The following is a 144,179-nucleotide window of genomic DNA, read 5'->3' as shown; positions in this document are numbered from 1 at the left end:
ATTATGAAACTTGTGCTATTTGTAAGGACCTTAAAGATTATGTCTCTACTATCCTTAATTCTTGCATAGAATGCTACAGTAGGAATCCTTATATCCTTGATTATAAAGAGAGACACATTAATGCACAAGAATGCACTCACAATTTCCAGAAACCGGTGGAAGAAGAAATTGATGAACCTGAAAGCTCATTGGATGAAAAAGAAGAGGAGAGCGACGAACAAAAGGGGGAAGAATGGATTAGCTACCCATGCCAACCTTCTAATGAGAGTAACTCTTTATCTCTTACACTATTTGATTGTCCTCCATGCTTACCGAAAGAGGTTGAATGTTATGTTCCTGTGGATTCTCTTGAAATATTCCCTATGAGTAAAACTTGTGAGAATAATTATGCTACTGTTATTTATGATAATCCATGCTACTTTGATAAATCTTATGATAATGCTTTGTTTGTGCCTGATGTCGAAATGCATGGTACTAAAGAATTTTGCTTGGCAAATGTTTATGATAAAGCTCTAGATGATGGTCCTATGTTACTTGATAATATTAATTGTGCTACTAATGAAAATGGGATTGGAGAGTTCTTGACTTATTCTATGAGTCCCATATCTCTTGAGATTGATCAACTACCTTGTTATATCATTAATAAAAGTAAGTTTGAATGTTTTAATTCCACTATTCTTGAACTTGATAAAAATTATGTGTTTGGAAATCATGAAAAGTATGCTGCATGTGATAGTTATATTGTTGAGTTTGTTCATGAAGCTACTAAAAATTATTACGAGAGAGAAAAATATGGTTGTAGAAATTTGCATGGTACTAAAACACCTCTCTATATGCTTAAAATTTTGAAGTTACTCTTGTTTTATCTTCTTATGCTTGTTACTTTGCTCTTCATGAACTTGTTTATGTACAAGATTCCTTTGCATAGGAAGCATGTTAGACTTAAATTTGTTTTGGATTTGCTTTTTGATGCTCTCTTTTGCCTCCAATACTATTTCTTGCGAGTGCATCATTAAAACTGCTGAGCCCATCTTAATGGCTATAAAGAAAGCAACTTCTTGGGAGATAACCCATGTGTTATTTTGCTACAGTACTTTGTTTTATATTTGTGTCTTGGAAGTTGTTTACTACTGTAGCAACCTCTCCTTATCTTAGTTTTGTGTTTTGTTGTGCCAAGTGAAGCCTCTAATCGAAGGTTGATGCTAGATTTGGATTTCTGCGCAGAAACAGATTTCTATCTGTCACGAATCTGGGCTGTTTTCTCTGTAGGTAACTCAGAAAAATATGCCAATTTACGTGCGTGTTCCTCAGATATGTACGCAACTTTCATTAGTTTTGAGTTTTCTGATTTGAGCAACGGAAGTATTTTATTAAAATTCATCTTTACTGGCTGTTCTGTTTTGGCAGATTCTGTCTCTGTTTTTTGCATTGTCTCTTGTGGACTTTAAGCGAGCTTTTCTAGACGTAGAGGGCTGTAGCTAATGTTTTATTGAGTTCTTGCAATGTGCCACTACAGGACCAAGGTGGATTCAAATTTTTTGAGTACTAACCCCTCTAATGAAGTTTATGAGAAGTTTGTTGTGAAGGAAGTTTTCAAGGGTCAAGAGAGGAGGATGATATATGATCAAGAAGAGTGAAAAGTCTAAGCTTGGGGATGCCTCCGTGGTTCATCCCTGCATATTTCAAGAAGACTCAAGCGTCTAAGCTTGGGGATGCCCAAGGCATCCCCTTCTTCATCAACTTATCAGATTCCTCCCCTGAAACTATATTTTTATTCGGTCACATCATATGTGCTTTACTTGGAGCGTCTGTGTGTTTATTTTTGTTTTTGTTTGTGTTTGAATAAATTCGGATCCTAGCAATCCTTGTTTGGGAGAGACACACGCTCCGCTTTTTCATATGAACACTTGTTCTTCGTTTTACTTTTAATATTCAATGATAAAAGTTGGAAGCTACATCACTTATTCTTATTTGGTTGGAAACAGAAAATGCCTCATATGTTTTGGATAATTTGACACTTGGCGATTGTTTTGAGCTCTCAAGTAGATCATGATTAAAGTTTTTTCATGTAGTTTAAACCTATTAGTGGAGAACTACCGTAAAGCTTGTTGAAATTGGTTTGCATAATTGATCTCTCTTAAGGTCTAAATATTTTCTGGTAAAGTGTTTGAGCAACAAGGAAGACAGTGTAGAGTATTATAATGCTTGCGATATGTTCTTATGTAAGTTTTGCTGTACCGGTTCATACTTGTGTTTGCTTCAAACAACCTTGCTAGCCTAAGCCTTGTATCGAGAGGGAATACTTCTCATGCATCCAAAATCCTTGAGCCAACCACTATGCCAATTGTGTCCACCATACCTACCTACTATGTGGTATTTCCTGCCATTCCAAAGTAAATTGCTTGAGTGCTACCTTTAAACAATTCAAAATGCTTCTCAATTTGTGTTAATGTTTTATAGCTCATGAGGAAGTATGTGGTGTTTAGCTTTCAACCTTGTCATTTACTTTTGACGGACTCTCATATGGACTTCATTAGAGGGGTTAGTACTCAAAAAATTTACCTTATGTTGAGTCAGTTTACCTACTTCCTTCCACCTTAGAAGCAAACACTTGTGTTAACTGTGCATTGATTCTTACATACTTGCTTATTTGCATTCATCATATTACTTTATGTTGACAATTATCCATGAGATATGCATGTTGAAAGTTGAAAGCAACCGCTGAAACTTATATCCTCCTTTGTGTTGCTTCGATGCCTTTACTTTGAATTTATTGCTTTATGAGTTAACTCTTGTGCAATCTTTTGATGCTTGTCCTGAAAGTACTATTCATGAAAAGTTTTGCTATTTGTTATCTATTTGTTAGCAACTATAGATCATTGCCTTGAGTCACTTCATTCATTTCATATGCTTTGTAATAGTATGATCAAGATTATGTAAGTAGCATGTCACTACAGAAATTATTCTTTTTATCGTTTACCTGCTCGGGACGAGCAGGAACTAAGCTTGGGGATGCTGATACGTCCCCGACGTATCCATAATTTCTGTCGTTCCATGCTTGTTTTATGACAATACCTACATGTTTTGCTTGCACTTTATAATGTTTTCATGCATTTTCCGGAACTAACCTATTAACAAGATGCCACAGTGCCAGTTCCTGTTTTCTACTGTTTTTGGTTCCAGAAAGGCTGTTCGGGCAATATTCTCGGAATTTGATGAAATCAACGCCAAACCTCCTATTTTTCCCGGAAGGCTCCAGAACACCAAAGAAGAGTCGGAGAGGGGCCAGGGGGCCACCACACCACAAGGCGGCGCGGGCCAGACCCTGGCCGCGCCGGCCTAGGGTGTGGCGCCCCCAGGTGCCCCCCTGCGCCGCCTCTTCGCCTATAGAATCCCTTTCGACCTAAAAACGCAGTACCAATTGACGATACTCCAAAAAGACTCCAGGGGCACCGCCGCCATCGCGAAACTCCAATTCGGGGGACAGAAGTCTCTGTCCCGGCACCCTGCCGGGACGGGGAAGTGCCCCCGGAAGCCATCTCCATCAATGCCACCGCCTCCGCCATGCTCCGTGAGTAGTTCCCCCATGGACTACGGGTTCTAGCAGTAGCTATGTCGGTATACTCTCCCCCATGTACTTCAATACCATGGTCTCATGAGCTGCCTTACATGATTGAGATTCATCTGATGTAATCGGTGTTGTGTTTGTTGGGATCCGATGGATGATACATTATGATTAGTCTATCTATAAAGTTTGTGAAGTTATTGTTGCTGCAATCTTGTTATGCTTAATGCTTGTCACTAGGGCCCGAGTGGCATGATCTTAGATTTGAGCTCTATATGTATTGCTTAGATTGTATCTATAAGTTGTATGCACATGTCACTGTCCGGAACCAAAGGCCCCGAAGTGACAAGAATCGGGACAACCGGAGGGGATGGTAGTGATGTGAGGGACACATGTTTTCATGGAGTGTTAATGCTTTGCTCCGGTACTCTATTAAAAGGAGTACCTTAATATCCAGTAGTTTCCCTTGAGGCCCGGCTACCACCGGCTGGTAGGACAAAAGATGTTGTGCAAGTTTCTCATTGCGAGCACATACGACTATATTGGAAAACATGCCTACATAATTAATAATCTTGATGTTCTTTCTTAATGCTTTGATTCCTATCAATTGCCCAACTGTAATTTGTTCACCCAACACTTGTCACTTATTGGAGAGTTACCACTAGTGTAGATCGTTGGGAACCCCGGTCCATCTTTCATCATCATATACTCGTTCTACATGTCATTGGAAGTAGTATCAACTATTTTCCGGTGCCATTGCTCTCATATTGCTATTACTGCTGCTGTGTTACTATTACTACTGCTCTCATATTACTGCTACTTTTACATCACCCCTGTTACTAGTGCTTTTCCAGGTGCAGCTGAATTGACAACTCAGTTGTTAAGGCTTATAAGTATTCTTTATCTCCCCTTGTGTCGAATCAATAAATTTGGGTTATACTACCCTCGAAGACTGTTGCGATCCCCTATACTTGTGGGTCATCAATGCACCACCTCATTACGCACATGCCATGCACGCCACCAGGTCATCATCATCATCAAGAGCTCCTGCTCGGTGGCTTGGTCCAAGGCATGCAAGACCATGCCATAACTCATATGGTGTCATTTCAACGGATTATGATGACACACTATTTAGTGTAAAAGCGGTAGTCTCTAAAGCATAATTTACAAAAATATAATGGCATCATTTTATATTATATCATCATGAATCAAACAAGGTTTGGATATGTCTCTCGAATACTCCATCATAACTATGGTGTTTCGAGAAACATGAGTTGTGGAACAATTTCGTAACTCTCTTAGATGTTTGCTAAAACTCTTCATTCAAATATTTCCACCATGATCCAATCATAGATATTTGACTTTTCTATCACGATGATTTCTACTTCATGCTGAAATTATTTGAATCTATTCAAATGTTTCAAACTTCTTTCTCATCGAATAAATATATCTATATATATACACACTCAATTCATTGTTTGAAGTTTTCATGAAGTAGAAGAATCTTTCGCACACAACTATGCCCAATGAACCACATACATCATTATGTATGTTTCCACTAAGTTAGTTGCTTGTTCAACTCTTCGCCTATGAAATATTTGCAGGCATTTTCAAGTGCAACGAGGTGAAAATGACCGGAATACATACCACTATAGGGATTTGTAGCATAGAAAACAAAAAATTTCCTATCGCAAGAATGAATAACAAGACAAGATCTAATCTAGTAGATGGTAGAAACGAGATGAAGATCAACATACCCTCGAAGATGGCTAAGCGTTAACGAGATAAATCTCGTGGTGGATGTAGTCGATCACTTGCCGCTTTCAAAACCGCGTAGAAGATCTTGACGGTGCCACAAACGGGCAGCACCTCCGCACTCGATCACACGTACGGTGTTGATGACGATGTCCTTCTCCCCGTTCCAGCAGGCAGCGGATGTAGTAGATTCTCCTCGAAATCCCGCCATCACGACGGCGTGGTGACGGTGGTGGTGGAGATCTCTGGCAGGGCTTCGCCGTAAGCACTGCGGGAGAAATAGGAGGAGGGAGTAGCTAGGGTTTGGGAGAGAGGGGGGCTTGGGGCGCCGCCCTGGGAGCCCCTTGATGGAGCGGCCAACTTGTGTGTCCAGCCCCTCCCCTCTCCTCCCCTTTAAATAGATGGAAAACCCCTAGGGATTGCCCCAAAACCACTTGGAAGTCCAACTCCAAACTTACCAAATTGAGAAACCTAGAGGGTGAGGGATTTCTCCCTTTCCTTCTTTCTTGGCCGGCCAACTAGGTGGAGTCAACCATGGAGTCCACCTTCCCACTTGGTGGGTTGGCTAGGGTTGGTGGAGTCCCTCCGGGACTCCTCCTTTCATAGTGATTTATTCCGGATGATTCTTGAAACTTCTACAACCTTCCATAAATTCACCAGACCACTCCCAAACTTGAAATGTGACTTCCCATATATGAATCTTATTATCCAAACCATTCCGGATCTCCTCGTGATGTCTTGGCTCCCATCCGAGACTCCGAACAACATTCGAACTCCATTCCATATTCCATATCTACTTAAAACGACATCAAACCTTAAGTGTGTCACACTACGGTTCGAGAACTATGCGAACATGACCGAGACTCCTCTCCGATCAATAACTAATAGCGGGACCTGGAGATCCATTATAGCTCCTACATATTCAACGCTGACTTTGTGATCGAAAGAACCATTTACATAAAATGACAATTCCCTTTGTCTCGTGATATTTTACTTATCCGAAGTTTGATCGTCGGTATCTACATACATAGTTCAACCTCGTTACCGATGAGTACTCTTTACTCGTACCGTGATATGATATCCCTTGTGAGCCAGTCACATGCTTGCAAGCTAATTGGATGTCATTCCACTAAGAGGGCCCAGAGTATATATATCCGTCATTTGGATGGACAAATTGTTGGAGATATGCCCAAGAGGCAATAATAAAAGTGGTTATTATATATCTTTATGTTTATGATAAAAGTTTATATATCATGCTATAATTGTATTAACCGAAACATTGATACATGTGTGTTATGTAATCAACAATGAGTCCCTAGTAAGCCTCTTGTATAACTAGCTTGTTGATTAATAGATGATCATCGTTTCATGATCATGAACATTGGATGTTATTAATAACAAGGTTATGTCATTATGTGAATGATATAATGGACACACCCAATTAAGCGTAGCATAAGATCACGTCATTAAGTTATTTGCTATAAGCTTTCGATACATAGTTACCTAGTCCTTATGACCATGAGATCATGTAAATCACTTATACCGGAAAGGTACTTTGATTACATCAAACGCCACTGCGTAAATGGGTGGTTATAAAGGTGGGATTAAGTATCCGGAAAGTATGAGTTGAGGCATATGGATCAATAGTGAGATTTGTCCATCCCGATGACGGATAGATATACTCTGGGCCCTCTCGGTGGAATGTCGTCTAATGTCTTGCAAGCATATGAATAAGTTCATAAGAGACCACATACCACGGTACGAGTAAAGAGTACTTGTTAGGAGACGAGGTTGAACAGGGTATAGAGTGATACCGATGATCAAACCTCGGACAAGTAAAATATCGCGTGACAAAGGGAATTGGTATCGTATGTGAATGGTTCATTCGATCACTAAAGTCATCGTTGAATATGTGGGAGCCATTATGGATCTCCAGATCCCGCTATTGGTTATTGGTCGGAGTGAGTACTCAACCATGTCCGCATAGTTCGCGAACCGTAGGGTGACACACTTAAAGTTGGATGTTGAAATGGTAGAACTTGAATATGGAATGGAGTTCGAATATTTGTTCGGAGTCCCGGATGAGATCCCGGACATCACGAGGAGTTCCGGAATGGTCCGGAGAATAAGATTCATATATAGGATGTCATTTTATGTGTTTGAAAATGATCCGGTGCATTTATGGAAGGTTCTAGAAGGTTCTAGAAAAGTCCGGAAGAAATCACTTTGGAAGGCGGAGTCCCGAAGGGACTCCACCACCCATGGCCGGCCAACCCTAGAGGGGTGGAGTCCCAAGTGGACTCCACCATAGGGGCCGGCCACCCCCCCCACATGGAAGGGTGGGAATCCCACTTGGGTGGGAGTCCCACCTTGAGTAGGTTTTCCTACAACATGGAAGGTTTTGGTTTCGGGTCTTATTCGAAGACTTGTAGTCCAACACTTGGGGTTCCACCTATATAATGAGGGGCATAGGGGAGGGGGCCGGCCACACCAAAGCCACCACCTTGGCCGCACCCCTTGGAGGCCGGCCACCCCCTCTCCCCAAACCCTAGCCGCCCCACTCCTCCTTCTTTCCCGCACGCTTAGCGAAGCTCCGCCGGGATTCTCCACCGCCACCGACACCACGCCGTCGTGCTGTCGGATTCAAGAGGAGCTACTACTTCCGCTGCCCGCTGGAACGGGGAGGTGGACGTCGTCTTCATCAACAACCGAACGTGTGACCGAGTACGGAGGTGCTGCCCGTTCGTGGCGCCGTGATCAAGATCTTCTACGCGCTTTTGCAAGCGGCAAGTGATCGTCTACCGCAGCAACAAGAGCCTCATCTTGTAGGCTTTGGAAACTCTTCAAGGGTGAGACTCGATAATCCCCTCGTTGCTACCGTCTTCTAGATTGCATCTTGGCTTGGATTTCGTGTTCGCGGTAGGAAATTTTTTGTTTTCTATGCTACGTTATCCTACACAAATCCCACTCTTGATCCACGTACCTCAACCCTATACTTTCCGAACACTTAATGCCACCTTTATACCAACCCATTTACGAAGTAGTGTTTGGTGTCATCAATGCATCCATCCGGTGTAGGTGATTAACATGATCTCATGGTCGAAAGATTAGGTTACTATGTATATTTAAAGCTTGAAGCACAACGAACTTTAATTACTTGATCATATGCTAGCTTATTATGGATGTATTTCCATCACATCATTCACCTAATGATATGATCTTGTTATTAATAACATTCAATGTTCATGATCAGGAAACCATGATCATCTATTAATCAACAAGCTAGTTTAACAAGAGGCTTACTAGGGACTCCTTTATGTTTACAAAACACACAAGTATTAATGTTTTCGGTTAATACAATTATAGCATGGGATGTAAACATTTATCATGAACACTAAGATATAACAATAAACACTTTTATTATTGCCTCTTGGGCATATCTCCAACACCTCTTTGATATCTGCCGTGTCACTTGGGATTCGCCGATTCACTAGCAAGCAAGTTCCTGTCTATGAGTTCTTGAGATCATGTTATCTGGGCCCTTAAATTAGATAACAACATTAGGTGCACATAGACATTCATGCTCATATATAATCATCTTAATCATAAATTCACAAATGGATGGAATAAAATTGGCACATCACATCTCACCAATCCCCTACATCTCCCACGTCAATGGAATCAACTCATACATGAGAGGAGAATAACATAATGATATCATAGCAATGTAAATAGAGTTCATCTCGATATTACCGTAGCAAACCACAATAGTTGAAGATCAAATCAAATACAAACCAAGATGAATAGAGGTTTCAATCCCTAATCTTACAAGTATGAGTCTCTCTCTCTCAGTACAAGTGGGGTGTGATGGATGAAGTGATGGTCTTGATGAGATTGATATTTGCTGGAGTCGAGGATGGTCTTCTCCCTCTTCAGATTTGATCTCCTCAATTCTGGGACGAATCGTGGCTACTGCGTTGAGTTTCTGTTGTTGTTTCCTTTACGAAAAAGGCTTGACTTGATATGGGGAAGGCGGTGGCGCGTAGTACGGGCGGGTGGTACGGTCGGCCCCGCCCGTACGGGTGCTCGGTAAACCATCTGATGCGCCTGGATGGAAATGGACTTTAAAGGAAATCTCTTTATTTCGCTGCAATCAACTCATAAATATCCTAGGATCCTCCATAAATGATGGTTTCTTGAAATGCATAAATAAAAAACAAGGTTTCGTCTGGATTGCGATATTAACATTAGTTGAAACACAAAATCCAATGAAAACCCAATGAATCCGAGTGATAGATGGTGAAGAATCCGTAATAAAAAAACATCGAAATTTGGAGCTATCATTCATCTTCTTATAGTTTGTTATGGGATTGTTTAGCAAATCTTCGTGATTCTGGGAATGCTAGCTTTAGAAGTATGTTAGTTGAGCTCACCAAATGAGAATGAACAAGTAAAATAATAAAGTAGTGTGCAAGCTAACCATGAGGTATGCCCTCAACTAGTCCCCATCCATCACCAACGCCATGCTCTCCTTGCAAAATGTCACTCCTTAAACATTACAAACTTCCACACGAGCATCCACCTCCGTCTACACTTCCGCGGGTGGTTTTTCACCTCACTAGGGATGATTGTAAGGCATGTGTCAATAACATCATTGCAGAGACTCTGCAGGTGGTATTCTTTGAAGCCTCATGAACAGTCTATCCTGCTCCTAACTTGCTTACATTAGTCCATAGAGATTATCACAAACTATATTAAGGATAAACTCTGACAAAGGTGATTCCCAAAACATTGGAAGTTTGGGCTGATACATAACTGGATCGAGAATTGCGTTGTCAGGTAGCATCCATGACAAATCAGGCTTGCACATCAGATCAGGATGACCTATACAAGAGTGGCACATTAAGCTTGACTACTATGGTAAGCATGACAACCGGTTTCACATGTCCTACAATCAATGAAAACAAAAAGGCACGCACATGATTGCATATCGGCAACAAAATCAAGGGAAAGAGGTTCTTGCAGCCAAAGGGAGTAAGATTTAGCAGAGAGATCGGTGTGCTCACTAGAGCAGTAGGCAAGACCGCAGCTGACATATATACTCGACGGAGAAGAAGGCATGATGACCTACAAAATATTTAACACCTTAACCATGGAACTTAAACCCTACATCGACCATCACAAATCACCCTATGGTAAGCATGAACAAGGCTTGCATATAACCTAAATCAGTCAATCAGTACAGATCTACACACTTCTACCATGCTTACATATCTAATCTACCACATCCATGGTTAACAACTTCTTACACACACCGAAAGATGATTCATTACAACACAACTCGGGGTAAATGGAGAAGGCACATCGGCAACGACCGCCTCCGTGTTCATGGTCAAAGCAGTTGAAGAAGCTCCACCATCATCTAGAAAGAGGGAAGAGATTGAATGGGGGGTGGTGGATTTCAAAATCGGCAGTGAGAGTGGAGCTAGGGGAGCTATTCCGGTGGGCGGTGACTGAAATTCTCCCACCCCATTTTCGATGCATTGCGAGAGCTCGTGACATCTCCGTCGGCTGCAGTTGCTCGTATGCGGCATTGTCCCTTTTGCACGCAGTGAGGGCAGCTCGCTAGAAACAACCGATTCAGCTGTTCTCCTAGGGATTGACCCGAATATGCTTTGAGGGGCATGCGGGCCACAATGTGCATGGCGGGCAATCATCCAATCGGACCACTTTTGGCCCCTCCGGGGCCTATCTTGACTCCATACGGATAGCCAATGACGCCCTTATTGAAGCATATTTTCACTGTGCATCTCAAGGCTTTAGAGATTTAATATTTTTTCTAAATCTCAGCACAACCAGGTGAAAGGACACGGATGTCGCCTAGAGGGGGGGGTGAATAGGCGATTTAAAACTTTTACTAGATGGGCTTAACAAATGCGGAATAAAACTAGCGTTTACTTTGTCAAGCCCAAAGCCTATATACTATGGTTCACCTATGTGCACCAACAACTTATTCTAAGCAAGAGTTCACCTATGTGCACCAACAACTTATGCTAAGCAATACAAGCAAGTATGTGATAGCAAGATATATATAACTTCAAGCACGATGGCTATCACAAGGTAAAGTGCATAAGTAAAGAGCTCGGGTATAGAGATAACCGAGGCACGCGGGAGACGATGATTTATCCCGGAGTTCACACTCTTGCGAGTGCTAATCTCCGGTGGAGAGGTGCGGTTGCTTAGTGCTCCCGAACGCCACAAGAGGCTCACCTTGAGGTGTGGTTGCTCGATGCACACCAACGCCACAAAGGCCTCACCCCAAGATGCGGTACTCACACCACACACCGAACGCCACGAAGGCGCCTCACCTAAATCTCCGGTGACCCTCGCCACAAAGGCCTAGGTCACGGTTCCACTAAGGGATTTCCTTCGAGGCGGAAACCGGGCCTTACACAAAGATTGGGGCACACATCCACAACTTAATTGGAGGCTCCCAACAAATCGCCACAAAGGCCAAGAATCCGTCTAGGGTTCCAAGAACCCAAGAGTAACAACTTTCTTGCTTTCACCTCCACGAATCACCGTGGAGAACTCAAACCGATGCACCAAATGCAATGGCAAGAACACCACAAAGATGCTCAAGTCCTTCTCTCTCAAATTCCAACAAAGCTACAAAAGCTATTGGGGGAATAAGAGAGGAAGAACAAAGGAATTCACAAAGAACACCAAGATCAAGATCTAGAGAGTTCCACTCACAAAGAGATGGATTTGATTGGTAGAAATGTAGATCTAGATCTCCTCTTCCTTTTCCCTCAAATGGATTCAAGAATCATTGGAGGAGTAGAGGGATGTGGAAAGCTCTCAAGGTCAGCAATGGTGGAGAGCCAAAGGAGGAAGAAGAAGTGAGGAGGAAGAGGAGGAAGAAGGCCTTAAATAGGGGCCTCAGATTTCTGCCCGTTGGGGCAAAAATCGCGACAGGCCGGCAGTGCCGGCCTTGTGCCACCGGCAGTGCGGGGTGGCCGGCAGTGCTGGCCATTTTCCACCGGCAGTGCCGGGGTGGCCGGCAGTGCAGGCCTTGCGCCACCGGCAGTGCCGGGGTGCTCCCGGCGGCAGTTCCGGCGGCAGTTCCGGCCCCCCAGTTTTTGCCCAAACACCCGATACGAAAACTTTAAGAACTTTTGCATCCGGACTCCGATTTTGATGATCTTGGGCTCGTTTCGAAGCTAGTAACAAGCTCTACAAGATCATGCAGGGAACCATCATAGTCCAGTAAGGTAGGATAGAAATAAAAGATGAAAGGTTTGACCTGTCTAAAAAAGACATACCGGTAAAACCTCCAACCTCGAAAATGCAACAAGTTGAGTTAGGAAACTCGGATTTAGGTGAAACCAATTTTGTTGTAAAGGGTATGACAAGAGCTACCCAACAAAGAGTGAAAAGCTTAAGAACAAGTGGGGTAGGTTTTTCTGTGTATTTTAGAGTGAAACCTCTCAATACGAGAAACCGAGAAAAACTCCAATATCGAAAACGCAACAAGTGATTCATGCGGAATCCGTTTTCGATGAACTAGAGCTTGCTATGGAAGTAACCACAAGCTCTACATCACCATATGGATAAGATCCAAATAACAACCAAGAAAGATGATGATGAACCAAACTCGAAAACGCAACAAGTGATCTATGCGAAATCCGTTTCGATGAACTAGAGCTTGTCATGAGAATAAGCACAAGCTCTAAAACATCACATGGATAAGATCCAAATAACAACCAAGAAAGATGATGCAAGGATGCAAAGGTTTGAGCTCTCTCTGAATGATACGATCGAGTTACTCACTCGAGAGCCCTCTTGATAGTACGGCAACTAAACTATAAACCGGTCTCCAACTACACTATGAGACCGGTGAGAAAGAAACCCTATCAAGAGCAAACCTTAATCTTGCGCATTCCACTTGAGCTCGATGATGACGATCTTGACCGCAACAAGATGGAACGCCTTTCTTGCTTGTGTTTGCTAGACGAAGTTTTGTAGATTGCTCCCCCATAAACCACCATGGGAGAGCTTCTTCTTCGGCGCAACTTCACATATCCATGATCACCATATGGATGACAAGAGTCAATCAAAGGATCTCTTCGAGATGGCTCATCTTGAACTAGCACTTCATTTCTCCATGGCAAGCTTCAAGCTTATGATCTCTTCGAGTTGGCTCATCTTGAACTTGCACTTCAATTCTTCATTCTTCATCATGTTGATGTCTTGAAGTAACTTGAGGGCACACTTCATCTTCATCTTCAAGACATACTTGACACTTGATATACTTCATCAATTTCTTCTTATTGCAACCTTGAAGCCAACATATGGTTCAAGAATTGCCTATGGACAACTCCTACAAATATAACTCAATGCAAACATTAGTCCATAGGGATTGTCATTAATTACCAAAACCACACATGGGGGCTCCATGCACTTTCAATCTCCCCCATTTTGGTAATTGATGACAATCTCTTTGAGAGGGTTTATATAAGGAATTTAAGTAACAAATAAGTTGAATATATAGAGCAAACTCCCCCATAATATATGCATGTGTGAATGAACTTGACTTTCATTGCATATATTGGCATTCAAAGCCTAGTGGAGTTTCCTCTAAATATTCAACTATGCAAAGCAACAAGATGCAATGCAATAAAGGCACATGCTTAAGCACAAAGCAAAGACATAACCAAATTCCCTTCAACCCTCCAAACTTCTCCCCCATTGGCACCAATTGCCGGAATGGGTGAAAAATTTAGAAGGCCAATATAGTGAGAGTTCCTCCATAGCGTGTGCATTTCTCATAACTTGAGTGGAATCAAATGCACATATCCAATGACGAATATTCGGAAGGAATCACACTATAGATAGGATCAAAGATTGCAAAAAGATAACAAAGTCAAGAAGTTCAACAAATGAAGCAAGCAACCAAATGAACCACAAGGAAGATAGATATTATGATAAGATCAAGAAGATTGCTCTAAATAATATGAGGAAGCTCCCCAAGGTACATGCATAAAATAAAATGTTGCATTTGAATACAATATGCATAACATGGAATCCTCACTCCCTCATTACCATTTAAAACACAAACATTTGCAATAGATCATAGACAGAAAATTAAGCTTACCACTTGCAACAAACAAATGGTTGAGCAACAAGTAAGAGGCACCATAATAAAAGGCTCAACCAAGAGGATATGTGAAAGGCATGATAAAGCATATTATAAGACTATTACAAGGATGAGCAAAAAGCATCATCATAGTCTTCAATGAATTATATTGCTTAGCATGACCAATCAACACGCAACAAATAAATAAGATATCGAATGGAGATGTATCATCTCTTATGTGTATAAGTTTCTCTAAGTGAGCAATATCACAAAGATATTTATCCACAAAGAAACATGCACACACAAAATAGATACACAAGAAATATAGCATGATATCCAAGACAAAGTCATGCAATATACCAATAAGAATTTTTTGCTTAATAGCATGGCCAAAGGCTCAATTTTATCTTATTGTACATTCATGAACTTCAATCACAAACAACTAAAATACATCACAAATATCAACAAGGGATAGAAGATAGTTGGGATGCATTTGAGAAAGGCAACAAGTATCACAAACGGGGATACTAAGAGAAATAACTCAATTTGCACTTTCATCGATATTGCACATGTGAGAGGCTTGAGGAATTGATATGCAATAAAATTGCTAGATAGGCATAGATGGGATGGGTGAATCATGATCATGATTTTATATACTTCCCAACATATGTGCTCATCTCAAACTACTCACATTCGCAATAAAGAGGTTTTGTTAAGATTTTAGCAAGAAGCACAACATTTGCAAATCAATAGATTCATGCCAAGATGCAACCACATGGTTGGATGCTAGAAAAATATGCATGAGAAGATACTTGTTACCGAGATAGCATTGGTGAGGATGTAGTAGATATGTGTTCGTTGACCATCCTAGCTTGCCTCAAGTTACCATTGAGTCACCACTTCTCCCCAAGAGTGAGACAAGCATCCAATGCATATCCATTGTACCTAACACAAAGGTAAGTACAAAAAGGTCCCCAAACTAATTGGGTTCAAAGAGTTAGACACACTACAACATATAGGACAAACTCCACAATTCTATGTGCATATAGATATGAAATTGAATTTCATGCACATCTTATCCAAATTAGGATTTGATGGAGTTTACCCTATATATTGGATCAAAGAAAGTGACACATGCCATAAGATATACATATATTAAATATGCATGCACAATACTTTCAAGAACCAAAGGAAGATACAATTTGGACAAAAAACACCAAATAAACCAAGAGACAATGGTTGTCCAAATTATGTCAAAGAATCAAATCAACACAAGATTGACTACAAGGACTTATCTCATTATAAGAAGCTAATTAAACCTAAACACAAAGGAATGAGATAACCAACTCCCAAGATAGCAAGGTTCCAACAAATAAACCAAACCCTCAAAACTTTTTATGATGGCACAAAGTACCAAAAAGAAAATTTTATGTCTCCCAAAACCAAATTTTTGAAAAAGATCAAGAGATGTTAAGCATTCTAATAATATAGAAGAGCTCCCCCAAGTTTGGTGCATTATCTAGGATTTTTTATATGAATACAAAATGCACAAAACTAGGATCATCACGCTACCTATATCTTCTAACAATGCTAAGAAAGTTTGAATAGACAACTTAGATCCATAAGATGCAAGGAAGACACATGGGAGTCAAAGCACAACAAATTCATGGCAATAAATAAGGCAATATAAATACAAGAGCCAATGTAGATATGATCAATAAATATCTACCTCATAATTTATTACCAATTGTCCTAGGACAAGAGGTATTAGGAAATATTTCCCGGTGGTAGTTTGTAAGTATACATAAGATCATATTTACAACGAACAAAGCATATGGTAAAAGATAAGAGTTAACCATCATGCAAAGATAGTTTCTTGATAGCTTCATTTAGTCATACCAACATGCAAGGCAATTAATAGTATTCATACCAACATGCAAAGCAATTAATAGTATTCATACCAACATGCAAAACAATTAATAGTATGACTTGAAGCACATGGTTTTCCAAAAATGTATTGAGGGACACGTTGTGAAAAACCATGCCAAGAGAAACTTTCACAAATAAGATCCACAAAGATATTAGCAATGAAGCCATTTAAGCAAATTGGAGCTTGTTTGAGCAAACATGCCACATAGGAGAGAGATAATTTACGGTATCAATTCTATGTGACACAACCTCAAAAGTTCACATTTTCTAGGCTTGTAATATGCACAAAGCTTATTACTCCCCCATAATGTGATAAGGAATTTATTTTCACAAGAGGCAAATAAGATCCAACTAGAGATATTAATGAACATTAGAATTTGAATTTCTCATGAAGATGACATACCACATAGAGACTAGATAATCTTGCAATATCAATTCTATGTGATATTCCTCATGTACACACATTGTTAGGATTGTGAAATTCCTAAAGGAATATCACTCCCCCAAAATGTTATAGTCCATTAATCTCTCATAAGAGCCATATAAGATACAACAAGATGCAAAGAGGCTCCAACACAAACACAAATACATGGTGTGCAACCCAACATGCATAGACTTGATTTCTCAAGAAAAAGCAAGTAGGAAGCACAACATATACAAACACATGTTAGGAACAAAACTAACACATGCAAAGGGGCGAGTAACTTTCAATATAAATGAGTTGAGCACATGTTACCGCAAGGAGGAACATTGAATATATGATAGAAGCAAGATAACCAAGACTTGGCTTGAGATAATATAAATGATGAAGATCCCTTAATTCTTCATGATGTAGCCAAGTCTCCAATGCCCTCCAAAAAGCACCTATTGATCAAGTTTTGGATTGTTGGTCCCCAACTAAGTTGGGTCCAAAGAGGTTAGTCACAATAGGCTTGGCAACCCAAATGGTTCTTTTCTTGACACCACTTTGAGCACCAACATATTTGGCAAACACATTGCCACCCTCATCCTTACAAAGAGAATAAACATCATCAATGGAGATAGAGTTGGATGAGGTACCAATAGTGCAAAAAGAGGAGATGTGGCCCTTCTCACGGCATATGTAGCAAGTTCTTTTCTTCTCCTTCTTCTCACTAGATTTCTCCACAATGGGAGCATTGGCTTGATTCTTCTTGGGAAGTGGAATTTCTTCAACTTGAGGTTGAATATGAGTTTGAGCTTGAGGCCGCTTCCCTTTTTGCTTCTTCTTCAAAGGGCAAGATCTAACATGGTGCCCTTCAATTTTGCACTTGAAGCAAACAATCTTGGCCGGGTCTTTGACTTGTACTTGGCCCTTCTTGTTGTTGTTGTTCTTGGACTTGTTCTTGTTGTTGGATTTGAATCCAAGTCCACTCTTGTCATTGGGGGATTGTTGCATACTCAACATCGTGTCAAGTTTGCATTTCCCTTCATGACCCTTTATCAAGTCATTCTTCAAAGAAGTGACTTGGGCCTTGAGCTCTTTGATTTCCTCTACATGGTTAGTAACAACACAAGTACTAGAGGAAGTAGAACCTTCATTGTTAGAGCAACAAGGCAAGGAAGATAATTCATCACAAGATTTAGCAATACTATGAGTGGATGAATTACAAGGACTAGCACATGGCAATATAGCATTTTGAGTAGTAGTGCTAGTATCCACATGAGGCTCACAAGGTGTTGCCTTAGATATGATAGCCTCATGAGCTAACTTTAGCCTATCATGAGAGGCTAGAAGATCCTCATGGGAGCTAGAAAGCTTTCCATGATTTTCTTCCAATTTCCCATAATTGCAAGTTAGCAAATCAAGTTGAGCCCTTAGCTCAACATTCTCCTTCATGATAGATGCTTCACAAGAAGTAGAGTTAGTAGCACAAGCATCATCACAAGACATATCAAGAAGAGAGGGTAACATAGCATGCTCTTTTAAATATGAAGCTTGTAGTTGCTCATATGACTTGGTGAGGATAGAGTGTTCGCTCTCCAAGGCCTTGTGGGCCTTGTCTAGATCATCTAGATCCTTAACAAGTTTATCATGGCCAACACCAACTTTGAACTTTTCATTTTTAAGCAATTTTAATTTAGCTTTAGCATGGTCTCTTTCTTTAGTGAGTTTACCAAATATTTCATTTTGAGACACCTCAAGGGTTTGAAGTTGCTCCTCAAGAGAGGCTACGGTCTCTTGTTCTTCTTCAAGATCATTCTTTAAAGATGCTACATCATCGGCATACTCTCGTTCAAGAGCACCCTTTTTATCAATGGTGTTCTCATGCATCCAAATAAGTTTTTGGCTCTCAATAGCGGTAGTCAAGATTTCAAAGAAGTGAGAGCTAGCAATTTTATCTTTGTAAAGAACCTTGAATACACTCTCACCTTTATCGCGTAGAGAGACAACCCAATCCTCTTCTTCATATTCATCCTCATTCTTATCACCACGAGACATATTAGGTTCTATGGTAGGAGGTACCGTGGAACCCTTGGCCATAAGGCATATATGAGGACCGTGAAATAAAGATGAGGAGTTACTTGAGGCTCCTTTCAAGATCTTGTCTTGACCAATAGAATCTTTGGTTTCCTCTACATTGTTAGACACACAACAACTAGAGGAAATAGAATCATTTTTATCATGGCCACAAGACAATGCAAGCATATCATCATTAGATTTTTTCAAGCAACTTACACATGATATGCAAGGACTATCAACACAAGCATGTAAATCATTTCTAGTGCTAGATGTGTTTAAGTCCAAAGATGAACCATTGCAATGAGATATAGATGAAGGATCATCAATAGTAAGCTCAATACCAACATTGCAATTTCCATCACCACTCACCATATCATTACCTTGTGTCTTGAAACACTTTGGTGAAGTGGATGAAGATGAGAACTCATCACGGCCGGAAGTGGAAGCAATACAATCATCCTCAATGATATTGGACACATCATATTTATCTCGAAGCTTTGTCCATAATTCATGAGCGCTCCCAAAAGGCATGATTGAAGAAGTAACTACATTGCTCACAACAATGGAAAACACATGAGAAGCAAGAGCATCGAGACAAGAGTTTTTCTTCTCCTCATAAGATAAATTTTGGGGATCCTTAGGAGAAGAAAAACCCATGTCAAGAAATCGCTCCATGTTCGGGGAAATACCCCGCAAAATATTAAGCACATAAATTTTCCATAGATCATAATTTGTGCCATCAAATATAAACAAGTTATTGTGATCTAATCCCCTAACCGACATCTTTACTCTCAAGGCGGTGAAGCCTAAGAATGAGAGACCTTGCTCGATACCAATTGAAAGGACACGGATGTCGCCTAGAGGGGTGAATAGGCGATTTAAAACTTTTACTAGATGGGCTTAACAAATGCGGAATAAAACTAGCGTTTACTTTGTCAAGCCCAAAGCCTATATACTATGGTTCACCTATGTGCACCAACAACTTATTCTAAGCAAGAGTTCACCTATGTGCACCAACAACTTATGCTAAGCAATACAAGCAAGTATGTGATAGCAAGATATATATAACTTCAAGCACGATGGCTATCACAAGGTAAAGTGCATAAGTAAAGAGCTCGGGTATAGAGATAACCGAGGCACGCGGGAGACGATGATTTATCCCGGAGTTCACACTCTTGCGAGTGCTAATCTCCGGTGGAGAGGTGCGGTTGCTTAGTGCTCCCGAACGCCACAAGAGGCTCACCTTGAGGTGTGGTTGCTCGATGCACACCAACGCCACAAAGGCCTCACCCCAAGATGCGGTACTCACACCACACACCGAACGCCACGAAGGCGCCTCACCTAAATCTCCGGTGACCCTCGCCACAAAGGCCTAGGTCACGGTTCCACTAAGGGATTTCCTTCGAGGCGGAAACCGGGCCTTACACAAAGATTGGGGCACACATCCACAACTTAATTGGAGGCTCCCAACAAATCGCCACAAAGGCCAAGAATCCGTCTAGGGTTCCAAGAACCCAAGAGTAACAACTTTCTTGCTTTCACCTCCACGAATCACCGTGGAGAACTCAAACCGATGCACCAAATGCAATGGCAAGAACACCACAAAGATGCTCAAGTCCTTCTCTCTCAAATTCCAACAAAGCTACAAAAGCTATTGGGGGAATAAGAGAGGAAGAACAAAGGAATTCACAAAGAACACCAAGATCAAGATCTAGAGAGTTCCACTCACAAAGAGATGGATTTGATTGGTAGAAATGTAGATCTAGATCTCCTCTTCCTTTTCCCTCAAATGGATTCAAGAATCATTGGAGGAGTAGAGGGATGTGGAAAGCTCTCAAGGTCAGCAATGGTGGAGAGCCAAAGGAGGAAGAAGAAGTGAGGAGGAAGAGGAGGAAGAAGGCCTTAAATAGGGGCCTCAGATTTCTGCCCGTTGGGGCAAAAATCGCGACAGGCCGGCAGTGCCGGCCTTGTGCCACCGGCAGTGCCGGGGTGGCCGACAGTGCTGGCCATTTTCCACCGGCAGTGCCGGGGTGGCCGGCAGTGCAGGCCTTGCGCCACCGGCAGTGCCGGGGTGCTCCCGGCGGCAGTTCCGGCGGCAGTTCCGGCCCCCCAGTTTTTGCCCAAACACCCGATACGAAAACTTTAAGAACTTTTGCATCCGGACTCCGATTTTGATGATCTTGGGCTCGTTTCGAAGATAGTAACAAGCTCTACAAGATCATGCAGGGAACCATCATAGTCCAGTAAGGTAGGATAGAAATAAAAGATGAAAGGTTTGACCTGTCTAAAAAAGACATACCGGTAAAACCTCCAACCTCGAAAATGCAACAAGTTGAGTTAGGAAACTCGGATTTAGGTGAAACCAATTTTGTTGTAAAGGGTATGACAAGAGCTACCCAACAAAGAGTGAAAAGCTTAAGAACAAGTGGGGTAGGTTTTTCTGTGTATTTTAGAGTGAAACCTCTCAATACGAGAAACCGAGAAAAACTCCAATATCGAAAACGCAACAAGTGATTCATGCGGAATCCGTTGATGAACTAGAGCTTGCTATGGAAGTAACCACAAGCTCTACATCACCATATGGATAAGATCCAAATAACAACCAAGAAAGATGATGATGAACCAAACTCGAAAACGCAACAAGTGATCTATGCGAAATCCGTTTCGATGAACTAGAGCTTGTCATGAGAATAAGCACAAGCTCTAAAACATCACATGGATAAGATCCAAATAACAACCAAGAAAGATGATGCAAGGATGCAAAGGTTTGAGCTCTCTCTGAATGATACGATCGAGTTACTCACTCGAGAGCCCTCTTGATAGTACGGCAACTAAACTATAAACCGGTCTCCAACTACACTATGAGACCGGTGAGAAAGAAACCCTATCAAGAGCAAACCTTAATCTTGCGCATTCCACTTGAGCTCGATGATGACGATCTTGACCGCAACAAGATGGAACGCCTTTCTTGCTTGTGTTTGCTAGACGAAGTTTTGTAGATTGCTCCCCCATAAACCACCATGGGAGAGCTTCTTCTTCGGCGCAACTTCACATATCCATGATCACCATATGGATGACAAGAGTCAATCAAAGGATCTCTTCGAGATGGCTCATCTTGAACTAGCACTTCATTTCTCCATGGCAAGCTTCAAGCTTATGATCTCTTCGAGTTGGCTCATCTTGAACTTGCACTTCAATTCTTCATTCTTCATCATGTTGATGTCTTGAAGTAACTTGAGGGCACACTTCATCTTCATCTTCAAGACATACTTGACACTTGATATACTTCATCAATTTCTTCTTATTGCAACCTTGAAGCCAACATATGGTTCAAGAATTGCCTATGGACAACTCCTACAAATATAACTCAATGCAAACATTAGTCCATAGGGATTGTCATTAATTACCAAAACCACACATGGGGGCTCCATGCACTTTCACCAGGTTGAAGCGAGTGCAACCAAAAAAAAAAGTTTTGACCAACATCTCTTTTCTGCCAAGTGCCAAAATACAGGTTTGACCTTGATTCATGTAAGACTTTGAGATGCAAGATCTAAAACTTCGTGTGCAAGTCTCCTCGAGTTATCAAGTCCCAACTTAAGCGAGGAAACCTTTGTGAGTGAAACGAAGTTTAGTTGAGCATCCATGAAGAGCACATAGAGCCTAGAGATCATGATCTATTACTTTTGGATATTCGCCATCTCCTATTTGCTAGGCACCGAGTGAGGGCATCCATCATGTGGATCTTTCTAAGAAGATTCTAGGTAAAAGATTTGCGAAAGGTGGTGACGGCGACTGCTAGACCGGTGCGCCGGTTATAGATGATTTGTGCTGGTGCTGAGGTCAGGGCACACCGCCCTGATCATGGTCTCCCCTTCATCAATTTTGTAGTTGTAGCATTTATGATTGAAAAAAGTGGCTTCAGGTTGATCGATGTATTATCGTGTAAAGGGTGGGTGAATAATTTAATAAAAAAGTTGTGTGCATTATTTTGATACTGAGGCAAGGGATAAATCTCCATACGAAAAAAAAGGGTAAACAGTCAAAGTAATAAAATAACTACCGAAAGGTATTTATACGCAATTACGGAAGACGACGTGCTGAATACATCGAGGCAGGAGTATATGAGAAGCGGATGAGAGCCGACAGAGGCGGCCTTGCACCCGGAAGCATAAACTCCCCGTTTTTAAAATAAGTTATAAACGCAGTTTAAAATGTTAAAAAAATGAAACGAAAAATTGATACATGCATATCGACATTCTATGTGCTCATAAAGTTGTTTCACCAAAAACCGACATTTTCTTTGTGTCATGTGCGAAAAATACAAAATATGATGCTCAAAATAGCTTTTCACGTTACAAATATGAGGTTTCCATGAAACCTGGTGTGCGCACATATAATATCGATGTATACGCTCCAAATTTTGTTCAGCACTTTTTTAAAATTTTAAAATGTTTTTCTAAATAGCAGGAGCATATGTTGCCAACTTAAAAATGCATTTCTGATGAGAGCCCGAGGAACAAGCAACTTGTCGTCCTGGTAGTGGTAGCCTATGGTCGGTGGACAGCAGAACAGCCACGTATCCTACGTTACGACTGTAACAACAGGGTATTCTTGAAGCATCGAACTATAGTAACAGCACTAGTTTCTCTAAACGGAACAGTAGCTTAACAGCCAACAGCATTCCTTTTGTTTGTTAGTTATAATTCCAGCCAGTCAAGAGCTGACACGACAGAGAGTTGAAACAGAGTGCGATTTCGCGACCGATCGCTGCATTGTCCATTCATCGATACCACGACTACTATATTGGTTGCTTGGAAGCCAACCATTTATCTCTTGCCTTTGACCAGTGAGTGTATCATAGTCGTACATGAGTTTCTTGCTAAATTGATGTGTTAACTGTGGCAGACAGTGACGATTCTATTATAACTGGAGACCTATTTGGTCTTGTTAATTACCGTCGGTGTTGAAGTAAAATTCTAGGTATGTAACAGATAGAAAAAGAACGGTTCGTTCTGGGCTCCTGCGAGCCCCAGGGCGAAACCCTAGATTGCGCTGCCAGCGACCTCCCTCTTTCTCCCCCGCCTCGCCACCACCAGGGGGCGTCACTAAGTAAAGCCTAGGCGACGTCGGCAGCGGTGGGGCGTCCTCTCCCCTCCTCGCGGTGATGGCGGCGCGGGCGACACCGGAGCTTGGAGGCGCGACGCTAGGCAGGGGGCGTGGCTGCTCTACGGCGACGTGGTGGCTATGCGGGCTCTTCGGACGCGGGGCGGCGGCCCTGGGTGGTGCGGTAGCGCTGGTTTTGCGGCAAGCAACGTGCATGTGTTGGCCTTCTCCTTGGCCATGTGGACGGTCAGGAGATGACGTGTGCTGTCCGTGGAGCTCGGGTTGCTCGTTAGTTCCTGCTCTAGATCTGAAGTGGACGCCTCCCTGGACGCGCCCTGCCTGCTGGTGCTGCCTCCCGGTGGCCTCTTGTTGCCGTATCTAGCGCCCAGCTAGGTGTTGGAGGTGGCGACAAGGACCGAGAGAAATCCCTGGTTGGTCTCGCCAACCATGACGGCGGCGACGCCTGTGGGCGCCGCTCCCCTCGATGGAGGGGCTATTGAGGTAATTTTCCCTTCCCTCCGGCTCCTCTCCTTAACCGGGAGAAATCCCAAATCCTCTGGATTGGGCGGCAGCGGCATCGTGGGCGTTGTCACCTTCCTGAAGGTGTCGTTTTGGGTGGGAGGGATGTAGGCTTGTTCCAATTCTGGTTGTTCAGCGCCAAAGCTGGGGCCTTGGTGATGGCCAGGGCCCTTCTTCTTCGCAGCTTCTTCATCAACACAACGACACCAAGCAGGTTCTCTCATCGTGTGTGATTCCGTGTCCGTGGCAATGCGTCTGCTAGGGAGCGGTGAAGTGCAGTGGCAGGGTTTGTTTCTAGTTCTTGTGGTAGCCTGGTTCTAGTTCTTGTTCTTTGCTCTAGGGTGAGCGGCTCCATGGCCAACGGTTCGGCGCCCTCCGAGCCAGGGCGAGGGGACAGGGGGCCTTTTCGGCCATGAAAGAGGATGATCAGGCGATGGTTTAACTCCTGGAGCATAGGAAGGCTCTTCTCACCTCACTTGCCGCTTCTCCCGAAGATTGGCGGCATCGCCAACTTGGTGATCCATTCGTGGCTGAGAGCATCATCGACTTCTAGCGGATATTTCTTTTTTCTTAATCTCATGTTTGCAGTTCGTTTGCGATGTTGTAAGCTGTTCACATCATCTTGTATCCGCCGTTATGGTCTTATTAAGGCAGGGCTACATCCCAATGTTTAAAAAAATTAAAATTATAGGTCAAAATTGAAGATTTCCGATATACATACTATATGTACTACACACAAGACTAATAGTACCATTCATTGAAGCATGGGGACATACTATGCCATAGAGAAACATGCCGAAATGGAAACAATATCTTAAGATATTAGAAACTTCATGATCAGATCAGCCACAAGCAGCTTTGCATAAGAAAACAAGATGGGGCCTTGCCTTTACCAGGCCCCCCTCCATAAACAAACACAGCGCTGCACGCCAAAGCAGGGGCAGCTAGATTTAGTTTGAGAACTCAAGCGGAGGAATGCTCCCTGGAACGATCTTGACTAGAAAGCGCCGCCTACGGGGACACGACACGATTGGTTCCAGCAGTGCCGTTCCAGTCTAGCGGAAAGAATAATCGAATCTAGTGGATCCTAGTCCGACTTTGCAAGTACACCTGCTTGCACTGAAGCTGCCTATACTTAATTAACCTATATATCTTGTCTCGTAAAAGGTTCGTGCGTATGCTACATCAGCAAGTTTTCTCAGCATGCATGCATAATATTGGATATGAACTTTTGCCCTTTCTTTGGCAAATATGCACTTTTGCCTGGATCTTGTTGGACTTTAGGAAGAAAGCCTCGTCTCTACGTAGGTGGCACGCGCAACGCCGGACTGGTAATCAAGGCAGCATCTCCGGCTCCCGGTCGAGTAGCACATACACATTACCCTGGTGATGAGCATTCTTGCGTTAACTTTTTCTTTTGAGAGAGATCTTGCGTTAACTAGGGCAACTCTCTTTGCGCTCGATTGTGTTCACGTGGATAGACGACAAGGCCCATCGCGGCGACCCGAACAGGGTGACGCAGACACATTGTGGGTGGCTGTCATGTCCTTCCTTGTTTTTCCCCGACCACCGGTGCCACCTAGGCCGACGCAACTATTCTCCCACCTCGACCCTTATCTCCTGATTTGGGACTCTTTGTTTGGCATTACAGGTTCTCACAATGAACAATTCCCATTCTCCAAGAAGGGAAAAGGGATAAATTCACTAAAGAACAAGAGGGTGCTAGGAAGGATAACGTGGATCGGGCATTTGATGTGCTTCAAGCTCAGTGGGCTATTGTACATTCTCCTAGAATTTAGAACGTTGAGACAATGTGAGAGATGACGACCATTCATAATCATGTCCAACATGATTGTAAAGGATGAATGTGATGACAGACTATCACCAAGGGTGGGACTTTTAGGGCGAGTTGATTGAACATGAGGTTGGACCGGCAACACATCAAGAGTTCCTCCATGTGTATCATGAATCCATGATTGGGCAACTCATGTTTAAAACAATTTCGTTGAGCACACATGGACTCACGCTTCTTGCAATTTATTTATTTGTGTGAGAAATTATTGCTTTGATAGATTCGGATACCGTAGATCCTCTAATTATCCTCTCTATTTTTCTTTGGTTGCCCGACACATCGCTTCCTTCTTCCGCGGTGCATTGTTCAAGTATAATGCATGATCAAATTTATATCGTGCGGAGTATTTTATTTGCATAAATTACATGTACAAAATGGCCAAACCCGGTAATATAAATGAGGAAAAACAGATAAAACGTGCCCAAATGGGTTGCGCCTTGGGTTTCCATGCCCGGGGAGAATATGAGGATGATGCATGTCCACATAGCCGTTCAAACGAATTAAAATAGAACGCTTTCGTGTCCAAAATCTGTTCGTTGGAGTTGCTCTAAGAGCAAGTACAATAAGTATTAGTCAGCTGACTATAGGAATTAAAATAGTATATTATTGCTTAGTTGGAGGAGAGAGAAGGAGAGTGGACTCTTAGAGCAATTCCAATAGTATAGCCAACAGCTGGCTATAACGAGATGCCATATCATTTGTAGTCACCATATAGCTAACATGTACAGTAGTTGGTTATAAGAATGAAGTACTTTACTAACATATAGCCCACCTCTCACTCTCACAAAGTGCATAGCAGCACGTGCAAGAGCTGGCTATTGCATAGTAGCCCACCTCCCTTCTCTCTCCTCTTCTCTCTCCTCCAACTCATCTAAAATATATTATTTAATATCTTATAGTCAGCTGACTGGACTCTATTGTACTTGCTCTTATGCAAAGCCAACTCTAGCACGTGCTCCTAGGCACTTTGTGAGAGTAAAGGTGGGCCATACATTGATAAAATACTACATTTTTATAGTTCACTGCTGTAGTAGTATATGTTAGCTCTAAGTTGGCTATAAATTACATGGCACTTGGCTTATAGCCAGCAGCTGACTACACTATTCGAATTGATCTAAGCACTTCAACACATTTTTTTTTTGAAAGAAAGGCAAAAGGTTTGCCTTAATTCATTAATAGAGAAGGAAAGAAAGTTCGATAGTCAAGGTCTTAGGGTTACAACCCTGCGAAGGGCAAAAGGATTACTCTCCCGCTATGAAAAAACCCAAGTGCTTAGCACCGGCCACAACCCAAGTTCTAGCCTCCGATTTGATCCCCGCGAAGATGATAGTAGGCATGGTCGCCACATTCTTAAAAGTTCTTGCATTGCGCTCCTTCCAAATCTCCCACGAGACCAACATGAGAAGGGAAGCCATGGCCTTCCTTCTTCCACTATGAGCAAAGGCGATGGAGGTCCACCAGAGTTCGACACTATCGAAACCGGTCCAAGCGGAAGGGTCGAAGTCTGGAATGTGGAGCCAATCTCGGATCATCCTCCATATGCGTATTGTGAAGCGGCATTTAAAGAGGAGGTGGTTGGCGGATTCGTCGTGGCATCGGCATAAGGGGCATACCCGGCCATTGGGCCAACCCCGTTTGGCAAGTCGGTCCGCCGTCCATACTCGGTTTTGGATAATGAGCCAAGCGAAGAGTTTGCATTTGGGGGGTGCCCAAGCCTTCCAAACAATAGCATCCATAGAAGAGCGGATAGTCCCTGCGAATTGTGCCTTGTAAGCCGATGAGCAAGAGTAGGCCCCATTCGCGGTGAGCTTCCAAACAATGGAGTCCGGGGTGCCTGCTTGAAGGTGAAGCTGCGAGGTGTGGGACCATAACTTAGTGAACTCAACGAGGTTTTGCACCGAGAGCCCCTCCGAAGTATCGAGGTGGTCAACCCAAGCGCCGTCGGTGATGGAATCCCGGACATTGGCAGATTTCTTGCCGGAGAGAGCGAAGATGGAAGGGGCGATGCATTTGGGGCTTAAACCATCGATCCAAGGATCGTTCCAAAAACTGGCCTTTGTGCCATCGCCAACGGTGACCTTTGTGAGCGAGTGGAAGAGCTCCATATCATCATTGTTGCATGGGTTTTCCATACCGACCCACGGTTTATCCGGCGCCGTCCAAGCAAGCCAAGGCCATCGGAGGCGCAGAGCCCTCCCAAACTTGTCCATGTTGAGGATGCCAAGGCCTCTAAAGCAGGTGGGGCGACAGACCGCGGTCCAGTTCACCTTGCATTTACCACCCGTGGCCTTCTCAGTGCCCGCCCAAAAGAAACTGCGGATGGTCTTGGTTATGGCTTGTAGAGGTTCCGCTGGCACCTCGAGGGAGGTGAGAGGATAAATAGCTTGGGAAGTAAGGACCGATCTAACAATTGCTCTCCTGCCGGCAATGTTGAAGTATCTCCCATTCAAGGGGGCGATGCGTGCCATAGCCTTGTCCTCGATATATTGGAAGTGTGATCTTTTTAGCCTTGAGACCCCAAGGGGAAGTCCAAGGTAGCGCATGGGGAAAGACGTTATGGTAGCCGGGAGATCATGGAGGACATCCTCGATGTTGATGTTGTTGCATCGAATAGGAGCAACGAGGCTCTTCTCAAAGTTGGTCAATAGTCCGGTGACCTTGCCGAAATCGCTCAAAATTTGCACGAGGGAGGAGACCTCCGTACGGATGGGGGCCATGAAGATGGCCGCGTCGTCGGCATAGAGGGAGGTCCGAAATCTAGCGCCTCTTCCGGGGAGGCGGGAAAGAATGCCGAGCTCGGTGGCGACGTGGAGGATGCGTTGGAGAGGGTCGATGGCGATGTCAAAAAGCAATGGAGAGAGAGGGTCTCCTTGTCTAAGGCCCCGGCCGTGCTTGATTGGGTTTCCAGGAATGCCATTGAGAAGAATTCTCGATGAGGAGGTGCCAAATAGAGCCACGATCCAATCCCGGAACCGCGGCGGGAACCCATTTACTTCTTAGCTGAAATTTACATTGGCTCTCCCAACATTTTACCCCACGAATTCAGACAAGATCGAGCGTGACGGGCTCAAGTTAAGTTATTCGCAAAAAAAAAAAAGTTAAGTTGGATCGTACGGGCATAAACATGCACATCAATACGTACATCATACCAGAACTGGCCGGTACATGTGTATGGTTGCTGTAATTACAGGGCAAACCTGCAATTCATTGCGCGAGCTAACCGAACGTTTGTCCTCTACCCTACTATTAATACGGGCGCGGGTGCCGCGGACGTTACCGCGACCATGTCGCGTGACTCCACCAAAATACAAGACACCCACATAAAGTCCCTTGACCCCGTCGAAAATTTCCCATTTCCAAACGTAGAGTAGCCGGGAACGACGCCATCCAATTTCAAGTTTCGAAATCTTCTTGGCTCCGGATAGCCATTCGGTACCACTTTGTACGCACCTGGTGGTTGACGCAGTAGCTAACGCTGTCTGAATGTATTTTTGGCTCTAACGAAACGTGCTGGTAGTTGCATGCTGTACTTTGAAGCATTTAAAGTGGTGTCGACCTTCGGTGCAAATAAGTGGGAATCAATTTTAAAATTTTCGAGGAAATTTACGTTCAACCTTCTAGGTGTGATCTTAAACATGATTATCCAATTTAAAGTACGGTTTTGCTAATTCTTAGACTGATAATTAGGTTAATTAATTCTTGTCAGACTCCAAAACCTTTAGGTTACATCATGACTCATACTAGTTATAAGTTGCATCTTTGGAATGCAACTAAGATATTTTCAATTGCACGCGGTGAAGGATTTGAGTACGTAAGGGAAAAATCTCGGAGGGGGCCGGGATTTTCGGTAACCGTGGTTACAGGAGACAACTAGTCATATACCTAACGAAGTTCTCAAACAAAATTTGAATTTCAAACTCAAAAATGTCTAAACATTTTGATGGGAGGAGGAATCAAAAGTTTCGAACACATTAGATTGGGCATGAAGTTATAGTGGAAGGCGAACACATATGCCCTGTTTGGTTGCACATAATTCGCCTCCGAATTGAATTGGCAATGGAATACCGAATCAACAATTTCAATGGAATACCATATTGGTTGTTTGGATGTGTGTGGTATTCACATGTAGAATCAAGGTTACAATGGAATTCTAAATCCTGTTTTGTTGTACATTCTGTGGAATTGACAGATCTTTGACTTTGAACAATATAAAATATGTAATTTGACTTAAAATATACATGTATATATCAGAATGCTTCAAATATTATTTTGCACATAATAACAATTAAATAATCCAGAAAATACTTCGATTTGACACAAAAGAGTGTCAAGTACTTGCAACAATTTGTAAAACATGGATAATAAATATGTCTGACATAGCACAAAGTGGTAGTTTATGTCTTACAAATAGCACAAAGTGGGTAGATTATGTCTTACAAATAGCACAACAAGTGGATAATCCATAAACAACAAAGTTCATCACAAGATTATGCATATCATATTAACATGTAAGCATTCACATGATGAACAACACATTTGCATATTGCCCAAGTTCATATCTAATATCATAGAGTATATATATAAAACGAATTTCAAACCTTCAATTGGACTCACAACTTGTTATTCTCCACAGAATCTGCAAATCCGAAATTAAAAACACATGAATATGACAAGTTCATGAACATGCCTGATGGAAATAGCCTAGTGGTGGAACCAGAGGAGAGGGGAGGGCACCGTGCTCCCCTAGGCCCGTCGTTCCCCACCTTCCGCCGCTGTTCAGCCACCTCCCACCGCCGTTCAATCACCCCCCTAGCCGCGGTTCTAGGGTTAGGGTTTGGCCATGGCAGGGAGGGTGCAGCCAGGTGGAAGGGCTGAAGGAGGGAAGGGGAGGGCGGGGAAGAGGGAGGCCACGGGAAAGAGGAGGCCGGACGGAGGGAGAGGCAGGGAAGATGGACGGCTGGGAGGAGGTACCTGTCGCCGGGAGGGAGCCTCTCCGTCGCGCTCTCCTGCGGGTCGGGAAGGACTTCGCTACCGGTTCGCTCGCCAATTCTGCGAGTTTCCGAGGTCGGGAGCTCGGAAACTGAGGCTACCTAGTTTGCTCACGCGCGTGGGTTACGCGGAATTGGACTACCGTTTCCAATCAACGATTCTAGGCACATCCAAACGGTAGAATTAGAGGCCCAATTCTAGATTCCCCAATTCCCAGCCCAATTCGGTGCAACCAAACAGGGCAATATGGTTTTGGTTGGACTAGCCAACCAACTCAAATTCGAAACAAGTTAAGATGGTCTGGAATTTTTTGCAGGATAAACTGGGGATACCGGTTAACGACTGGTAACCATGGTATTCCATTGGGTAACCCCCAGATCGTTGGACTGCTTCGTGATTTATGTTAGTCATGAATTACATCATAGCTTGCAACTGAGATTTCATGACGTCACCTGATTAAAAAATAAGTTAATTGTGATCGATCTATTCCTTAAGAAATTTTTAGTTTGACCTTGTAGGTTGTGATCTTAAAGCATGTTTCTCCTATTTAAAATAATATTGCTATATTTACTCTTAATTATGATCGTGTGAGGATTAGTTTCCCTACAAAGCGATACACACAGTTGTTGGGAGAGTAGTCAATCACAATGCCTCTGCCTCAGTTTGGATAACGTTGAAGGTCTTGTTAACAGTACCGTGTGATGACGCTTTCGGTGTCGATGTGAGGCCAGGTATGCTCCCCGGCCTTAGAGCATCTCCACTCGTCTCCCCGACGAGGCCCCCGAACGATGTTTTTTCCATCCGGACGGCGTAATTTGGCCCAGTCGCGCCCCCGGTTCCTCGTTTTCGTCCGGATTTGGGCCTAAATTCATCCGGCGATCCCACGCCATCCCCGGCCCCCCGGGGAGCGCTCGGGGAGTCCGGACGAAACGAAAGCGCGGGAAACACCGAGGAAACTTCCCGCGCGTCTGGTGGCCCCAACTTGTCGGCGAGAGAAACCAATCGTCGTCCTCATCGCATCGTCTTCCGGGCGCTGTAAAAGCCTGCCGCCGGTCTGCATTCGCCGGCCACGCGGCGAGTTAATGTCGTCGTCTTCCGCGCACGCATCGTCTTCTGCGCGCACTAAAGGCTGCCGCCGGTCAGCTCGCCGCGGACGCGTCGCATTCTACGCGGCATTAATCATCAGCGCCAGCCGCGCCTATATACGCCGGTCCGCTCGCCGCGAGGCGTACCCCGTGCTCCACTCTCCCTCCACTCTCCCTCTACTCTCCCGATGGCGTTCTACGACGACGAAGGCGCAGCCAACAACGGCTTCCCCCGCCGGTCGCTCCACGCGTGGGAGGGGCACCTCCTCCACCAGGCGGGGTACCCCTGCCCGCCGGACACGAGGCCTCCCGGCGGCGGGTGGCGGCTTAGTGCTGGCGGCGTACCAATCCCGCCGCCGCCTCATGGCCACGCCCTCGACGTCGCCATCGAGGAGGCGCGGATGACCTTGACGGATGAGGAGCGCGCCGAGCCACGCCACCACCCCGACAACTACACGGCATGGAACTCGTACTTCCTGCGGCGGTCGGAGCGGGAGCTCGCCTCCTACGACGGCCCGCCGCCTCCGCCTCCGCGCAACAACGCCGCGGGCCGCCGACGTTGGTGGAGCGCGCCGGGCCGGACACTCGAGGCCGTCCTCGATCACATCGAGGGCGGAAACTTCCCGGTGCTCACGATGCCCCCTCCATCGAGGGCATCGGCGAGCCGCCGCCGGGGAAACGTCTGGCAGCCACGGCGCATGGCTGCCAGCTCGTCGTCTTCCAGATCGGCGCCGAGGTCATCCTTGGCGCCGGTGAAGAGGGAGGAGGCGACGTCGCGCCGACGGCGCCGGTGCGCGTCAAGAAGGAGCCGGCGTCTCCACCGCCGACCAGATGGCGCAGCAGCGGCGCCCTCGTCATCCGCGACCAACCCTCCCAGCCTGGGCGGAAGAGGAAGGCGCCGAAAAAGGAGGACGCCGCGGCCGCCGCCGCAAACAGGCTCGCCGAGGAGGAGGCGAAGCGCGCGCGGAGGACGCCGCCGTGGCGGAGGCGATCGCCGTGTCGCTCAACGACCCGGTGCCCGCCGACAACGCCTCCCCGAGGACGCCACCTCGGCGTGGTCCGTGCGCGAGTGGGAGCGCGAGGAGGCGGAGCGACAGCGGCGGCCGATGGACCCGGCCGCCGCACGCCGACTCGCCGCGCGCGCCGCTCCAACCGCCGCCGCCGACGACGCCGCGCGCTACCGCCGTCTGCGACGCCTCCATCCGGCGTCGTTGCCCCGTCGTCGACCTCGAGTCCTCGGACGACGAATGGTACAAGCCATCCCCGGGGTGGGAGACGCCGGCCAGGGCAAGAGCGGCGCCGGGCCGCGCCGCCGAAGGTGCCGAAGGTCGAGGACGACAGCTCCGACGACGGCGGCGACGACTACACGGTGTTCTACCGCCGTTTGGGCATGTAGAGCGCCGTGTTTTAAAATTAGCATTTGAATTCCCCTAGCCGAATTCGAAATATAGTCGAATTCGGCCTCTATGTATTAACTCCGCCCGTTTTAGTCTAAATATCATTAAATTTAGTCTATATTTGCCCGAATTTAGCCGAAGTTTATCAAGTTTCCGTTTTTCAAACTCGCATCGTCGTCTTCGCCTGGGCACGCGGCTGGGAAACTACTCCTCCCCACGCCAAATCTTCCTCCAATCCGGACGGAAATTTCGCCGGATTTGGGCGTGGGGAGCGCCAACGAGTGGGGATGCTCTTAGTTACAATGACTCCCTGGCTCTACGATGCATACCGCATAGAGCTAGGCTCGTGTCACACCATTGACTTGTGTAGGTTGAAGTCATCCCGGATTATCCTTCTCTTATTTTTGTTATCGGAAATTCTATCATGCGTACATTCGAAATCCCGTCCCTTGGCGCGATGCAACTGTGGCCATATGATTTTTTGCATTGCACGGTGGGATGGCAACTTTCATCCTGATCTTGCCATGTGGCAAATCGCCACGCACGATTGACTTAGTGTCAGTTAATATGTAGTTTTTGACCATTGCAAAAATAAAAGGAGCTTGATCTGAAAGCATCAATATTGAATGCGACAACGCCATGAGTTCATAAAGCTGAGAACTCCATAATTTGTACTCCCTCCGTTCCATAATTCTTAGTGTGATTAATTCAAATTTAAACTAAAACTAACCACGACGAGAATCATTGAAACCGAGTACCTATGGAGTATCTTTGCTATACGCTTTGCGGTGGCGTATATGCGCCTATCTGTGTCACGAGCACTTGATATTTCTAGGAATAAGAAGTCGGCGCCATGACGTGTATGGAAGTTCTACATGGCTAAATTATTTCGGTGGATTAAAATACTAAGATGTTTCTTCCTAGAGAACTGATCAAAGAATGAATGTTAGAATAGACCGTACGTAAACATCGTGTTGTTTGTTGGGCTCAAGACGTCGTGGCTCGTGAGCGGCCGAGCACATGCATGTCGTCTGTTGCTTGAAATTTAGTCAACCATTCCAGATTTTCCGCAGCACGGTGTTCTCCCCTCACATTTACCTGCTAATTTCCTTAATTATTTCTTTGGTCGATTCAATTGCTCAGCAATGTAGGAGTAGATAGTTACAGTACCGTGCCATCTCACTTTTATTACGGGATGGGAACGGAAAACGCCCTGGTGTAAAGTGGACGAAAAGAAGTCGTGAGAAGCGCAGGTGGATAAGTAGTAGCAACGTGTTACGTACGGTTGTGAATGGCAAATTGACACGCATAGGCAAGAGTCAGACCGTAGCACAGAAGACAGTTCGAAGTTGGGAGGCAGGCTTTATACCCTTTTGGGATGGATTACCCCATGACCTACTCAATTCAAACTCGAAAAAGGATACTCTAGTTTTATACTACACAAAGGATGCTAAAGCCGCCACGGTTCTGCCTCGTACCCTGATGATGAGACGAGGCTTCTGAACTCTTGATATCTTGCGTAGGGCAACGTGTACCACGACTAGTGGTGCAGCAGCACCCGCTCGCATGTCCATCTATCCCCAACAAGAGAAGAGGAGAGGCAAAAATGTATTTTAAACCCTTAACTCGTAGATATTAGAACATCTCCGGCAGTCCGACATAAACGGGCGCGAAGCGAACGGTTGTATATGTGCACACAAAAACTAGATCTGCACCTCAGCCTAGCGGCTCGACACATAATGACTGGTCTACCCGGGACGCAAAAGCGGCCCAAATTTGGGGTCGACATGCGTCTGCACGGATGTTGCGAGTTGTCCCAGCACGTCCTCCAATGCGTCCTACATCGCCCGCCCGCCAGTGGCACAGAAGCCACTTCCACTCTTGCCGCTCCCAAAAATCGTATTTGGGCGGAGGCAATAACCCTACCTAGCCATGGACGGCCTCGCCGAGCCTCGCCGCCTTGCAACGTGACGAACCGGCCGCAGTCATTGCACCTGCCATCGGCGAGACCGCCCCCATGGCGGTCTCAAAGCGCGCCGCCTCCGCTAGCGATGATAAGAAGGCGAATATGCTGAAAAAAGCTGATGCCATGGGAGGAGAAGTCCATCCAAGCCGCCAAGCGATGCGACCGACACACCAATTTGAAGCTGAAGCAAAAGCAGCAGGCGGCCGACGAAGCCATGAGGGTGGTCGCCACCATGCTGGCCTTCAAATGCAGGCGAACGCCAACGCGCATGTGAGGTTCGCCTACCATGGCAGAGGCCATTCTCTACATCAAGAAAGAGAAGATCATCGCCAATGCTCTTCCAGCTCTGCAGGCCTGGTCGGTAAGCGGCCTCCAAATTTCGTGTATGAAGAAATGACAGCGCCCGGCCTGACGATGGACGACCCGGTACACTCTCTATCTCACCCTCGCATGTCCTTTATCGTGCACCATCATCATCTCACGCCCAGTGATTCGTAGGCCTACTAAGAGAAGCACAACGAGGACGAAATTGAGGCGGTGATCTACATCGGTGGCTTTGTTGTCGGGTCGGAGACACGGGATCACGCGGCACAGAAACATCAACCATGGACGGAGACGCACCAAACGTGGATGGAGATGCAACAAATGTGGACGCAAGCAGACATCGAGGACGACCAGTTGTTCTACACCAAGCCGATGCAACAACAAATGGTCGTGTACCCCGACAAGGAGGGATAACACGAGGGCGAGGACACGGTGGGGGCCTGATCAAGCCATGGCTACCGGTGTCGGCATGGGCGGTGACAAGAAGAAGGGGAGGGACATATGACCTCCGGCTTCACCCACAAGGAGGATGAAGTGCTCTGCATCTCTTGGCTCGCCCTCAACCAAGACTCCATAAACGGAGCCCAGCAAAAAGGCCAAGCATATTGGCGCAAGGTTAGCAAAGATTACAATGAGAGGAAGCTTCACAATCCATTCGCCATCATCAACAATCGCAATGAATAATCCGTCAAAAAGAGATGGGCCTACATAAAGCAAGAGACGCACAAGTTCTGCGCCGCGATCGATCATGTCCTTACCCATCCGGAGAGCGGCACATGCATTATTGTAGTGGTAAGGGGACGAGAATCGCCATACCATCTATATACATACCTTGTCAAATCCTAACAATTTGCATTTGCAGGTGGCCTGGGCCTTGAAGTATTTAAAGGCAAAGTGGAGCAAGGGCTTCCACATGGCCCATTGTTGGAACAGGCAGAAGGAGGCTCCCAAGTGGAAATAAGCTACACAGCCTACAAGGAAGCACTCAAGAATGGCACAGTTGCGATCCTCGTCGATTGTGAAGATGATGCCCCTAGGCAAAATGCACTTCCATATCGTCCCAGGGCCAACAATCAACCAAGGCCAATCTCGCCCACGAAGGTTCATCCCTTGCCTTGAGCGAGAGGTTGAAAAAGATGTTTGCCGCCTCTCAAAACGCCATGACCAAGTGGGACGAGAAGAGAAGGCTGGAGAACGAGGCCACAGCTGCCATCTACATCAACCTCACCAAAGAGACCATAGAGGTGCAAAGGTTTGATGCCTATGCCAAAAGGCTTGACGCCGAGGCCAAGTGTCGGGGGATGACACCACGATCGTGGTTGCCGACTTGAGAAACATGGATGACGACCAACACTCATGGTTCAAGAAGAAGCGAGCCGAGATCTGCCCGTGTTTATATCGTCACCGTAAGCACTATGGACTCCATGGCCCTCTTGAGCCCCTTTCAAAACTTTAATTCGTATATTGTACTATGCTCACTGTGGATTTGACTACATTTAGGTGTAATTCCAGCCCAGTGATGTCGCGGTTTGAATGGCCTAAATATGGCTAGAATTTATCTATTTGTGATGCATTTGTGAAACTCCTAAAACATTCCCCCAGACGCAAAACGGACAATGGTGGCCTGAAGGCCATTTCCACATTCCCGACCTAATGCAAACGGATACGTGTGATCATTTTTGCTGACCAAAATACGTCGGGCCGCTGGAGACGCCCTTAGGTGAAACTAATCTTGAACTTTAAATCTCCGTCGTTTGTACCTCTAACTTGCGAATCCCGTTCTAAATCAAACACTAGTGTTGTTTGGCGCATCGGGCAAGAGAAAATTCAACCATTATTACATGATACTCTGATTGGTAGTGGGGGCCCACATGTCAGATCAATCTTTCTCCCTCTCTCATTCGTTTTGCCCGAGGGCACTAGCTGCGGATCGACGTGAGGGAGGAGACCAATCGGCTGAAGAGGTCCATTATAGTTCACCTTGCGACTCTAACCCTCCAAGCTGGAGGAATCGACGTCGTCTTCCCCACAGTCGGCTGAGCACTGTAGCCGTTGATTCGGCCCTGCCGCCGTGCACCAGCATTCACCTCCCGTCTTTGGTGCCCCGTGTAGTCTGGTGGAGCATGAAGAAGCCTCCCAGATCTCTCCATTGTTTCATACAATCTTTCCCGTCATGCTTCGCTCCGATCACCGCCTGTCTTCTTAGACTTCCTAGTTCCCCATGTGGTTGTTATAGCTACCTTCGCCGCTAGATCTAGTCACTGTTACGATACCTAGCATTGCCAGTAACTTTAGTCTCACCTTGCTAGCGGGAGGGGGCTAAGGCAGCTTATAAGGGAGGGCAATCATCCTTCCATCATGCCGGTCTTTTGGGGATGGAGAGGGCTCTATGGTTGTGGGTTGGGCTGCATGCGCCAAACACATAGAACGCGACACGAGTGTGTGGAGATGGGCACAGGACGCTAACAATCACCACCCTGCTTCCCGAGCTCACTTGAACCTCATGTCTCCCAGTAGTCACGCATCTCGCTTGTCACGGTCGCGCCGCCCCTCTCGCTAGCTCCTGCGCTGTGTGGAAAGTTGCCATGCCCCTAGACTCCATGGAGGGGCTCCCGAGCTCCCTAGTCATCTAAATTTGTGCCATCTAGCCGGCGTGGCTGCCAACGTGGTGGGTCGGCTCAGTGTTGGCATGTATATCTAGTGTTGTCTAGCAATTTAGTCAATGAAGGGTAGAAAATTATATGTTCCAAGATATTTTTGTTTCGAACAATGCAGGAGAACTGCATGTACATATTAGGATTTTTTCATCCGTTGAAAAAGTTTCAAGGTTTGATTTAAACCGGAATTCGCATGTTAAGGATATATAAAGAAGAGGGGTGTAGAGTTGAGGGTTCATTTTGCAGAACTCTACAAATTAGGGGTTAAGAGCATCTCCAGTCGCGTCCCCCAAAGCGTCCCCCAAAGGGATTTGGGGCGCGCCGGACAAAAAAAGCGTTCCAGCCGCGTCCCCCAAAGCCCATTTTTGTCCGGCGCGGCCCGATACGGTGTCCGGCGCCCCGAGCCCGTCCCCGTCCCACAGGGGACGCTCCGGGGACGCCGGACACAACGAAAAGCGAGGTGGGCTCCCACATGCCGGCGACTATTTGCATAAACCGTTGGTTCGCGCCTCTTTTCTCATCGCTCCTTCCTTCCCGCGCCTCCCACCCCACCGCCGCCGCTGGATTTCCCGGCCGTTTGGGCGTCTGATCTCTGCTGAGAGTCGGCACCGTTGTCGCGGCTGGGGCTCCCGCCGGTCGTGCCGCCGCCGCCGCGTCGCCAGCGCGTCCCAGAACGCGCCGTCAAATCCGCCCCACCTCCGCGCACAGAAGGTGCTCGACGACTTGCCAGGTAGGCGCGATTGGCCGCTGTTTGTTGCGTCGTCTGCCTCGGCGCAATTTTAACCATTGATTTTGCTTTAGCCATGGACAGCGACGATGAGATGGTTGCCCTGCTGCTGGAGGATGAGCAAGCGTTCGACGACGACCTGCGGGAGCATTTGCTGATCATCGCGTCCCTCCAGGACATGCTTGACGCTGAGGCGGAGAAGAGGAAGAGGCCGCGCCGCGGAGGATCAAGGCCGGGAAGAAGGAAGTCGAAGCCCGACGAGGATGGAGGGGCATGCCATGCTGCACAACGACTACTTCGCCGACGGGGCAACACATGCCGACAATTTTCGGCGCCGGTACAGGATGAGCAAGGGCCTGTTCATGAATATCCTCCACGGCGTTCGAGAGTTCGACCCCTACTTCAAGCTCAAGGTCGACGATGTAGGCGTTCTCGGGTTCTCGTCCATTCAGAAGTGCACAGCCGCCATGAGGATGCTTGCATACGGAGCACCTGCCGATACACAGGACGACTACCTTCGCATGAGTGAGTCTACTACCATTGAGTGCATGTACAAGTTTTGCCGAGCTGTGGTGGAAAAGTTTGGCAAATACTACTTGAGAGGGCCAACTGAGGAAGAGACTGCAAGGATCATGGCACAAAATGCTGCCAGAGAATTTCCTGGAATGCTTGGAAGCATCGATTGCATGCACTGGGCATGGAAGAACTGCCCGTTTGCTTGGCAATGTATATACAAAGGGCGTCATGGATATTGCAGTGTGGTGCTTGAAGCCGTGGCAGATTATGACCTGTTGATTTGGCATTCTTTCTTTGGCATGGCGGGATCACACAATGACATCAACGTGTTGCAGCGGTCTCCGGTGTTCAGCAGACTAGTGGAAGGGCATGCTCCACCATGCAACTATGAGATCAATGGCCACCAATATACCAAAGGCTATTATCTAGCCGATGGTATATATCCAAAATGGGCCACTTTTGTCAAAACAATCTCGAATCCATCAGGTCTGAAGAATTCTCACTTTGCTACACGATAGGAGGCTTGCAGGAAGGATGTCGAGCGGGCATTTGGTGTGCTTCAAGCACAATTTGCCATTGTCCGGTGCCCTGCTCTAAGCTGGTCTCACGACCAAATGTGGGAGGTGATGCAGGCTTGTGTGATCATGCACAACATGATCATCGAGGATGACCGCAAGAATCATGTTAGGTCACATGTTGGTTCCTATGAGTGTCAAGGCCCTCTCGCGGAGGTTGATCATGAGTTGCCTGCAGATTTTGCTGATTTTCTCGCCATGCACGCAGAGATCCGTGACAGCAATGTGCATGAGCAACTTCAAGCTGATCTCGTTGAGCATTTGTGGAGGATCAAAGGAAATACCGTGGCACCTTGATGTAGCATCTAGCCCTATTTATTATATTTGATTACTTGTTTTATTGTTTGTTGTAATTTAATTTGAAAACAATCCTCGCAAACATTTTTATTCATATGCTACATTTGATATAAATGGTTTATGTGTTAAAAAAATTATTTTAAATGTTTGGGGGCGGCGTTTGGGGGACGCGGCTGGGGAGCGACGTCCCTCAAACGCGGCACGAACAAAACACGTCCCCCAAACACTCAATCCGGTGTGGTTTGGGGGACGCTTTGGGGGACGCGGCTGGAGATGCTCTAAAATAGGCTTTTTGTGGAGAGGAGAGGAGGGACGACGACCCGCACGTCACATGGCACATGGCGCGGGGAGCACCGAACCAACCACCCGCCCGGTCCTCCCGAAACGGGAAAGCCTTGGCCGTGCCGATCGACCCCCCAACGCCACGCCATGGCCGGACGGGGACCGTACCCATCCATCCGGCATCCGGGACGAGCCGCGAGCGCCGAGCGGGAGCAGCACCAAATGCGACGTCAAATCGCGCCGAAACCACTCCCAAAAGATCAACGCCTGCCGCGCTAACGCCGCACCTTACCGTAACGGCACCCAGTACGTCTTCTCTTCCCCTTCCTCCTCCGCCTAAATTTAGCGGCAGCTCCTCCGCCTTCCTCCTCTGCTCTGCTCCTCTCTCCGCTTCTCTTCCCTCCCTCCATTGCTAGCTATCCTATCTCTCCTCGCTGCCGCTAACCCCCGTGGAGCTGGAGGCGCGAGCTTCTCCTTCTCCTCGTATACTTACCACCGCACACGCGTCCCCCCGCCCATTCTTAGCCACCCCGTGCTCTCCCTCATCCCTTCTTCCCTCCCTCCATGGCCTCTTCGGTCGCCGCCATGCCCCGCGACTCCGCACCATGGAGGGACCCCTCCTCCAGGCCGCGCCCTTTCTTCAACGTCATCATCCCGCCGCACCGCAAAACCTTCTCCGACAACGCCGCCCCCTCCTCCTCCTCCTCCTCCACGCCCGCCGAGCCCACGCCCAGGCGCCGCCGCATCATCCTCGAGCGCTGGGCCGCCGCCGCCGCCGCCGTCACCGCGGCCGCCACGCCGCCGCCCGCCGACGTGCGCCGCCGCGCCAGGGAGGCCGAGCTGTCCGAGCTCGCCTCCGCCACGCGCCCCGTCGCCGCGCGCGCCGCCGTCTTCCGCGAGCCCTCGCCCGCGCCGTCGGAGGCCTCGTCCTGCGCTGGCGGGCCGGACCTCCCGCCGTCCGGCCCGCGCGCGTCGTCCCTCATCCAGCGCTGGCGCGAGATCGAGGCCGTCGGCCCCGCCACGCCCCGCGCCTCCGGCGGCGACGCCGCCTCCGAGTCCGACGCCGGCTCCCCGCGCGGCCGCGTCGGCTGCATCGTCAAGAAGCTCAGCGGCGCCGCCTCGCTCCCGGAGGAGGACTTCGACGCCGCCAATGACGACGACCTCTCCCTCTCGCAGTCCGCGCCCACCTCGCCCGCGCCGCTGCGCCACGCCATCCACTCCCTCGCCGTTCGCGTCAAGGGTCACCACCCGCCCAAGCTCGTCGTCCGGACCGTGCGCGGCCGACGCGCCAGGGAGGAGCTTGTCGCCAGGATGGCACATCGCCGGAAGCGCGAGCTCGCCGCGCTCAACGACCGCCACGTCGTCTCCAGGTTCGCCCACAAAGGAAGGATCCAGGTAAATACCACTTCCATCAGTTTTTTTTTTTTAATTTTCTCATTGCCTAATGCATTACACAAATACTCAATCATGTAGTACGACTGCATATAAAAGACGTGCTGCATTCTAGCAATTCTTCTGTCTCGCCATTGCTGCGCTTCTCGATCCTCTCTACAAAACAGCATTATTTAAGACGAGCCAACAAGTGTGACTTGTGTTGATTTTAGCCCCGCACAGGAACAGGATGGGGCCGCAAGACTGTTTGGTACATCGGTTTCCCAACTGGCATTGCTGCTGATCAATGGCATGTGCAAACTCCATAATCACGCTTTATTTCAGCCCCTTGCTTGACATGCCAGTATAAACCAAAAATGCTCTAAACTTGGCATCTACATGTTGCTATAATAAAGTGACAATGAAATGAGCTAATCTTATTCCTCACTCTCGTCAACAGAGGGGAAAGCTCAACCAAAAGATTTTAAAATCTAGTGGAAGCTCCAGTACCCTATAGCTGCCGTGCATCGCCTTTGCAGATCTGTTAGTGTGTCATTATGAATGAGAAAGGGGATGAAATGAGATGCAAGGTTCACATAGTACTTTCTGATGGCAGTAATATGCAACTAATTTGGCTGGCGACTGTGGAGCAACGTTCAGTACAGTAGCGACGGCCATTTCTTTCACAGACTGGTCTAATGGATGAGATGTCACAAGTGAATACCATCTCTCATTTCTCTCTTGTTTCTGATACGTCCACAATCTGAAATCTTGTAGAGATTGTGAATACTGCACTTTTGTTGCCAAACAAACCATACCACATGACTTCCCAGGTTACTTGCTCTAGCATGTACCTGGCACATTAATACGAGTAATGGCTGGGCAGTTTATTAGTGCAAAGTACACCAACAGGTTTAATTATTCTTAATGGCATCACCTTTTAGGCTGTTTTCGCTGTTACTATACCTTCAATTACTTGCGACGCTTTTGTTTTTTCTTTACTCCAACTCCACTCTCCAGCCACTATTGATGTGCATGGTACTAGGAAAGATAAACCTTTTAACTGGACAAGACATTGACATTGTATTTCTGAAGTATTGCCATCTTTGAAAGGAACTCTTCTTGTTTGCAGAAATATTGAGCATGCATTTTGATTGCTTAATTCGAGGGCGTTAGCAACTAACTTAAATTAAATATACCCTTTCTCTTTCATTGTTCCTTCCTCCAAGGACCAGATTATTCTTTGCTCTACTGCAAAGACTGGTAAACACCACAGCACCTGTCTGCAAATGCTCCAACTCAAAAGTGTCTGTGTGATGGCTAGCATGAATGCATTTGTTTACTCCCTAGGAGATTATGGGCATGGTATTGAGTAATTATCTGCTTCATTTTATGAGGCTCTACTGCTGTCCTTTTTAAGCATGTTTATGTAACCACTTGTTCTCATCTTAAAATGTTTTTCGATATGCTACAGTCCATGCTTCGTCTGAAGCTGTTGCGTCAGGGAGATACAATCAACGATGAAGTGTGGAATCTACTAAGACCGGTTAGGCCACACCCACCAAGATGTGGACCTGAGGCATCTGCCATGAGGTATTAACGCGTATTTTTATATAAAATGACTTTAAGGCAATGTTGGTGGATAAAAAGAATCTGTGTGCGTATCATTGTTTTTTTTACCACAGTAACATCTAAGTGTCTGTCTTCCTAGTCTCCTCGAAAATTATGATGAAAATCATAGGAGCAAGTACTTAAGTGTGTAGTATGAGAGAACCACTTCTTGATGCTGTTGTGGAGTTGTGGGGGCACGGCTCCACCCACCATGCTTAAACTGTAGGGGTATTCCGTACAGTCTTTATTTATAAAGAAAGTGTGTAGTATGATGGATAATAAGAGAACTGACATATTATTTCTGCAATTTCTGATGGACAGAGACGGTAGCAGCAAGAAAGATCGACAAGAAGCAAATGAATGCATTCTGCAAAATAATAGGTAAAATTCTGTTTTAAATATCTGAATTGGAGAAATATAGTTTGACCTTTCTCATAACTATTTACAACTGGATTTACCTCCACTTGCCTATGCCTAAAGCAATACTTTTTTTTCACAAAGTGCAGGGTTGATGAACAACAAAATGATGATATAAGTCCATCTGTGGAAAAGTCTGCTGGGTTATCAATTGAGAACCATGTTAATTCTGACTGTCTACGAAACCGACAATATGATGAGAAGATAAACACAGAAGGATGCCAGGAAGATTGTTCAAACTTAGTAAACTCGTGTGTTCACAATCAGGAATATTCTAAAGCTTCAAGCTTTGCAAGCTATGATAATCAGCGTGCTGTCTATGACAATCAGTATATGGATGATATCTCCCCAAGTACCACCACAAGCACAATTCGTGAGCTCCAGGAAACTCCTTCATCAAGAGGTGACACTTTGCGAGAAGAAGACAACCAAAGTCTCAATGGTTCTTGGGACGAGAGAGCATTATGGAGCAGTCTTGGTTGGCCCGCACCAGTAGATTCCATGAGTCCGGACAGCTGGCATCAAGACACGATTGGAGATATGGAGAATCATAATCAGATTGAATTTAATGATCGACCTTGGATAGACTCCCCTAACTCATGGAGATCATTGCATATTGCCACACAAGCAGAGGGCCGAGATTTGTCTGGCAATACTGACATTTGTAATCTTCTTGAGAGGTAATTTGCTTATATGTTTTTGCACATTTCCACCTGCGCAACTAGATGCACTTGACCAAAGGTTCACTCCGAGAGTAACATTTTTGTGTAAACAATGCAAGTGTTCCATAAAACGTGATGCTAATTAGAGTCCATAAGGAGCTTTTCGTATTTCTATTTTGTCAAGGGTTCCAGTTTTAAATAGTACAGTACATGCTAACTCTACTAGTCTACTGTGCTAAGGCGTAGTAAGCACATGTCAATAAGACTCTAGAATGAGCTTGTCCTTTTCCTTAAGTTATCAATGGTTCTAATTTTACATAGTACATACTAACTCGACCATACTACACCGTGATATATTTATTTCTTCTGTGCAGCAAAAAGGTCTCAAAGTCCCTCGAGAGTGATTTTAGCAACAAAATGAATCATCTCCTGCGAGCAATCCTGCAGAAGCAAAGGCAACAACACATGATTGATGAGTTTGGGGGATACTATCAGGAACACTTATACTGGCAACAAAATCATGAATCCCGGAATGAAGACCATGTTGCATCTGCACCGTGTTCATTAGAACCTGTCTCCCATGTCGCAGCCCACCCCCAAGAGAGTTGGCAGCACTCTTCATTTGAACATCAACATCACGAAAATCAAAATCTGCTTGTGAGTCAGCTGCTGTTTAATGTCCATTGTGGGGAAGTCATATCCTTACCATGTTATTTTTTTCTTTTATAGGAAATGGAGGTCAGGGTGAGAAGTGAAATGGCCCAGATTCATCATGAAATATATGAACTACGTAAGTTGGCAGAAAGTTGTATTGCATCCCAAGTAAAGATGCAGCACTCCATTAAAGAGGAGGTGTGCAGTGCACTGCGTGAAGCTGGTAAGTGGGAGTATAGATTTTGTAAGTCGTTGTTATATATCTAGAAGAACCAAAAATCAAATCCAGAATATGCTCCACACTGTAAGTTGGCCAACTTCCATATACAATACAACACGGAAACCATGACAGAAATTCTGGTCTTGTTTGGCATAAAATTGAATGCAGTTGAAGTTTCTTTATTGAAAAAGGGAAAATTTGTTGAAGCCAATATGAGCTGTGGTGACATGTGAGCTAGGTTGGCTCAAAAGGCTAGTCAGATGAAATCTTGAAAAAAGGACCACAGCTACTTTCTGGTGGCACTATTTAGAAGTCACTCTAGTCTTCTAAGCAAACTATTTTGGGCTTCTTGGCCTGGGCCACTCTATTTCCATGGTACCAATGTTGTTGCTTAAATCTTGCCATGTTAGGTTTTGTAATGCAGCCTGGTGAATACCATCTGGACTTCGATTTGATTTTTCTTTACCATTCCCCTGCACTAGTTTATTGACATTTTAATTTAACCTGTAATCACTGATGAGTACTTTTTATACCTGAATATTTTATTTCTTTCACGTCTAATGCAATCTTTTGAACAGGGCTGATGCCAAGCCAACCTGACATAACAGCCAAGAAAGGCACGTGCTGCATCTGCAATCAGATGCAAGTTGACTCTCTACTTTACAGGTAATGATTTGCAGGAACGAATCATGTGCTTTGACTCACTTTAACCTTGAATTGCTCTGTACAGTCTTGCTAATTGAGTTGATTACCATCATTCATTCAGGTGTGGCCATATGTGCACTTGTTTCAACTGTGCTGATCAGCTGAGATCAAGCAGCGGTAGATGCCCAATCTGTCAATCTTCTATCGACGACGTTGTTCGGGCTCACCCCAATTTTTGAGGTTTAGGATTTAGGAAGGAGAAAAAAGCCGACACTCCCAGCTTTAGATGTGGAGTTTGCGAAGCCCTGGTTTTGAGGAGGCTTCTTACCTTTTGTTAACCACTGAAAGTATACGAGCTAGCCTTTCTCGAGAAAATGTAAATATATTTTGTGCAACTTCGACCTGTATTGACGGAAAGGGAAACATAGATCTAATCAAAATGCTGATCTTGTTTCTGTTGTGATTTTTGGTTTATTGTATCATTTTTCTTTTATGATTTTTTTGTATATATGAGTGATCCTTAGTTTTTTAGTGTTAACTCATTAGTAGAACGTGGCATCTGTCTGTATGGAGATGATTGTACTGGTATAGTGATGGTGAGTATACTGATCTTACTACATAACAATTTGCAGTTTCAAGCATTCTGAGCATACAAAGGAATATCTATATATCTATAGAGCTTGAAATGGAACATGATTGTTGTTTATTTATTCAATTGTTGCAGCGATTTGTTTATATCTTGTAGAAATCGAACACGTTGGTTCCCAGATTTCAGAGATGTTAAATCATGTATGGATATGGATCTCACTGACGGATCAATCGTTCCTTGTGTTGATTGAGAACAAAAAAATCTTTAGCTTGAGTGAGAGTTAGCAAAACCGATATAAGAGCATCTCCAGTCGCGTCCCCCAAAGGGATTTGGGGCGCGCCGGACAAAAAAAGCGTTCCAGCCGCGTCCCCCAAAGCCCATTTTTGTCCGGCGCGGCCCCATTCGGTGTCCGGCGCCCCGAGCCCGTCCCCGTCCCACAGGGGACGCTCCGGGGACGCCGGACACAACGAAAAGCGAGGCGGGCTCCCACATGTCGGCGACTATTTGCATAAACCGTTGGTTCGCGCCTCTTTTCTCGTCGCTCCTTCCTTCCCGCGCCTCCCACTCCACCGCCGCCGCTCGATTTCCCGGCCGTTTGGGCGTCTGATTTGTGCTGGGAGTCAGCACCGTTGTCGCGGCTGGGGCTCCCGCCGGTCGTGCCGCCGCCGCGTCGCCGGCGCCTCCCGTAACGCGCCGTCAAATCCGCCCCACCTCCGCGCACGAAGGTGCTCGACGACTTGCCAGTAGGCGCGATTGGTCGCTGTTTGTTGCGTCGTTCGCCTCGGCGCAATTTTAACCATTGATTTTGCTTTAGGCATGGACAGCGACGACGAGATGGTTGCCCTGCTCGCGGGACGAGCATGCGTTCGACGACGACCTGCGGGAGCATTTGCTGATCATCGCGTCCCTCCAGGACATGCTTGACGCTGAGGCGGAGAAGAGGAAGAGGCCGCGCCGCGGAGGATCAAGGCCGGGAAGAAGGAAGTCGAAGCCCCGGCAGAGGATGGAGGGGCATGCCATGCTGCACAACGACTACTTCGCCGACGGGGCAACACATGCCGACAATTTTCGGCGCCGGTACAGGATGAGCAAGGGCCTGTTCATGAATATCCTCCATGGCGTTCGAGAGTTCGACCCCTACTTCAAGCTCAAGGTCGACGCTGTAGGCGTTCTCGGGTTCTCATCCATTCAGAAGTGCACCGCCGCCATGAGGATGCTTGCATATGGAGCACCTGCCGATACACAGGACGACTACCTTCGCATGAGTGAGTCTACTGCCATTGAGTGCATGTACAAGTTTTGCCGAGCTGTGGTGGGAAAGTTTGGCAAATACTACTTGAGAGGGCCAACTGAGGAAGAGATCGCAAGGATCATGGCACAAAATGCTGCCGGAGGATTTCTGGAATGCTTGGAAGCATCGATTGCATGCACCGGGCATGGAAGAACTGCCCGTTTGCTTGGCAAGGTATATACAAAGGGCGTCATGGATATTGCAGTGTGGTGCTTGAAGCTGTGGCAGATTATGACCTGTGGATTTGGCATTCTTTCTTTGGCATGGCGGGATCACACAATGACATCAACGTGTTGCGGCGGTCTCCGGTGTTCGGCGGACTAGTGGAAGGGCATGCTCCACCATGCAACTATGAGATCAATGGCCACCAATATACCAAAGGCTATTATCTAGCCGATGGTATATATCCAAAATGGGCCACTTTTGTCAAAACAATCTCGAATCCATCAGGTCTGAAGAATTCTCACTTTGCTACACGACAGGAGGCTTGCAGGAAGGATGTCGAGCGGGCATTTGGTGTGCTTCAAGCACAATTTGCCATTGTCCGGTACCCTGCTCTAAGCTGGTCTAACGACCAAATGTGGGAGGTGATGCAGGCTTGTGTGATCATGCACAACATGATCATCGAGGATGACCGCAAGAATCATGTTAGGTCACATGTTGGTCCCTATGAGTGTCAAGGCCCTCTCGCGGAGGTTGATCATGAGTTGCCTGCAGATTTTGCTGATTTTCTCGCCATGCACGCAGAGATCCGTGACAGCAATGTGCATGAGCAACTTCAAGCTGATCTCGTTGAGCATTTGTGGAGGATCAAAGGAAATACCGTGGCACCTTGATGTATCATCTAGCCCTTTTTATTATATTTGATTACTTGTTTTATTGTTTGTTGTAATTTAATTTGAAAACAATCCTCGAAAACATTTTTTTTCATATGCTACATTTGATATAAATGGTTTATGTGTTAAAAAAAATATTTTAAATGTTTGGGGGCGGCGTTTGGGGGACGCGGCTGGGGAGCGACGTCCCCCAAAGGCGGCACGAACAAAACACGTCCCCCAAAAGCTCGATCCGGCGCGGTTTGGGGGACGGTTTGGGGGACGCGACTGGAGATGCTCTAAATACCTTGAGTTGGGAACTAATAGTTTGATACAAGACTTCAAATCTTCAGTCAAAACGTATAATTATCTATATTGTTATCGTGCAAAAAAAAAAAAAAAATTTAAAGTATGGGTACATCTTCTCGAGGTGTTGCGCCACAATATGAGTACGAGTCTGTACTGAGTACTGACTGTCGACTGTGCACCGTCTCCTCTCCTCCGTGCGCCATGCATTCTTCTGCCACAAATCTGATCATACAAAGCTGTCATGATTTTGGCGGTATAAAGTTCTCATAAATGAAAATATCATAATCAACCAAGAGAGAATTCACATATTGTTCTAGTAACTTATCATTGGACCTTACATATCATGGAGTTTATCTTGTACAACTTGGTCAACAGTTGTAGAAGTTAGCAAGGTGCACTGTCATTTTGGTTGTATTTAGGATTGGTGGTGATGCTCTAAGTTCCAAGTGACTATAATATGTATGTAAGAGCATCTCCACCGGCGCCCCCCATATAGTCGCCAGCAGGGGCGCTGACACTGTCGTATGGGGCACGCCGGCACAACATCCTCTATTTGGGGGAGCTGCTCCCACACCGGCGTGCCGCATACGACAATCCCAATAGATGATTGAAAACTCAAATAAAACCATAGGAATTCGAATAAGTTTACGAATTTAAAGTTTGAGCCAACACAAGGCCACCAAATTCGAATAGGTTTTCGAATATGAAGTTTGGGCCAACATACGGCCACCAAATCCCCGTCTCCGGCTGCAAAAAGAAACTTCGGCTTCCAAGCCAACTGATCAGATGAATAGGGTCAGGGCCGGCTCAACCTCGACGACTTCCTCATCGTAGTCGCATCTGCGACAGCCGCATCTGCGAGATCGACGTCCCGTCCGCGTTGTACCCCGGCGACGACGGTGAGCTCGAGAAGTTGCTGAGGCACGCTTCCGCAGTGGATGCCGCTTTCGCTGCGTCGATAGCGGCGATGCGGCGCCTTCTGCGGTCGGCCATTATAAAGGAGCGGCGTTCCATCTCCTTGTCCCACTCCTCCTGCGACATGTTCGCCGGCTTCTTCTTCGGTGTGATGGTGCGCGGCTTCGGCGGCGCATTCGTCGGCGCCTTCGCCGGAGCCTTTCTCTTCGATGCCATGGCGACGGCGAGGGTTTTTTTTGGGTTGGAGGTTGGATGGGAGATGGAGCGACGGGCACGAGAAATGAGCGGTGGAGGGGACGGGGTTTTGGTGGAGAAGATGTATAATTTGGGGATGTGTGGCTGACAGACGGCTCCCACATCCAAAATTTTCCGCCTCGTGAGGCGCCGGCGCGCCTGATTCGCGCCCTTCGCCAAGGGGCCGGCATGGGGTTGCCGACGCTTCTATTGTCTCGAAAACTAACCGGCGCCGTTTGCGGCGCGCTAGTGTTAGCCCATTTTCTCTCCCGGCCCCCAAATCGCTATCGAGACCGCTATGGGCACGCCTGTGGAGATGCTCTAACTTGCCGATTGTTGCGGTCAGAAACCCACCGGCGAGCAGCGACGGGCAACACAGTAGAGCCGGGAAGCTCCCAGGACTGCGGCTGGCCCTGGTCCCCCTGAGCGTCGGCCCGCAAAGACTCGGCACGCACGTCCGATGCTGGTGCAAGGGCGTGCCACCTGACCTATACCTGGTCAGGAAGGTGATGGATGATGCCTCGCTTAGTTTCCTGCATGGCATACACGTAAACATTAAATACGAGCCTCGATCGGCTCTCAGGTTGTCCTGTGAATCGGCTCAAAGAGCCGATCCACCCATGATTCGCATGGGGTGTACGAATATATGGTGGTCCTGCTTGATCAGAACAAAGCTAAAACGATCTACTACGATTTAGGGTTTTCACCACATAACCGGAACATCCTACTCGTGATTGAGCCTCGCGGCCACGCACGGTGATCGTAAACCAATCCTAGACAAGGCCTAAAAACCAACACGAAGTTGATCCCCGGAACATCCTGTCTAGGGCTAGCAAACTACACCCTACGTGCCACTGGATCCTTCAACCCTTTGTAAGGCCTAACTATGCAGATATTAAACTAATCCTTGAAGAACAAGGAGCAACCATAACGGATCGGATCTACTAAATAATGATCAAGCGGGGTGCCGCCCCTACACCTAAGATAGGTGTAAGGGCGGCTAGATGTCTAAGGGTTGCACGACGACAGCATATGATACGAAGAACAATGCTAACCCTAACACATCTAAGATAACTACGTTGCTCGCCATCAAAAAGGCTTCAGTACGAGCAACGCATGAACAACGAATAAACTTATACTGCCTAGATCGCAAGATGCGATCTAGGCAGCATGATGCTTACCCGGAAGGAACCCTCGAGACAAGGGAGTTGGCGATGCGCCTAGATTGGTTTGTGGTGAACGTGATTGTTGTTTCTTTCATAAACCCTAGATACATATTTATAGTCCGCAGACTTTCTAACGTGGGAATAATCCCAACCGTGCACGAGTCAAGCTCTAACTAACCGACACGTATGCTACTATATTACAGATACACGGGCAAACTAGCCCAAACTTTGCATATCAGGCCGATTCACGTATATTCTTCCATGTATATTCTTCAAGCCCATCTTGATCGCGGCCCACCTCTGACTCGGTCAAATTCTGGTGATAACACATGCCCCCCTGGTTTTGGAATTGATAATTCCAAAATCACTCCGTTCTTTCTTCGTCGGGTCATGTCGTGGCAGAACCGTCGCAGTATCCTTCATCATGATGCTTTGCCTCTTCCACTTCCGCGTGTCCTGGCAATTTTTTTTTCGTTGGGCACCACTTCCTCGGAAACTGCTATGGCATTGAATTTCCACTATATCCCCTTTTATTTAACCGCTCCAAACAGTTTGCTTCTTCACCCCCTTCGCATTAGCACTCCCAAAAGCCCTCCTGCGCCACCATGTCTTCTTCCTCCTCTGCCTCATCGGGTCTTTCCACCCAATCCTCCTCCTCCCGCGAGCCGACGCCGGAGTTGAACCCGGAGGAGGCCCATGCGGCCAACATCCGCCGCGCCATCGAAGCCGGGGAGGAATCCAGTCACGATTTCTCCGTCTGGTCCGAGGATGACAAGTCCTCGACCGACGGGGAAAGTGACCTCCGCTTCCTCGCCAACGGGGAAACGGAGGAGGAGAGCGATGACGATCGCTTCTCCTGCGACGACTTCACCTCCCCCGAGGAGGAGGAGGAGGAGAAGGAGGAGGAGGAGGACGACACCTCCTCCGACGAGCCGCCGGCCAAACGCTTCGCCTGGCCGGGGAACCTCGGCGACCGGCGGCGACGATGACGACGCTGATGAGGAGGATGAGGACAACGAGGGCCCGGCCGGCGGCCGCTGGAGCAGCGACGACGAGCCCGCCGGGAGTAGCGCCGACAGCGGCGACGACGGCGACGACGAGGGCAGCGACGGCCCGTAGATAGGACCCTTAGCATAGGATCAGCAGTAGTAGATGGGGCAATGTACCCCCTAGCATTTCCTTTTGAGAGCAATCAGCTCTTTATGTAAGAAATCCTGCTTATCAATGAAGAACTTCCCCCAATTTGATTTTGCAGATTTCCCTTGAGCTAATTTAGCCGATTTCCCCTCATACTGATTTTGCCGATTTGTCCCCTTAGCCAATGCTTAATGAGCCGATGGCAACGCATCGGTCCTTTACAATCCATCCTTCAATTCTTCAACTGATGACTTTGAGATCTGGTGGATAATGTGGAGTCTTCAAGAGAGCCCTTAAATTCCCCCCACCTGGTCCAGTGATCCTCTTCTGCAAGAATTCACCATTTTTTTTTGAAGAAGGTTGCGACGAAGGATCAGCCGATGACACCCCAATCGGCTTTTAAAACAGAGTATCTACCAGGCCAACTGCCCCCCGAGCCTCAGTCAAGGCGAGAATAGCGGTGAGGATGCACATATCAACCAAAGGGCTTTGAACTCAGGTAATTCTGAGATAGCCACCGTGCCGAGCCAACCAAACTTGCCTCCACCGATCGCCTCTTCCTCCATTGAAAGCCGATATTGTAGATGGAACACCAACGGCTTAATGAGCAAAAGGCTGCCTTGCGTGCCAAAACTGACGCTTCTGACAGTACTGCTGAACTGGCGCAAAGGGTTGGAAGTCCTCGAAGAGAAAATTCGGGCACCAACATCGGCTCATTGCGGCTGAGGAAGCTCTCATTGTTCACCCCCCTCACGGAAGCAGAAGGCTGATGGCGTGTATTTCACACGTTCGTTGGGCAACCCCAAGAAGAAGGTATGATGCGCACAGCAGCAAGTTTTCCCTCAGAAAGAAACCAAGGTTTATCGAACCAGGAGGAGCCAAGAAGCACGTTGAAGGTTGATGGCGGCGGGATGTAGTGCGGCGCAACACCAGTGATTCCGGCGCCAACGTGGAACCTGCACAACACAACCAAAGTACTTTGCCCCAACGAAACAGTGAGGTTGTCAATCTCACCGGCTTGCTGTAACAAAGAGTTAACCGTATTGTGTGGAAGATGATTATTTGCAGAAAACAGTAGAACAATATTGCAGTAGATTGTATTTCAGTAAAGAGAATTGGACCGGGGTCCACAGTTCACTAGAGGTGTCTCTCCCATAAGACAAACAGCATGTTGGGTGAACAAATTACAGTTGGGCAATTGACAAATAAAGAGAGCATGACCATGCACATACATATCATGATGAGTATAGTGAGATTTAATTGGGCATTAGGACAAAGTACATAGACCGTCATCCAACTGCATCTATGCCTAAAAAGTCCACCTTCAGGTTATCATCCGAACCCCCTCCAGTATTAAGTTGCTAACAACAGACAATTGCATTAAGTATGGTGCGTAATGTAACTAGTGACTACATCCTTGAACATAGCACTAATGTTTTATCCCTAGTGGCAACAAAGACAACACAACCTTAGAACTTTCATCACATCGTCCTGTGTCAATGCGAGGCATGAACCCACTATCGAGCATAAGTACTCCCTCTTGGAGTTACAAGCATCTACTTGGCCAGAGCATCTACTAGTAACGGAGAGCATGCAAGATCATAAACAACACATAGCATAACTTTGATAATCAACATAACAAGTATTCTCTATTCATCGGATCCCAACAAACGCAACATATAGAATTACAGATAGATGATCTTGATCATGTTAGGCAGCTCACAAGATCCGACAATGATAGCACAATGGGGAGAAGACAACCATCTAGCTACTGCTATGGACCCATAGTCCAGGGGTAGACTACTCACACATCACACCGAAGGCGACCATGGCGGCGTAGAGTCCTCCGGGAGATGATTCCCCTCTCCGGCAGGGTGCCGGAGGCGATCTCCTGGATCCCCCGAGATGGGAGCGGCGGCGGCGGCGTCTTGGGATGGGTTTCCGTATCGTGGCTCTCGGTACTGGGGGTTTCGTCACGGAGACTTTTTATAGGCGGAAGGGCAGGTCAAGAGGCGGCACGGGGGCCCCACACCACAGGGCCGCGCGGCCAAGGGGGGGGCCGCGCCGCCCTATAGTGTGGCCCCTCCGTGGCCCCTCTTCGTCTCTCCTTCGGACTTCCGGGAAGCTTCGTGAGAAAATAGGCCCCGGGCTTTGATTTCGTCCAATTCCGAGAATATTTCCTTACTAGGATTTCTGAAACCAAAAACAGCAGAAAACAAAGAATCGGCACTTCGGCATCTTGTTAATAGGTTAGTTCCAGAAAATGCACGAATATGACATAAAGTGTGCATAAAACATGTAGATAACATCAATAATGTGGCATGGAACATAAGAAATTATCGATACGTCGGAGACGTATCAGCATCCCCAAGCTTAGTTCTGCTCGTCCCGAGCAGGTAAAACGATAACACGTATAATTTACGGAGTGACATGCCATCATAATCTTGATCATACTATTTGTAAAGCATATGTAGTGAATGCAGCGATCAAAACAATGTATATGACATGAGTAAACAAGTGAATCATAAAGCAAAGACTTTTCATGAATAGCACTTCAAGACAAGCATCAATAAGTCTTGCATAAGAGTCAACTCATAAAGCAATAATTCATAGTAAAGGCATTGAAGCAACACAAAAGAAGATTAAGTTTCAGCGGTTGCTTTCAACTTGTAACATGTATATCTCATGGATATTGTCAACATAGAGTAATATAATAAGTGCAATAAGCAAGTATGTAGGAATCAATGCACAGTTCACACAAGTGTTTGCTTCTTGAGGTGGAGAGAAATAGGTGAACTGACTCAACATTGAAAGTAAAAGAATGGTCCTCCATAGAGGAAAAGCATCGATTGCTATATTTGTGCTAGAGCTTTGATTTTGAAAACATGAAACAATTTTGTCAACGGTAGTAATAAAGCATATGCATCATGTAAATTATATCTTATAAGTTGCAAGCCTCATGCATAGTGTACTAATAGTGCCCGCACCTTGTCCTAATTAGCTTGGACTACCGGATCATCACAATGCATTGTTTTTACCAAGTGTCACAAAGGGGTACCTCTATGCCGCCTGTACAAAGGTCTAAGGAGAAAGCTCGCATTGGATTTCTCGCTATTGATTATTCTTCAACTTAGACATCCATACCGGGACAACATAGACAACAGATAATGGACTCCTCTTTTATGCATAAGCATATAACAACAATTAATAATTTTCTCATTTGAGATTTGAGGATTGTTGTCCAAAACTGAAACTTCCACCATGGAACATGGCTTTAGTTAGCGGCCCAATGTTCTTCTCTAACATATGCATGCTTAACCCTATGGTGGTAGATCTCTCTTACTTCAGACAAGACGAACATGCATAGCAACTCACATGAAATTCAACAATGAATAGTTGATGGCGTCCCCAGTGAACATGGTTATCGCACAACAAGCAACTTAATAAGAGATAAAGTGCATAATTACATATTCAATACCACAATAGTTTTTAAGCTATTTGTCCCATGAGCTATATATTGCAAAGGTGAATGATGGAATTTTAAAGGTAGCACTCAAGCAATTTACTTTGGAATGGCGGGAAAATACCATGTAGTATAGGTAGGTATGGTGGACACAAATGGCATAGTGGTTGGCTCAAGTATTTTGGATGCATGAGAAGTATTCCCTCTCGATACAAGGTTTAGGCTAGCAAGGCTTATTTGAAACAAACACAAGGATGAACCGGTGCAGCAAAACTCACATAAAAGACATATTGAAAACATTATAAGACTCTACACCGTCTTCCTTGTTGTTCAAACTCAATACTAGAAATTATCTAGACCTTAGAGAAACCAAATATGCAAACCAAATTTTAGCATGCTCTATGTATTTCTTCATTAATGGGTGCAAAGCATATGATGCAAGAGCTTAAACATGAGCACAACAATTGCCAAGTATCACATTACCCAAGACATTAATAGCAATTACTACATGTATCATTTTCCAATTCCAACCATATAACAATTTAACGAAGGAGAAACTTCGCCATGAATACTATGAGTAGAAACCAAGGACATACTTGTCCATATGCTACAGCGGAGCGTGTCTCTCTCCCATAAAGTGAATGCTAGGATCCATTTTATTCAAACAAAACAAAAAACAAAAACAAACCGACGCTCCAAGAAAAAGCACATAAGATGTGATGGAATAAAAATATAGTTTCAGGGGAGGAACCTGATAATGTCGTCGATGAAGAAGGGGATGCCTTGGGAATCCCCAAGCTTAGACGCTTGAGTCTTCTTGATATATGCAGGGGTGAACCACCGGGGCATCCCCAAGCTTAGAGCTTTCACTCTCCTTGATCATGTTGCATCATACTCCTCTCTTGATCCTTGAAAACTTCCTCCACACCAAACTCGTAACAACTCATTAGAGGGTTAGTGCACATTATAAATTGACATATTCAGAGGTGACACAATCATTCTTAACACTTCTGGACATTGCATAATGCTACTGGACATTAGTGGATCAAAGAAATTCATCCAACATAGCGAAAGAGGCAATGCGAAATAAAAGGCAGAATCTGTCAAAACAGAACAGTTCGTATTGACGAATTTTAAAATGGCACCAGACTTGCTCAAATGAAAATGCTCAAATTGAATGAAAGTTGCGTACATATCTGAGGATTACTCACGTAAATTGGCATAATTTTCTGAGCTACCTACAGGGGGGTGGACCCAGATTCGTGACAGCAAAGAAATCTGGAACTGTGCAGTAATCCAAATCTAGTACTTACTTTTCTATCAACGGCTTAACTTGGCACAACAAAACACAAAACTAAGATAAGGAGAGGTTGCTACAGTAGTAAACAACTTCCAAGACACAAAATAAAAACAAAGTACTGTAGGTAAAAACATGGGTTGTCTCCCATAAGCGCTTTTCTTTAACGCCTTTCAGCTAGGCGCAGAAAGTGTGCATCAAGTATTATCGAAGAGTGGTACTTCTACAGCGGGGTGTGGGCTTTTCTCAACCAGGCATAGTATATTAGATACATAAGTTTTAGAATCTCCCTTTTCATTAGTCTTAGGCGTGCTACTCTCATCAAACAAATTTTCAGGAACAAGCCAAGCATAGTTATTTTCTAGTGCATCATTCATAGCTAGGAGCTTACATGGTATTGGTGCTTTGATCTCCCCTCCATCATCAATATTATTAGTGTATCTTATTCTATCCATATCCATCTTTTCAAGGAGACTAACAAAATTAGTGGGAGAACCAAGCATATTAAATTTAGCAAACACCTTTCTAGCTTCTCTTGCTAGACCACCAAATTCTCTAAGAAGGGTTTCTAATACAAAATCTTTCTTTTCCCCTTCTTCCATATCGCCAAGTGTGAAAAACATGTGTTGGATTATAGGATTAAGATTAACAAATTTAGTTTCCAACAGGCGAACTAAATGCGCAGCAGCAATTTCATAAGTAGGCGCAAGGTCTACCAAGTGTCTATCTTCAAAATTTTCAATAGTACTAACATGATTGAAAAATTCTTCTATATTATTTCTCCCAACTATAGACCCACGTCCTACCGGTATGTTTTTTGTGGTAAAATTAAAAGGAAACATGATGAATAAAGTAAAGTAAATGCAAGTAAACTAATTTTTTTGTGTTTTTGATATAGCAAACAAGATAGCAAGTAAAGTAAAACTAGCAACTAATTTTTTTGTATTTTTATTTAGTGCAGCAAACAAAATAGTAAATAAAACTAAGCAAGACAAAAACAAAGTAAAGAGATTGAGAAGTGGAGACTCCCCTTGCAGCGTGTCTTGATCTCCCCGGCAACGGCGCCAGAAAATGTGCTTGATGGCGTGTATTTCACACGTTCGTTGGGCAACCCCAAGAGGAAGGTATGATGCGCACAGCAGCAAGTTTTCCCTCAGAAAGAAACCAAGGTTTATCGAACCAGGAGGAGCCAAGAAGCACGTTGAAGGTTGATGGCGGCGGGATGTAGTGCGGCGCAACACCAGTGATTCCGGCGCCAACGTGGAACCTGCACAACACAACCAAAGTACTTTGCCCCAACGAAACAGTGAGGTTGTCAATCTCACCGGCTTGCTGTAACAAAGAGTTAACCGTATTGTGTGGAAGATGATTGTTTGCAGAAAACAAGAGAACAAGTATTGCAGTAGATTGTATTTCAAGAAAGAGAATTGGACCGGGGTCCACGGTTCACTAGTGGTGTCTCTCCCATAAGACAAACAGCATGTTGGGTGAACAAATTACAGTTGGGCAATTGACAAATAAAGAGAGCATGACCATGCACATACATATCATGATGAGTATAGTGAGATTTAATTGGGCATTAGGACAAAGTACATAGACCGTCATCCAACTGCATCTATGCCTAAAAAGTCCACCTTCAGGTTATCATCCGAACCCCCTCCAGTATTAAGTTGCTAACAACAGACAATTGCATTAAGTATGGTGCGTAATGTAACTAGTGACTACATCCTTGAACATAGCACTAATGTTTTATCCCTAGTGGCAACAGCACAACACAACCTTAGAACTTTCTGTCCTTGTCCCGGTGTCAATGCGAGGCATGAACCCACTATCGAGCATAAGTACTCCCTCTTGGAGTTACAAGCATCTACTTGGCCAGAGCATCTACTAGTAACGGAGAGCATGCAAGATCATAAACAACACATAGCATAACTTTGATAATCAACATAACAAGTATTCTCTATTCATCGGATCCCAACAAACGCAACATATAGAATTACAGATAGATGATCTTGATCATGTTAGGCAGCTCACAAGATCCGACAATGATAGCACAATGGGGAGAAGACAACCATCTAGCTACTGCTATGGACCCATAGTCCAGGGGTAGACTACTCACACATCACACCGGAGGCGACCATGGCGGCGTAGAGTCCTCCGGAGATGATTCCCCTCTCCGGCAGTGCCGGAGGCGATCTCTGGATCCCCGAGATGGGATCGGCGGCGGCGGCGTCTCTGGAAGGTTTTCCGTATCGTGGCTCTCGATGCGGGGGTTTCGTCACGGAGACTTTTTATAGGCGGAAGGGCAGGTCAAGAGGCGGCACGGGGGCCCCACACCACAGGGCCGCGCGGCCAAGGGGGGGGCCGCGCCGCCCTATAGTGTGGCCCCTCCGTGGCCCCTCTTCGTCTCTCCTTCGGACTTCTGGAAGCTTCGTGAGAAAATAGGCCCCTGGGCTTTGATTTCGTCCAATTCCGAGAATATTTCCTTACTAGGATTTCTGAAACCAAAAACAGCAGAAAACAGAATCGGCACTTCGGCATCTTGTTAATAGGTTAGTTCCAGAAAATGCACGAATATGACATAAAGTGTGCATAAAACATGTAGATAACATCAATAATGTGGCATGGAACATAAGAAATTATCGATACGTCGGAGACGTATCAAAGGCCTTGAAGCCGAACTGAAGACCGTCTTGGCGAAAATCCGCGTCTTGAACACGCAGCTGGTAGATCTTGTGTAACTTGTACTAGAGTCGATGACTGTGCATCGGCTTTGTTTCTTAGCTCTAAAGTCGATGTCCGTGCATCGGCTGTATACCATGAATTTTTTTTTTACTCTGGCCGATTTTCCTATCGGCCCCCAATATTTCACTGCACATGTATCGCACATGTTCATCTGATTAGGTGCCCCCCGAGTCGAATCTGCCAGGTAACTGCGGATATCGGCTCTGTAGTTAGCCAAGGCACTGTATTTGAACGTCGGCTCCGTTAGGACTAATGTTGCCTCTCATCAGCCGACGCAAAACCGCTGCCCATCAGATCGACGTTGAACACAGGCAGAACGTATGGTGAGGATAATTTTGGCCGATTGCTGGAATCGGCCTCCATGTTGATCGAATCGCTCAATGAAGGTTTCGTAATGTTCCTCCATAGATCTTTGGGACCGATCCGAAGGATCGGCCTCGCCACGTTTGTCCATAGGTTTGTTCTTGCTATACAGTCAGGCCGGTCGATAAGACCGGCCTCACCCCGTCCTTCGTCATGTCGATGCGCTCGCAGTCGTCCAAATTGGGTGCTTCGTCTAATCCTGGAGCACTAAACTCCGTCGGAAGGATGAACACCATGTTCGTGCCAGCCGATGTTTCATCATCGGCTTTCCTTTGCTTGGGGCGCCACTCCATTTTTTGTGGTCGACCCTCTTCATCCAGGGTTCGTTGAATTTTCGCGGCCAGATCAGGCCGCGCCTTCCTTAGCGTGTGCAGGTATAACCTTTCGGCTTCCTCCAAGCCACGCAGTCGCTGAACCCTACGCTTTTGGGAACGGCTGAGTCCATCAGGGCACCACCTTGGTCGGTGGTACCTGTCTTCTTCTTCATCATCGTCTTCCAAATCCTCGAGATCTTCCTCCCAAGGGGACTCAGCGTGCTTGTTCCGAGGCGGGAGAGGCCCTAGACGTTGGAACACGGACACGTTAGCTGCATCCTTCCTCTTCTGTCTACATTCTGGGCAGTTGCCGATTGTAGGCAATCGGCTCATTCCTGAATCCCAGCAGTGTCTGAAGAAGGGACAGTCCCAGTGTCTATCCTCGTCGTCTTGCTCCCTTGACTTTTCCTTGGCACGGCGCTCGTACTCCTCCTCATCGCGATCATGCCGACGATGTCTCCTGGCGTCCCTAGCCAGACGATCTCTTTCATCATCATCGTTGGGTCGTCGGCGTTGGTCATATTGACTCACATACTTGTTGAGGAGGTGATCAGAGAGAGGTCGCTGATATCTTACATTCTTCACTTCTCCCTCTGTGATGTAGCGCTTGCCATCGTGTCGGAGCCGATCACGTGGAACGGCTTCCTCTGTGTCCTTGCTACGAGAGCAGCTGCCCTCGTCTCCGTCCTTACCAGAGTGGTGTCCAGGTCCTACCATGTTGATGTGGAACGAGAATCCTGGCTGGCACCCTCCAGGGTAAGTGCACTCCACCATGTTAACGGCGGGGAAGGGGTGAGTGTCGACCTTCATGGCGTACTGGTTGAAAATTAGACGTCCTTGTTCTATCGCCATTTGGATCTGCTGACGCCACACCCTGCAGTCGTTGGTGGTATGGGAGAACGAGTTATGCCATTTGCAGTATGGCTTTCCGTTCAGCTCCTGTACCGTGGGGATTTTGAGGCCTTCGGGTAACTTCAACTGCTTCTCCTTAAGTAAGAGGTCAAAAATTTGCTCAGTTTTAGTTACGTCGAAATCAAACCCTCTGGGTGGACCTGGTGGCTTAACCCATTTGCAGGATATGGGGGTTGCCCCCCGAGTCCATTCAGCCACTGCTACCTCTTGATCTCCCGCAGACCCTTCATCTTCTTCTGTTTCAACCAGGACTACCGCACGCTTGAATTTGTCCTGGTACAAGTCTGGGTGGCGCTGTTCATATAACGACAGTTTCTGAACCATGTGCGCCAGTGAAGGGTAGTCTGCTTGGGAAGCCATATCCTTGATTGGTGATGCAAGGCCCACCACTGCCAACTCGACTGCTTCTTTTTCAGTCACTCGAGCCGAATAACATCGGTTCCTAACAGTTCTGAAGCGCTGGATGTATTCTGCCACGGTTTCTCCACGCTTCTGACGTACTTGTGCTAGATCGGCAATGCCGGCCTCAGAAGCCTCTGAGTGATACTACATGTGGAACTGCTCTTCCAACTGCTTCCATGTCCGGACTGAGTCTGGTGGCAGCGACGTGTACCACCCGAAAGCCGATCCTGTGAGGGACTGTGCGAAGAACCTCACACGCAGCTCATCTGCTGCTGAGATCGTGCCCAGCTGTGCCAAATATCGGCTCACATGCTCGATGGAGCTGGAACCATCTGATCCATTAAACTTGGAGAAATCAGGGAGCCGATATTTGGGTGGTAGCGGGATCAACTCGTACTCGTTGGGGTACGGCTTGGAATAGCCGATTGTCCTCCTTTTCGGCACCATGCCGAACTGGTCTCTCAGGATTGTGCTGATCTGATCCGCGGTGCTGGCTGCAGGAGTCGAACTCTGAAGATTCGCCGGAGTGGCATACTTAGCCAGCCATGCTTGCTTTTCCAGCTCTGAGCCAACTGCAGGAGCTGAGCTCTGGAGGTTTGTCGGAGTGGCATACTTAGCTAGCCACGTCTGCTTCTCAAGATCTGTTCCCGAAGCTCCTCCTGTTGTTCCAGAAGTCCCCGCTGTCGCAGCCTGGTTTGTGAGTGCCCAGTTACTGCAGTCTGGCACGTAAGTGCACGTGTATCCGTGAGGGATCTCCTTAGGCGCCTCATGCAAGAACTGGTAGTCACTAGGGTCACCACCGATCTTGTAGACGACGTATGCCGGTGAGCTCGGCACTTCTGGTGCTGCCAACGCGAATGGCAGCGGTGGACGGGACTGGAGTGGCATCTCTCCTTGGTAAGTCCCGAGAGCTGGTCCTGACGGAGAGTACTGATGCCTCATGATTTCCTGGATCACCCGAAGAGCGACACGCTCCAAAGTGTTCACCAGGCTCTCAGAGTGGCGGTGCAGCGAGTGAGCTACCATGAAGTTAATCTCCTGACGCAGGGACCTGGTGCGTTCTTCTGACGGGGCGGACAGGTCCACTCCATCGAGCGCGCCTTCAGGTGAGAACCCTTTCCACCTGATGCCATGTGAGCGGGTTCTGTGAAAAGAGCCGATGAGGTCGGCTTCGAGGATTGCTTTGACCTCGTCATACTTCTTCTTGAGCTCCTCGGTCAAATCCTCGTACGTGACTGGAGTGCCGTCCGCCATCTCAGATGTAGATGGCGAGGTGGTTGATGTCGAAGATTGTCCCACCGGGCGTGCCAGAATGTGTTGCGGTCAGAAACCCACCGGCGAGCAGCGACGGGCAACACAGTAGAGCCGAGAAGCTCCCAGGACTGCAGCTGGCCCTGGTCCCCCTGAGCGTTGGCCCGCAAAGACTCGGCACGCACGTTCGATGCTGGTGCAAGGGCGTGCCACCTGACCTATACCTGGTCAGGAAGGTGATGGATGATGCCTCGCTTAGTTTCCTGCATGGCATACACGTAAACATTAAATACGAGCCTCGATCGGCTCTCAGGTTGTCCTGTGAATCGGCTCAAAGAGCCGATCCACCCATGATTCGCACGGGGTGTACGAATATATGGTGGTCCTGCTTGATCAGAACAAAGCTAAAACGATCTACTACGATTTAGGGTTTTCACCACATAACCGGAACATCCTACTCGTGATTGAGCCTCGCGGCCACGCACGGTGATCGTAAACCAATCCTAGACAAGGCCTAAAAACCAACACGAAGTTGATCCCCGGAACATCCTGTCTAGGGCTAGCAAACTACACCCTACGTGCCACTGGATCCTTCAACCCTTTGTAAGGCCTAACTATGCAGATATTAAACTAATCCTTGAAGAACAAGGAGCAACCATAACGGATCGGATCTACTAAATAATGATCAAGCGGGGTGCCGCCCCTACACCTAAGATAGGTGTAAGGGCGGCTAGATGTCTAAGGGTTGCACGACGACAGCATATGATACGAAGAACAATGCTAACCCTAACACATCTAAGATAACTACGTTGCTCGCCATCAAAAAGGCTTCAGTACGAGCAACGCATGAACAACGAATAAACTTATACTGCCTAGATCGCAAGATGCGATCTAGGCAGCATGATGCTTACCTGGAAGGAACCCTCGAGACAAGGGAGTTGGCGATGCGCCTAGATTGGTTTGTGGTGAACGTGATTGTTGTTTCTTTCATAAACCCTAGATACATATTTATAGTACGTAGACTTTCTAACATGGGAATAATCCCAACCGTGCACGAGTCAAGCTCTAACTAACCAACACGTATCCTACTATATTACAGATACACGGGCAAACTAGCCCAAACTTTGCATATCAGGCCGATTCACGTATATTCTTCCATGTATATTCTTCAAGCCCATCTTGATCGCGGCCCACCTCTGACTCGGTCAAATTCTGGTGATAACACCGATTAACTGATCATAATTTTGCAAGTGATGAGAACATCCCATCTATTGATACAACCGATGTACCTACAGCCACACAAATACAAGGACCAATCACTCGAGCTCGTGCCAAACAACTTAACTATCAGGTACTTTCGTTTCTTGGAACTATTCCTCACATACATGAGAATATGATGCTGTCTAAATCAGATATGTTTGTTACTCTTAGGAATGATGGATCTAGCATGGATGAGGAGGACAAGCATTGGAGCATGATCACACATGGAGGAGATGGCAACAAGCATTTGAGGATTGAAGAGGACGCCGCAAGTGAAGATTTCAGAACTTTGAAGCCACCATAAGAATAGATGAAGACATGGACGAAATGTAGAGTTCTCAACTTCATAATTTCGTCCATAGCATAATATGGTGCTGCGTCACCTTTAGTTTTGGGCCAGGCCCATGTCATTTTCGCCGGATTTAAGTCAACCACTTTTTAGAGTCCGTATTGAAGGGGGAAAGGCCTTCTAGGGTTTGATTCGGCCACCATACGTATGGCTGGCTGAAACCCCACCTTTTCCTCCTTTAAATGCCCCCATAGCCGTCACGTTTAGACTCGGATTTCGATTATACTAAAAGTTAGCCATTGCTGCAACTCTCGTGTACTTCTTTTGAGGCCAACGCCCAGAACAAGACCGACTATTCGGAATCCCACCTTGATACAATAAAGGTCATCTATATCCGCAATATTCTGATTGCATCATTAGTTCTTACTTGTTCTCGATTTCAGGTAGGAATTAAGACCCTCGCTGGTCAGGCTGATCGTGCATCCACAAGATCAGTAACTCCCGGAGATTGTCCTAGTGATTGCATTGGCGCATGAGCTTTGCACGTGTAGTCGGATCGTCAAGCACGAACTCCACCAACAAATCGAATTATCCACGTCCTATATGAAAGATCGGCCACCTTTGCCCTATCAAGTGGTATCAGATTTCAGGTTACTCGGTGAGATTTTACAGCTTTCGTAGTGTAGATTGCATCTGCCATCATACCCATAAACCACGAAAAAGCCAAAAATACTGTTAGGGTTTTTAGATCATCGTCCCATAAACCCCCTGCCACGCCTTGCATTGTCTTTTCAGTTTTGCATAGTTGAATTTATGTCCGCATCTTCGTGTCGAGTTACTGATCTTAGCGTCTAGTTCCTTTAGAGTTTCGAGTTCTTGTCATATTAGTCACGCCGCCGCCGCTCGCACCACACGCAGATCATCACCACCACTGCCATATACACCACCATATATACTTCCGCCACTACCATCTACACCCACCATATATCCTTCCGCCACTGCCATATACATCCACCAAATCGTTTCCGCCACAGTCATACACATCTGCCATATACCCTGTTTCCTACCGCGACACAGATTCGTGTTGTTTCTCTGCCGTGACAGAGTCCGAGTAGAATTAGGTTTTCTTCTTTTTCCTCCTTAGCTGTTGCCTTCTAATTTCGTCCGTGCTATTCCAAAAAATTTCCGTGAGATAAGTTTCGGCAGCCGGTAAAGAATTGTGAAGGAGAGCAAAAAAAAGTCTGGAAACGCCTCCGAATTTTTTTCTGGCTACATTGGTTTTTCACCTTGGCGATCACTTTTCGCCACTGGCCGTGACAACGACATTTTTTTGGCGCCTGCGCGCTTTCCGGAGCACTTCCGAAATTTTGACAAATGTTTTTTCTGAGGCTATACTGTTTTTAGACCTCGGGGATCAGTTTGAGACACTCGCCATCATAGTGATTTTTCGCATCTCGGGTCGCCACCTCATCGCTACCAGTTGCTTGTGTGCCGCACCGTGACCTCATTTGTGTTCTAGGCTCGCGTCTCTAGTACGTTCTAGCTTAGGACCAGCATAGTACCATTGTTGAGCATACTCTCAATACTGCATCGTTGTTTTGACAATTGTTATTTTTGCTACCATATTAGCCTTCCTACAGCTTCACATATTGTCTCCACGTGCTTGGTGTCGACCCCTGGTAATTGCTTTGGCAATCTTTGGAGATGCCAATTCCTGCTGGTTGCCACATCACCTTCCTACTGTTTGGTAATAACTTGTAAGAGCTTCGTATTTGGCTTGACGGATTACGCGTGAACCACCATATTCCGTAGTTTGTAGGCATATACATTGTTGCTTGTTGCACCCTAACCATGACAGGCACAGAGTCGGCGACCGTTGACCCGGATAAGATGACGAATGCAGAGATGCATGCTCACTTCACCCATCTTTTGGGCGGGCATGCACATGACGTGGACGCGCGCCTTGGTGATGTTGACGCCAAACTCACCGATGCGCTGGACAAGATCGATGGCCTCGAGGAAGCCTTCAACTCCAAGATCGACGCCAAGTTCCAGGAGTTGTTGACTCGGTTACCGCAGCCTCGCGACAACGTGTGACGTCGCGCATGCCGCATTCCTCGTGCGGACGTGCCAGCGGGTACCGCTCCTGCTGCAGCAGCCGCACATGACGCGCCTTCTGATGAAGGATACGAGGATTATGGAGGGAACGAGGACGAGCAGGTAGATGAGAACGTGCTGGATGACGAGGAGGTCCAACAACCTGCACCTGGTCGTCCACGACAGCTGAACCGCAACGCTCGCCCACCTCCACGGCCGGTACGTGATGATGATCATGTTGCTAAAGTAAAATTGAATATTCCGCCATTTGAGGGTAGATATAATCCTGATGCATATCTTACATGGGATTTGGAAGTAGAGCAACGCTTTGCATATTTACGCTATCCTGATCAATTGCGTGTTAGTGTTGCTACTTGTGAGTTCACAGATTTTGCATCTATTTGGTGGTCTGAGCATTGTAGAGTACACCATGCTAATATTCTTACTACTTGGGTTGGTTTAAAACTTGCTATGCGTACTCGTTTTGTTCCTCCACATTATCAACGTGATTTGCTAAAAAAATTGTCTCGCTTAGAACAAGGAAAATGTAGAAGACTATTATCAAGAATTGCAAACTGACATGATTCGCTGTGGTATTGTAGAGGATAATGAGGCTATGCTTGCACGTTTCTTTGGTGGTTTGAATAAGGAGATTCAGCATATTCTATATTATAAGGAGTACAACACTATTACTCGCTTGTTTCATCTTGCTTGCAAAGCTGAACGTGAAGTGCAGGATCGTTAACCACCATGGAGAAGAGCTAATATTTCTGCAGGTCGTACATCGTCATGGTCTCCGCCACAATCAGCGCCACCATCTCGTGGGGCTGCATCAGCACCTACTACCTCCAAGTACACCACGCCTGCATCACGAGCACCACCTACTGCTACTTGATGACCCACAAGTATAGGGGGTGTATCGTAGTATTTTCGATAAGTAAGAATGTCGATCCCAACGAGGAGCAGAAGGTGTTGACAAGCAGTTTCGATGAAGGATTCATTGTAAATGCTCACAGACAAGTATTCAGGGGGTTTTGATGTAACAGTTGAATAAAGTACGAGTAAGTAAAGTGCGAGAGTAATAATTGCAGCGAGTGGCCCAATCCTTTTTAGCACAAAGGACAAGCCGGTTTGTTTACTTATAATTACCAAACGTTCTCGAGGACACACGGTATTTTAGTCTAGTGCTTTCGCTACATACGGCTAAATAATCTTCATTGTTATGATAAGTGTTGTGTGGGTGAACCTATGCTAATGTACCGCCCTTCCTAGGACTAATACATACTTGTGATTATACCCCTTGCAAGCATCCGCAACTACAAGAAAGTAATTAAGAATAAATCTAACCACAGCCTTAAACTCTGAGATCCTGCGATCCCTCCTGCATCGATATACCAGCGGGGGTTTAGGTTTCTGTCACTCCGGCAACCCCGCAATTGGCAAACGAATACAAGATGCATTCCCCTAGGCCCATAAATGGTGAAGTGTCATGTAGTCGATGTTCACATGACACCACTAGAAGAATAACACCACAACTTAAATATCACACCATTGAATATTACTCAACCATAGTTCACTACTAACATTTAGACTTCACCCATGTCCTCAAGAACTAAACGAACTACTCACGAGACATCATATGGAACATGATCAGAGGTGATATGATGATGAATAACAATCTGAACATAAACTTGATTCAATGGTTTCACTCAATAGCATCAACAACAAGTAGAGATCGATACCGGGAGAGTTTCCCCTATCAAACAATCAAGATCAAACCCAAATTGCTACGGCGGTGACGGTGTCCAGCGGTGGAGATGGCGGTGATGATGGTGGAGGTGATGATGATGGTGATGGCGATGATGTCCAGCTCGATGACGGTGATGATGGCGTCGATTTCCCCCTCCCGGAGGGAATTTCCCCGGCGGATTCCTGCCCGCCGGAGAGCTCTTTTCTCTCTGGTGTTCTCCGCCCCCGCAGAGGCGGCTGTAACTCCTCACGAGGTACCCTCTGTGGCTTAGGTTTTCGGGACGAAGGATTTCGCGAAGAAAAGGAGGCGAAAGGGGTCGTGGGCCCCCCAAACCACATGGCGGCGCGGCCAGGGCATGGGCCGCGCCGCCCTAGGGTGTGGGCCCACCCTGGGTCCTCCTGGCCCCTCCTTCTGGCTTCCTTCGTCATCTTGAAAAATAGGATTTTTGGTATAATTTCCTCCCGCAGTTGATCTTCCGAAATATTGCGTTCTGACGGTGCTTTTTCCAGCAGAATCCTGGCTCCGGTGCTTGATCCTCCAATAATGATGAAACATGCAAAATAGATGAAATAACATAAGTATTGTGTCCCAATATGAAATATATCAATGAATAACAGCAAATTATGATATAAAATAGTGATGCAAATTGGACGTATCAACTCCCCCCAAGCTTAGACTTCGCTTGTCCCCAAACGAAACTGAACTCGATAGACAGGACCACATGTTTATGGAGTGAAGAGTCGATAAATAAAATACGGACAAGAAGCATCATATTCATTCACACAGGACATTATAGTAAACAACCTCTTATAACTCATCTTGAAACAAGTATAAGGTAATCACAAGTAAAGGTGCATAAGAAATCATAATTGGTGATGGCAAACTTCGTTCTTGGTCAGAGAACAATTAACAGATTATATTTATCTCATTGAGCAGCGCTCTCATGTTAAAGTTTATAAGGCACAACTTGCATACTCAATCATAATGGTCTTCTCATGATCATTGATAACTTGCAAAGCTATATTCATTCAGATAAAACTTGTACTAAACAAGGAAGAATAAAAGACATGATGTAGCAAATCACAATATAATGGTTTGATCACAACTACTCAAATGCTTGCTTGAGATGGAGGGAAATAGGTTTACTGACTCAACATAAAGTAAAAGACAGGCCCTTCGCAGAGGGAAGCAGGGATTAAATCATGTGCTAGAGCTTTTTCAGTTTTGCAATCATATAAAGAGAATAAAAGTAACATTTTGAGAGGTGTTTGTTGTTGTCAACGACTGGTAGCGGGTACTCTAACCCCCTTGCCAGACAACCTCCTAAGAGCGGCTCCCATATTATTTCCATTTTGTGTGGCACTCCTTCCAACCTTTCTTCCACAAACCATGGCTAACCAAATCCTCTGGTGCCTGCCAACAATCTCATACCATGAAGGAGTGCCTTTTTATTTTAGCTTTATTATGATGATGACACTCCCCCCCAACCTTTGCTTACACAAGCCATGGCTAACCGAATCCTTCGGGTGCCGTCCATCAATCACATACCATGGAGGAGTGTCTATTTAGTTTAATTAATTTGGGACTGGGAATCCCATTGCCAGCTCTTTTTGCAAAATTATTGGATAAGCGGATGAAGCCACTAGTCCATTGGTGGAAGTTGCCCAACAAGATTGAAAGATAAAACACCACATACTTCCTCATGAGCTATGAAACATTAACACAAATAAGAGATACTAAGTTTTGAATTGTTTAAAGGTAGCACATGAAGTATTTACTTGGAATGGCAGAAAATACCATGTAGTAGGTAGGTATGGTGGACACAAATGACGTAGGTTTGGGTTAAGGTTTGGATGCACGAGAAGTATTCCCTCTCAGTACAGGTCTTTGGCTAGCAAGGTTAATTAGCAAGCATAAGAGTCGAGGGAAACAAACAAATATACATATGATAGAAACAATCATGCATCTTCCTTGTAAGCACAAACAATCTTAACTTCAGAATAATAAGCTATGAGCTAACAAGAAAGACAATGAAACATCTACATGTATTTCTCTTTTCTACTTAAACCTCAAAGTGTTGTTGCTATTGACCAATGCTAAGTTTGCCAAAACCAAATAGATTTATTCAATGCTCCCAAAGTGATACCAATACTAACAACAAGGTAAATCATATAATAGAGATGGCAAACTAAAATAAGATGTGCAATATGTAAATGATAAGACTTCTCATTAATATTCCATAACGATAACTCACACCAAGGGATACATAGACAACCAACTAAAGAGAGATACTTCCAACTGCAACCCATCTTATATGATAACTTCCCTACTCATGATATGACACTACTTGACAATAAAAGTAAAAGGTAGTGATAATGTGATACCGCGGCACTCCCCCAAGCTTGGAACAAACCAAGGGGATGCCAATACCGATGATGAATTACTCCTGCGGAGATGGTGGTGATGAACTCCTCCCGCGCTTCTTAATAAGCTCCTTCAACTTCAGTTTCTCAGCTTGACAATTCTGCACTAAGATTCGGAGAGATTCATTGTTATCTGAAGTTGGCGATGACGACCTTGTGATGCGAATCGAGTGGTATTCAATCATTCTTCGGAGACGGCAATTCTCCTCCTGGAGTATCTCCACTTCTCTTCTTAGAGCCCGATATCGATCACAAAACTCATCGGTAATCCGTAGCACTTCTTCCATCATGGGGAAGGAGTCGAGGCTAAGAGCGGGTGGTAAAGGTCCCTGCAGGTTATGAGAAAAAGAACGTCGAGTGTCAACAGATCCCACCAAGATTGGCTTGCTCCCTCCGGCTTGCTGCTCTTGTCTTGATGGCACCTCCTTCACTTCTTCCTCCGAAAGCCCCTTGCCCTTATTGTTGGAGGCCATGGTGCTTCTAGACTGAAGACAGATCCTGGCAGAAACAGCTCGAAACAAAACACGCCGAGAACACAATATACGGACCTCCAGGGGTCCGGGGGATTATATAGCAAAATTTTTCACGACAAACGGAAAGTACCAGATCGAACCAGAGTCGGAAAGGGGCGACGGGGTGGCCAGACCATAGGTCGGTGCGGGCCCAGGCTTGGCCGCGCCGGCCTATGGTGGCGCCCCCTCGTGCGTCCTTTCCACTCCGTTTCGAACTCGTAATTTTTCATATTTTCCAAAAACAGCAAAAATATTGTTCGGAAAGTAAATTGCGTACTTTTCATTACCAGTACTGTTACCTATTCAAAGTCGAGTTCTGGCGGACTGTCAATTTGCCCTTTGATGAAAGCTTCCGGTGTTTCCACTTGAATAATATCAACATCAACATTATAGGAATCACCTGAGATATAATGCTTGAGTCTTTGTCCATTCACCACTTGCGTAGCATTGCCTTGGAGAGAGCTAATTTTGATTGCTCCTGAACGATACACCTCCTCAACAACATATGGTCCTTCCCATTTCGAGAGTAATTTCCCTGCAAAGAATCTGAGACGAGACCGATACAACAGGACTTTATCCCCAATATTAAATTCTCTTTTGATAATCCTCCTATCATGCCATTTTTTAACTTTCTCTTTAAAGAGTTTAGCATTTTCATAAGCTTCACTTCTCCATTCATCTAGAGAACTCAATTGCAACAACCTCTTATCACCGGCAAGTTTAGGATCTTTATTTAATTCTCTAACAGCCCAATAAGCTTTGTGCTCTAGTTCTAAAGGTAAATGACAAGCTTTCCCATAAACCATTTTATAAGGTGACATTCCCATGGGATTTTTGTAAGCAGTTCTATAAGCCCAAAGTGCATCCTTCAATTTACTAGCCCAATTCTTTCTAGTTTTATTAACAGTCTTTCCCAAAATAGATTTAATCTCTCTATTTGATAATTCTACTTGACCACTAGTTTGAGGATGATAAGCGGAAGCAATTCTATGATTAATACCATACTTAGCAAGAGTTTTTCTAAAACCTCCATGAATAAAATGAGAACCTCCATCAGTCATAATATATCTAGGCACTCCAAATCTAGGAAAAATAATATCTAAAAGCATTCTTAAAGAGGTCTCACCATCAGCACTTTTTGTAGGTATAGCTTCCACCCATTTAGTAACATAATCAACAGCAACAAGTATGTGAGTGTTACCTTCTGAAGAGGGAAAAGGTCCCATGAAGTCAAATCCCCAACAATCAAACGGTTCAATAACAAGAGTATAATTCATAGGCATTTCATTGCGTCTGGAGATATTACCAACCCTTTGGCATTCATCACAAGATAAAATAAACTTTCTCGCATCCTTGAAGAGAGTTGGCCAATAAAAACCTGATTGTAGAACCTTTTGCGCAGTTCTTTCTCCGGCGTGATGTCCTCCATAAGCACTACCATGACATTTACTCAATATTTCTTGTTGTTCATACTCGGGAACACATCTTCGCATAATACCATCCACTCCTTCTTTATATAAGTGTGGGTCATCCCAGAAATAATGCCTCAAATCATAAAAGAATTTCCTCCTTTGCTGAGCTGAAAAGGTTGGAGGCAAGTACTTGGAAACAATAAAGTTAGCATAATCAGCATACCAAGGACTGTCTCGCGAGTTCACCTTTATTACAGCCAATTGTTCATTTGGAAAACTATCATTAACAGGAACAGGATCATAAGCAATATTTTCCAAGCTAGACAAATTATCAGCAACAGGATTATCAGCACCCTTCCTATCTACAATATGTAAATCAAATTCTTGCAAAAGAAGTACCCATCTAATAAGCCTAGGCTTAGCATCTTTCTTTGTCATAAGGTATCTAATTGCAGCATGATCAGTATGAATAGTAACTTTTGAATCAACAATATAAGATCTAAATTTATCACAAGCAAAAACTACAGCTAATAATTCTTTTTCAGTTGTAGCATAATTTCTTTGAGCAGCATCAAGAGTTTTACTAGCATAATGAATAACATTCAGCTTTTTATCTACTCGCTGTCCAAGAACAGCGCCTACAGCAAAATCACTAGCATCACACATAATTTCAAATGGTAAGTTCCAATCAGGAGGTTCAACTATAGGAGCAGTTGTTAAGGCTTTCTTAAGAGTTTCAAAAGCTTCCTTACAATCATCATCAAAAACAAATGGTACATCTTTTTGAAGAAGATTAGTAAGAGGCTTTGAAATCTTGGAGAAATCTTTAATAAATCTCCTATAAAACCCAGCATGACCAAGAACACTACGAATACCTTTAACATCCCTCGGATAGGGCATCTTCTCAATTGCTTCAACTTTAGCTCTATCAACTTCAATACCTCTCTCAGAAATTTTATGTCCCAATACAATTCCTTCATTAACCATAAAGTGGCATTTCTCCCAATTAAGAACAAGGTTAGTTTCTTCACATCTCTGCAAAACTTTATCAAGGTTTCGCAAGCAACTATCAAAAGAATTCCCATAGACGGAAAAATCATCCATGAATACCTCTACAATACTTTCACAAAAACCATGAAAAATAGCAGACATGCATCTTTGAAAAGTAGCAGGAGCATTACATAAACCAAAAGGCATGCGTCTATAAGCATAAGTTCCATAGGGACAAGTAAAAGTGGTTTTCTCTTGATCTTTAGCTTTAACAGCAATTTGTGAAAACCCAGAATACCCATCAAGAAAGCAAAAATGAGTATTTTTAGACAATCTTTCTAGCATTTGATCAATAAATGGTAAAGGGTAATGATCTTTCTTAGTAACTTTATTAACTTTTCGAAAATCAATGCACATTCTATACCCTACAACTACTCTTTGAGGGATGAGCTCATCATTATCATTAGGCACAACAGTCATTCCTCCTTTCTTGGGAACGCAATGCACAGGACTAACCCATCTACTATCAGCAATAGGATATATAATACCAGCTTCAAGAAGTCGTAATACCTCATTCCTTACCACTTCCTTCATCTTCGGAATTAGACGACGCTGATGTTCAACAACAGGCTTTGCATCATCTTCCATATTAATAGCATGTTGGCAAATAGAAGGAGAAATCCCTTTCAAATCATCAAGAGTGTAGCCAATAGCTCCTCGATGCTTCTTCAATATTTCCAATAACCTTTCTTCTTCAATCCCTGAAAGCTTAGAACTAATAATAACAGGATATATTTTCTTATCATCAATATGAGCATATTTAAGATTATCAGGTAAAGGCTTTAAATCAAAAACAGGATCTTCCTTTGGTGGAGGTGTTGTACCCAAATCTTCCACCGGTAAATCATGCTTGAGAATAGGTTGGCGAAGAAAAATTTCCTCAAGCTCATCTCTTTCTTTCCTAAAAACTTCACTCTCGCTATCCTCCAAATGTTGCTGCAAAGGATTGTTAGGAACAAGAACAATAGATGCACACTGTTCCATTTTAAAATCATTACTAGGCAAATCAGCTTTATAAGGAGTTTTAGTAAATTTAGAGAAGTTAAACTCATAAGATTCACCAGCAAATTTAGTCAAAATTTTCTCTTTCTTGCAATCTATAATAGCTCCACCAGTATTTAGAAAAGGTCTACCAAAAATAATAGGACAATAATCACTAGCAGCAGAACCAAGTACCAAAAAGTCAGCAGGATATTTAATCTTACCGCATAAAACTTCCACATCTCGAACAATACCAATTGGAGAAATAGTTTCTCTATTAGCCAGCTGAATAACCACATCAATATCTTCAAGTTCACAAGAATCAATTTCGTGCATAATCTCCATGTAAAGCTCATACGGAATAGCACTAACACTTACACCAATATCACATAATCCATAATAGCAATGATCACCAATTCTAACAGATAGCATAGGAACACTAGCTTGTTTGGGTTTATTAGGATGTGAAACAATATTAGAAGCATCTTCACAGAAAATAATATGACCATCCTCCACATTTTCAGTCACAAGATCTTTAACTATTGCAACAGCAGGTTCAACTTTTATTTGTTCTTCAGGTTCTACAGGTTTCTTTTCACTTTTATGAACCGCACTATTTATAACAGAGTACTCCTTCATTTTAGCAAGGAAAGGAGTTTTTTCAATATAAGCTTCAGGAATAACATGATCAGCAGTTTCAACTACAACGCATTTATTAATAGATGAATCAATTTTATCTTTATACGGTTCATGATACTTATCAAAATTCTTCTTTGGTAATTCGTAATGAGAGGCAAAAGCTTTATAAAGATTTGCAGCAACTTGAGAATCAAGACCATATGTAGCACTCATATTACGAAATTTATCAGTATCCATAAAAGCTTCAATGCATTTATAATCATAAATTATACCTGATTCTCTATCCTTGTCGTTCTCCCAACCTTCAGTATTTTCTTGGATCCGATCAAGAAGGTCCCTTTTAAACTCTTCTTTGTTGCGTGTAAATGATCTAGAACAAGAAGTATCCAGCAAGGTCTTGTCTTGAAAAGAAAGTCTTGCATAGAAATTATCAATAATAACATTACCAGGAAGCTCATGAATGGGGCATTTGAGCATTAAAGACTTCAATCTCCCCCAAGCTTGGGCAATACTCTCTCCATCATGAGGCCAAAAATTATATATGCGATTCCGATCCTTGTGAATTTCACTTGGAGGATAGAACTTAGAATAAAACCGGGGCACAATATCATTCCATTCAAGAGAATCCCCATTATCCAGTAATTTATACCAATGCGCCGCTTTACCAGACAGCGATAAAGAGAATAGTTTCTTCCTCACTTCATCCATAGCAATACCTGCACATTTGAATAACCCGCATAATTCATGCAAAAACAGTAAATGATCACCGGGATGGACAGTTCCATCCCCTTCATAGCGGTTATCCATAACACGTTCAATAATTTTCATAGGTATTTTATATGGTATTACTTCCTCACCTGGCGCCTCATCCACTACCGTTGCAGTAGTAGTAGATTTCCCAAATAAAAATTGAAGAGAAGATCCCTCCATAATGACTTATAGCAGCGGCGAGAAATAAAATCAGCACAAACGATAAAGGTTTTCCTTACCAATTCCACTTACCAATAGCGCTTCACTCCCCGGCACCGGCGCCAGAAAATAGTCTTGATGACCCACAAGTATAGGGGGTGTATCGTAGTATTTTCGATAAGTAAGAATGTCGATCCCAACGAGGAGCAGAAGGTGTTGACAAGCAGTTTCGATGAAGGATTCACTGTAAATGCTCACAGACAAGTATTCAGGGGGTTTTGATGTAACAGTTGAATAAAGTACGAGTAAGTAAAGTGCGAGAGTAATAATTGCAGCGAGTGGCCCAATCCTTTTTAGCACAAAGGACAAGCCGGTTTGTTTACTTATAATTACCAAACGTTCTCGAGGACACACGGGATTTTAGTCTAGTGCTTTCGCTACATACGGCTAAATAATCTTCATTGTTATGATAAGTGTTGTGTGGGTGAACCTATGCTAATGTACCGCCCTTCCTAGGACTAATACATACTTGTGATTATACCCCTTGCAAGCATCCGCAACTACAAGAAAGTAATTAAGAATAAATCTAACCACAGCCTTAAACTCTGAGATCCTGCGATCCCTCCTGCATCGATATACCAGCGGGGGTTTAGGTTTCTGTCACTCCGGCAACCCCGCAATTGGCAAACGAATACAAGATGCATTCCCCTAGGCCCATAAATGGTGAAGTGTCATGTAGTCGACGTTCACATGACACCACTAGAAGAATAACACCACAACTTAAATATCACACCATTGAATATTACTCAACCATAGTTCACTACTAACATTTAGACTTCACCCATGTCCTCAAGAACTAAACGAACTACTCACGAGACATCATATGGAACATGATCAGAGGTGATATGATGATGAATAACAATCTGAACATAAACTTGGTTCAATGGTTTCACTCAATAGCATCAACAACAAGTAGAGATCGATACCGGGAGAGTTTCCCCTATCAAACAATCAAGATCAAACCCAAATTGCTACGGCGGTGACGGTGTCCAGCGGTGGAGACGGCGGTGAGGATGGTGGAGGTGATGATGATGGTGATGGCGATGATGTCCAGCTCGATGACGGTGACGATGGCGTCGATTTCCCCCTCCCGGAGGGAATTTCCCCGGCGGATTCCTGCCCGCCGGAGAGCTCTTTTCTCTCTGGTGTTCTCCGCCCCCGCAGAGGCGGCTGTAACTCCTCACGAGGTACCCTCTGTGGCTTAGGTTTTCGGGACGAAGGATTTCGCGAAGAAAAGGAGGCGAAAGGGGTCGTGGGCCCCCCAAACCACATGGCGGCGCGGCCAGGGCATGGGCCGCGCCGCCCTAGGGTGTGGGCCCACCCTGGGTCCTCCTGGCCCCTCCTTCTGGCTTCCTTCGTCATCTTGAAAAATAGGATTTTTGGTATAATTTCCTCCCGCAGTTGATCTTCCGAAATATTGCGTTCTGACGGTGCTTTTTCCAGCAGAATCCTGGCTCCGGTGCTCGATCCTCCAATAATGATGAAACATGCAAAATAGATGAAATAACATAAGTATTGTGTCCCAATATGAAATATATCAATGAATAACAGCAAATTATGATATAAAATAGTGATGCAAATTGGACGTATCACTACTCCACCACCATCCGCTGGTCCTCCTCGGAGTTCCTATTCCATGGCCTCCACGGGGAAGACGCGTGACATTCAATGCCGCAAATGCTTGGGATTTGGACACATAGAAAGAGAATGCAGAACCAAGCGTGTGATGTTGGTGCGTGAAGATGGAGAATATGATTCAGCAAGTGACTTTGATGAAGATACATTGACCCTTATTGCTGCACGTGATGGCATCAATTCTGATTCTGAGAGAGAGATGGAGGTAATGGAAGCTGACACTACTGATCAGTACAGGGGCTTAGTTGCACAGCGTGTGTTGAGCGTGCAATTGAGCAAATCTGAGCATGATCAACGCCACAACCTTTTTCAAACAAGAGGCTTTGTAAAAAAGCGAGCTATACGGATCATCATTGATGGAGGGAGCTGCAATAATCTGGCTAGCGTTGACATGGTGGAGAAGCTTTCTTTACCTACGAGACAACGCACACATCCATATTACATTCAATGGTTTGAGAGCTCTCGGAAGCTCAAGGTAACAAGAACTACACGTGTGCACTTTACTATTGGTACATATTCTGATTTTGTGGATTGTGATGTTGTACCTATGCAAGCTTGTTCTTTGTTACTTGGTAGACCTTGGCAATTTGATAGAGAATATGTTCATCATGGTAAAACTAATCAGTATTCTCTTATGCATGATGGAAAGAAAATTGGTCTCAAACCTATGACTCCTGAACAAATTTTAAAAGATGATCTTGCTAGAGCTAGTAGAGTAAAAAACGAGGAGAAACATAAGAGTGAAAATCAGATTGTTGCTGCAGATTTTGTGCCACATAAGACTAATTCTAAATCTGATTCGAACCATGCTACTGAAATTCGTTTTAAAAATCCTTGTTTGCTTGTTAGCAAATCTGATATTGCTAAACTTGATGTGAACACAACTCAATGCTATGCTATTATTTGCAAAGAAGTTCTGTTTTCATTTGAGGATATGCCTCCTTCTTTGCCACATGCGGTTGCTAACCTTTTGCATGAGTTCATTGATGTGTTCCCACAAGATGTTCCACCTGGATTACCACCTATTCGTGGGATGGACACCAAATTGACTTGATTCCAGGAGCTTCGCTGCCCAACCGTGCACCATATCGTACCAATCCTGAAGAGACCAAAGAGATTCAGCGACAAATTCAGGTTTTCAAAGATAAATGTTACATTCCACAGGGTATTGAAGTTGATCCAGCTAAGATTGAGGCAATTGAGAGTTGGCCGCACCCCAAGACGGTCACACAAGTGAGGAGTTTTCTTGGCCTCGCTGGTTTCTATAGGTGCTTTGTGAAAGATTTTGGATCCATTGCTGCGCCGCTAAATGAGCTTATAAAGAAGGATGTGCCCTTTGTGTGGGGCGATGCACAACAAGAAGCCTTCATGATACTGAAAGATAAGTTAACACATGCTCCATTACTCCAACTTCCTGATTTCAATAAGACTTTTGAGTTTGAATGTGATGCTAGTGGAATTGGTTTGGGAGGTGTGTTATTACAAGAGGGCAAACCTGTTCATATTTTAGTGAGAAATTGAGTGGACCTAGTCTGAACTATTCTACTTATGATAAAGAATTATATGCGCTGGTTCGGACATTAGAAACTAGGCAACATTATTTATGGCCTAAAGAATTTGTTATACATTCTGATCATGAATCTTTGAAGCATATTCGTAGTCAAGCTAAGTTGAATCGTCGCCATGCAAAGTGGGTTGAATTTATTGAGTCTTTTCCTTATGTTATCAAACACAAAAAGGGTAAAGATAATGTTATTGCTGATACTTTGTCGCGCCGTTATACTATGCTATCTCAACTTGACTTCAAGATTTTTGGATTAGAAACTATAAAGGAACAATACTTGCATGATGCTGATTTTAAATATGTGTTGTTGAATTGTAAAGATGGTAGAACATGAAACAAATTCATCCTCAATGATGGATTTGTGTTCCGTGCTAACAAACTATTCATCCCGGATAGTTTCGTTCGTCTTTTGTTATTGCAGGAGGCGCATGGAGGAGGATTGATGGGACACTTTGGTGTCAAGAAGATGGAGGATGTACTTGCTGCACACTTCTTTTGGCCACGTATGCATCGAGATGTTGAGAGATTTGTGGCACGCTGCACTACATGTCAAAAAGCTAAGTCTCGACTTAATCCACATGGTTTATATATGCCTCTTCGTGTTCCTAGTGTACCTTGGGAGGATATTTCTATGGATTTCGTTTTGGGATTGCCTCGTACACAGAAGGGGAGGGATAGTATCTTTGTTGTTGTGGATCGATTTTCTAAGATGGCACACTTTATTCCATGTCATAAGACTGATGATGCTACACATGTTGCTGATTTGTTATTTCTCGAAATTGTTCGTTTACATGGTGTGCCAAATACTATTGTTTCTGATCGTGATACTAAGTTTCTTAGCCATTTTTGGAGATGTTTATGGGCTAAGTTGGGGACTAAATTGCTGTTGAGTACTACATGTCATCCCCAAACTGATGGACAAACAGAAATAGTAAACATAACATTGTCTACTATGCTGCGGGCTGTTTTGAAAAAGAACTTCAAATTGCGGGAAGAGTGTTTGCCTCATATTGAATTTGCTTACAATCGTTCGCTGCATTCTACCACTAAGATGTGCCCTTTTGAGATTGTGTATGGTTTTGTTCCACGTGCACCTATTGATTTATTACCTTTACCATCTTCGGTGCAAAATGATTTGGATGCTACACAACGTGCTAAATTGATATTAAAATTGCATGAGACTACTAAAGACAACATAGAACACATGAATGCTAAGTATAAAATTGCTGGGGATAGAGGAAGAAAGCATGTTGTGTTTGATCGTGGTGATCTTGTTTGGTTGCATTTGCGCAAAGATCGTTTTCCTGCATTGCGCAAGTTTAAGTTAATGCCACGTGCCGCTGGTCCTTTTAAGGTGTTAGAGAAAATAAATGATAATGCATATAAATTTGAGCTTCCTGCAGAATTGGGTCCGGTTAGTCCTAAATTTAACATTGCAGATTTGAAGCCTTACTTTGGTGAAGAAGAGGAGCTTTCGTCGAGGACGACTTCAATTCAAGAAGGGGGCATGATGAGGACATCCCATCTATTGATACAACCGCTGTACCTACAGCCACACAGATACAAGGACCAATCACTCGAGCTCGCGCCAAACAACTTTACTATCAGGTACTTTCGTTTCTTGGAACTATTCCTCACATACATGAGAATATGATGCTGCCTAAATCAGATATATTTGTTACTCTTAGGAATGATGGACCTAGCATGGATGAGGAGGACAAGCATTGGAGAATGATCACACATGGAGGAGATGGCAGCAAGCATTTGAGGATTGAAGAGGACGCCGCAAGTGGAGATTTCAGAACTTTGAAGCCACCATAAGAATAGATGAAGATATGGACGAAATATAGAGTTCTTCACTTCATAATTTTGTCCATAGCATAACATGGTGCTGCGTCACCTTTAGTTTTGGGCCATGCCCATGTCATTTTCGCCGAATTTAAGTCAGCCACTTTTTAGAGTCCGTATTGAAGGGGGAAAGGCCTTCTAGGGTTTGGTTCGGCCACCATACGTATGGCTGGCCGAAACCCCACCTTTTCCTCCTTTAAATACCCTCGTAGCCGTCACGTTTAGACTCGGATTTTGATTAGACTAAAAGTTAGCCATTGCTGCAACTCTCGTGTACTTCTTTTGAGGCCAACGCCCAGAACAAGACCGACTATTCGGAATCCCATCTTGATACAATAAATGTTTCATCTATATCCGTAATATTCTTATTGCATCATTAGTTCTTACTTGTTCTCGATTTCAGGTAGGAATTAAGACCCTCGCTGATCAGGCTGATCGTGCATCCGCAAGATCAGTAAGTCCCGGAGATTGTCCTAACGATTGCATTGGCGCACGAATTTTGCACGTGTAGTCGGATCGTCAAGGACGAACTCCACAAACAAATCGAATTATCCACGTCTCATCGAAAGATCGGCCACCTTTACCCTATCAGCAAGATATATTTTAATTTTATGAATTGAGAGATAATGATGATGTCATGATTTAGCATGCATGCACTGTGTGTAGGAGAGCCACGGCACCGCATTGTACAACTAGCTAGTATGTGACCCCACTACATAATAACGTTGTCAAAAAAGTGTAACGACCATTCATTGAGGATGAAAGGAAAAGAAAAAAGAAAAGAAAAGGAGAGAAGGCTGGCCTGGTTTGGGCAACTAAAACTGAATAAAAAGATACGACTTTTGTTCTTATTTCAAGCCGAACCTTTATAGAAAATGCAAACCAGCTGCAAAAAATCTGAATAAATTCACATATGCTATTGTTAACATAAAGAATCGAGGAAAATAGTCTCACAGACTAAATCCAGTAATATATACGAGAGTTATAAATTTATAATACACCTTCTATGTATTGAACCAACTTATAAAATTTCAAGCTAATTTAACCAAGAGCCAACTGATACATAGTTTTAAATGCACACAATTATACTATCGTTCACTTTTTTTGAAACAATCTATTGTTATATATTAGAAAACTATCATTATAGAGCTTGGAAATCTCCAATGAGTTGACAAGCACAAGCTGAATTCTAGAACCTGCAATTCACTATGTTGTATGTAGGTAGGAGTATTTTACTGCGACGCCTCACGAGCAGGAGGAAAACTTAAACTGTACACGGGCATAACAAATGAAAAAGGGCAAGCATGCTTGATTTTACCATAACATATAGTCATAACCCACTTGCGTGTCATGCGAGGTACGCATGTACAAGAAATGTATATAATTTGATCATGTAAAAGGTTCGTATTTTTCTCGTTATTTTGTTGCAATGCACGTGTACTTAGCTAGTTTGTAGTAAATTGCTAGTCTCCAGTCAATTTTCAAGAGATGATTGTGCATGCGGCGATGTTATGTTTTGTCTAATTCTCACCAAATCAAAACCGCCTATAATTTTTTTTGGACAAAAGGTTGCATTGCCTTTGATTTAGAATTGTCACATGGAGAAAAGTGCAAGTTCTGCAGTTTTGCATTATGATTGTAATCAAGTTATGATAAATTATGTCTCTTTATTTCAAATACAAAGTAAAAGTTATTTCTATTAATTTAGTTTGTTCGCTTTTTATGTTATACTAGGTGATTCCCCGCGCGTTGCTGCGGAAACACGTAGAGGCATTTAGCGAATGATATTACAAATTTTTATTGTTTTAGGTAATCTAATGATAAGCTAAATGATAAGCATTTAATAAAATATATTTTGCGAGATTAAAATATGTAAGATTGATGGAAACACATCTGTATTATACAATAAAGACTTGCAATGTTAAGAAAAAATTGTATAACGATATATGAGTACAATATAGATCAAAGTAATAAAATGACTAAGGTGGATAATGTAGAATCTTACATTTCTTTGAGCATTAGGTTAGAATCCTGTAAATTAAGACAATTGCAAACATATTAGAAAGTAGGAATTTGACAGACCAAAAGATTTCTAACAACACCGATGAACAGAAATATAAAGTTAGATATGCAATCACTATTGGTGATGAGCAATTTTTGTTCAAATTTCCGTAGATGAAGAGTCAAAGTTCCTCAGAGCATACCAACACTCACACAGCCAATGCCTATTACGAAGCAAAGTTTAATTAACTGCAAGGAGTATCGTAGAAATACGAAAGGTGAGTAGTTTTATTATGCAATGAACGCCTACATATATATCTGAATATGTGTGAATATAAGTTATGATGCATGCTTTAATGACAGAAATGATGAAACTGTTGATTTGAATATCATGACAAATCACGGTACTTATGTAAAGAAAATTGCATAATATTGTGATTACTTAACGCAAACTTGATTTGAATATCAAGATAAATCACGGTAGTTATGTAAAGAAAATTGCATAATATAATGATTATTTACCTGCAAGCAAGAGTAGCCTCCATCATGAAGTTTGCCCAAAAAAATCTTGCATATGGTCTGGCACTCAGCTTCTTAAGCATGTACGGTCGCAATAGATCATAGCGGTCATCCATACCACCCAAAATCCCTATTGCGCAAAAAAGAATTGACCACTTGAAACTATATTTACACATTGCGTAATAAAATGTTTGGATCAAATCCTCAAACATCTTTTGAAAGAAATCATCCTAAGTCAGCAAAATCTTTGGAGAAAGGGAAACACGCAAAATTGGAGTATATCAACTTTGTGCATGAAGGTACGGACCTGAGATATCGATCAGACCATCTATGCATCAACGCGGCGTTTGACTAATTTATGTCCAATGGTTTTGATGCTAAGTTAGACCTGGCGGCCGGCCGGCCGGCGGGCACTCCATGTATGTTCAAACACATAGCTACACCTGCAAGCAAGGACAGCTTAAGGCAATCCCAATCTACTCGTAGCTGAGAGCATGTTGGAAATTTGACGCGTGACCCAAATGACATGCCGGTAGTGGCAAGAGGAGAATATGATTATATGAAGGAGATAAATGGTGGAGGAGAGATCTGGGAGGAGAGGAACGGACTTGATCGATATGTGATAAAACCGGTGGTTGAAGCTGGGTTGAAAACAAAGAAGTGGAAGTGGGTCGTCAATGTTGTGATAGTGTTGGGGGGGGGGGGGGGGGGGGGGAAAGGTCCTGTCGTCGTTTGGTTTCGATCAGCTGCGCACGGCAAGCTAATAAAAGGTGGTCTGGACCATGATCTTGTAGAAAATCTAGTGCGTCCAAATTTGATCAAATGGCACCAATTATTTTAGGTGATGTGGCTCATTATGGAGGCAGCTTGCAAACATTAAATGCACATAGTGGGGATCAACTTTATAGATATTATAGATTTGTTCGGTCATTTTGTAGTCTAAAGCACCAAGTCAGCCCAATTAGGCTCAAGTAAAAACGATAAGCGCAGTCAAATTAGATATGCACAAAGCGTACGATAGAGTTGAGTGAAAATTTCCGAAGGAGATGATGATGAAGATGGGCTTTGATACTAGATGGATCAATTTGATGATGGAGTGTGTCGCGTCCGTCCGTTACAAGGTTTTTTTCAAGTCACATGAAACTGATAAGTGTACCCCAACGAGGGGGCTGCGGCAAGGGGATCCTCTATCCTCTATGCCTTACCTTTTCTTGATTTGTTCTGAGGGCCTCTCTAGTTTGTCATCACATGCGGCAGAAGAGGGAACACTTTCAGGAGTCAAGGCATTTCATGATGCCCGTGATAACTGCAAGAACACAGATCAATTGTAGCTAGTTTCAAAATAAGAGTATCGAACCACGAGGAGCTACTGGTTAGGACCCCTTTCTACTTTCTACTAAAGATTACTTAATAATTCTTTTTTATTCTCAAAATATTTAAAGGAAGTGTTGTAAATGGTTGCAAATAAAGTAAATAAAGCAGTAAAAACGTTATAAGAAATGGGTTGAAACTTAATAGGACAAAGTGTTCTCAGGGATTATTGGATCCACCTCTAGCACTAGGATTCATGTTAATTAAGATAAAGTATGATATTAAGTAAGTTGTATGTGGGAGAGATCCATAATAAGATGCGTCTAGAAAATCATCGGTCATCGCATCTCTAAATAACAACATCATCCTGTCTTCTGCAAGCCACATATTGACTATTGCTATTAGGGGGTTTACCCCGTGGTTATCGATATGAGCTTTGTGAATCCCTCTTATCGCCCTTATTCATGTGTTAAAGCGCCGATACAGTAATGTCACTTCCTGCCGTTCACTTTACCACACTTCAAAGAGTAGTTTCCTCTCAAGACCATAAGGCATATATTACATGGTGCACAACACGTAATATCAAGGGAGAAAACTAACACACCTTAATAATTAAAACCATAGGTCATTTTAGATTCATCTCATATTCATGCTAGGGTTTCTCCATCTCCCCAAGAACTAATAGGACTACTCACACATGGAGACAATGAAGAACATCATCATAATCTTATGGAAGAGATTAAAGGAATGGAATGAATTCGAATACATATCCACAATAGAAATCAAGATTACAACTATGGTTGGAGGATGATGATGCTGATGGTGCAACGGTTGATGATGATGAAGGGAATGATGACTTGTCCTCCAAGGATCCACGTAGCAGCCCGGATCTTGTCTTCTCCAAACTTTCTTCTTGAGATCTGCTCTAGGATGGTGTTTTTTTGGTTTCGTGGAGCTGTGTGCGTCTGATCTTTGATCCTTCTGCGGGAGGTGAAAGTATTTGATGAGGCGGTGCTGCTGGAGGGTGGTACGGGCGAGCCTTGCCCGTACCGATGCCCGTTAAACCTTCTGGAAGCTGTCCTCGCATTGTCCTTTCGCCCAGGTGCATAATTAAGTGCAAAAATAATTTCTATCACGTCAAAATGCCAGAAATGACAGTTTTCATTGATATTTAGTCATCGACTTATTATTTTGAGATCCTATGTAGACAAACATAAAAGGGCGTGGTAGCGCGGTGAAATACAAATATCTTACCACTACTCATGATATCTAGATAAAATAACGATGCAAACAACATGCTAAAAATGCACTCATCACCCCATTAGTCTCGCATCTTCTTTTTGTAGATGATTCTATAATTTTGATGAGAGCAGATGAAGCTAACACCAAGTGCCTTCGTGACATTCTGAACTCCTATTGTGTGTCATCGGACAGTTGGTAAGTGTGGCCAAATAGTGTGTTTTTTAGTCCTAATACACAAGTGGAGATAAGAGGCAATTTTAAATAAGTACTTGGGATTACCATCCATTGTGGGGGAAGACCGAGTGACTGCTTCAAGTATCTGGTCGAAACGATCCTTAAAATAATAAATGGATGGAAGAACAAAACCTTGTCCATGGTAGTAATGGAGGTTCTTCTGAAAGCAGTGGCACAAGCAATGTCAGTTTTTGCGACGTCTGTATTCAACATTCCGAAAAACATATGTAAAAGAATCACGGATGCTATCTCGCAATTCCGGTGGAGTGATGATTCCGATGAGAAGAAGACACATTTATTTACATGGTGGAAGTGTGGATCCCAAATAATAGGGTGGACTTGGTTTTCGTGATCCACACTATTTTAACTTAGCTATGCTAGCAAAACAAGTGTGGAGGCTGTTATGTGAACCTGATTCCCTTTATGCAAGGGTTTTACGAGCAAAATACTATCCTGATAGTAAATTTTTGAAAGCCAAGTTGAAGAGTGGAGCATCTTTTACATGGCAGAGTATCCTAGCCGGGATTCAGTGTTCTAATAGAGGATGTATTTGGCGAGTGGTAGATGGATCCCAAATTGATATATGGGAAGATCCATGGATACCTAATAGCGCACATGGGAAGATTTTAACGCCAAGAGGAACAATTGTGTACACCAAAGTGGAGGAATTGATTAGACCAATAACAGGAATATGGGATGAGGAGCTAGTGAGAGGGATTATCTTTACGATTGATGCAAATAGAATTCTATCAATACCTATATCACCACACGGTATGGAGGACTTCGGTGCATGGAGACATTATAAGAATTCTCTTTTTTTTCAGTTAGATCATTATACAGAATGGAAGCATCAGTTTGGAGAAAAGGAGAAAAATTTACAAGCCCCTTAATGGAGTTTGGAACTCATTATGGAATAGCTCGGTCATAGTAAAAATTTAAATATTTGCTTGGAAAAGTTCACATGGAATTCTTCCATGTTATGGTGTCCTAGCTAACAGACATGTCCCTATTTCAAGTCAATGTCCACGGTGTGCAATCCATTGTGAAGACATAAAACACGTTCTCTTCGAATGCGAAAACATGTGATAGAATTCTGGACTGAATTGGAGTTTCTATCAACTATCCAAATGCTTTACATATAGACATAGCTCGAAGTGCGGTCTTAGAGGAACTCTTGGTAAGTAATAATATTGGAGATGTTAAAGAATTAATCCTAACAACGGCGTGGTATATTTGGTGGATGAGAAGGCAGGGGATGCATGATGAGAAGGTACCACCTGTTATTGTTGCTGGCATGTCTATCCGAGTTATAACTGAAAATAATATAAGGGTGCCGAGGAAATCTTTAGTGAAAAAGGAAGAGCTCTTGGATCAAACCAAATGAGAACTTTGTTCTAATTAATGTAGATGCAAGTTTCAGTCCAGGAACTTTTAGAGGAGGAATTGGAGCTGTGATTCGAGATGATGAGATTTATTGCAGCATGCAACCATCCAATCCAATATGCTATTGATGCACATACTCTTGAAGCAAAGGCTGTTAGCAGAGATTTGGCCCTTGCAAACGAACTTGGATGTGCTCGCATTATCATCCAATCTGATTGCATGCAGGTCATCGAAACGCTTCAACCAGGCTGCTCCTCGTTGACGGCTGCAACAGCTCTATTTTAGAACATTTACGTGCAAGCTTCTAAGTTTTCTAAGTGTGAGTTTAGTTTTTGTAATAGGGAAGGTAATGGAGTTGCAGATTGTTTAGCGAGGGAGAGGGAATCATTTCCTACTGTTTGGGTACATGAACCGCCGGCTTTTATTGCTGCTTTCTTAATTGACGATGTAACTATTATATGACTGTTTCCAAAAAGAAAAAAACATAAGCGCATGTAAGATATCAGCCCTCTAGTGGGTCATGCATATAGAGAACTAAAAGAAATTCAACGACGGTCAGATGGGAATCTAAATAACGAAAAAGTGACTTACAGAATACAAGCAACTTAGAAATAGACAAACCGATCTAATCAATTATTTTTCCTAATCAACTTAGAAATAGACGCTCATATACACGCGCATACACTCACCTCTATAAACGCACATACGCACACTCTATCCCTATGAGCACCTTCAGAAGACTGAGCCGGCGGATTAGATCTTAAAATTGACGAAATCAAACCAGGCATCTCGCTATCGACAGAAACGTCGCCTCCCACTGAATGAATATTTCGTCTTTATGAGCCACACCGCCTTTACGAGACACACAGAGATGATCAGACCTAATCAATCTAATCAATACATGATCAGACCTAGCCGTAGCCGTGCTGAGTATGTCTGAACTCGCGGCATTTGCAGTTTTTCTGATTAAAACATTGACCATGAATTGAAGAGCTGAAGCTATCGATTGGAGCTATTTAGAAACATTGCATATAAAATCGAAGTATATCAATAATACTCCGTATAACAGATCAACATCACAATTTAGGGCCCGTTGTGTCACACCTGCTACTAGCGAGGTGGACATCGAGTCGCCAGAGCCGACGGAACTGGACCAGGAGAGTGAGGATAGACCCATTAGTCAGGCAGATATTGAGTGAACCACATGTTGTGTACGTGTCCATCGTTATAAGGACCAGGTTGTTGTACCGAACAAGGCATCGAATGGAAAAGAAATGTTCCGAGCTCTCTCTCTCACCCCCTTCGTCCTCATCTCACCCCTTGCTGATTCTCATCCCGATCCGCTCCGATTCTCCCTTGTATCGATCTAGATCTTGTGTAGTCCTATCCCTAACCACCGGGACATCACAATCTGGTATCAGAGCTAACGCTCCGCTCCGCTCGCGCTCCACAATCTCGAGATCTGACTGGTAATTCCACCGTGAAAGGTGCGGTGTTGTTCCGGCAACGCTGCGCAAAATCCTGATCGGGGTTCGGTCGGATTCAGAGGAGAGCCGCGACAGCGCCGGCTGGGCCCGCACAACCATCGGCTCAGACTAATTTGGTTCTGAACCGGATGGAGGAGCTTCAGAAGACGATGACGGATGTACTCAGCCGGTTCACCGCCATGGACGCTGACATGAAGGGGGTCACGGAGGAGGTTCGTGGCCTGCGCCAGCAGGTGGGTGATTTTGGTGAGGATTTGGATGCCGTCAAGCGCCGTTTCGTTGAGTTGGACAAGCCTGCTCCAGCAACAAGGGTGGAGATCATCGCAGCGAACAAGGGGGCCTCGCACGCGCGCATGACCAACACTGGCGCACCTATCCTTGCGCAGCCAACGTCAGCTCCCGGTTTCCACACTGCACCATCTTCGCCTAAGGAGGGTGAAGAGACAACCAAGACCACAGCACATGAGGATTATGTCGTTCGTCCTCGACGTCATGATTTTCCGCGTTTCTCAGGTGATAAGCCTTTGCTCTGGGTCGATCTCTGCCTTACTTACTTTGCCATGTAACGAGTACCGGAGCACCATTGGGTGAGTTCGGCGACCCTGCATCTGGAGGGCCATGCTGCATTATGGTTTCAGGCGTACAAGCGCACACATCGTTTGTTGAACTGGGATGAGTTTATGCAAGCGGTGGTGGAGGAGTTTGGGCAGGATGAGTTTGATGGGTAGATGACTAAATTGCTGCAACTGAAACAGACAGGCTCAGTTGCGGAATATCGCCTTGCCTTCGAAGAATGCATGTACCATCTGATTTCTATTGATGCATCCTTGAGCACCAGATGGTTTGTTTCTCAATTTGTGTTTGGGCTGCGAGAGGATATTCGTTTAGCAGTGAGATTACAAGGGCCTACAAGCATCACAAGAGCTGCTTCACTAGCCAGGATTCAGGAGGAAGAGACAGAACATCATCGTCCTCGTGCTCGACCATCTGCTCCGACAAAATATCCTACTGGCATAATAGCAGTAGCACCAGCACCACAGGCGGCACGAGCAGAGTGGCCACGGAAGCAAGGCAATGATGATTTTAACAGAGAAAGGCAATTGCGCGATTTCAGGCGTGCAAACAACTTATGTTTCAAGTGTGGCGACAAATACTCGAAGGAGCATCAGTGTAAACGTACTGGCCAACTTCTCACAATTGAAGTGGGCGAATTTGGGGAGGTTCTTTCCGATGATGCAGTAGTTGCCTTGGAGTTGCTGGAAGAAACTTCTGTTCCAACAAGTTGTTGTCAGTTATCCTTGAACGCAGCGACCGGCACTGATACTGGGGAAACAATGAGATTGCGAGCATTGGTAGGCAATCAAGTCATGGTTCTGCTGATTGACTCGGGAAGCACCCACACTTTCGTCACTAGGGCTTTTGCTGAACGGGCTGGTTGTTCCATTTAACCAATAGCAGCAGTTCCGGTGAAGATAGCCAATGGACACCTCATGACATCAGATTCTCATGTGGCTGGTTTGCAATGGTGGACACAGGGTAACACTTTTATTACTGATATGCGTATCCTGGATTTATGCGCTTATGACGCTGTGTTAGGCATGGACTGGCTTAAGAGCTGTGGTAAAATGACAGTTGATTGGAATCTGAAATCCATGGAATTTCTCCACCAGGGTAAACAAATTCAGTTACAAGGTATGAAGTTGCAACAACAGAGTACACTGCCTGAAGTATCCTCAATTCAGTTACAGAAATGGCTGGCAGGTAATGATGTCTGGGCTATGGCTATTCTTGATCACATTCCTGCTAGGGAGGAATTAATGTCGGTTAATACAGCTCCTGATTTGCAACAAGTGTTGAATGCATATGAGGATGTTTTCAGTGATCCTAACACACTACCACCCCGGCGCCAGCTTGACCATGCCATCACTTTGGAGCATGGAGCTACACCAACCAACAACAGGCCGTATCGCTATTCTCCCTTACAAAAAGATGAAATAGAAAGGCAGGTGCAGGAGATGCTGGCAGCTGGAATAATCACTCAGAGCATGAGTCCCTTTGCATCTCCGGTTTTGCTGGTGAAGAAGAAGGATGGGTCCTGGCGTTTTTGTGTCGATTATAGGCGGTTGAATGAACTGACAATCAAAAATAAGTTTCCACTACCTATTGTTGATGAGCTTCTGGACGAGTTAGCTGGTACAAAATATTTTTCCAAGCTGGACTTGAGGGCTGGGTATCATCAGATACGGATGAGACCTGAAGATGAAGAGAAAACTGCATTTAAGACGCATCACGGCCATTTCCAGTTCAGGGTGATGCCGTTTGGTCTAACAAACGCCCCAGCCACATTTCAGTGTATAATGAACTCGGTGTTTGCCCCATTCTTGCGCAAATTCGTCATTGTTTTCTTAGATGACATTTTGGTATACAGTGATAGCTGGGAAAAGCATTTGCAACATCTCCAACTTGTCTTGGATAAACTTAGAGGTGCTCAGTTCTATGCCAAGTTATCTAAATGCAGTTTTGGTCAGACAAGTATACAATATTTGGGACACATAATTTCAGACCAGGGGGTAGCAACTGATCCGGAGAAGACTTCCGTAATGGAACAATGGCCAATCCCTACAACTATCACTGAGTTAAGAGGATTTTTAGGCCTCACGGGGTATTATAGGAAATTTGTGCAAAATTATGGTATCATCACTAAACCTCTGACACAATTGCTAGCCAAAAAGGGGTTTAGCTGGACAGAGGAAGCTACAGTTGCTTTTCTTCAGTTAAAGAAAGCCATGGCACACACTCCAGTGTTAGCTCTGCCGGATTTCAACTTGCCATTCTCAGTGGAGACAGATGCGTGTGATTCGGGTGTGGGAGCAGTGTTAACACAGAGGGGACACCCTATTGCATACATGAGCAAAGCTTTAGGCATTCTCAACAGAAAATTATCCATTTACGAGAAGGAATTCTTGGCTGTCATCATGGCCATCGACAAATGGAGACAATATTTGCAGAGAGGACCATTTATAATTCTTACAGACCACAAGAGTTTATGCAATCTGGCTGATCAACAGCTATCTACAGAATTACAAAAGAAAGCTATGTCCAAGCTGGTGGGCCTACAATTTGAGTTCAAATACAAGAAAGGGATAGAAAATGGTGCTGCTGATTCCCTTTCCAGAGTTGGTCACCTCCTTGCAACTGCTCTTGTTTCTAGTTGCCAACCAGAATGGCTTCAGGAGGTGCTGCACACTTATACCACTGATAAACAAGCTACAGAATTGTTGCAGTCTTTGGCTATCAAATCTCCCAATGACAAAGGCTTTTACCTGGAGCGAGGATTAATCAAGCATCAAGGCAGATTATATATTGGAGAAAATCTTGCTCTGCAAAATAAATTGATTTCTTCCTTGCATGACAGTGCAGTGGGTGGACATTCAAGGATCCAAGCCACTTATCAGCGTATCAAGCAATTATACTACTGGCCATGGCTCAAGATGGTAGTTGAAAATTTTGTTAAACAATGCCAGATCTGTCAACAAGCTAAATCCTTGCACACTAAGCTAGCGGGTCTACTTCAACCTTTGCCTCCTCCGACTTTGCCTTGGCATGAGATTACTTTGGATTTCATAGAAGGGTTGCCTAGTTCCGAAGGAGCAAATTCCATTTTGGTGGTGGTTGACCGCTTGACCAAATATGCCCATTTCTTGCCTCTTCACCATCCTTATACGGCTGTGTCAGTAGCCAAATTGTTTGTGGATCAAATTGTTAGACTTCATGGTGTTCCACTAACAATAATTTCAGACCGGGACAAGATATTCACCAGTCATTTTTGGAAGGAACTATTCAAAGCTATGGGCACCCTGTTGCATTACAGCACTGCTTACCACCCTCAGACCGACGGTCAGAGTGAACGGGTTAATCAATGTCTTGAGCAGTACCTTCGTTGTGCAGTGCAAGATAATCCAAAACGCTGGTGTCGTTGGATTCCAATGGCCGAGTTCTGGTATAATTCGAGCTACCACACTACCCTCGGATGCTCTCCCTTCAAAGCCTTGTACAAGATTGAGCCCAATTTTGGCGCAATGCCCAATCTCTCTGTCGCTAGTGACTCAGCAGCTCATGATATAGCTCTAGAATAACAGGCTCAGAATGAACTTCTGCGTGCACAACTAGTCCGAGCTCAACAGCGTATGAAATCTTATGCTAACAGAAACAGGGTAGAGCGTCAGTTTGCAACAGGTGAGAAAGTGCTTCTCAAACTGCAGCCTTACGCCCAACAATCGGTGGTGAATTGTGACGCCCCGGAACCGGTACCATGAGGATTCCAGCGGTCCCGCCAAAATCCGCATGATATCGATTCAGAGACGCCCTCCGACATGACGTGCGTGAAGAATCACACACGTGATGCCAGAGGAATTAACACGAGCGGTAACATTACAACAGGATTACAATAGAGCCCACAAGATACATATATTACAACAACGACTCCAACGAGTCAAGATACAAATATACAATACAAAGATCCAAATCATACAGAAGTTCAAATACGTCCGAGTACGGACAAGATACAAATTGGACTAAGAGTCCTGAAGATAACCATTGGCGTCCATAACCCTGCCCAGGCCAAGCCGGAAGGGTAACCTTGCTAACGTCGTCATCTCGTACCTGTCAAAGTCGGGCCATCGGTTGCCGACAGAAGGGGGAGGACACAAAAAGAAAGGAAGGCGAGGGTAAGTACCATTGGCACGTACTTGCGAGACAAGACCAGCTATGCTCGCTGGTGGGCGGTATAAACTTCACCCGGCTATATGTGGAGTTTAGCGGCAGCAAAGCTACTATCCAATAGAGACACGCTACAACATCCGTCTACTTAGAGAAGATAAGAGAGCGCACAAGGTAACAGTTCTATACTCTGCAAACATAACACAGCCGATGCGATCCCCCTTCGCAAAGAGGTACTGTCAAAGGCACACACACACTTTTTGGAAAAAGTTTTATTAGCAAATTATTAGCAACGGGATATAAGGTGTAAGTTGTTCTATGATCAAGCTATACAATTCCAAGTCGTCCATAACCGCGGACACGGCTTATCGATAAGATGTACACCCTGCAGGGGTTGCCCAAATGTAACCATACGCATGCTCGAACCCACTTACTACAGGTGGAGTCTCACATCAAGACCGTTCCCAATGCAAGAGAAAGTTTAATGGGAGCCACCCAACTAAGCTACCCGTGACGAAGTCCGGCCGTACTCCGATACGGACCCAGAGGTTTGCGACAACGGCTATGCTAAGTGTGAACAACCTGCTTTCGCTAATCGTTCCGCGTTATGAGTACAGAACAGAATATAAACACCCGAAGGCAACAGAAGTAAATCGTGCATCGTGCATATGAGCAAATAAAACCAAGGTTGTGGCTCCCAATAAACAGACTCGAGGAAAGGTAGTGGGTGATGGGGGTCCCACTCCCCCACGTACGGGTAGAGTGCTCAATCTCGGAACAGATAACAAGAACTCGGGTCCTAGGGGACATTAGCGAGTCAAAGTTCCGATGCTTTCGCAAAGGGGCTCACAGATGCCCCTGCTTACAATTTTAGTTGTTAACAATAAAATAAAGTGTGATTATCTCCAACAAAAGATATAGCATGTGATAACCTCCCAACAAGATATCCCGAACATCTCGAGATATCAACAAGACCCTAAACTCGCCTACGACTCGCAAAGCTGGCAAACAACAAACAATAGGTAGGGCGAGGAGGTGTATCTCGGACATATAGGTAACAGGTGGATAGGACACGTGACACAACAGAATCGCAACATAAGGATAGCAATAGATCAAAAGAGCATGTAAAAGTAAAATAGGTGAAGGGGTGGGGTCGCCTGTGAAAAGCTGCAGAAGCACTTGTCGGAGAACTCGTCGTATCTCACATCACCACTTCGTGATCCTATCCGGGAAGAAGCAAATGCTGGAACACACAACGCATGCAAGTCTTACTACTACGGATTAAGAGTCGGCATGCTCAAGATGGTATGCATGACATGGCAAGGATGATGCGGTGCAACTTATCCATATTAATCGGAGTCGGAACCCCGGACAAACAATTAAGGTTGGAGTTGCACTTCTACCGGCAAATTTAAGGGTGGATTAGCATGGCAAGGGTGCGCTACATCAAAGTTAAACGAAGCGGGGAGAACCATAGTCGGTGTCCGAAATACTCCGCATATATGTTAGGTGGTTTGCACGAACTATCAACGCGCGACATGATGCAAGATGCAAACAGGCATATAGATGGCATATTCATGTTCCTTATGTTTTTCTGATCAATTTTCATATAGAGCACTTTTTATTTCGAGTTATAGTTTAAAAGATATTAATTTTACAAGTTTTGCAAAAAGAAAAGGAAACGGGCAGGGGATGGACCTGCCGTGTCCTGGGCTGGATCTGGTATGTGTCGGCGACGGATAGCTTCAGGCCGCGTGGGTGATGTGCTGCGCCGGCGGATCTTGGCTTGGCCCATCAACAGCGCCGGATCTGGTCCAGAACAAAAATAGGCTTAAATCGCCAGAGTGGTGATTTGAACCTAGGATCTGATGGGTTAGGAAGCAGGGGATTACCACTAAGCTGGTCGTTGGGTTATGATTAGAAGTAGACGCGCGGCCCTTTTGACCAGAATTAGGCCGAGGTCTGAGACACATACGCCATGGCTGAGATCAAGTCGAGCCCGGGTTTGTCGAGGGAGGCTGAGGCGGGACGAGGCAGAGGGCGTCGTAGATGCGCCGCGACGTGGAGGATCTGAGGCGGGTGAAGGTGAGGTCGGGGCACCACCGGAGAACGGCCCACGAGGATGACCTGTAGAGGACGACGACGGTCACCAAGGTACAGAGATGAAACAGAGGGGGACGGGGACGAGCGAGTGGTCAGGGAGATCGAGAACATCACCAGGAAGCCGATGGTAGGGTTCGTTTGACCGGAGGAGGACGAACGACGACGAATTCGACGGAAAACAGCGCCGGGGATGGAGAAGAAACGGCGACCGTGGCGGCGATTCACAGCGCTCGGGGACGATTCCTTGCAGGGGGATGACGAGGACGATGAGGCGCATCTTTCGGTGGTCTCAGATTGAAGAGGGGTGGCCGGTAGAGGCGGATTGACGTCGAGGAGGAGGCGGTACTGAGGGGGTTTCTCCTCTTCTCGTTTCGTGGAGAAGGGGAAAGGGAACGGAGAGGTGAGTGGAGATGGGGTTTGCGTGAGGCTGCAGCCTGCCAGATAAAGTAGAGAGATGGAGGAGGCGTGTGAGGGAGCAGGTGAGGGGAGGGAGGACCACGCACGGCCATGGGAAAAAGGGGTCACGCCTTCTGCGTGCAGGTGGAAAACGACGAGGAAGGGAGACTCGGTCTCGTCTCCGAACCGGTACGGGCCAGAGCTGGAGAGAAGGAAGTGGGCCGGGTAAAGAGAGCGAGAGCTGGGCCTCCGGTGGGAAGAGGGAAAAGGGAGAGGGATGGGCCGGTGGAGAGAGAGGCCTGGTTAGATGGGTTAGGGTTTTCTGTTTTTATTTCGAAAATCCTTTTCTTTTATTTTTCAAACTGTTTTGAAAACCAAATTGAAATCATACCAGAATAGCACCGCTTTATTTTGAAAGTTAGATAGTTTTGGTGTTAGGGTTTGTTGAATGAAAAAGACAAGGAGAGGTTTATTAAATAAACCATACAAGAGCGAAACAAAATATGTTAGGGTTTATAAAATAGTTCTTATTTTATTTTGTGAAACCATGGATGATATGATGCATGATGCATGATGATGCACAAAATAAAAACAACAAACAATTCTAATAGGGATGCTACCCGGGGCCGTTACAATCGACACCACTAACAAGGGATCGCGTCCCGAGATCCCACGCCATGGTACGGGGGAGAGTGGTGAACTATCGGATCTTCAGGCGACGTGTTGAACTCCTCGACACCACTAACAAGAGTTGTGGCTCCATGTAGATCGGTCGACACCACTAACAAGAAGTCGTTGTTCCGATGTTGATGATGCGCTTCCGTCGGGATCCTCCGAAGGTCGGACCTATTAGGATAAAGGCAAAGATCGTCCAACCCATGTCGGAACCTAAGACTTAGAGAAGCAGATAAGAGAGAAGACTCAAAACTCGCAAAGGTAAGAGGAGAAGAATATAGATAAGGAGAAAAACAGAGCTATTCAGATCTATCCAACGAATTTTCGAAAATAGTTTGGACGCTCTAAACTCAACGACCATTGGCAAGGTTATCCTACAGGCTGGACTAGTGGGGTACCGTCAAACCTGAGCTCTGATACCAACTTGTGACGCCCCGGAACCGGTACCATGAGGATTCCAGCAGTCCCGCCAAAATCCGCATGATATCGATTCAGAGACGCCCTCCGACACGACGTGCGCGAAGAATCACACACGCGATGCCAGAGGAATTAACACGAGCGGTAACATTACAACAGGATTACAATAGAGCCCACAAGATACATATATTACAACAACGACTCCAACGAGTCAAGATACAAATATACAATACAAAGATCCAAATCATACAGAAGTTCAAATACGTCCGAGTACGGACAAGATACAAATTGGACTAAGAGTCCTGAAGATAACCATTGGCGTCCATAACCCTGCCCAGGCCAAGCCGGAAGGGTAACCTTGCTAACGTCGTCATCTCGTACCTGTCAAAGTCGGGCCATCGGTTGCCGACAGAAGGGGGAGGAGACAAAAAGAAAGGAAGGCGAGGGTAAGTACCATTGGAACGTACTTGCGAGACAAGACCAGCTATGCTCGCTGGTGGGCGGTATAAACTTCACCCGGCTATATGTGGAGTTTAGCGGCAGCAAAGCTACTATCCAATAGAGACACGCTACAATATCCGTTTACTTAGAGAAGATAAGAGAGCGCACAAGGTAACAGTTCTATACTCTGCAAACATAACACAGCCGATGCGATCCCCCTTCGCAAAGAGGTACTGTCAAAGGCACACACACACTTTTTGGAAAAAGTTTTATTAGCAAATTATTAGCAACAGGATATAAGGTGTAAGTTGTTCTATGATCAAGCTATACAATTCCAAGTCGTCTATAACCGCGGACACGGCTTATCGATAAGATGTACACCCTGCAGGGGTTGCCCAAATGTAACCATACGCATGCTCGAACCCACTTACTACAGGTGGAGTCTCACATCAAGACCGTTCCCAATGCAAGAGAAAGTTTAATGGGAGCCACCCAACTAAGCTACCCGTGACGAAGTCCGTCCGTACTCCGATACGGACCCAGAGGTTTGCGACAACGGCTATGCTAAGTGTGAACAACCTGCTTTCGCTAATCGTTCCGCGTTATGAGTACAGAACAGAATATAAACACCCGAAGGCAACAGAAGTAAATCGTGCATCGTGCATATGAGCAAATAAAACCAAGGTTGTGGCTCCCAATAAACAGACTCGAGGAAAGGTAGTGGGTGATGGGGGTCCCACTCCCCCACGTACGGGTAGAGCGCTCAATCTCGGAACAGATAACAAGAACTCGGGTCCTAGGGGACATTAGCGAGTCAAAGTTCCGATGCTTTCGCAAAGGGGCTCACAGATGCCTCTGCTTACAATTTTAGTTGTTATCAATAAAGTAAAGTGTGATTATCTCCAACAAAAGATATAGCATGTGATAACCTCCCAACAAGATATCCCGAACATCTCGAGATATCAACAAGACCCTAAACTCGCCTACGACTCGCAAAGCTGGCAAACAACAAACAATAGGTAGGGCGAGGAGGTGTATCTCGGACATATAGGTAACAGGTGGATAGGGCACGTGACACAACAGAATCGCAACATAAGGATAGCAATAGATCAAAAGAGCATGTAAAAGTAAAATAGGTGAAGGGGTGGGCTCGCCCGTGAAAAGCTGCAGAAGCACTTGTTGGAGAACTCGTCGTATCTCACATCACCACTTCGTGATCCTATCCGGGAAGAAGCAAATGCTGGAACACACAACGCATGCAAGTCTTACTACTACGGATTAAGAGTCGGCATGCTCAAGATGGTATGCGTGACATGGCAAGGATGATGCGGTGCAACTTATCCATATTAATCGGAGTCGGAACCCCGGACAAACAATTAAGGTTGGAGTTGCACTTCTACCGGCAAATTTAAGGGTGGATTAGCATGGCAAGGGTGCGCTACATCAAAGTTAAACGAAGCGGGGAGAACCATAGTCGGTGTCCGAAATACTCCGCATATATGTTAGGTGGTATGCACGAACTATCAACGCGCGACATGATGCAAGATGCAAACAGGCATATAGATGGCATATTCAAGTTCCTTATGTTTTTCTGATCAATTTTCATATAGAGCACTTTTTATTTCGAGTTATAGTTTAAAAGATATTAATTTTACAAGTTTTGCAAAAAGAAAAGGAAACGGGCAGGGGATGGACCTGCCGTGTCCTGGGCTGGATCTGGTATGTGTCGGCGACGGATAGCTTCAGGCCGCGTGGGTGATGTGCTGCGCCGGCGGATCTTGGCTTGGCCCATCAACAGCGCCGGATCTGGTCCAGAACAAAAATAGGCTTAAATCGCCAGAGTGGTGATTTGAACCTAGGATCTGATGGGTTAGGAAGCAGGGGATTACCACAAAGCTGGTCGTTGGGTTATGATTAGAAGTAGACGCGCGACCCTTTTGACCAGAATTAGGCCGAGGTCTGAGACACATACGCCATGGCTGAGATCAAGTCGAGCCCGGGTTTGTCGAGGGAGGCTGAGGCGGGACGAGGCAGAGGGCGTCGTAGATGCGCCGCGACGTGGAGGATCTGAGGCGGGTGAAGGTGAGGTCGGGGCACCACCGGAGAACGGCCCACGAGGATGACCTGTAGAGGACGACGACGGTCACCAAGGTACAGAGATGAAACAGAGGGGGACGGGGACGAGCGAGTGGTCAGGGAGATCGAGAACATCACCAGGAAGCCGATGGTAGGGTTCATTTGACCGGAGGAGGACGAACGACGACGAATTCGACGGAAAACAGCGCCGGGGTTGGAGAAGAAACGGCGACCGTGGCGGCGATTCACAGCGCTCGGGGACGATTCCTTGCAGGGGGATGACGAGGACGATGAGGCGCATCTTTCAGTGGTCTCAGATTGAAGAGGGGTGGCCGGTAGAGGCGGATTGACGGCGAGGAGGAGGCGGTACTGAGGGGGTTTCTCCTCTTCTCGTTTCGTGGAGAAGGGGAAAGGGAACGGAGAGGTGAGTGGAGATGGGGTTTGCGTGAGGCTGCAGCCTGCCAGATAAAGCAGAGAGACGGAGGAGGCGTGTGAGGGAGCAGGTGAGGGGAGGGAGGACCACGCACGGCCATGGGAAAAAGGGGTCACGCCTTTTTTTTTTTTTTTTTTTGAACTGGAACATATATATTCCATTAAACTGGCTCAGCTAACTCACTGGCCACCAACTCAGTTACAACATCTGGTACTGACTCAACCCATCGAAGCCTAGATATGGTCTGATTAGCTCCAAAAGCAGCTAATTCGTGGCCTACTTTATTACACATTCTAGGACAGTATGAAATTTCAAAAGAGATAAAGTTCAACGATGCAAAGGAACGGATCTCCCGAAACAACACTCCTTCTCGCGCCAAGTCGTACTCGAATCCCTTCAGTGCACTGACTAGATTGGTACAATCTGATTCAATATGAATCCTTCCCATCCCCCAGGCAGAGGCAGCCTGGATAGCTTCCATACAAGCTATTGCTTCAGTCTGCACAGCAGAACCTGCATGTGAAATTCGTCCAGCTCCTGACCCGAGCACATCTCCCATATGATCTCTGGCTACGAAGCCCCAGCCCCCCTGTCTTGTATGCTCCTTGAATGCACCATCAATATTAAACTTTATGCAATCCTCTGTCGGCGCCATCCAGGTATTCAGCCTCCGATCCTCACCATACTCGCCTGTCTTCTTTTTGCAATACAACCTGCATTCGCCAGTCCAGTACTGCGCCTGACGCCAAATTTCGTTCACTGACAGATTTTTCTTCTCTGCATTCAATTTGTTTCTACCTGTCCACCATCGCCACAATACACAACAGATTTGTACTAATTTATCAGGTGTTTCCTCCAGGAGCTTTTGTACCACTGCTATTGCATCCGGCAAAGTGCACAATTGATCACGTAACTCCTCTAGCTCCAACCGTGACCATAGCTCTCTAACCTGCTTACATTTCAGAAAAATGTGTGCCCCATCCTCATCCAATCTCCCACAGCAAACACATAGTGTATCACACTCCATACCTCTTCTCTCAATGTTGCGTTTGACCGGGAGACTGTTATGTGCAAGTCGCCATATAAATTGTTGGATCTTTGGGACACATGGGATTTTCCAAATTTTAGACCATTGGAAACCTTCTGTAGCACTGTTGGAGGAGGTCGCTTCTGGTCCATCCCGAATATTTACATAAATTTTATAAGCAGATTTCACTGAAAACATTCCTTTCTTATCCAATTGCCATGCCACAAAATCCTCAAAATCTTCTTGAACAGGAGTAGCAAGGATGGCTTCCACATCAATCTCCCAAAACGTTTGCCTGACCAAATCTTCATCCCAAACTCCTGTGATTGGATTAAACAGCTCATTTACCTTGGTCAGTACACATTGACCTCTCGGTGTAATGGGAAATCTCGCATCATCACGTGCCAACCATGGATCTGTCCAAATATTAATGTTTGTACCATCTCCTACACGCCATACAATTCCTTCCTTCAACAAACTTACTCCCTTCAAAATGCTTCTCCATGTATATGAAATACCTGGACTTGACGAGGCTTCCAAAATAGAACAGTTTGGAAAATACTTCGCCTTTAGCACTTTAGCACACAAAGACTCAGGATTTGTTAGCATCCTCCATGCTTGTCTAGCTAACATTGCTAGATTGAACCCATATAAATCTCTAAATCCGAGACCTCCTTCCTTCTTTGACTTTGTCATCATCTCCCAACTCAGCCAATGTGTTTTACTTTCATTATCCTGTTGTGCCCACCAGAACCTACAAATCATCGAGCTCATCTGTTCACAAAGTGTCTTGGTAAGGTCAAAACATGACATAGCATAAGTTGGGATTGCTTGAGCACACGCTTTGATCAAAATATCCTTCCCCACTTTTGATAGCATCCTCTCCTTCCATCCTTGTATTCTTTTCCATACCTTATCCTTCAAATAAGCAAAGGTTTTTGTCCGTGATCTATCCACATAAACTGGCAACCCTAGGTACTTTTCTGTTCGGGCTTCTACCCTAATATTTAGTTCTGCAAGTACCTGCTGCCGACAAACATCACTTGTATTGGGGCTGAACATGACAGAGGATTTATCATAATTTACAACTTTACCCGAACACACTTCATATAGTTGTAGCACTTTTTGCAGAGACTTGGCACTCTCACGATTAGCTTTGACAAGTACCAGTGAGTCATCCGCAAACAAAAGGTGGTTGAAACTCGGAGCATTATTGCAAATACGAATACCCTCTAACTCCCCACTCATCTCGGCACCATTGAGCAAAGCTGAAAACCCCTCAGCGCAAATAAGAAACAAATAAGGGGATAATGGATCCCCCTGTCTAAGTCCTCTTTGTGGTGTGATTACATCAGTGAGATCGCCATTCACCCTCACTTGATATTTTACTGTAGAAATACACAACATAATCCTCTCAATCCATCCTTGCGCAAAACCCAATTTCCTCATCATCTTCTCAATGAACGACCACTCCACTCTATCATAGGCCTTACTCATATCCAAATTAATTGCGGCATACCCTTCTTTGCCTCTCTTCTTGGTCTTCATAAAATTTGTGCATTCATAAGCAAGTAAAATATTGTCTGTGATTAATCTCCCCGGTACAAAAGCACTTTGGTTTGGAGAAATAATATGAGGAAGTATTTGTTTCAATCTGTTTGCTAGTACCTTGGATATCAACTTATATACCACATTGCAAAGGCTTATTGGCCGTAGATCCTTCATGCTCTCCGGACTATTCTTCTTCGGTATCAACACAACACATGTGTCATTCCAGTCCTCAGGCATCGGCCCTCCATTCAGAACATCAAGTACTTCTTCAGTGACTTTCTCTCCCACCACTTCCCAAAACTTTTTGTAAAAAATTGAGTGCATCCCATCTAGCCCCGGAGCTTTGAGGTCTCCAATACTGTTTAAGGCCTCCACTACTTCATCTGACTTGAACTCCTTACAAAGTGCTTCATTCATTGGTGTAGTCACCCTTGAATCAACGTAATTCAAGAGCTCCTCCACACGGTTACCTGTAGAAGAGGAAAAAAGGTTTGTAAAATAGTTAGTTACCACCTCTTTCATGGCCTCCTCCTCCTCCACCACACCGCCATCCTCCTTCTTTAGCCTCTTAATTTTATTTATCTTTTTCCTCTCCGACGCCACCGAGTGGAAGTACTTTGTATTTCGATCACCTCCACGCATCCAGTGCACATGTGCCCGCTGCTTCCAGTACATCTCCTTTTGTTCTTCTAACTTTGACAATTTATACCGCAGAATCTCCTCTTTCCTAACTTGCTCATCACCAATTTGTTTTCTTCGCCACCTCTCCAACTCCCGCTTCAATCTCCCAATACGCTTTTCCAAGTCCCCTAGCACATTTTTGCTCCAATCCGTGAGCTCTCCAAGCACCCCATTCACCGCACCATTCACTCCCTTTCCCCTCACGTTCACTTCTCTCTCCCATGCATTTTTCACAATAGTCTCACAGTCCTCCTCCTCCAACCACCTGGCTTCAAACCGTGGATAAGAACCCCTAGCCGGGCTTCTCTTACATACTACCGACCCATGAGTGTTAACAATAACCGGTCGGTGATCTGAATGTCGAGGATCACCATTGTTAACTCTGAACGCCGGGAATCTATCTTTCCACGCTTGGGTAGCCACCGCTCTATCAAGACGCTCCTTCACATACCGATCCGCAGAGTGACTATGGTTCCTCCATGTAAAAGCGTCCCCCATAAAACCAAGATCATCAAGCTCACAGTCTTCCAGAACTTTTTTGAAATTATCCATTTGCACTTGCGGTTTTGGTGCACCTCCCTCCTTTTCCCATTGGAAGAGAATCTCATTAAAATCACCAATGCACAGCCACGGTCTGTCACTTTGTTGCTTTAGTGTTCTAATTAATGTCCATGTTTTATTTCTCTCATCCACCTTCGGTTCTCCGTAGATTCCCGTAACCCTCCATTTAAAACCATCCTTCTCTGTAATCTCCACATCAATATGATTCTTTGAAGCAAAACCAATTTGTCGCACATCAACTTCATTTTTCCAAAACATTGCAAGGCCACCACTTTGTCCCTCACTATTCTTAACAATCATATTAGGCATTTCCAGCTTCCACCTAAGCCATTCCAACTTTTCTTTTACCATCTTTGTCTCAGATAAAAACAGTACATCAGGGTCATCCTTCTTCCGGACATCCAGAAGACCACGAATAGCCGGGCCATTCCCCAATCCCCGGCCATTCCATCCTTCAAGTATCATTGGGCATTGCAGGGCTGTTCCGACAGCCCCGCGTCATTTATATTTGCAAAAACCAAAACTTCTTTACCACTTCCGTCCTTCACATTCTTTGAACCTTTCAGTAACATTACATCAACATCCATTTCATCCGATCTCTTCTTTTTTTCCCCCACATGTACCTTATCCCCTTCCACACCCCGTCCCTCTCTCACAATCTTTCTATATTTGCGTTCTTTTTTCTTTCCCGCCTCAATAGTACCTTCACCACTAACCACTTCACCTTTATTTCCATCCTCATGGCTACTTTCCTTCCCAAAACCTTCCTTCTCTGCATTTTCAACCACCTTCTCATATTCTCCATCAACTAGCATTGCATTGTTTCCCTTCTGTTCAGCAGACACGTCATTCCTCTCTGTTCCCTCTATCCCCTCCTCTTCTTCAGTCCCCTCGTCAACAAGTGCTAGTTGATTACCACTTGTTTGTTTACCTCCCATTTCATTTTTGTCACTCTCCTTTTCTCCAACATGTGTAAGCTTTGACCGGCTGGTACCATCTCTCTCATTTTCCCCTGTACTTATTGTCGAGTTATTGATGTTGTTATCAGGTTTTCGCCAAGAGGGGCCATCACTTCCATATTTGTTCCCACCGTAAGCCAAACTATAGTTTTTCCTTTCCCCTCTGTCAGACCAAAACCTCACATTAGCCGAATTGTTTCGCCGCTGCGGTATCCACTTCATCCATTTACCATACTGAGCCTCTTCTCCCTTCTTCAGTTTGATGTCACACTCCTTCTCAACGTGTCCAAGGAGTCCACATACAAAACAAAAATCAGGCAAATATTCATACTCGAAGTTGCACCAGATTGTTCTCCCCACCTCATCCACTTTCACCAACGTTCCCCTCATCAGAGGCTTCAAAATATTCATCCTAACCTTAACTCGCAGGCACTTACCAATAGCCATACCATTTGCATCAGCTTCCACTTCCATGTACTCTCCGATACGATCACCAATCAACTCACCAGTAGCCTTGCTCATCATGCCCACCGGTAGTTTATACACCCTTACCCATATGGGAATGCTACAGAACTCATATTGCGTTGCTGTTTTGTGAGGGTCAAACTCTTCCATGACTATGAGATCCTTCTCAAACGTCCAAGGGCCATTATCAACAGCTTTCTTTCTACCCCCAGCTTGATGAAAAGTAAACAAGAAAATGTTCTCACCAATTTCCTTGCAGTCAATACCTTTCATTGGGCACCATATTGGCCCTAAAGCATTTTTCACAGCCTCCGCGATCGCTGGTTTTTCTGCCATTATCTTTCCCACTGCCTGCATCTCCTTCTTCAGACCCCTTTCAGCAGATCCACTGCCTATAAACACTCCCCGACTCTCTGCCTCGGAAAGCTTGAGTCCCTTCATCATGCCCTCCACACTATCCATCTCCCTCCTCTCAATTGACAGCAGATCCCCACTAGGTGATGTGTTTTACTACTGCACGCCCTAGCACGTACAGAAGGCTTATTGTGGATGGGACAGTTGTGGTCAGGTGTTCACCTAGCGATCCCTGGGAGGACCTAGCCAAGCAACACACGAACTAGATCAGAAAGATGTTTGAGACTGGCAACCTAGCCCCGAAGACTCGGGACGACGGCCGGCGACTGGTGAGCAACGGAGGTCGAGATCGGATCGCCTTCCGTCGCCAAAACTATCGCCCGTGAAACACGGAAACCGAACCGTCACCCAAGGGACAGACGAAATCACTAGGCGGTCACGCCTTCTGCGTGCATGTGGAAAACGACGAGGAAGGGAGACTCGGTCTCGTCTCCGAACCGGTACGGGCCAGAGCTGGAGAGAAGGAAGTGGGCCGGGGAAAGAGAGCGAGAGCTGGGCCTCCGGTGGGAAGAGGGAAAAGGGAGAGGGATGGGCCGGTGGAGAGAGAGGCCTGGTTAGATGGGTTAGGGTTTTCTGTTTTTATTTCGAAAATCCTTTTCTTTTATTTTTCAAACTGTTTTGAAAACCAAATTGAAATCATACCAGAATAGCACCGCTTTATTTTGAAAGTTAGATAGTTTTGGTGTTAGGGTTTGTTGAATGAAAAAGACAAGGGGAGGTTTATTAAATAAACCATACAAGAGCGAAACAAAATATGTTAGGGTTTATAAAATAGTTCTTATTTTATTTTGTGAAACCATGGATGATATGATGCATGATGCATGATGATGCACAAAATAAAAACAACAAACAATTCTAATAGGGATGCTACCCGGGGCCGTTACATGAATCGACCGTACCCAAAGTTATCCTACAAGTTCTTCGGTCCTTACACAGTTCTGGAGCGTATTGGCCCAGTGGCTTATCGATTGGATTTACCGCCGTCGGCTCAGGTTCATCCTGTTTTTCACGTTTCACAATTGAAGCCGTTTACTGCTAATTATTCACCAGTCTTCAGTGATCTACCACCGGCTGCGGATTTGGCCCCCGTGTCTCCTGTTCCAGCTGCAATTTTGCAGCGCCGTCTTGTGAAGAAAGGCAATGCTGCCGCTCCGCAAGTGTTGGTGCACTGGGCACATCTGCCTGCTGATGCAGCCACCTGGGAGGATTATTATGTCCTGAAGCAAAGGTATCCTGACGCCACACTATGGGAAGAAGAGCAAGAGGGAGTTCAAGCTCAAGAGGGGAGCAGTGTCACACCTGCTACTAGCGAGGTGGACATCGAGTCGCCAGGGCCGACGGAACTGGACCAGGAGAGTGAGGATAGACCCATTAGTCAGGCAGATATTGAGTGAACCACATGTTGTGTACGTGTCCATCGTTATAAGGACCAGGTTGTTGTACCGAACAAGGCATCGAATGGAAAAGAAATGTTCCGAGCTCTCTCTCTCACCCCCTTCGTCCTCATCTCACCCCTTGCTGATTCTCATCCCGATCCGCTCCGATTCTCCCTTGTATCGATCAAAATCTTGTGTAGTCCTATCCCTAACCACCGGGACATCACACGTTGAGAACCAGAATTTAACAAGAAATTGTTGCTGCATTCGTACTACATCCAGGGAAATCAATTCAGGCGCTACACGCCTCTGAAGTCTGAACCCGAGCGACGATGGCGTCATGGCGAGGACACGCCGGCCTATGGATCTGCCGGTGCGGACTCCGACGTTACCGAGAACCTCACGTGGTGGCGGGCCGGGATCCTGTCTGTGCCGGACGCGTCATCCGACACCTTGGCGGACGCCGCCCCGCGCCGCGCGCCATTCTTCAGCACGCTCTTTCGTATGCCGTCGCCGTCGAACATGAACGCCGCGTGCATCGGCAGGCCGGTCTCGCCGTCGCCGTAGTCGTCGCTGCCCATGATGAGCTCCAGCGGAAGGTCGAAGTACGACGATGAGGGGGCAGCTTCCTCGTCGTCTTCGTCGTCGAGGCCCAGGAGCCCCGAGGACCTCGACGAGAAGCGGCACTCGAACCGCTCGAGCGACACGGCCAGCGACACGGTGCTCTGCCGCGCCGTGCTCGGGTCGTCGAGCACGGGTTCGGGCTCGACGTAGGCGGCTTCCGGGACGCGGAGTTTCGCCGGAGCTGAACCCACGGAGGAGCGCGCGTCGGCTTCCGGGCCGCGGAATTTCGACGGATTTGAACCCGCGGAGGAGCGCGCGTCGGCTTCCGGGCCGCGGAACGCCGCCGGAGATGAACCCGAGGAGGAGCGCGCGGCGGCTTCTGTTCCGGTAGAATGCGGCGGCCTGCTCCTCCTGGTGAGCCCCGGGAGGTAGATGCAGCAGCCGAACGGAGCCGCTGCCTCGGCCCCGTGCTTCCCCTTGCTCCGGCGTGCGCCCGAGATGAGAGGCACGTCGCTTCCCCAGCGCTGCGGCGCGCTCGCCTTCCGCTCCGGGGAAGAGAGGAGGACGTCGAATTTGTTGTCCCCCAGCTCCAGCTCCAGCTCCCCGCCGGCGAAAGACTTTCTTCTCGGAACCTCCTTAGTCTCCGCCACGGACGACGTCGCCGGGCGTGCCAAAGCCAGGTGCGCGTCCCACCTCGTGGGTGTAGCCGACGTGGATGACAGGCGCGGCGACTGCGGCACGCTGGAGCTGGCGCTGGCGGACCGCGCCGGAGCGTAGGCAGGCAGGTGTTGGTCGTCGACGGAGACGGAGGGGATGGGCAGCGGCCTATCGATGTCGACTCGGGAGAGCTGCCGGAGCGAGAATGGGTCGACGCCGATCTGCCTCTCCTCCGGCTCGTCTGGGTGCCCCTGCTGCCATTGGAAGCGGTCGACCTCCCGGTGATGGGGCACTTGGAACATGGGGTTGCTCGCCATGGTAGCTAGCGTCTCTGCAAGGGCGTGAACGAGGAGAAGAGGTTAGCCCGCAGCACCTGCTACTTTGATTGCTTCTGGGGGAGGGGCGCCATGACTCCATGAGATAAGTTTTTGACCCGACGGAGTGTTCCGCATGGCATGCACGACAGCATGTACCGTGATCGTGCCCGGCCACCACTAGTACGTGGCTTCCTTTGCTTGATATCAGAGGTTTGACCTGTATCAGTGATTCAATGGCATCTTCTTGTTGGGCTGGGATAGGGGAGAAGGAGAGCGACCCGGACGTTTGGAACCTGGGTGCGCGCGCACCCATTTACAAAAAGTTTAAAAAATGCTATTTAAAAGTTTCAAAAAAATGTGAAGTAAAATTTTGCATGTACATATTATGTTGATACTTACTCGTGTGAGTTTTCACGAAAAAATACCATTGTGTGTGACCTGCATAAAAATGACAAAATGTCCAAATGAGAATAGTGAATAGGAATTTTACTATTCACAGGAATATGAATTTGTATTTTGTCATTTTTGTGTAGGTCACACACAATGGTATTTTTCCGTGAAAACACACACGAGTAAGTATCAACATAATATATACATGCAAAAATTTACTTTACATTTTTTTGAAACTTTTAAATAGTATTTTTTTGAACTTTTCGTAAATGGGTGCGCGCGCACCTAGGTTCCATTCACCATTTCCGAGAAGGAGAGGCCCTATTGCCAGCTCTTTGCTGGAAGTAGTGGGCTGCCAACTGCTGAACCTCCGGTTCTTGTCAGCTCACTGATTGTGATTGATGCGACTTCAGGGCACTAATGTGGCACTTCTTGATGAGCATTTTATTGAGATGGATAAGGAGGCGATCTTGAACCCATTGAGCACGAGAGTACACCAGGATTTTTGGTCCTGGCATTATGAAAAGAACTGATTGTTTACTGCCCATTCAGCTTAATGGGCATTAAGAAGCAGCGTGAAGATTCGCTTCGGGAAGCTCGATTGGTCGAACACATCAGATATGCAGAAGTCTTGAACGAAACTGTGGATGGTTAAAGTACCATCCAAGTTTCGTGTCTTTGCATGGAGACTAGCTCACACGCCACTGCCTACTGGTAATGTTCGATTGAGGACAAATATAGCCCGTTCGAATATTTGGTCGGTTTGTAATGCAACTAAAGAATCATGGCGTTATTCACTCATCAATTGCAATATGGCTAGGAGTGTTTGGCAACTCATCAGTAAAGCCATCTGCAAAGTAAATATTTATTTTTCAGTTCTAGAACCTCATCTTCCAATCCACGTTGGTCCAAAAATCAGATTACATTTAGTTAATATACATACTTATTTTTGTGACCATCATTTTGCCAAAAGAAGCAGATCTAATTTTTTTTTTATAATCTCTTCCTTACCACTTTATGTATTGTGACACCGGAACTAGATAAATCCTAGACCTTCGTCTACCATAAACCTAACCTAGAGCTCGAAAGCTTACAATGAAAGAATCGCTAACACACAACAATGACTCTACGACTCAACAAGTAATACAAGCTTTAACAGAGTAAAGAATCAAAGTATTACAAGCAGAGGTCACTGGACTGTCATTTATCAATCAATGAAAGCTGGACATAGCAAACTTAACAAAGGGCCTAAGAGGCCATAGCATGAGGCGACATCCCAGTCCATAGATTCCAGGTTGCCGCCTGTATACTCCAAGCTGCTCGTCGATGTCGATATCCGTAGAGAACTCATATTCGATGGGAAACTTGCTCTACATCAAAATGTATTCTGGACTATTTTGTACAATGCCAGTTTTCCTTTGTAAGACCAGAGAGAGAAAAAGCCTGACTACTGAGATCATTTAAAAGGGGATAAGAGAGCAATATCACTCTCTATAGATCATCATATTAGATTCGCTGAATCATCATCATCATCATCATCATCACCTAAACATGTCAACTAGGATCACCTCCTCAATCAACCCAGACGAGGCATCTGTATTCACACTTTGATTGCCAAGTTTTACGATCATGTTAATGTTGTCTATGATCCCAACGTCCGTTCCCATGTCATCCGTAACCGTGGACACGACTTTTCGAAAAGATTTAACTATGCATGGGCATACACATTTACCGATAGATATCAACCGGCTGACTGTTAATGCCAAGCTATTATTTATCTTCCTTGGATAAATGACAGAGGGTGGTTGACCTGACCTTTTCGTTACTTCGCCTAGACCATGAGTCATGCGTTAGAGTAGCCCGCCGCAATGGGTCAAGTCTCGAAGTCGGTCCCTAAGTTGTAAGTCAAGGCCAAGATATGGAGACACACTCTTCTTGACCTCGGATATGCCCTATATGCTATTCAACTTTTCACAAACTTTTTCTATGTGAACGTCCAAATAATAACCAAACTATGTGACTCATGGAATATACTAGGCAAGTTGGGGTCGAGGGGGTTCCCATAGGCTCACGTGTGGTTGTATGCCTAGTCTTGGTTCAAGAGGCGAGAATTCGGGTCCTAGGGTCAGCAAGAACGAGTCAAACAATCACATACCAATGTGGCAGCCATCGGACTTTAAGAGGGTTTAATCGCATCGATCATATCATGTCATCTTGCCATTCTCGGTCCAGTCGTAGTTCTAATTCATCAACCGGATGAACCAGAATGTAACAATTAAAAATAGCTAAGCACAAAATATATAACGACTCTAGCGATGGACATAAGCCTAAACCTAGTCCTGCTAGGAGCAGTGGATCAGGGAATTTAGGCTACTAGGATGGAACATGCAACAAATAGGACAACTCAATCCATCGACAAAAGACTTTGAAATGCTTCAAAATAATGTGTTCTTGCATTCTCCTTCAGCGAACGAGTATTGATCTTCGGTGTTATCGGTCTCCATTGTCTCGAGCATGTTCTATAATAGGTGCAAAAAATGCTACAAGAAGAGAAATAACATTCAATTCATGGCATAATGCAATGCGCATACAAGAATGATGTTATGACATATTAATAGGTTGGATAAACCAAAATCATGATGGTCAATTTAAGTGGGATTGAACTGCATAAGACATTGCATTTTCTATTAATCCCTTGACTAAAGGAAGGGGTTTATTAGTGTTTAGTAAAATGAAGATATTAGTTGTTGCAAGCATGCTTTATGATAGCATAAGTAGATAGTTCATTTTTCTAAACAATTTGATATATTATTTGTATTATTATGATTTAGAATGAACTAGTTATGAATTTTACAAATTTTATTTAATTACTAAAATTCTGGAAAATACTTAAAGTCTCACAACCTGAACCGAGCGTCAAGATTTATTAGTTTGCTAATTATTTTCGAATTGATTAAATTCCTCACAAGGTGGACCCACATGTCATATAATTAATAATTACTAAAAATTATTTTCAAAAAAGAATGAAAGGAGGCCGACGTCATAATGGTGTTAGCATGATTTTATCACAGCCGTATGCGGCTCAGAGGAGCATGGCCTCGCGATTGGAGGTGCGCAGGACGTCATGGAGGGGCTGATGCATGTAAAATGCATACATTAACTTTGCAGTTTATTGCAACATATTACCATATATTTGCATCTTATATAATGTTATTTCCATGTTTTATGATGTTTTAGGGGATTTTCTAAATTATCCCCCTCCTCCGGTTCTAATTCTGTTTGGCATGAAACACCACCTTTTAGTGTTTTTGACTTTCCAGGAGCTACGGGACTCGAAAAAGGGCAAGGTCAGGAGGCACACTTCGGAATTTTCGAGACGAACAACATGAGCTAAAGTGGGACCCCGGGAGGTCAACATGTTGGGAAAGGGGCCAGGTGGAACGCCCTCTCACTTTGGGCGTGCTAGCGACACTCTTTTCCATCTCGAGCGTCCGTTTCGTCTCATCTTTTCTCGATCCGACTTCTTTTGCCCGAAAAGCTACTATATATATGACCCCGGGTGATTTTGTCGAGGCTACGACGGTGTAGATAAAAACACAGAAACAGAGAGTCAGCAGGCCACCGTCGGTGATGCCCATGCAACCCCAAGAAGAGTATGAAGAAGAACAAGAGGAGGAAGAATGGAGTAGCTACCCATCTCCAACTCCCAACAATGGTAACACACAAAACACCATATGCTCATGTGAAATAAGTTTTTCTAATTTATGGGAGGATCATGATGATGTAAAAGAAATAGATGATACCATATGCTCATTAGATGATTTGTCTTTATATGGTGATTCTATTCACAACTATGTTATTGAATTTACTCTTGATGCTTGCAAATTTTATGAAAGAGGAAAATATAAGATCCCTCTTTATATTTTTATGTTATTTAAAATGCAAGCTACTGGTAATTATATGCATTGGGTTCCATTTATTTTCTGTTATTTATTAATATATAAAATGTTAATGCATAGGAAGAGGGTGAGACTTAAAAGTTAATGGTTTCAAATCTTGTGGTGTGCTCCATATGCTTTCAAGTAACTTTTAATTTCAGAACACCTTTATATCCTTGTTAAATAGCTTTACTTCTTGTTACATATTAGTGAGTTTATAAGTTTTAATAAATAAAAAATAAAGTATGAAAGAGTAAATGAGAAGGATGAGCAATGAATTAGGGCCGACCTTGAGCATGTGTTGTTCATGCCAATGGAACCATTGCAAAATCTATATCATTAAAACTATTCCTATAGTAAAACAAATAAAAAGAGTGTTTCCTTTCTTTATATATGTTAGCTTCTTGAATAAAATGGTTTTCCAACAGTTCCTATAGTTTCCATCATGGTAGAAATTATCATATCATTTGTTTGGAGAACTAACAATTTTGTAGGCATTGGAGTATCATGGAGATGAAAATATTTCTTTCTTTGAGATGAGTAACATGATATGATGAGGAAGAAGTAGAAGACCAGAATTAGCATGATCATAAGCTTTGGGATGCCCACGCATCCCCCTCTTCTTTCAAGTATCTCAAGTAAATCATTTCAAACTCATGTTCTAGTTTATCTTCATAATCCCGTTGAATGTTTGCGAGGACCATGTTTTTATTTATCTTTGTTTGTTTTTGATTTTTCCTATGCATGCTTTATGTAGCATGTTAGTTTTATTTTTTACTCTCTGGTTTCTAAATAAAGTACCAAGTTTTTACCCATTTGGATGTTAAAAGTTGCAAAATAAAAGTGGGAGTTGATGTTTTCTGGGCTACACCTTTTTAGTGCATGATTTTTGTATTTTTTGGTAACTCCTAAAATCTTAATAAAATCGTAGTATATGTAAATTTGCATCCTCTATATGCAGGTAAACTGGCTAAATTTTCTGAGGTGTCTAAGTCGTTCCAAAATTCAGTTTTGATCCAGCAAATATTCTGGACAGATTCTGCCTAATTATGTTAGATTCATTATTTTGAGTATCAAAATGATTTTTACTTGGAACTTTTGATATACTAGAATGAGTAGAATATTATGTGATCTCTGGTCCATAAATATATAATTTTATTCTTAAGTAAAATAGCAGCAAGCATGATTTCTTTGTACCTCTAATGTCACCCCATAGAAAAGAATGGGAAGAAAGTTTTGTGTTGAAGTTTTTTCACGGGGAATGGAAGAACACCACACCAAGAGAAACCAAAGAATGGTGAAGACCATAAGCTTGGGGGTGCCCAAGGCACCCAATTAGAGTCATATTAAATCTCTCGGTTTGCACACTTCTAAATTTTGTTTTTTGAGCAACATAGAATTCTCGCAAAAACATGGAGCGTCTTTTGTTAGTTTTGTGTCTAGTTTTGCTTTGAAATAAATGTTACCATCATAAAAATTCCATGCATTATTATTAAATATATACTGAAATAAATTATCATATTCTTGAATGCCTCCATAAAAGTGAGTTGCATGTGATAAAAAGATGAAGATGGATGCATTAAAAGCTGGAATTAAAAGCCAGAACAGGAACTTCTGACCCCCAAAACTCGTCTGGACGATGGTGGCGGCGACGAAACTTTCGTGGACAGAGTCTGGTTGTTTTAGGGTTCTCGCGTCAGAGGGAATTTATAGGCGGAATGGCGAGGTCGGTGGGCGCCAGGTGGCCCCACACCACCCCTAAGCGCGGGCCAAGGCCAGGCCGAGCATAGGCATGGTCTGGCCGGCCCCTGCCCCCCCTCCGTCTCTCCTATGGACTCCGTCTTTGTTTCGGTAAAATAGCAACTTCAGCTATTTTCATCCAATTCCGAGAATATTTCCTGTACAACTTTCTTGAAATACAAAACAACAGAAAACAGGGAACGGGGAACTAACACTGTGACATCTTGTTAATATGTTAGTGCCAGAAAATGCATAGAAGTGCCACGAAGTGTAAACAAAACATATTGTAATTGGTGTAAAACAAGCATGGAGCATCAAAAATTATAGATACGTTTGCGACGTATCAGCATCCCCAAGCTTAACTCATGCTCGTCCTCGAGTAGGTAATTGATAACAAAATAATTTTTGAGGTGACATGAAGCCGACGCAATCTTGATCCAGTTATTGTAAAAGCATTGTGAGCTGGGATCAAAGTACTCTAAACATAGACATGATATATATAATTCAAAACATAGACATGATAGATATAATTCAATAGAACTTAGCAACTACGTCATAACATGAGAAGTAACTCAAACAAAAGATCATGAATAATAATGCACTCAAAGCAACTGTTTGTTTATGGGCATAGCGAAAACATAGCAAAGTGGTATTCAGCTTGTCCTTTATGAAGTAGCAAAACATAAATGTCAATAAACCTTTAAAGTTTAGAGGGTGACTAGATACAAATAATTTGAGAACAAGCAATAGTCATAATCATGAATCAATCAATAATAAATTTTGGGACTATGCACATTATAATCAGAATGACAACTATGATCTCTTAGTGGTGCATAAAGCAAAAAGGTGAAGACTCAACATAAAAGTAAAAGAAAGGCCCTGCACAGAGGGAAGCAAGATTACTCATGTGCTAGAGCTTTTTATTTTGAAAGCAATATGAGTGTTGAAAATATGTATTTTGAGAGGTATGTATGTCTATGTCAACGAATGGCATCAAACAATCTATCATCCTTTCATTTAGTGACCTCAAGAGCGGCTCCCATGTAGTTCTCCAATGCACACCATTATTTAGGATCTCTCCAGTACATAATGTGCGGAGCATTATTTGTTTATTTTATATTTTATTTGGGATGGGCACACGGTTGCCTTGCTATTTTTGCAATATTAAGGACTTTAGCACATTATGCATGCTAGTCAAGGTGTGAAGTCATGAAAAGACAATAAACCATTCAATACTTTCTCATGACCTAAAACAAAATACAAAAACATGTAGTAATTTTGAAGGTTTAAAGGTAGCACACAAGCAATTCACTTTGGGGTGGCGGTGAAATACCGCATATAGGTAGGTATGGTGGACACAATTGGAAAATTTGGTTTTTGGTGGTTGGATGCACGAGTAGAGCTCATACTCAGTACAGGCGAAGGCTAGCAAAATACTGGGAGCGACCAACTAAGAGAGCAATAATGTCCATAATCATGCATAGCGACAAAACATTATTAATCAAAGCATAAAGTGATATTACAAGTCAAAAACTAAATGATCATAGAGGCTTAAGGTGACTGGTTTGTAGTCATAACATGGTGTAAGCATGTGCCAAGTCGACACAATAACAACATCAATGGAGAATACCACAATATTATGCTTTTGTATGATGGAAACAACACATGATTCTTTCAATGGCGCATTAAGCACTCTCAGATATTTGAGACATGTCATGCTACAAAAATAATTACGAAGCATATAATTAAAATAACATCTAACATGACATGCCAAAGTCTATGCCACAGTCTAGACAAGCTTCCTTTTGCATCACTATAAGCATGAAACATTTTACTCGTCTCCAACACCAATCAACTTATTTGAAATAGCTCTCAGAGATGAAAATTAATACGGACCATATATCTAATAATACATAAATAAAGAATACTAACGAGCTCTGAACATAATTCGAGTGAAAGAACAAGAGCTAAACGCAGTACTAGCAAACTAGAACACCCACAGAACAATAACAACGAAAACTTGAGCGTTCTATGCAATTAAAACGGAACGTGTCTCTCTCCAAAACAAATATGTTGGGGTCCAACCATATTCTACAGCAAACAAAACAAATGAAAACTAAAAACACAAATAAAGACGCTCCAGGAACAACACATAATATATGAATCAATAAAAATATAGCGCATAGAAAGATGACCTGTTGCTTTGTTGATGAAGAAGGGGATGCCTTGGGAATCCCCAAGTTTTGATGCTTGTACCTCTTGGATATTTCTTGGGGTGACATGGGCATCCCAAAGCTTGATATTTTGTCCATCCTTCATCTCATCACATCATTCTTCTCTCCCTACACTTGTAAACTTCCTTCATACAAAACTTCACACAATTCTCATTAGCAGCATTAGTGCAATCAAAATAACAAATCCACTTGGTTCAGTTCTAACATAAATCAAACATTCATTAAAAAATTATCTACTGTAATAATTTCTTTGAAAATCTCGTTCTCTCAAAAGAAATCAAAAAATTAGAAAGAGATCAAGCGGCAAATGCAAATGGTGATAGAAATATGTCAAAGCAGAACATCAGGCAAAGATTGTTTTTTTAGAAAATCTTCTGTTGCTCAGCTCTAAAAGTGTTCAACTAACGAAAGTTAGATAATAACCTAGGGCATATGAAAAAAAAATTGCAGCTCAAAATTCCGCTCTGGCTCTTCATACGAATTTTTATGGTGACAACACATAATCTGTTTCTAGGACAGCAATTTCCCCAAATCTTACTTTCTTTCTATTAGAGGCTATTCTTGGCACAAAAAGGAAATAAAAATGATAATGACAGGTTATTACAGAGGTCACAACTTTCAGGACTCAACATAAAAGAAAAATTACAGAAATAAAACAATGGGTTGCCTCCCATAAGGGCTTTTCTTTAATGCCTTTTAGCTAGGCTCAGTAATGTGAGAATATGCTCACATAAGAAATATGAATTGAAGCAAAAGAGAGCATCAAGGAGAAAATATGAAACACATTTAAGTATAACCCACTTCCTATGCATAGGAATCTTGTACACAAATAAATTCACAAAGAACAAAGTGACAAGCATAGGAAGATACAACAAGAGTAACTTCAAAACTTTCAGCATATAGAGAGGTGTTTTGGTACCATGAAAACTTCTACAACCATATTTTCCTCTCTCATAATAATTTTTAGTAGCATCATGACTAAACTCAACAATATAACTATCACATAAAGCATGCTTTTCATGATCTACAAACACATAATTTTTATCAAGATCAAAAATGGTGGGATTAAAACATTCAAACCCACTTTTAACAATTTTATAACAAGATGATTGATCATTCTCAAGAGGTATGGGGTTACAAGATAAAGTCAAGACCCCTCCAATCTCATTTTCAATAGTAATACAATTAATATTATCAACCAATATAGGACCATCATCTAGAGCTTTATCATAAACATTTTCTAAGCAAAAATCTTTAGTACCATGCATTTCAAAGTTAGGCTGAATGGATCATAACGAACAAGAGGGGGGGTGAATGGGCGCTACGCAATTTTTATGTCTTTTTCAGTTTTTAGCAAAGCGGAATGTAAAGGTGATAGCTTTAGTGGTGGTGATGTAACTAGTATGATCCTAGGCTAGTGCAACAAGTAAAGGAACTACACAAATAACAAAGATGAGGAAAGGGACAACCGGAGGGCGCGGAGTCGAGGCGAGGATTTGTTTCCCGCAGTTCCTCCCACAAAAGGGAGTACGTCTGCGTTGAGGAGGTGCTAGTCTCACACAAGAGACTAGACGGCCACACCACGAAGGAAGGCCTCACCTTCTTCCTCAAGAGAGCTCCACAAAGGGGCTCCCTTTTCTCCACTAAGGCACCGGTCGAGGTGGTGGTTCCTTCACAAGGTTGGGGCGAGCTCCACAACACTAGGAGGCTCCCAACACCCTATGGGGCTAGCACAACTCCAAGCTAGCCTCCATAGGAGCACTTCTTCCAAGATCCCACCATAGGAACCCTACCAACAAGATCCACTAAGGACTACCACGAATTGATGAAATTTCTCTCGGTAGAACGATAGATCGGGGTCTCCTCCGCCACTCCACAAAGTATGAGCAAGATTGATTAGGTAGGTAGGGAGATTCACTAAGTTTGAGCTCAGCAACAATGGAGGAGAGAGAAGAGCTAAAAACGAGCTGGGGAAGAAGGGGCCTTTATATAGGTCCCCTCAAATCCAACCGTTATGTGCAGTTTCTGCCTAAGCGGTACTACCGCTTTGGGAAGCGGTACTACCGATCTGGATTCGAAATCCCCACAGAACTTGTCCACGTGGACACAAAGCGGTACTACCGCTCGCGGTACCGCTCGAGGTACCGCAATGGTCTCCAGAGCTTACTGGATCCCAAGTGGTACCGCAGCGGTACCGAAGCGGTACTGCCGTAACTTAAGTTACGGTACTTAAGCGGTACCATAGGCGGTACTACCACCCAAGGTACCGTAACCTGTTCTGTGAGACATATGCGTGGGAAACCTCCAGAGCGGTACTGCTGAGCGGTACCAGTAGGGTGGCGGTACTACCGCTCCTGGTACCGGTACTATCGCTATGGCTGAAACTGCTTTTTCCTCTTTTCCTCTCCTACCATGTCACCTCGCGACACACGCAAAACTAGAAAACCTAAGAGCTACGCTTCAGTCTTCCGATCATAATGTGTTCAGCGAGGGCACCGTACACTTGCAAATCTATCAAAGACAATCTTTGTGCACGGTTAAATTCATTCAAGTGTTGTCATCAAACACACAAAACACGGGATATGGATTTTGCTCTTTCAATCTCCCCCTTTTTGGTGTTTGATGACAACACAAGAATTTGCAACATAGCATAAGATATTATGATGAGGTTCTTGATTTGCAAAAGTAGACGGAGCTCCCCCTAGATGTGTGCATATTTGGAATATGCATTTGTATACAAATGCACACATCCTAGAGGAACAACTCCCCCTAGATTCTACAAGCCATGCACATATGCCACAAGGATATTTGATACGAACATATAGCATATGCACACTATGGAGGCAACACAAGATCATATAGGAGTTTCGGGCGAATTTTTCATACCTTTGCCTTGAGAAAAAACCAAAATCACAATAAGTGACTCCATAGAATTGATGTAGCCAATCACGAGATAAGTAGTGAAGACCACTAGGCTACCAATGATTAAGTCTTAATACAAACCAGGGGATCGGGAGATCCACAAATAGAGTAGAAAGCACATATACGAATAAAGTTCCAAATAACTAGGGGAAAGATATGATGCCAAGGCCGAAAAACCAAAATGAAGCACCAAGCCCTTGGCATCCCCATGCAAATTCCCGTCCTAATAGATCAACTTCTCCCCCTTTGGCATCGAAACACCAAAAAGGGAGAAGAAGCATACTAACGTCCCAAGGGGATCACTCGTCATCATCATCCTCCTCATCATCCTCATCGCCCTCCTCCTCATTATCGTCCATCTCTTCGTCTTCGTTCTCTTCATCGTCGTCTTCGTCTTCAATTTGGACCTTGCCGTGAGGTGGTGGAGAGGGACGAACAACGCGCTCGGGGATGGAGTCCTCGGAGCCCTCGGAGACGGGAAGGCCCATGTGCTTCATCATCGCCTTTTGGCGTTGGCGAATTTTCTTGTTGTCATGGTGAGCTTGGTACATCCTATCTTGGAGGTCCTCCTTGAAGCAAAAGGATTTCTTGAGGCGAGCGGTGAGCTTGGCGAAGAGGCCTTTGGTCTTGACGGAGTTGGGCACAAAGTCGGAGTCATCACTATCGGCTTCCTCCTCCTCGGTGTCCTTGGGAGCATTCTTACCATACCTTGGAGGATCATGCTTCTTGACAAGAGGGCTCTTTTCCTTATGGATAGTGAGAGGGCGGCATTGCTCCATGAGATCCCAACGGCGAGCTTCATCCCACTTGAGTTAAATGAGTCTCATGATGTAGGGTGCATATTGGGGAAGCTTGCGGAGGAAGGCACAATCACGCATCTCATGCCATATGTAGTCCATGACGTCCAATTTCTTGCCGGTCCCCTTCATCTCATCAGTGAGCACAAGGAGGTTGACGAGAAAACCATGCACTTCATCATGATTGGTGTCTTTGGGGTTGATGGTGCTACGGTAGATGCGGTTCATGATGTCATAGACGGGGAGAAGGTGGTAGGCACTTCCGCACAATGTCCTTCCGGGAATGTAGAGGTTGACCATCTTCTCTTTGGCCATTGGCTTGAATTGGAGATGAACCCGGAAGAAGTTGTTGTCATCATCGGGAAGATCATAGCCAATGCCCCTAGCAAATTCCTGCCAAGTGGCTTCCATCACGTGCTCCTTGGTCATCCATTTAAGTTTGCGGAAACCACCTTCATCCTCAAGAAACACCACTGTGGCATAGAACTGGCATATCACTTCCTTGGAGAAGTTGTGTGAGAAGGTCATCAACGGAATCAGCCCTTGCTCTTCGCATATCTCGAGTGCGTCTCCAAAGTATTCAGGCTTGGATTGAAGCTTCTCCATGTTGATGGAGTATTGGGGGCAACACTTGAACTCCTTTGACCCATAGACATCATTGTAGATTCTCTCTTGATCAATGTGGTGGAAGAATTCATTGGGACATTGACGAGCATTTCTTGGCAACAAGTATGGATTGGCTCCCCGTACACGCAAGAATTGGTCTTTCTTAAGAGAGGCCATAGACCGATGGGGACCCGAGGCTGCTTCTTCTCTTTGGCGCTTGATGAGTCTTGGTTGGATAATCTCATCTTGCTCTTCTTGTTCATTACGGTGACGGCGAGATGTGGTCTTCTTGTCCTTCTTTGTGCCACTATGCGATGGACCTGTGAACAACATAGGTTAGGGAGGGAACAAGAGATAAGTGCACAAGCCAAGGAGTTAAAGGTCAAGGAGGACACTAACAAGCAACATTGGTGAAACTAGTCAAAGCGGTAGTACCGCAATGACCCGGTAGTACCGCTTGGACCGGTAGTACTGCCTGTGAATAAGCGGTACTACCGCTCAAGCTCAGCACATCTAGATCGAGATTGAGGACATGGCAAAGAAGTTCATAGTGTCACACATTGTTGCTAGCTAGTATCCTCGTACATTTAGAGCTTCCAAAAGGGTTTCTCCACCACAAACCCCCATCAAACCCTAGCCTATGCATCTAGGGAGTTCAACACACCCTAGAGAGAGAGAGATTAGGGTTCATACCGGAGGACATGGCGGAGAAGAGGATGGGGAAGCTTCTCCACAGAAGAGATTTGGCCGGGGGCGGCTGGTAAAGGAGATCGGGGCCGATCTCCTCGAGGTCTTGAACTTGGGGGCGCGTTTGACTCGAGGTGGGTGGAGGTGTGTGGTGATTTTGGGGAAGAAACGATCCACCCGGTACCTTAAGTCAAAGACGCAAGCGGTAGTACCACTCGTAGAAGCGGTAGTACCGCTTATCGGTACTTGCCCGGTACCTCGGGCGGTAGTACCGCTCTGGGGCCAGCTTCTGAATTTCGTCAGATTAATGCCCCTAAGCGGTAGTACCGGCCTGAGATCCGGTAGTACCGGCCTCCAAAGTTCCAAGACACTCAGATTTTGGTGTAGACTTGTGCTTTTAGACTGAATTAGCTCAAGAGGTAGATATTGGCTTAGGATTAGATAATGGAACTGTTAAGGAACTACTCAACCAAGCTTGCAAGAATCAAAACATAAAAGCTAAGCTTGGGCGAATCTCCCATGAAGAACATGAAGAAAAGAAAACCAACAGAAAATGGAGAAAAGAAATCAAAAGAAACAAAAGCTCCTCAAAGAGGAGGTTGGTGGCCGAAGCCACCGTGTAAGAGTTTAGTAGTGTGAGGTCGCGTAGATGTACCTAGGACTCATGGCTACAACTCAACATGAAGCTCATTAGTCACTTAATTAACAAATAGCATATGCTTTGGGTTTCTTTATGCATTATGGGGGGAGGGATAGCTCAATAAGTTTAAACCGCACTCCCCCTATGTTCATGCGTGCTTTACATCTAGACATGTAGCACAAGAGTGGTATAAGTACCCACTCTTGACACAATGTCCGGATGAGAAGCAGAAAGGTAGAGAAGCAAACCTTGGCGTTGACCGGTAGAGAATGAGTCCATTGTCTTGTTGGACTCATTAAGGAAGAATTGATACTTTAGGTGCTTGGAGTTGCTATACCTTTGGACCCCTTCATATCTTGCTCTTGAGTATGTCTTGTACTTTGCTCGAGTCATGAAAGAGTATTGACGCTTTAGCACCCCTGTGAGAATGGACCAATAGGATCGATTCTTGTGAGGTCCCTTGATCTTCATCATGGTTTGGGTCCTCGCCTTGACCCTCATTATTGTTGATGCCGAACTTTGAGGTTGTAGAAGGAGTTGATTCTCACTTGATTGTTCAAAGAAGAAAGCTTGGCCTTGTGGTGTAGATGGCTCCACATGGTGGAACTTGGTCCTTCCCCGGCACTCATAGAAGGTAGCATTTGAGATTGGCGAGAGCCAACACTCATCCTTCCTATGGTAACCGGGGGAATTGCATCTCCTTCCTCACAAGAAGCACTTCGCCTCTCCAAAGAACTAACATCTTCATCAAAAGTCTCATCACAAAACTTCCACAACCCATCCAATGGACTTGTACTTCATCATCATGTTTGAGTGGCTTCACTTAAGGTTCAACTTTCTCTTTCGACGTTCCCAAGTTTTTTGGGAGAAGTATATGGCGAGGAGCATTGATGATGGATTCCTTCTTTGCCAAGGAAGACATCCAAGGTGTGAGACTAACTCCATTCCATTGTAGCTCCTTGTTGTGAGAATCATGGTGTAGGGTTCACATTGAACTTGATTGACTACTTTGTTATAGTTGTCTTGACCTTGCAAGGAGCTCCATGCATTTTGCATCAACGCAAAACCTACAAACACAATCTCTACACAAGGAAGCATTTTCTATTAGTCCGAGAATGTGGCCTCTAGGAGTGTCTAGCTCCACAAGAGGACCACAACATGTTCATAGTAAACTGTACAAAGACCTAAGAATGAGAAACGATGAATGGAAAGATTATCGTAATCAAGGGTCTTGACAAGGTTAGGTGTTACCACCATCTTGTTAAGGCCCAATACCTTTAAGCTTGTTTATGTTGCCGCCACATGAGAGGATAGAATGAGATAGCTTGAGGACGACAACAACTACTTTGCTTCCGGTCAAGAGTCTTGTGGCTTCAACAACAACCACCAATAAAGCGCTACCGGAAGCAAAGCCCCATCATAGATCAAGCCTTGAAGATAGGAACCCATTTTTCAATGGGTCCTACCATGATGTTCCTCTTGATTTTGATTGTTCTTCTTCTTCTCTTCTTTGGCTTGATAGCCACTTCTCCTTCATTGCAAGAACTCTCATTAGCTTCATCTCTAGCTTCAATGATCCCTTCCAAATATCACTACAAGAAAAGTTGCCATGGCTGACGAAGTTGAAGTCGCGCCGTGGTTGCTGGTGCACCATGGCCGACGATTTTTGGTCCCTCCGTGGTGCATGTCAAAACTTTTTTTTTCTCGTTTTTGAGGCCACCTAGCCCGACGAAAGCGGCCAAAACGTCGTGTATGGTGGCCCGGGACGTGGTGCATCACGAATTCTCGGGTTCGCCGGCCGAGTCAACGTAAATCCGCACCGCCCAGGGATGTAGGGCCCAGATGGCAGCCTCTCTAGCATTGTTTTTTTTCTCAATCGCGCCATCTCGTTCAACGCACTCCGATAGAGCCGTTTACGATGCAGGATCATGGGTCCCGCATGTCATCCTCTATGAACCAAAATTCTTTCTTTTCTTGGATTTTTTTGACCCCCTGAGTTCTGGCTACTTCCTTTTTCTTTTGATCCCGTGCCGCCTTGGAAACGTTGAGACCGCTGCAGCTAAATGGGACCCGCATGTCATCCTCTATGAGCAATCAACTTTCTTTTCTTGGAGTTATTTTTGGCACCTCATATTTGGTCACTTGACTTTTTTTTCGATCCCCTGCTGCCTCTCAAACGGTGATACCGCTGATGCTAAATGGGACTCGCATGTCATCCTCTATGTACTATAAAACTTTCTTTTCTTGGATTATTTTTGGCACCTCATATTTGGTCACTTGCCTTTTTCTTTCGATCCCCTGCCGCCTCTCAAACGGTGATACCGCTGCTGCTAAATGGGACCCGCATGTCATCCTCTATGTACTATAAAACTTTCTTTTCTTGGATTATTTTTGGCACCTCATATTTGGTCACTTGCCTTTTTCTTTCGATCCCCTGCCGCCTCTCAAACGGTGATACCGCTGCTACTAAATGGGACACGCATGTCATCCTCTATGTACTATAAAACTTTCTTTTCTTGGATTATTTTTGGCACCTCATATTTGGTCACTTGCCTTTTTCTTTCGATCCCCTGCCGCCTCTCAAACGGTGATACCGCTGCTGCTAAATGGGACCCGCATGTCATCCTCTATGTACTATAAATCTTTCTTTTCTTGGATTATTTTTGGCACCTCATATTTGGTCCCTTGACTTTTTCTTTCGATCCCCTGCTGCCTCTCAAACGGTGATACCGCTACTGCTAAATGGGACCCGCATGTCATCCTCTATGTACTATAAAACTTTCTTTTCTTGGATTTTTTTGGCAACTCATATTTGGTCACTTGCCTTTTCTTTCGATCCCCTGCCGCCTCTCAAACGTTGATACAGCTGCTGCAAAATGGGACTCGCATGTCATCCTCTATGTACATTCAAGTTTCTTTTCTTGGATTATTTTTGGCTCCTGATATTTGATCACTTGTCTTTTTCTTTCGATCCCCTGCCGCCTCTCAAAAGGTGATACAGCTGCTGCAAAATGGGACCCGCATGTCATCCTCTATGTACTATAAAACTTTCTTTTCTTGGATTATTTTTGGCACCTCATATTTGGTCCCTTGACTTTTTCTTTCGATCCCCTGCCGCCTCTCAAACGGTGATACCGCTGCTGCTAAATGGGACCCGCATGTCATCCTCTATGTACAATCAAGTTTCTTTTCTTGAATTATTTTTGGCTCCTGATATTTGGTCACTTGCCTTATTCTTTCGATCTCATGCCACGTTTGAAACATTGAGGAACCTGCTGGCTCATGGGACCCGCATGTCATCCTCTATGTGCTATAAAAGTTTCCTTTGTTGGATTTTTTTTCACCCTCTGATTTTTGGCTATTTGCCTTTTTCTTTTGATCCCCTGCCCCCTTTGAAACGTTGAGTAAGCTGCTGGCTCATGGGACCCGCATGTCATCCTCTATGTCCATCAACTTTCTTTTCTTGGATTTTTTTGACCCTCTAATTTCTAGCTACTTTATTTTTCTTTTGATCTCAAGCCGCATTTCAAACATTGAGACCGTTGCTGCAAAATGGGACCCACATGTCATCCTATATGTACAATAAATCTTGGATTATTTTTGGCTCCTGATATTTGGTCACTTGCCTTTTTCTTTTGATCTCATGCCGCCTTTGAAACGTTGAGTAAGCTGCTGGCTCATGGGTCCCGCATGTCATCCTCTACGAACAATAAAAGTTTCCTTTCTTGGAGTTATTTTTGACCCCTAATTTCTGGCTATTTGCCTTTTTCTTTTGATCCCCTGCCCCCTTTGAAACGATGAGGACGCTGTTGGTAGGTCGGTCCCACATGTCATCCTCTATGAACAATAAAAGTTTCCTTTGGTGGATTTATTTTTGACCCCTAATTAATTTCTGGCTATTTCCTTTTTTCTTTTGATCCCCTGCCGCCTTGGAATTGTTGAGAATGCTGCTGCCTCATTTTTCTTTTGGTCCTGTGCCGCCTTGGAAACGTTGAGACCGCTGCTACAAAATGGGACCCGCATGTCATCCTCTATGTATAATAAAGTTTCTTTTCTTGGATTATTTTTGGCTCCTGATATTATGTCACTTGCCTTTTTCTTTCGATCTCATGCCGACTTTGAAACGTTGAGGATGCTGCTGCCTCATGGGTCCCGCATGTCATCCTCTCAGAACGATAAATTTTTTCTTTTCTTGGATTTTTTTACCAACTGATTTTTGGTTTTTTTTTATTTTCGATCCCCTGCCGCCTTTGAAACGTTGACGACGCTGCTGGCTCATGGGTCCCCGATGTCAGCCTCCCCGTACAAGAAACATGTGATATCTTATTTTGCAGACAATAAACATTGTATTTCGCTCTGAGCTATTGCAAATGGATAAATTAAATCTTTATATTTACATAAACAAACTTATATGTTGAATCTCCTTGTTTTTTGTTTTTGCGAAGCATAGGACGTTCCTGTTTTTTATTTGAGAAAAATCCGAACTTTCCTGTTTTGGAGTGGGCTGAAATTGTACAAGTCAAAAGGCCCAGCAGGATAGTTCGAAGGCCCAGATGTCCAGATGCAGCCCAATTGAAATCTTTTTTTTCTTGGATTTTTTTCACCCCCTGATTTCTGGCTACTTCATTTTTCTTTCGGTCCTATGCCGCCTTGGAAGCATTGAGACCGCTGCTACAAAATGGGACCCGCATGTCATCCTCTATGTACAATAAAGTTTCTTTTCTTGGATTATTTTTGGCTCCTGATATTATGTCACTTGCCTTTTTCTTTCAATCTCATGCCGACTTTGAAACGTTGAGGAAGCTGCTGGCTCATGGGTCCCGCATGTCATCCTCTATGAACAATAAAAGTTTCCTTTGTTGGATTTATTTTTTACCCCTAATTTCTGGCTATTTGCCTTTTTCTTTTGATCCCCTGCCCCCTTTGAAACGATGACGACGCAGCTGGCAAGTCGGTCCCACATGTCATCCTCTATGAACAATAAAAGTTTCCTTTGATGGATTTATTTTTGACCCTAATTAATTTCTGGCTATTTCCTTTTTTATTTTGATCCCCTGCCGCCTTGAAATAGTTGAGGATGCTGCTGCCTCATGGGTCCCGCATGTCATCCTCTCAGAAAGGTAAATGTTTCTTTTCTTGAATTTTGTTTACCAACTGATTTTTAGCTTATTTTTTCTTTCGATCTCCTGCCACCTTTAAAACGTTGATGACACTGCTGGCTCATGGGTCCCCAATGTCAGCCTCCCCGTATTGCAAATCCTCTTTCTGCAAAGGTTGTATTTCTAGATAGATAACGTGGATTCGAATCTACCATGGTTCAGGCAGCTCAGGTAAGCCTTGTTGCACTGATTAATGGAAGTAGTGTATAGCAAGGTCAAGACATGTGGCTCAGTGTAATGAATCTATTTGAATCATGTTGTGGGTTCAATCTGATAGTTCTCTAACAGGTCAGCCAAAATAGAAATTAAGTTTTTTTCTAAAATGGAAATGCAAATTAAGATGAACACAAACATTAGTTATCATAATAGCTGATCATACATACATACTTGCTAAGAGCAAAAGCTTGCCAGAGTTTTACCACCCATACAATTAATTAGCAGTTCAGATAAGATAACCTTATATAAGTATAACTACAAATTCATTTGCTAAGGGCTCATGGGACAACAGAACTAGACAACCGTGAACTTTATGACCAGCATGTCACAGCGGCATCGAAAGATCTTGACCTTTAACTTCGATCCAATGCGAAGTTTGGCACCGTCAATGAACTTTTTCCACCTGGAAGTAACAGCCAAGCGGCCATCTGTGGGACTGACGGAGTACCGTCCCTCCACGGTGAGACCTTCACTCTCCATGACGAGGGATATCTTGCCCCTTCGGCCAGCATTGAGATCCTTGGAGATACTTTTAGGCAATTTCTGATTCAAAGCAAGAGATACCACCAAAAATTAGTCAATGGCACCAATGCACTGAACCATGTGAGACTTTGAGCAGAGAAGACATCAAGATAAGAGCGATTATCTTTGTCATATACTCACGAACATAGCCTTCGGATGCGTCTGGTCACCACACGGGTGGCCACAACAATGAGTGAGACCTCGGTGATCCGGTTGGGGCAGGTGCGGGAGCCTGGCTGGTACACGAGCTAGTGCTGATGCAGGAGACTGCTGGGCAGGTGCGAACGGTGCCTCTCGAGGATCCGGTGCTGTTGCAGGAGAGGCGGGCAGGTGTGCAGAACGGTGCAGCTAGAGGAACCAAAGTGCGATGCGGGAGCCTCTTGGGCAGGTGTAGTATATGGGGCCTCTACAGGAACCAATGCTGATGTAGGGGACTGCTGGGTAGATGCAGTAAACTGAGCTGGTACAGGAACCGGTGCTGATGCAGGAGAGTGGGAAGCCGGTGCCGGTGCTGGCGTGGTTGCCCTTTGTGACATCCGCTCCTGTTCCATCAGGGGATCTGCAGCTTTGATCATGTTAAACCCCGCAAGCTAGAACAGAGGGAATGGTTTAGAACAACTGCTCAGAATGCAGTTATCAAAAGATATGAGTAGAAAAAAGTTACATATTATATATTTAGAAGTGTCTCCAACTCTGTAAGCAGTTACGTATATCTGCCCGTTTGAGTTTCTGATCCTCAGCTTGTCGCCCTTCTTCAGACCGTAGTCAAAAGCAAACTTTCTCCAATCATGTCTATACAAATATGTGATGGCCTGCGTCTTGTAGACATACACCTCATAGACTGTGTAGGTGTTCATCAATTTGCCATTGCCATGCATAGTGAAAGACCCTTCATGCGGACACATCTGGTTAATCATTGGGCGAAGTTCACAAGGTACAGTCTGCATGTGAAAATTGATACAAATGTAAGAAGCAGGAAGACTAAAAACAAGACTTTACTATATGCCAATTCATGCTAAACCACTGAGAATACATACCTGTAACTCTGTGAAGGAGTTACTAGAAAGGTAGATAGAGCCATAGGAGGTGTTATATGCGGGGTATGTACATGGGCCCGCCATATTCCCGCAAGCTCGGCATCAGGATGGTGAAGGAAACATGGGAGGTACTACTGGTGCGTAGCGCTGAATGTAAGTGGAAGAATTAGGTTGTGTAAAGTGCATAGTTCAGAGCAATGCAAATGTTGACAAGCGAGTGCATAACACTATGTTACAAACTGAACAGTGAAAAATTAGTGTATGATGAATATAAGCATGCTAATTTGGTGTTTCCGAATTCCAAAAAGCATTAGACAGAGCCGGTGATAATATCAGACATAAATCATGGCATGTATATGTGGCTTAAGAAAATATACCCGAACCCTTGGATGGTTACGACCCGGCTGGTCCTTGGACTTGAGCTTATATAAGCATCCAGAAGGTGGGGCTGACAGTAACTTGGTGGCAGCCTCTGCAGTTGCCTCATCAGCAGCAGTTGCAATCCTTTTGACCAATGAAGGCTTAGCAGTTTTAGTCTGCATATGAAAATTGAAGAGCAACAGACATCAGCAGTGATATATAAAATGAATCTATGAGACACTGATGCTTATAGTGCTGGATGTAAGTGGAAGAATAGGGTTGTGTGTGTTTCTGAACTATTGGTAAGCATTAGACAAAGCCGGCAATAAACAGACAAAAATCAAATCATGTATGAGGATTAAGAAAATATACCTGCTTACTGAAAAGGGTACCACCCAGCTGGCCCGTGGCCTTGTGCTTGAGGAGGTTTTCAGACGATGGTGGCGGCACCATCGTCTTCACAGCGGCCTCATCAGGATCATTTTTTATGCATTTGAGTAGAGGCACAGAAGTTTCATCCTGCATATGAATAGCAACAGAACTCATCATTGATATTTAATAAATCTATGAGATAGACTGATGCAAATAGTGCGGGGTGTAAGTGGAAGAATAGGGTTGTGCATAGAGAACAGTTGACAACAATGCAAATGATTACAAAAGAAGCCAACGGAAATCAACAGTTTATATACTGGATGAGACAGACTGAAAAGTGAAAAATTAGTGTATGATGATTGTAAGCAAATGCAGTGTTTCTGAACTTTTGGTAAGCATTAGACAAAGCCAACGGTAATTAAACAGATAATAATGAAATCATGTATGTGGATTAAGAAAATATACCAGATTCATTAAAAGGTCACCACCCAGCTGGCCCATGGCCTCGTGCTTGTAGAGGTTTTCGGAAGATGGTGCCGGCACCATCATCCTCACAGCAGCCTCATTAGCCTCATTTTGCATCCACTTGAGTAAAGGCGCAGCAGTTTCAGCCTTCATAAGAATGGGAACAGATCTCAGCAGTGATATTGAATGACTCTGAGACAGACTGATGCATATAGTGCTGGATGTAAGTGGAAGGGTATGGCTGTGTATGGACAATAGTTCACAACAATGCAAGGGTGTGTTCGGTTCTGAAACAACGTGGAATGGAATGGAATGGTTCCATTTCAGAGGAATGGAATGGTTACATTTTTGTTCGGTTGGGAAAAATGGAGAGCAGAAGAGATCGAGGTTAAACTAACCATTTGTCTCAAAATTGTAATTAACAATTGCAAATGACATTTTAATCTCAAAGTCGTAATTAATAGCGCCTAATGGTGCTCTTTTAATCTAAAAATCGTAATTAACATCATTTTTTGTTGGGTTAGGGGAACTGGAGAGTAGATGAACATTACTGTATGATGATTGTAAGCAAACGAATTTGGTGTTTCTAAACTTTTGGCTTCGAGATCTTATGGGTTTCAACTCTAGCCTACCCCAACTTGTTTGGGACTGAAAGGCTTGGTTGTTGTTGTTGTTGTAACTTTTGGCAAGCATAGAAAAAACCGACAATAAAGAGAGAAAAATCATGGCATGTTTTGTGGATTAAGAAAATATACCATATTCATTAAAAGATCACCACCCAGCTGGCGCGTGGCCTTGTGCTTGTGGAAGATGGGGGCGGCATCAACATACTGGCAGCCTGATCAGCCGTAGTTTTGATCTTCCTTCTGAGTAAAGGCCCTAAAGTTTCAGTCTGCATATGAATAGCAAAACAAAAGGCAGACCTCAGCAGTGATATTGAATTACTGTATGAGATAGACTGATGCATATAGTGGATGCTCTTAGCCTTTTGCAGCATGAACACTAGCGATGGACAGACAAAAAAACTAGTTGACTCAGCTTTGTCTAGATATGAATGTACTACCTCCATCCCAAAGCTTAAGGCTTATTTATTTTTGAGAAATCAAAACAAGCAAAGTTTGACCAAAATTTTAGAACATTCTATCAACAAATATAATACTTTGTAGATACCGTAGGAAAATATATTTTATTATCTATTTAATGATATTAATTTTGTATTTTGCATGTTAATGATTTTTGGTAAAAGCTTAGTCAAACATGGTATAGTTTGACTTTCTAAAAATAATATAAGCCCAAAGCTTTGGGATGGAGGCAGTAGTATCTAGAGCTAAAACACATTAGATACATCCGTATCTACAGATAGTTGAGTCAATTAATTTGGATCTGAGGGAGTATCAGATTCAGACTACATCATGGTAAGTTGGTTAAAAAAATTACCCCTGGGCGGTCCCTGCCCAGCTCGGCAGTGGCATTTCGCTTCTTGTGCTGCAGATCGGGCCATGCTCCTGCAACAGGTGGGGCGCTATTCTCGTTCCCCATAGCCTCAGCACGGAACCTGGAGGTACCAACCTGATACAGAGAATATAGAGCATGGTGTCACAGAGGCTTTACGCACAAACAGCTGAAGACATGTGCTATTTTAAGCATATTCCATAACAGGAACAGATTGAGGATGCAGACAGACACTTAAAAGGTAAAGAGTGGATAAGCAAACGGAGTACCTGCTTTGCGGGGCTGGGGACGCAGCTCAGGCTCAGCCAACTGCCCACATGCGTGGTAGCCTTACGCTCCATTGCCCCCACCGCCGAGGTCTTTCCTTTCCTGTACAAGCTGACAAAAGATACAGTGAGGATCAGCAGAAACTACAAAGGTTGCAAATGTCGACAAATAAAGAAAGAACACCCCAATCCAAGCAAAGGTAGCCCCCGCCCCCACCCCCATCAATCACTCCCAGCTCGAGGGTGACCAGAAAGACACCCCTTCGCCCATAATAGGAAAGAGATGCGCAAGATATCGAGGTGAGGAAAAAAGAACCAATCTCGAGAAAGGAAAGAACATTACTAGTACTACCTAATCCGCTTGGTCTAGATGCAGCTTGCCCCTCCAAGCTGGATGCCTGGACGGTGGAGGCGAAAGGAGGGGATCGAGCTAGCGGCTTGCATCCGTCGGCAGTCGGCACTCGATCGGGAGAGAAGGGGTGCTACATAAAGGGGAGGGGTAACATATTTTATTACACAGTGAACTTACTGATGTGACTAGTCATTACATGTCTCACTGAAACTGGGGCCCATAGTGTGGCACCCCAAATTCACTTGAAGCTGCCCGGCGGGACGCATTGGCGCGTCAAGAAACCCCCGAATTGTAGCGGGGAAATGAAACATTTCACAAAAATTCGAAATTCAAGCACACCGCCACACGCCAAGCACGCGGCTGTTCCTTCCTCTTCCTCGGTTCCTCCTCCCCTATCCGAAAAAACCCCAAATCCCAAGCTCAAACAAAAAAAATCCAAATCCCCTGGCCGCCATGCATGTCCTCGTTAACCCGCTGGAGATTGTTCCCGGATGAGGCGAACCCCCCGCCCTGAGATCCCGAATTCCATCCACCTCGAGGCACTGCGTGCTGTCTCGCAGCAGCGGCTTGAGGGCGCTGCAGAGGAAGTTCCACCGGAAAGTGCTCATGGCAACCGTGCAAGCTCACCGGCGTGCTGTATCCCGAGAGGAACTGGTCAAAGCTTTGCTATTCGCCAAAAAAAAATGCGGGCCAAGATCTGGTCAAAGCCTCGTCGATGGCTTGCCGCGAGAGGCTTGGAGTCCAGAGTCAATAAACTAGCTGCTCGAGGACTTGGGCGGTTTACACGGATTCATATTAACTGACTCAAGTTTGTTAGTCTAGTTAACAAATGCATCTAGATACATCCATATCTAGATAAAATTGAGTCAATTAGTATGAATCAGAGGGGAGTACCTGAAAGTGTTTCATGCTACCAACTAATTCGCTGGCAGGAATCGCTGTAGAAGTAATTGTGCTACTACTCATACGATGAACTGACTGTGTGGGTGTCAAATTTTGCAACGCGATCATCCACTGAATGCTTAATTATAGTTCTAGCGCCAAAGGCGTACAAATCATAACATACTACAACACCAGAACATAAGAGTACGAATCATAAAGTATCTCAACATTTTGCATCAGGGCTGGGTGGTCCTGAGACTACCGGGACGCCCCTGATGATCTCCGGGTGTGCATCCTCTTCAACGCAAAGCTGTGTACTCGGTCCATGGCCTCCTTCTGTAGGCTGGATAATCTCAGGTGCAGGACCTTAGTCTATGAAGGCTCGTCATCAGTACCATCCACAGGTGCATCAGGGCTGGGTGGTATTGAGACTACCCGGACGCCCCTGATGATCTCCGGGCGTGCATCCACTTCAATGCAAAGCTTCGTACTCGGTCCACGGCCTCCTTCTGTAGGCTGGATAATCTCAGGTGCAGGACCTTCGTCTATGAAAGGCTCGTCATCACTACCATCCACAGGTGCATCAAACTGAGATTCATCTTCAAATCTCCCATCAAACTAAGAGACCTCTTCAACTCTATGCTTCTGCAATTAGTACATCAACCGATTAGACAAACATCTAAGGGATGCAACCTGAACAAATGCCGTTTTACATATTTACCTTCTCATCTGGCACAGCACATGTCCTAGAGCTGAAACCCGTTTCCTGAAGCAAGCGCTTTTTCTCTCCTTCCCGTCCATCCATCTGCAACAAGTTAAATTTGAGTACAGAACCTTGCACAACAATGCAAACTATTGATTGAAACAGCGGCAGCATCAATATAAATAATTAACTACATATGCCAGCACACATACAGTGTGAGCAAGATCTGCTTCTCCCGCTGAAGGATTATTATATGGTTCACCATGCTAAACCCACCTAACATATGTGCGGTCCATCCCAAAAATGTGTAAATGATCTGCCACTACATGGTGAGGCCTCTTCTCACCATTCATACATGTGCAGCGCGGGCAATACACGTCCAGGTTGTGACCTTCATGAGCTCTAATAAACCCCATAAAGGGTTGAACACCATTTATATATGAAGGGGAACATAAGTGTCCATGCAAAAGATTCCAAGTTCTGTCCATCTGTTTAATTATGAGATACAGTGGTTGGTGATTAATTTAAGGCGAAGTAGGAAATGTATATCCATCGAGTACAAAACTATACTACATGATTATGCATTTCAGCAATCATGTCGAGTATAAAACAAAAAATGCCCATCGACATTTTAGCAAACAGATCGTGTACAAAACTCTGCCATGGCATTTCAGCAAATTAACGGATCGAGTGCAGAACTGACTCTATATGCCCACGCAAATGAACAAATTGATCGATGACAAATCGAGCGGAAAACTATAAAGTGCCAATTAGTTCGAGCATACTGACGAATTTTTTTAGCAGCATCAAGAAAATATAAATCGTTAGGCCGTCTTGCCCGATGCATGATTGAGCTAGAGATAGCAGCCCTACCGTGGATCAACTTAACCGCCGGTGCGTCTCGAGAAGAACGACGGGGAGGGGAAGCTTCTTGTTCGCACGGACGGAACGGGGAGGGGAAGCTCTTCGCACGGACGTGGATAAGTTGTGTAGGGGTGGGTGGGGGTTCATGTGGCCGGGCCACCGGGGTGATAATTAAGGTCGGTAGGTGGCGTTTAATGGAGTTGCGTGTGTAATTTGCCGTGCACAAGGTTGAGGAATAGGCGGTTCCCTTTGCCGCGTGCACAATTCAAACTATCCCGCCGATGTAGTTTAAATTTGCCATATTTTCGTTAAATCGACATAAAGTCATGTGAGTGGGGGGAAATTAGCAAAGTTGCTTGAAAAATAGTAAAACTCTGGAATTATCCTCTAAATATGCTCTACTTCGTGTGAAAATCGGGGTGTGGAAGCATGTTGAGCTGTTTTATTTGTACTTTCTTCATTAAAACTCCCATTTTATGCACTTTGGATGGAAAGAAATCATTTGTACATAAATTTTGACAACGCCATTTGCAAACACTAATTGTTTTACATGCCAAGATGCACCCATCCACCAAATATATATGGGGCAAAAGTTTATCACAATCTAGCAGATATGTATAATTAGTGAGGGACCCCTTTTGATTTTGTGCAATTTCCACTAATTAGGTAGAGAGAAGGGGTTAATTAATTAGGCCATGTTAGGGGTTATGTGTTTTAGATTAGGGTTGTGTGGATTCAAATACAACTTCTTTATTTGTGTAATATGATTAATAAAAACTAGATCGATCGACTGCGCACACATTATTAGAGGCGCATGCCTTTGCGCACAAAGTGCATGTGTGTGTTGTTGGCCACCAACGAGAGAGAGAGAGAGATAGAGAGAGAGCTACGGGAGAGCGATTGAAATCCCCAAATTAAACACATATATATGCATGGCACATTTAATTTAATTAGAGGACCGCGAGGCACCCCTGGCCTGCTTGATGCACAATTAAGTGTCATTAATTGGCCTATATATAGGGTAATTAGGGTTTAGGGTTAGGGTTTAGGGTCTAGGGTTTAGGGTTTAGTGTTTATGGTGTTTAGGGTTTAGGGATTAGGGATTAGGGTTTATTTAGGGTTTAAGGTTTAGGGATCATCGATCGAGTGCGCACACGTACACACATTATTAGAGGCACACGCGCCTTTGCGCATAAAGTGCATGCGTATATGTGTGTGTTTTTTTGGCCACCAACGATATATAGATGATCGAGAGAGAGAGAGATTGAAATCCCCAAGAATTTGTTCAGATATATATTAAAATATATGCACGAATGCATGGTAGGCCATGCATGCACACTAATTATATATATATTATGAGGAAACTTAATAAAATGTGTTTTCATTCGAGAGAACTTGTCAAAATTCAAGTTAATTAATTTATCATCGATAATTATATAATTAATTAATGAATCTCAGGGAGATGTTATACAACATATGATCGATATAGGCCATGTATATATTAATTAGTGTTAATCTACCATTTAATTTGCCAGCTAGCTGCTATATATAGAGCATGTTTTTATTAGATCGGGTTATAGCTAGTATAGTTTAGGGTTATGTGTTTTAATTAACTAGGGTTTGATTAGCTAGGGGTTAGTTATATATATGGTTTAGGGTTAATGCATGGCACATTTAATTTAATTAGAGGACCGCGAGGCACCCCTGGCCTGCTTGATGCACAATTAAGTGTCGTTGGCCTATATATAGGGTTTAATTAGGGTTTAGGGTTAGCTAGGGTTTAGGGTTAGGGTTAGGGTTAGGGTTAGGGTTTAGGGTTTAGTGTTTAGGGTGTTTAGGGTTTATGGATTAGGGATTAGGGTTTTAGGGTTTTAGGGTTGTTTGAGGTTTAGGGATCATCGATCGAGTGCGCACACACATTATTAGAGGCACCCGCGCCTTTGCGCATGAAGTGCATGCGTATATATGTGTGTTTTTTGGCCACCAACAACGATATATAGATGATCGAGAGAGAGAGATTGAAATCCCCAAGAATATGTTCAAATATATATTAAAATATATGCACGAATGCATGGTAGGCCATGCATGCACACTAATTATATATATATATATATATATATATATATTATGAGGCAACTTAATCAAATGTGTTTTCATACGAGAGAACTTGTTAAAATTCAAGTTAATTAATTAATGAATCTCAGGGAGATCGATGTTATTCAACATGATAGATATAGGTCATGTATATATTAATTGGTGTTAATCTACGCTTTGCTAGCTAGCTGCTATATTATATAGAGCATGTTTTTATTAATTAGATCAGGTTATAGCTAGTATAGTTTAGGGTTATGTGTTTTAATTAAGTAGGGTTTGATTAGCTAGGGTTAGTTATATATATTGTTTAGGGTTAATGCATGGCACATTTAATTTAATTAGAGGACCGCGAGGCACCCCTGGCCTGCTTGATGCACAATTAAGTGTCGTTTTGACCTATATATAGGGTTTAATTAGGGTTTAGGGTTAGCTAGGGTTTAGGGTTAGGGTTAGGGTTAGGGTTTAGGGTCTAGGGTTTAGGGTTTAGTGTTTAGGGTGTTTAGGGTTTAGGGATCAGGGATTAGGGTTTTAGGGTTTTAGGGTTGTTTAAGGTTTAGGGATCATCGATCGAGTGCGCACACATATTATTAGAGGCACACGCGCCTTTGCGCATAAAGTGCATGCGTATATATATATATATATGTGTGTTTTTTGGCCACCAACAACGATATATAGATGATCGAGAGAGAGATTGAAATCCCCAAGAATATGTTCAAATATATATTAAAATATATGCACAAATGCATGGTAGGCCATGCATGCACACTAATTATATATATATATATTATGAGGCAACTTAATCAAATGTGTTTGCATACAAGAGAACTTGTCAAAATTCAAGTTAATTAATTTATCATCGATAATTATATAATTAATTAATGAATCTCCGGGAGATCGATGTTATTCAACATGATCGATATAGGCCATGTATATATATTAATTGGTGTTAATCTGCGCTTTTCTAGCTAGCTGCTATATATAGAGCATGTTTTTATAAGATCGGGTTATAGCTAGCTAGTATAGTTTAGGGTTATGTGTTTTAATTAAGTAGGGTTAGTTATATATATGGTTTAGGGTTAATGCATGGCACATTTAATTTAATTAGAGGACCGCGAGGCACCCCTGGCCTGCTTGATGCACAATTAAGTGTCGTTGGCCTATATATAGGGTTTAATTATGGTTTATAGGGTTTAGGGTTAGCCAGGGTTTAGGGTTAGGGTGAGGGTTTAGGGTTTAGGGTCTAGGGTTTAGTGTTTAGGGTGTTTAGGGTTTAGGGGTTAGGGATTAGGGTTTTAGGGTTTAAGGTTTAGGGATCAACGATCGAGTGCGCACACACATTATTAGAGGCACCCGCGCCTTTACGCATAAAGTGCATGCGTATATATGTGTGTTTTTTTGGCCACCAACGATATATAGATGATCGAGAGAGATAGATTGAAATCCCCAAGAATATGTTCAAATATACATTAAAAAATATGCACGAATGCATGGTAGGCCATGCATGCACACTAATTATATATATATATATTATGAGGCAACTTAATAAAATGTGTTTTCATTCGAGAGAACTTGTCAAAATTCAAGTTAATTAATTTATCGAATAATTATATAATTAATTAATGAATCTCAGGGATATGTTATACAACATGATCGATATAGGCCATGTATATATTAATTGGTCTTAACCTACGGTTTGCTAGCTAGCTGCTATATATAGAGCATGTTTTTATTAGATCGGGTTATAGCTAGTATAGTTTAGGGTTATGTGTTTTAATTAAGTAGGGTTGATTAGCTAGGGTTAGTTATATATATATGGTTTAGGGTTAATGCATGGCACATTTAATTTAATTAGAGGATCGCGAGGCACCCCTGGTCTGCTTGATGCACAATTAAGTGTCGTTGGCATATACATAGGGTTTAATTAGGGTTTAGGGTTAGCTAGGGTTTAGGGTTAGGGTTAGGGTTTAGGGTCTAGCGTTTAGGGTTTAGTGTTTAGGGTGTTTAGGTTTTAGGGATTAGGGATTAGGGTTTTAGGGTTGTTTAAGGTTTAGGGATCATCGATCAAGTGCGCACACACATTATTAATTAGAGGCACCCGCGCCTTTACGCATAAAGTGCATGCGTATATATGTGTGTTTTTTTGGCGACCAACGATATATAGATGATTGAGAGAGAGATATTTTAAATCCCCAAGAATATGTTCAAATATACATTAAAATATATGCACGAATGCATGGTAGGCCATGCATGCACACTAATTATATATATATATTATGAGGCAACTTAATCAAATGTGTTTTCATTCGAGAGAACTTGTCAAAATTCAAGTTAATTAATTTATCACGATAATTATATAATTAATTAATGAATCTCAGGGATATGTTATACAACATGATCGATATAGGCCATGTATATATTAATTGGTGTTAATCTACTGTTTGCTAGCTAGCTGCTATATATAGATCATGTTTTTATTAGATCGGGTTATAGCTAGTATAGTATAGGGTTATGTGTTTTAATTAAGTAGGGTTGATTAGCTAGGGTTAATTATATATATATGGTTTAGGGTTAATGCATGGCACATTTAATTTTATTAGAGGACCGCGAGGCACCCCTGGCCTGCTTGATGCACAATTAAGTGTCGTTGGCCTATATATAGGGTTTAATTAGGGTTTAGGGTTAGCTAGGGTTTAGGGTTAGGGTTAGGGTTAGGGTTTAGGGTCTACCGTTTAGGGTTTAGTATTTAGGGTGTTTAGGGTTTAGGGATTAGGGATTAGGGTTTTAGGGTTGTTTAAGGTTTAGGGATCATCGATCGAGTGCGCACACACACTATTAGAGGCACCCGCGCCTTAGTGCATAAAGTGCATGCGTATATATGTGTGTTTTTTGGCCACCAACAACGATATATAGATGATCGAGAGAGAGATATTGAAATCCCCAAGAATATGTTCAAATATATATTAAAATATATGCACGAATGCATGGTAGGCCATGCATGCACACTAATTATATATGTATTATGAGGCAACTTAATCAAATGTGTTTTCATACGAGAGAACTTGTCAAAATTCAAGTTAATTAATTTATCATCGATAATTATATAATTAATTAATGAATCTCAGGGAGATCGATGTTATTCAACATGATCGATATAGGCCATGTATATATTAATTGGTGTTAATCTACGCTTTGCTAGCTAACTTCTATATATAGAGCATGTTTTTATTAGATCGGGTTATATATAGCTAGTATAGTTTAGGGTTATGTGTTTTAATTAAGTAGGGTTTGATTAGCTAGGGTTAGTTATATATATGGTTTAGGGTTAATGCATGGCACATTTAATTTAATTAGAGGACCGCGAGGCACCCCTGGCCTGCTTGATGCACAATTAAGTGTCGTTGGCCTATATAAAGGGTTTAATTATGGTTTATAGGGTTTAGGGTTAGCCAGGGTTTAGGGTTAGGGTTAGGGTTTAGGGTTTAGCTAGGGTCTAGGGTTTAGGGTTTAGTGTTTAGGGTGTTTAGGGTGTTTAGGGTTTAGGGGTTAGGGATTAGGGTTTTAGGGTTTAAGGTTTAGGGATCATCGATCGAGTGCGCACACACATTATTAGAGGCACCCGCGTGTTTACGCATAAAGTGCATGCGTATATATGTGTGTTTTTCGGCCACCAACGATATATAGATGATCGAGAGAGAGAGATTGAAATCCCCAAGAATATGTTCAAATATACATTAAAATATATGCACGAATGCATGGTAGGCCATGCATGCACACTAATTATATATATATTATGAGGCAACTTAATCAAATGTGTTTTTGTTCGAGAGAACTTGTCAAAATTCAAGTTAATTAATTTATCACGATAATTATATAATCAATTAATGAATCTCAGGGATATGTTATACAACATGATCGATATAGGCCATGTATATAATAATTTGTGTTAATCTACGGTTTGCTAGCTAGCTGCTATATATAGAGCATGTTTTTATTAGATCGGGTTATAGCTAGTATAGTTTAGGGTTATGTGTTTTAATTAAGTAGGGTTGATTAGCTAGGGTTAGTTATATATATGGTTTAGGGTTAATGCATGGCACATTTAATTTAATTAGAGGACCACGAGGCACCCCTGGCCTGCTTGATGCACAATTAAGTGTCGTTGGCCTATATATAGGGTTTAATTAGGGTTTAGGGTTAGCTAGGGTTTAGGGTTAGGGTCTAGGGCTTAGTGTTTAGGGTGTTTAGGGTTTAGGGATTAGGGTTTCAGGGTTGTTTAAGGTTTAGGGATCATCGATCGAGTGCGCACACACATTATTAGAGGCACCCGCGCCTTTGCGCATAAAGTGCATGCGTATAGTTTAGGGTTATTTGTTTTAATTAAGTAGGTTTTGATCAGCTAGGGTTAGTTACATATATATGGTTTAGGGTTAATGCATGGCACATTACATATAGTTTAAATCTCAAGAATGTTCATACATGATAGGCCATATGTGCAAAGGATTTTTTTCCCCCGTGAACTTGTCAAAATTCAAGTTTATCAGTGCCAATGGAAACTAGTCCAAAAAATTACATAGAGGTCCAAAAGAACTAGACAATAACTAATAGGACCTGCAACTTTACAAAAAGGACCCCAAAACATATAGAAGAAAAGCAATCGAGTCCTTCTCGACCGCACATCAGATCTCTGCTCCGCATCCTTTCCAGCAACTCCATCGCCAGGGACGCACCACTTGGGACGGTGTCGCTGGTAGTCGCCAGGACGAAGGAGAAGAAGGGCCTCAGCAACGGCATATTGGCTCTGAGAAGGGCCGCTGAAGGCCAAGATGTGCACGGGCAAGACAGATGACACCGTCGTATGCCCCGAGCTTGTGAACTTTAGCAGCTTGACTTCCCCATTGGCCAGATCTGAAGCACTGACCAAAGCAAGCCTCACCGTTAGCGCCATCACCTTGATGGCACCAGATCGGGGTTTGGCCGACAAGATCCGCCAGATTCACCATAGGCCAGATCTGAAGCCGATGACGAGATCCCCGACTCCATTGTGCCATTCTGCTCATGGGAAACACTGGATCTAAGCTTACAACAACACTAACTCCCT

At 44.4% G+C, this 144,179-nt stretch overlaps 3 protein-coding genes and 2 long non-coding RNA genes across 5 annotated transcripts; 2 read left to right on the top strand and 3 right to left on the bottom strand.

Annotated features, from left to right (window-relative positions):
* Positions 1 to 41,324: 41,324 nt before the first annotated feature.
* On the top strand, positions 41,325 to 47,197 carry LOC127333780 (uncharacterized). Its single transcript, XM_051360215.2, has 8 exons — positions 41,325 to 42,557; positions 44,008 to 44,126; positions 44,466 to 44,525; positions 44,651 to 45,241; positions 45,598 to 45,880; positions 45,953 to 46,100; positions 46,676 to 46,763; positions 46,864 to 47,197. The coding sequence occupies exons 1-8, from the start codon at positions 41,727 to 41,729 to the stop codon at positions 46,979 to 46,981; spliced, it is 2,238 nt and encodes a 745-aa protein (XP_051216175.1). The 5' UTR covers positions 41,325 to 41,726; the 3' UTR covers positions 46,982 to 47,197.
* Positions 47,198 to 78,963: 31,766 nt separating this feature from the next.
* On the top strand, positions 78,964 to 80,134 carry LOC139835555 (uncharacterized). Its single transcript, XM_071825415.1, has 2 exons — positions 78,964 to 79,573; positions 80,127 to 80,134. The coding sequence occupies exons 1-2, from the start codon at positions 78,964 to 78,966 to the stop codon at positions 80,132 to 80,134; spliced, it is 618 nt and encodes a 205-aa protein (XP_071681516.1).
* Positions 80,135 to 94,977: 14,843 nt separating this feature from the next.
* LOC139829994 (uncharacterized) lies at positions 94,978 to 97,853 on the bottom strand. The gene is made up of 4 exons (XR_011751805.1): positions 97,163 to 97,853; positions 96,969 to 97,079; positions 96,428 to 96,513; positions 94,978 to 95,213 (listed from the first exon to the last, which is right to left on the bottom strand). It is a non-coding gene; the product is annotated as an uncharacterized lncRNA (long non-coding RNA).
* A 1,153-nt stretch (positions 97,854 to 99,006) lies between these two features.
* Positions 99,007 to 101,883, bottom strand: LOC127333782 (uncharacterized). The gene is made up of 3 exons (XR_007871516.2): positions 101,192 to 101,883; positions 100,998 to 101,108; positions 99,007 to 100,542 (listed from the first exon to the last, which is right to left on the bottom strand). It is a non-coding gene; the product is annotated as an uncharacterized lncRNA (long non-coding RNA).
* A 7,205-nt stretch (positions 101,884 to 109,088) lies between these two features.
* Positions 109,089 to 110,649, bottom strand: LOC139835192 (uncharacterized). The gene has a single exon (XM_071825133.1). The coding sequence runs from the start codon at positions 110,381 to 110,383 to the stop codon at positions 109,205 to 109,207; it is 1,179 nt and encodes a 392-aa protein (XP_071681234.1). The 5' UTR covers positions 110,384 to 110,649; the 3' UTR covers positions 109,089 to 109,204.
* Between the last annotated feature and the right edge of the window lie 33,530 nt (positions 110,650 to 144,179).

Source organism: Lolium perenne, chromosome 2 (genome assembly GCF_019359855.2).
Source record: "Lolium perenne isolate Kyuss_39 chromosome 2, Kyuss_2.0, whole genome shotgun sequence".
Classification (NCBI taxonomy): Eukaryota; Viridiplantae; Streptophyta; class Magnoliopsida; order Poales; family Poaceae; genus Lolium; species Lolium perenne.
The sequence above is the reverse complement of the archived record's forward strand: the minus strand, read 5'-3'. Positions and strand labels throughout refer to the sequence as shown.

What these genes read in the sequence shown, in the direction of transcription:
- LOC127333780 (XM_051360215.2), top strand. Translation starts at nt 41,727, where the DNA reads ATGGCCTCTTCGGTCGCCGCCATGCCCCGCGACTCCGCACCATGGAGG. An exon ending in CCCACAAAGGAAGGATCCAG is followed by an intron (nt 42,558 to 44,007) that starts GTAAATACCACT and finishes GATATGCTACAG; the next exon opens with TCCATGCTTCGTCTGAAGCT. An exon ending in ACGAAAATCAAAATCTGCTT is followed by an intron (nt 45,881 to 45,952) that starts GTGAGTCAGCTG and finishes TTTCTTTTATAG; the next exon opens with GAAATGGAGGTCAGGGTGAG.
- LOC139835555 (XM_071825415.1), top strand. Translation starts at nt 78,964, where the DNA reads ATGGCCTCCACGGGGAAGACGCGTGACATTCAATGCCGCAAATGCTTG.
- LOC139835192 (XM_071825133.1), bottom strand. Translation starts at nt 110,383, where the DNA reads ATGGCGAGCAACCCCATGTTCCAAGTGCCCCATCACCGGGAGGTCGAC.